The 144,179-nt window shown below is 46.0% G+C and overlaps 1 protein-coding gene across 2 annotated transcripts; it reads right to left on the bottom strand.

Moving 5' to 3' along the window:
- Positions 1 to 50,658: 50,658 nt before the first annotated feature.
- DHX15 (DEAH-box helicase 15) lies at positions 50,659 to 112,564 on the bottom strand. Of its 2 annotated transcripts, XM_069744664.1 has the most exons (15): positions 112,538 to 112,564; positions 110,883 to 111,048; positions 79,271 to 79,607; positions 77,395 to 77,588; positions 71,078 to 71,237; positions 69,846 to 70,064; positions 63,541 to 63,708; positions 62,035 to 62,121; positions 61,801 to 61,950; positions 61,092 to 61,200; positions 58,502 to 58,693; positions 56,153 to 56,275; positions 54,532 to 54,722; positions 52,070 to 52,239; positions 50,659 to 51,215 (listed from the first exon to the last, which is right to left on the bottom strand). In XM_069744664.1, the coding sequence occupies exons 3-15, from the start codon at positions 79,325 to 79,327 to the stop codon at positions 51,098 to 51,100; spliced, it is 1,938 nt and encodes a 645-aa protein (XP_069600765.1). In that variant the 5' UTR covers positions 79,328 to 79,607; positions 110,883 to 111,048; positions 112,538 to 112,564; the 3' UTR covers positions 50,659 to 51,097. The 2 variants fall into 2 exon arrangements, with proteins under 2 accessions (XP_069600765.1, XP_069600764.1); XM_069744663.1 differs by lacking the exons at positions 110,883 to 111,048; positions 112,538 to 112,564 and adding an exon at positions 105,595 to 105,785.
- Positions 112,565 to 144,179: the final 31,615 nt, after the last annotated feature.

The raw sequence follows: 144,179 nt of genomic DNA, 5'->3' as shown, positions 1-144,179 counted from the left end.
TAATGGAACTCCAAAAAGCTCTGTGACCCAAAACATAGCCATTAACGTATTACGGCATACTGCGGAATCAGGCGGCCCGATAAACGAAAAATCATCCAAATAATGGATAACCGACTGAACTCCCGCCACGTCCCTAACCACCCACTCCAGGAAAGTACTAAACGTCTCAAACAAGGAACAAGAAATGGCGCAGCCCATTGGCAAACATCTATCCAAATAGTAACCACCATTCCAAAAACAACCTAACAACGGAACGCTGTCCGGGTGCACCGGAAGCAAACGGAAGGCCGATTCAATATCCGTCTTTGCCAACAGTGCCCCCGGGCCATGCCTTCTCACCCACTGCACCGCTGCATCGAATGATGTATACTCAACAGAGCACAGCTCTTGGGCGATGCCATCATTTACCGACCGACCCTTTGGATACGACAAATGTTGAATCAACCGAAATTTATTCGGCTCTTTCTTAGGCACCACCCCCAAAGGGGAAACCACCATACCCTCTGTCGGCGGGTTCAAAAGCGGCCCCGACATCCTTCCCAACTCCACTTCTTTCTTGAGTTTAAGATCAACAACCTCGGCATGCAACATTGCCGACCGCAAATTCTTAATCGAAAAAGGGACCTCGTGACTCGGGGGAGGAATCCTAAAACCATCCGCAAAACCATTAAAAATAATACCTGCCTTCACCTGATCGGGGTACCGATTTAGAAAGGGGGCCATCTCGTGAAGCCTCACCGGGCTCTCCCCCTTGACCGGCACCCAAAGCTGGCTTTCCTTTTCCCTTCCTGAAACACTTTGAAGCCCCGTGTGAACTTCCATTACAGTGGGAACACACATGCTTAAATTTACAGGTGTTACCGTATTTACACTGACCGTCATTAAACTGCCAGCAGGTTCCAGACTTCTCCTTTGCTCCCTGTGCACCCTGACTACTGCTTCCATGTCCCGCCTGCTGGCTGCCACCACCCCCGGACCCATGAAAGGACTGCCCATGTCTAGCTGGGGCCATAACCTTCAGCCAAAGGCCTATATCCTTCTGGTCCCACCTAATTTCCGGCCTTACCGCCTTTCGCTGCCTGAACTGCTCATCATACCGCAGCCACGTCTGACCGCCATATGTATGATGCGCCTCCCCAATCGAGTCTAAATAGCAAAACAAACCCGAGCAATTCTCGGGCGCCTTCTCCCCCACTACGCTCGCCAATATTGCAAATGCCTGCAACCAATTCACAAATGTCTGCGGAATTAGCCACGACCTCCGCTTTTCTTCCTCCTCCTTTTTGCTATCGTCTTTTTTCCCTTTATCAAAGTTAAACTTCTCCAACGGAAGCAGGGAAAAAATTTCCACGTACTCGTCTCTCCAAATCTTCTCCTTCACCTCCTTTTTTAAATGCGCTCCCAACGGCCCTTCAAAGCACACATAAACTTCCCCTTTCGCTCTGTCATCTAATTTGACCGTATCGCCTTTTTCCTTCTCTGTCTGAACCGAAACCTGACGATGCAACCTCCACTATCCGACCAGGGCTTACCAACCCACTCCCCGATGGGGCTTCCACCCCTCGCCCAGACAACCACGCCTCAACCGGCGATGCGGCAACCCCAGTTGCCGACCCTCCCTCCAATCTACGCAAAATTTGCGACATACCCTGCAATAAATCCTGCATACCTGGCACCTCTGCCACAATCGGCCCACTCCTCTGCCGTTCCTCACACACCGCCACCCGACCCCTCCTAGCTTCCTGCAACCCAGCCCCTGCGGGCGACAAACCAGACATAGACTCATACTCACAACGCTGCGCGGGTGCTGTGTCCCCGCCAGCCGGACCTCCGGATCCCTGTCGCTCCGACCTCACTTGACGATCACCGCTGGACTCCGACACCTCCTCGCCGCGTTGATGCCCTAGGCCCGCGCCCCTGGACTCCTCGTCACCAGGGGGGACCCGAGCGTGTTGGAACTGCTGCGCCGCTAGCCCTCTCTGCCCCAGGCCCGCGCCCCTGGCCTCCTCGTCACCAGGGGGGACCCGAGCGTGCTGTAGCTGCTGTACAGACCCACTCCTCCGTCCATGATCAGTATCTCCCGCCACCTCACCATCCGATGAGTAACGGGTAAACGCTGCTCTGTGTTCCGGAGACCTCCTGGGCGACCTCGACCGATCCCTGTGTTCCAACCCGGGCGAGCCCGCCCGGTCGTGTAACATTCTTCGCTCCCGGGCAGGCAGCTCGACACTGCTGCCTGCATCTCTCCCTCCGCTGCACCGTTCTGTACAAGCGGGACGTAGAAGATCTCCCGACCGCTGACCATCCACCGCCTGTGTACTCCTTGTGATCATCCCAGCAGGCACCCTGGAAGGTGATGGGCTGTGGGTGCCTGCCGCAGGTAAAGGGTCCGGATTCCTGGCTGCTGCTGCTGCCGCTCCTCCTGGCCGTGCTGCTCCTCCTGGCCGTGCTGCTCCTCCTGGCTGTGCCGCTCTTCCTGGCTGTGCTGCTCTTCCTGGCAGCGCTGCTCTTCCTCTTCCTGCCGCTGCACGCCCACTGAGTGCTGTGGATCTGATGGGGGCAGGGGGTGCGGTGGCCGCTCTCCCTCTGGACACCGGTACACCAGAAGAAGCCGGTGGAGCGGCGGCCGCGCGCCCCCTGAGAGCAAGGGACCCGACAGGAGCGGGGGAAGCGGCGGCTGCGCTCTGCCTGGATCGCGCAGGCCGCACTTCCGGTCCGGCGCTCCCGGCAGCAGCGGCGGTGTCCTGGGCCCGACGCCTGCAGGCCGGGTACTTGGATTCCTGCCGGAGCGGGAGCGACCGGAGGGGGCAGCGCCGCCGGACTCACCGCCCGCAGGGTCCCTGGAGGGGCTCCGGAGCCTGTGCCTGCCACGCGCCGGGACTTCGGGAGACAGTCTCTCTGGGGGCCTGGTCCTCCTGCCCCGTGAGCTCTGCCCGGATCCTCCTGCAGCACCAATGATGGAGGCCAGCTGGGCCTCGAGCCAGCCCCCTCTCCTGGACCTGGCCATCTCTCGAAGCTGGGACATCATGGACTCAGCCGACGCCATCCTGCACGTCTTCTTCGTCCTGAATTAAGGTAGGGAATGGCGGTTTTCCCGCACTTTCCCTACTACCTTCCCCTTTCCTAACTCCTCCCCCCCTTGCCATTCTCCTATCCCCAGCCGCAGCATTATTTAAAAAGACCGCCCGGCTCAAAGCAGTCATGGGGGGCCTCCACCCAGCTGCGCTTTGTTCCAGCCCCCATCTAGAAACATACTTTATGTTACACAGACTGCATGCTACAAGCACTTTATATGTTACACACACGTAATCCATGCTACACAAAAACACTGACATAATATAGCACTGAAACTTTGTTACACACACAACATATGTTAAACACACTGTCTGCATGCTACATGCACAGATTGTATTCTACAAACAACATGCATTCCGTGCTACACACACAAACATTGCGTATTTCATGCAGAGTTTCTGTCTTATAAAGGCGGTGGTCCCTTTTGAGAACAAGGGCTCAGTGCAATTGCTCAGTTTGCCCTGCACTAATCTTGGCTTTGGTCGTAGGCATTCAGTGGATGTGAGATGGTTAAATTACAATGCTTAATAATCACACTACCTGTGCCAGATCATAGATGGTAAGCAGAATAGAGCATGGTTAGGATAGTGTTTTTTAATTCAAAGAAGGACAGTACTATTTTGCAGACACACACTAATACTGTGTGGTGGCATTAAAGGCAAAGGGGGCACTATTACAGTGCAAAGGTATTAATAGCTTCTGGAGGGGCAGAAAGGACACTATGCACAGAGGGGTCTCTGTTGCTGTTTTGAGGCCCAGAGGCGGCTTTATGACTTTGTGGAGGTGTAAGGAGGAGTACCAGAGAAGGGGTACCTTTTACACACCTGTTCCGGAACTGCCGGCAGGGGCGGATTATAAGGCTATATTCACACTTTGCGGATTTTGCTGCGGATCCGCAGCGGATTTAACCGCTGCGGATCCGCAGCAGTTTCCCATGAGTTTACATTTCAATGTAAACCTATGGGAAACAAAAAACGCTGTGCACATGCTGCAGAAAAATCCGCGCGGAAACGCTGCGGATTACATTCCGCAGCATGTCACTTCTTTTCTGCGGATTTTCAGCTGCTCCAATAGAAAACTGCAGTTGAAAATCCGCAGAAGAAAACGCAGTAAAAACCGCGATAAATCCGCAGTAAAAACCGCGATGGGTTTTCACTGCGGATTTTGCAATTCCGCTGCGGAAAAATCCGCAGTGGAATCTGCAAAGTGTGCACATAGCCTCATGAGGTCAATCTGGGCGGTAGCCCAGGGCCCAGTCGTCTGGGCAGCTGCTCCGATTGACCGCCGCTATCAGGGCATTACTGCCCTGACTGGCGTATGAGCCCGGTGGGCAGAGGGGGCCCGCATCGGACCCTGTCTCATCTGCTCACCGGGCCCCTACCAGTGCTGCAGCAGTTTAACGCTATTGACGTGCCGGCACATAAGGGATATTATTACTGCAGTGATGTATTTATTTTATTTTTTGAGGACACTGTTTTAAGTGGGGGGGTGGTCCTGTTACTGTGTAGCGTGACACTATGTTGCCTCTTTTTCCTCATGTGGTGTAATGTAAAAGTTGGGAAAAATTAAGTAATGTGTTCTGCAAGCGGAGCTCGAGATAACTCCGTGGTGGTCTGTGCTGGATGAAAAATGAAGGACTTCACCTAGAGATGTCACTGGTGAGTCAGTGTTACCTATACACTGACACTATACACTGTATACTATGTACAGAGGTCCTGTGTATAATGTCACCATCACCAGTGATCACTGTATTACCTGTACACTGACACTGCATACTAAGTACAGATCTCCTGTGTATACTGGCACTTATGGTATTGTGGTTTTTTTTTCTTTTTTCTTCCTAACTGAATTGACTAGATCAATGGATGTTTGACAGGTTATAGTTTCACACAGCAACTATTTTTCTAGAATTATCTGGTTCAGGTGTATGATAACCCCGTCACATGACGCCGTCACATGAATGGGGGGCCCACAGTGTCTGAACAGCCTGGGGCCCTGGCTACCCTTAATCCACCCCTGACTGCCGGGGCTATCACCCATGCTGCAGGGGCGAAGATCGAGATTGCTGGTTGGACCAGGTCATGTGACTGGGCTAGGCGAGGTGGGGCCAGATAGTTCGCCCCTACCCATCCTTCCTCCTTCACAGTTCTTCCCCATTCCTACTATTCCTCTGCAATCCCTCCCTCCCTGCGTGGAGTGCATTTATTGTTTACTAAAAAAACCTTAACTCTTGGTCTGCCTCCTGTCTGTGGCGGCATCTGGTGTTCCTGTGATTTCTACAGAGGCACAAAGAATGCCCAATTACGGCTTTTTCACATGCTGCGTTTTTGCCCCACTCCCTTTTCCTGCAGGAAAAAAAACAACGCTTTACAGAACCAGTGAGTGAATAAGATATCTGAAAACTTGTGGATTTGAACCAAAAAAGTGTTTTTTCAAATCTGTAGCATGTTAATTAATTCAGCATATTAAGATGAGAGTGGGTCACAGAGAAGGGCCCCCTGTGTGTTTTAACTGTGGAGAATTAGGGCATGTGTACCGGTGTTGTACGCAAAGTTGAAGACCTCTACAACGCCGACCGTTGAACTAGTTGGCTCCAAGCCAAGGGGACGCCGCCCGGAGCCTGTTTTTGTCAAAAAGGAGTTCTAGAAGTCCCACTAATCTGGTGTCCACGTGCCCCCTGGTCTGGGCAGAAATGAATGGACGAGATGTACGTTGTTTAGTTGATACGGGCTCTCAGGTGACCACGATGCCCGAAGTATACTTTCACCGCCACTTTACTGAGGCAATGCGGCCTAAATGGGGACAAAAAACTTAATATGGGGACAAAATAATAATTATAACGGTTGTAATGGGCATAAATCAAATAAATCATATACAGATCAGAATACAAATATAAATGCAGATAAAGGTGCATATTAATACAGCCAAAAAATTTGAACATGCAACTATAAAATGAAATACAGCAAAATAAATGATCCAAAGATGAATAGGAGTATACACTATATGTGTTTCTTGGTAACATAGAGTTCCATAGCGAGCAGCAGCCAGAATTCAACCAGATTAGATAGTTATTGTAAGGAAAGGCCCGGCAGATAGTATACAAGATATCAATACCTAAAAGTATAAAGGAACATGAGTAAGAATTAAAAATTAAAACAACCAATATATATTTTCACCACAGCAAGTAGTTGACCGCAGGGTATATCAGAATTTAGTAGATATATCATAGAAATGGGGAGAATGAGAGGCTTTCGTTCAAACCTAGGGGGTGGATTGTTTGTAGGATTTTTTGGCTGTATTAATATGCACCTTTATCTGCATTTATATTTGTATTCTGATCTGTATATGATTTATTTGATTTATGCCCATTACAACCGTTATAATTATTATTTTGTCCCCATATTAAGTTTATAATATTGCTATTGATCCCTATATATATGTTGTTGGGGAAAGTATTATGTAGATTATGCTTTATTTTGCGTTTTTTATGTATTCCTAATGAATGTATCCTCTATATGTACATCTATCTCAGTATCAGCTTGACCAGGCACTGTCCCGATCCTTTTTGCGGTAACTGTTATGGCTGGCAATCAGGCAACACAGCGTGCAGTAATCGGCGCACATACAGAGATCTGGCAAAAACCCAAAACAATAGGACGAGCTCTGAGACGTGGAATCTCTGTAGACTGCAGTACCTGAACTGTCCTCACACAACTGGAAGCAGCAGTGGATTGCGCCTATCACTACCTATGCAACTCGGCACTGCCTGAGGAGCTGACTAGCCTGAAGATAGAAATACAAGCCTGACTTACCTCAGAGAAATACCCCAAAGGAATAGGCAGCCCCCACATATAATGACTGTTAGCAAGATGAAAAGACAAACGTAGGAATGAAATAGATTCAGCAAAGTGAGGCCCGATATTCTAGACAGAGCGAGGATAGCAAAGAGAACTATGCAGTCTACAAAAAACCCTAAAACGAAAACCACGCAAAGGGGCAAAAAAGACCCACCGTGCCGAACTAACAGCACGGCGGTGCACCCCTTTGCTTCTCAGAGCTTCCAGCAAAAGATAATAACAAGCTGGACAGAAAAAACAGAAAACAAACTAGAAGCACTTATCTAGCAGAGCAGCAGGCCCAAGGAAAGATGCAGTAGCTCAGATCCAACACTGGAACATTGACAAGGAGCAAGGAAGACAGACTCAGGTGGAGCTAAATAGCAAGGCAGCCAACGAGCTCACCAAAACACCTGAGGGAGGACGCCCAGAGACTGCAATACCACTTGTGACCACAGAATTCACAACAGTACCCCCCCCTTGAGGAGGGGTCACCGAACCCTCACCAGAACCCCCAGGCCGACCAGGATGAGCCACATGAAAGGCACGAACAAGATCTGGGGCATGGACATCAGAGGCAAAAACCCAGGAATTATCTTCCTGAGCATAACCCTTCCATTTGACCAGATACTGGAGTTTCCGTCTAGAGACACGAGAATCCAAAATCTTCTCCACAATATACTCCAATTCCCCCTCCACCAAAACAGGGGCAGGAGGCTCCACAGATGGAACCATAGGTGCCACGTATCTCCTCAACAACGACCTATGGAATACATTATGTATGGAAAAGGAGTCTGGGAGGGTCAGACGAAAAGACACCGGATTGAGAATCTCAGAAATCCTATACGGACCAATAAAACGAGGTTTAAATTTAGGAGAGGAAACCTTCATAGGTATATGACGAGAAGATAACCAAACCAGATCCCCAACACGAAGTCGGGGTCCCACACGGCGTCTGCGATTAGCGAAAAGCTGAGCCTTCTCCTGGGACAAGGTCAAATTGTCCACTACCTGAGTCCAGATCTGCTGCAACCTGTCCACCACATAATCCACACCAGGACAGTCCGAAGACTCAACCTGTCCTGAAGAGAAACGAGGATGGAACCCAGAATTGCAGAAAAATGGAGAGACCAAGGTAGCCGAGCTGGCCCGATTATTAAGGGCGAACTCAGCCAACGGCAAAAATGACACCCAATCATCCTGGTCAGCGGAAACAAAACATCTCAGATATGTTTCCAAGGTCTGATTGGTTCGTTCGGTCTGGCCATTAGTCTGAGGATGGAAGGCCGAGGAAAAAGATAGGTCAATGCCCATCCTACCACAAAAGGCTCGCCAGAACCTTGAGACAAACTGGGAACCTCTGTCAGAAACAATATTCTCAGGAATGCCATGTAAACGAACCACATGCTGGAAGAACAAAGGCACCAAATCAGAGGAGGAAGGCAATTTAACCAAGGGCACCAGATGGACCATTTTAGAAAAGCGATCACAGACCACCCAAATGACAGACATCTTTTGAGAAACGGGAAGGTCAGAAATGAAATCTATCGAAATATGTGTCCAAGGCCTCTTCGGGACCGGCAAGGGCAAAAGCAACCCACTGGCACGTGAACAGCAGGGCTTAGCCCTAGCACAAATTCCACAGGACTGCACAAAAGCACGCACATCCCGCGACAGAGACGGCCACCAAAAGGATCTAGCAACCAACTCCCTGGTACCAAAGATTCCTGGATGACCGGCCAGCACCGAACAATGAAGTTCAGAGATAACTTTACTAGTCCACCTATCAGGGACGAACAGTTTCTCGGCCGGACAACGATCAGGTTTATTAGCCTGAAATTTCTGCAACACTCTCCGCAAATCAGGGGAGATGGCAGACACAATGACTCCTTCCTTGAGGATACTCGCCGGCTCAGATAACCCCGGAGAGTCGGGCACAAAACTCCTAGACAGAGCATCCGCCTTCACATTTTTAGAGCCCGGAAGGTATGAAATCACAAAATCAAAACGAGCAAAAAATAACGACCAACGGGCCTGTCTAGGATTCAAGCGCTTGGCAGACTCAAGATAAGTAAGGTTCTTATGATCAGTCAAAACCACCACGCGATGCTTAGCACCCTCAAGCCAATGACGCCACTCCTCGAATGCCCACTTCATGGCCAGCAACTCTCGGTTGCCCACATCATAATTACGCTCAGCAGCAGAAAATTTCCTGGAAAAGAAAGCACATGGTTTGAACACTGAGCAACCAGAACCTCTCTGTGACAAAACCGCCCCTGCACCAATCTCAGAAGCATCAACCTCGACCTGGAACGGAAGAGAAACATCAGGTTGACACAACACAGGGGCACAGCAAAAACGACGCTTCAACTCCTGAAAAGCTTCCACGGCAGCAGAAGACCAATTAACCAAATCAGCACCCTTCTTGGTCAAATCGGTCAATGGTCTGGCAATGCTAGAAAAATTACAGATGAAGCGACGATAAAAATTAGCAAAGCCCAGGAATTTCTGCAAACTTTTTAGAGATGTCGGCTGAGTCCAATCCTGGATGGCCTGAACCTTAACCGGATCCATCTCGATAGTAGAAGGGGAAAAGATGAACCCCAAAAATGAAACTTTCTGCACACCGAAGAGACACTTTGATCCCTTCACAAACAAGGAATTAGCACGCAGTACCTGGAAAACCATTCTGACTTGCTTTACATGAGACTCCCAATCATCTGAGAAGATCAAAATGTCATCCAAGTAAACAATCAAGAATTTATCCAGATACTCACGAAAAATGTCATGCATAAAAGACTGAAAAACAGATGGAGCATTGGCAAGTCCGAACGGCATCACCAGATACTCAAAATGACCCTCGGGCGTATTAAATGCCGTTTTCCATTCATCTCCCTGCCTGATTCTCACCAGATTATACGCACCACGAAGATCAATCTTAGTAAACCAACTAGCCCCCTTAATCCGAGCAAACAAGTCAGAAATCAATGGCAAGGGATACTGAAACTTAACAGTGATCTTATTAAGAAGGCGGTAATCAATACACGGTCTTAGCGAACCATCCTTCTTGGCTACAAAAAAGAACCCTGCTCCCAATGGTGACGACGATGGGCGAATATGTCCCTTCTCCAGGGACTCCTTCACATAACTGCGCATAGCGGTGTGTTCAGGTACGGACAAATTAAATAAACGACCCTTAGGGAATTTACTACCAGGAATCAAATCGATAGCACAATCACAATTCCTATGCGGAGGAAGGGCATCAGACTTGGACTCTTCAAATACATCCTGAAAGTCCGACAAGAACTCTGGGATGTCAGAAGGAATGGATGACGAAATAGACAAAAATGGAACATCACCATGTACTCCCTGACAACCCCAGCTGGTTACCGACATAGAGTTCCAATCCAATACTGGATTATGGGTTTGTAGCCATGGCAACCCCAACACGACCACATCATGCAAATTATGCAGTACCAAAAAGCGAATAACTTCCTGATGTGCAGGAGCCATGCACATGGTCAGCTGGGCCCAGTACTGAGGCTTATTCTTGGCCAGAGGTGTAGCATCAATTCCTCTCAACGGAATAGGACACCGCAAAGGCTCCAAGAAAAATCCACAACGTTTAGCATAATCCAAATCCATCAGATTCAGGGCAGCGCCTGAATCCACAAACGCCATGACAGAATATGATGACAAAGAGCACATTAAGGTAATGGACAAAAGGAATTTGGACTGTACAGTACCAATAACGGCAGAGCTATCGAACCGCCTAGTGCGTTTAGGACAATTAGAAATAGCATGAGTAGAATCACCACAATAGAAACACAGTCTGTTCAGACGTCTGTGTTCGTGCCGTTCTACTTTAGTCATAGTCCTGTTGCACTGCATAGGCTCAGGCTTACTCTCAGACAATACCGCCAGATGGTGCACAGATTTACGCTCGCGCAAGCGACGACCGATCTGAATGGCCAAGGACATAGACTCATTCAAACCAGCAGGCATAGGAAATCCCACCATTACATCCTTAAGAGCTTCAGAGAGACCCTTTCTGAACAAAGCCGCTAGTGCAGATTCATTCCACAGAGTGAGTACTGACCATTTTCTAAATTTCTGACAATATAGTTCTACATCATCCTGACCCTGGCATAAAGCCAGCAGATTTTTCTCAGCTTGATCCACTGAATTAGGCTCATCGTAAAGCAATCCCAGCGCCTGGAAAAATGCATCAATATTACTCAATGCAGAATCTCCTGGTGCAAGAGAAAACGCCCAGTCCTGTGGGTCGCCGCGCAAAAAAGAAATAATAATCAAAACCTGTTGAATAGGATTACCAGAAGAATGAGGTTTCAAGGCCAAAAATAGCTTACAATTATTTCTGAAGCTCAGGAACTTAGTTCTGTCACCAAAAAACAAATCAGGAATCGGAATTCTTGGTTCTAGCATCGATTTCTGATCAATAGTATCTTGAATCTTTTGTACATTTACAACGAGATTATCCATTGAGGAGCACAGAGCCTGAATATCCATGTCCACAGCTGTGTCCTGAAGCACTCTAATGTCTAGGGGAAAAAAAAGACTGAAGACAGAGCTAAGAAAAAAAAATGATGTCAGGATTTCTTTTTTCCCTCTATTGGAAATCATTGAATTGGCTCCTTGTACTGTTATGGCTGGCAATCAGGCAACACAGCGTGCAGTAATCGGCGCACATACAGAGATCTGGCAAAAACCCAAAACAATAGGACGAGCTCTGAGACGTGGAATCTCTGTAGACTGCAGTACCTGAACTGTCCTCACACAACTGGAAGCAGCAGTGGATTGCGCCTATCACTACCTATGCAACTCGGCACTGCCTGAGGAGCTGACTAGCCTGAAGATAGAAATACAAGCCTGACTTACCTCAGAGAAATACCCCAAAGGAATAGGCAGCCCCCACATATAATGACTGTTAGCAAGATGAAAAGACAAACGTAGGAATGAAATAGATTCAGCAAAGTGAGGCCCGATATTCTAGACAGAGCGAGGATAGCAAAGAGAACTATGCAGTCTACAAAAAACCCTAAAACGAAAACCACGCAAAGGGGCAAAAAAGACCCACCGTGCCGAACTAACAGCACGGCGGTGCACCCCTTTGCTTCTCAGAGCTTCCAGCAAAAGATAATAACAAGCTGGACAGAAAAAACAGAAAACAAACTAGAAGCACTTATCTAGCAGAGCAGCAGGCCCAAGGAAAGATGCAGTAGCTCAGATCCAACACTGGAACATTGACAAGGAGCAAGGAAGACAGACTCAGGTGGAGCTAAATAGCAAGGCAGCCAACGAGCTCACCAAAACACCTGAGGGAGGACGCCCAGAGACTGCAATACCACTTGTGACCACAGAATTCACAACAGGTAACTCTATTTACTTCCCATTAGTCACCCTCCCGCGGCCAGTACGCATGCGCGCCTCGTCCCCGCTGTGCCTGCCGGCTTCCTGTATCTGTCCCTTGGCATCAGGTCACGTGGGGATTACGTGTTTCCTGATGCTCAGGGCCACATGACGCGGGTGCCGGCCGGCGTCGCGGTTGCCGAGGTGATGCATGCGTCACTTCCGGTTTGCGACAGGGTCACTTCCGGGATGCGCTGGAATAAAAAGCCAGGCATTTGGATACTCAAACATGCCCCCTGACGAAGGTGCCAACCGAAACGCGCGTTGGAGCGGTCAGGCGGATCCACTGGGCCACCACTGCAACTCCTCATAAGGTAACAAGTGCATCTTCTTCTAACTTTATTTAATACTCTCTTCTTATGGCACGGCTACCACCCAGCTGGAGTGAGATTACTAAGTCCCTGTTCTGATTATCTCCATGCTGTGATTACTTGTACTACATGTCGCATATACTTACTTCTTTTTTGATGAAATGCACATTTCCCGACATGTAGTTATATTCGTATGGGGTGTCTTCAGTATTTAAATTTACTTTTTTACAAGTATACCCACGTTGTATTGTTGGCCCAATTGTGATTCTGCCGACCCTTGAGTGTTTTTTTATCCCCTCCTTTTTATGTTTTCATAGTTGTTGTTACACTTCCTGCACAATGTACTTTTCAATAAAATTTATACTTTTTCTATATATACTTTGGACTGCTTTTTATCGTGAGGTTTCTAGCCTCTGTTTTTATACCAGAAGACATCAGTCTCATAAGTGTCATCACTTTCATACTGAACTATCATTCGCCCCTACCCATCCTTCCTCCTTCACAGTTCTGCCCCATTCCTACTATCCCTCTGCAATCCCTCACTCCCTGCATGGAGTGCATTTATTGTTTAATAAAAACCCTTAAGTCTTGGTCTGCCTCCTGTCCATGGCAGCATCTCGTGTTCCTGTGATTTCTACAGAGGCACAAAAAATGCCCAGTTAGAGCTTTTTCACATGCTGCGTTTTTGCCCCACCCCCTTTTCCTGCAGGAAAAAAAACAACGCTTTACAGAACCAGTGAGTGAATAAGATATCTGAAAACTTGAGGATTTTAACCAAAAAAAGTGTTTTTTCAAATCTGTAGCATGTTAATTAATTCAGCATACTTTCAACATTTTTCACCCATTCTGATGGGAAAAAAAACATCTAAAAATCTAAATGCTGCAAATAATAAAAGTGTGTACTATTGGGAGGATACAAAAGGGGGCACTGTATACAAAGCAAAAAAAAAGGGAAGAAGCCAGCACTGCTTATGGTCAGAACGCAATAACTGAAGTGCAATTGCACATAAATTCTAACTGTATTTCAAATATGAGACATTTAGCAAACAATTGATCAATTCTTTGAGCTACCCCGCCACTTCACGGCAATCTCATAATGGGGCAGTCCTAATCTTCGTATTTTATTTACGTTGTGCCATTATGGCTTCCTGAATGTATAAAAAAAAAAAAAAGGACCACATTAAATGCGAACTGTACCTGGAGCATTTTCAGAATCACTCCCTTGGTGCCAGGAAAGGCAAGCGCAGGTAAAGGCCGATCAGGTCCAGTGCGGACATTTCAGATCTGGCTTCCACACTGCCAAACCCGCACCAAAGATGAAGGGTGAGAGAGGCTGAGACACAGGTGCACAATTAACTTGAGCCTGAGGCGGGGCAGGGCTGCTGTGTGTGTGCACGGCAGCCTATCAATCACAGTGAACACAGAAAGAATGGCGCACATAACCCAGCGTGCGCGGCAACAGTGGTGGTCAGCCACATACCAATGCAAAGCAAAAAAATGTGGTCTTTTTTTTTTTATACATTCAGGAAGCCATAATGGCACAACGTAAATAAAATACGAAGATTAGGACTGCCCCATTATGAGATTGCCGTGAAGTGGCGGGGTAGCTCAAAGAATTGATCAATTGTTTGCTAAATGTCTCATATTTGATATACAGTTAGAATTTATGTGCAATTGCACTTCAGTTATTGCGTTCTGACCATAAGCAGTGCTGGCTTCTTCCCTTTTTTTTTTTGCTTGGCACTGTATACAGCCTCAGGGGTCATTATTACTGTCTTGGGCACTCTAGTTGAGTGCCACTCTATGGAGTTTGCACAGAGGTGTTGAAAAAGTAAAGTGAGTGCCGGAAAAATGAGCTAGCGTGTGGATGTTCGCAGTCGCGTGGACTTTTTAAAAACTTGGAATTTTTTTTGGAACTCGACCTTGACCCTGCAATCCGAAACCCATTCAAGTCAATGAGGACCCGAGTTTCAGTAAAAAATGGTCAGAGTAAGGGCTACGGAGCTGCAAATGGAATCTAAATTGGGGTAACAACAACACAATTGCCCTGAAAACAAATTTGGTTAGGGAAATCACTTAACATAACTAACAAATAAAGAAAACATTATAATCGAGAACCATGATGCAGTGGTCCAAGTTGAGGAGGAGGTGGAAAAGGTGTAGTAGGAGGAGGAGGAAGCCAACACTGTTTTTTGTTTTATTTTTTAATAATTTTTTGGTGGGTACTTTGAAAACAGGCAGTGTAATAATATGCTGACCAATCTCCGTGTAATACTCTGCAATGTTTTTAGTTGCTGGTGGTGTTGATGTAGCTGCTGCAGGGAGAGAGAGGACGTGGTTGATCTATGTCTTCTACATGCCCAAATGAAACCCATACAAGTTGATGAATCTGAGAAAATTATCCATATGCTGTCTGTTTTTAAGGCCGGGGTAACACTTGCGAATTCAATGTGAGAAACTTGCGCAAGTCTCTCGCATCAAGTCCTGGCACTGCCGCCGGCACTCGGGACCAGAGTGTGCGGCTGCATGTGACAGAAGTGCCGGGACTTGATGTGCGAGTTTCTCACATTGCACTCGCAAGTGTGACCCCGGCCTAATATTGTAATCGGTAGGAGAAGTTTTGTAATTTTTATTTTGTAATGCATTCAAGAGATTCACTAATGGAAAAAATTAGACTGCGGAATGAGGCCTCAGGCTGGAAGACCACATGCAGTTTGTAGTGCAATTTTCAGACAAAGTTTGAAAAAAGGAAAAGGATTAAAGGACTGAAGTGGAGTTACAGAAACAACTTCTGGCTTTGTTTCTAAAAACTGCTTCAAGATTGCAAATTTAGATAGAAAAAGAAGACAAAAAATCCAGAACTTCCAAACAAACCATTAGGATTTAAGAACAAATTATAAAAAGGACTGAGTTGTTATTACTACAGCCTTTCCTCTTCAAGTAGAGATGGTTGAACCTGGGAATATTCAGGTCTGGCAGGATGGCCAAAGATTTTTAAAAAGTTCAGTTTGAATATAAGAACGGTACCCAAATTGAACCCAGCCCCCCTCAAATGAATGGCGAGCCCGAACATTGGGTGTTTTCATGTTGTCATCTTTGTGACAGCGCAAGAAACACCAGCTCTGATCGGCGGTAAGTTTGTTACCAGGCAGTCAGTGTGAGACTGTAGCTGAGACCGGCCGTAAAAATGTTACTGCCGGTTAAAGATGCCAACTGATGAGAGTACTACTCTCATCATCCTACATCTGGTCTTGCAGATAGCTGCGACAGCAGATGTACAATGATGGGAGTATTCATCAGCCAGCGCCTGTGCAATAAATAAATAAATGGCGAGAGGTCCCCTCTATTTTTGACAACCAGCACAGGAAAAACCCAGAGCTGCAAAATAAAGGGATCCACATTAAATAATTAAAAAAAAAAAGAAGATAGGATCCCCTTATTTGTGACAACCAGCCAAGCTAAAACAGACAGCTGGAGACTGGAATTCTCAAACTGGTAACGGGCAATGGATATTGGCCCCACAGCTGCCCCAGAAAAGGCGCATCTATTAGAAGCACCAATTCTCGCGCTTTGCCCGGCTCTTCCCACTTGCCCTGGTGTGGTGGCAAGTGGGGTAATATTTGTGGGGTTGCTGACATCAAGCCCACAGGTTCTCAATAGAAAGGTGTATATAAGACGCCCCATTACTTACCCCACAGTAACACGGTAATAAAGACAAAGCGAGAATAAAGTCCTTCATTTGAAATAAAACTCCCCACCCTCTTTTACTCATTTATTTAAAAAAATCAAAAATAATAAAACACCATATTCCTCACCTGCCCAACAAGAAGATAATTCCTATCTGTCCCACGATGATCCGAATGGCTTGGAAAGCAGTCACATCAGTGATGCGAGCGCTCTCCACGGCAGCTGGAACACACTGAGCAGAGCATGGCCCCAGTATGACCCCTTACCAGTCTGAGAATACCAGCTCCCAGCTGTCTGCTTTAGCTTGGCTGGTTGTCAAAAATGGAAGAGAAACTACTCAGTTTTTAAAATTATTTATTTAAATAATTTTAAAAAACGAGTGGTGATTCTTCCATTGTTGACAACCAGCCAAGATAACACTGAGAGCTGATGGCTGCATGTTGTGAATTCCGCTCTTGGGCTCCCTCCGGTGGTTGTAAGTGGCACTTTTGTGAGTTCTGCTCTTGGGCTACTGTTGTGAATTCCGCTCTTGGGCTCCCTCCGGTGGTTGTAAGTGGCACTTTTGTGAGTACTGCTCTTGGGCTCCCCCGACTGCCCCCAACCTCAGGGCACACACCTGTACAAGCCCCCGACTGCCCCAACCTCAGGGCACACTGTTATGAACTGGTGGTTTAGGAGCAACATGGGACGAGCTCTGAAGGAGGTGGGACCTGTACTGACCGCAGCCCCTAAGCTCAACACAACACTAGAAGTAGCCATCGGATGCTCCTGTCACTCCCTAGGCACCTCGTCACAGCCTGAGAATTAACTACCCCTAAAGATAGAAACAGGAAAACTATCTTGCCTCAGAGAAAATCCCCAAAGGATAGATAGCCCCCCACAAGTAATGACTGTGAGTGGAGAGGGAAAAGACATACACAGAATGAAACCAGGATGTAGCACAGGAGGCCAGTCTAGCTAGATAGGACAGAATAGAATACTGTGCGGTCAGTATTAAAAACTACAAAAATCCACACAGAGTTTAGAAAAATCTCCACACCTGACTAAAGGTGTGGAGGGTAAATCTGCTTCCCAGAGCTTCCAGCTTAACTGAATTAATCCATACTGACAAGCTGGACAAAACATAGAATGCACAGAACGAATAAGTCCACAACATGTGGACAGAAAAGAGCAAAGCAAGGACTTATATTTGCTGAACAGGTCACATCTCTCTTGGATTTCCCTGATATCCTGACCTGTTCAGCAAAGATAAGTCCTTGCTTTGCTCTTTTCTGTCCACATGCTGTGGACTTATTCGTTCTGTGCATTCTATGTTTTGTCCAGCTTGTCAGTATGGATTAATTCAGTTAAGCTGGAAGCTCTGGGAAGCAGATTTACCCTCCACACCTTTAGTCAGGTGTGGAGATTTTTGTAAACTGTGTGGATTTTTGTAGTTTTTAATACTGACCGCACAGTATTCTATCCTGTCCTATCTATCTAGCTAGACTGGCCTCCTGTGCTACATCTTGGTTTCATTCTGTGTATGTCTTTTCCCTCTCCACTCACAGTCATTACTTGTGGGGGGCTATCTATCCTTTGGGGATTTTCTCTGAGGCAAGATAGTTTTCCTGTTTCTATCTTTAGGGGTAGTTAATTCTCAGGCTGTGACGAGGTGCCTAGGGAGTGACAGGAGCATCCGATGGCTACTTCTAGTGTTGTGTTGAGCTTAGGGGCTGCGGTCAGTACAGGTCCCACCTCCTTCAGAGCTCGTCCCATGTTGCTCCTAAACCACCAGTTCATAACAGTGTGCCCTGAGGTTGGGGCAGTCGGGGGCTTGTACAGGTGTGTGCCCTGAGGTTGGGGGCAGTCAGGGGAGCCCAAGAGCAGAACTCACAAAAGTGCCACTTACAACCACCGGAGGGAGCCCAAGAGCGGAATTCACAACAGCTGCAGCCCACAGCTGTCAGTTTTGCCTGCAGTGATTGTCAAAAATACAGGGGATCTGGCGCCAGTTTTTTATTTATTTATTGCACAGTCTTGGCTGTTGAATATTCTCATTATCATACACCTGCTCTCAATGCTATAAGGCTACTTTTACACTAGCGTCGGACTCAGCCCGTCGCAGTGCGTCGGGCCGAGGTTCCAACGCTAGCAGTGAAACGGAGGAACAACGGAGGCAGCGGATGCATTTTTGCTGCGCATCCGCTGCCCCATTGTAAGGTGCGGGGAGGTGGGGGCGGAGTAACATTTTTTGCTCCCGGCAGTCCGCTACAACATGGCGCAACCGTCGCACGACGGTTGCAACGTGTGTCAATGCGTCGCAAATCTTAATCTATGGGGCAAAAACGCATCCTGCAAACAACTTTGCAGGATGCGTTTTTTCCCCTAAACGACGCATTGCGACGTATTGCAAAAAACACCAGTGTGAAAGTAGCCTTAGTGAGACCAGGTGTAGGCTGGGGAGAGTAGTATTCTCATCAGCCGACGCCAGTGACCTTCGGTAACCTTTTTACCGCCGGTCAGAATTGCTCTCTTACGCGTTGTCATCTGTTTGACAGCTTGGGAACTGCAGCGCTCTGTTCAGCGGTATCGAACTTACCACCGATCAGAACTGGCGTTTCTTGCTCTGTCAAAAAGATGAAGCCTGAACTGCCGAACCCGAACAGTAACACGGACTTCCGGGAGAAGTCCGTGTTTGGGGTGCATGAAATGGACACTAAGTGTTTGGCAGGGACCTCGAAGGCTACTGTTCGGGTTCGCCCATCTCTAATAACAAGTATAAGATACATTTTGGAAAGCTACTTGGTATATGGAGCAGCAATAAAGTGCAACATCCATTCTAAGTTCCATCCAAGTAAGAGTTTTCCAGCCATTGCACATAGCTGTAGTTATCGTCCTCATCCCAGGATTGTGCAGTGGCAGCTGACATATGATTCAATTTATACTGTGCCCTGTGAATGACATTATTCTAATTGGAATAGTCACCTTTAGTCATGCAGGAGGCATTGTATATTATGAGCACGGGTCTGTCTGCCAAGCACCTGCATCTCAGTACCTACATCTAATGTACTAACTTGCCTCCGTAATGGGAAATCCACCGGGGGCTATATAACCTCTAAAGTAATTTCATGCAGGATCCTTCTCCGACCTCTATCTTTTGCATGAGGTGAAAGGCCAACTGTTTCAGTGACCACATTGCCTATTTATCAGGCCTACCCAATTACATTCCACAGAATTCAATATGGCCGTATCCATGAGACGTCGTCATTATTAAAATACGTTTTATAGGTGCACTTAGCCCTATTTTCTTCACAAGGCTTTAATAATTATTGCATATTTCAGAAAGAGGATAGCTAGTATTGATTTCATCCCTTAACCATACAAAATGAGATCCAATGCGCCCAATTCATCATGTTTAACTTGTTTTTTTGTTTAGTGGTTTTCATTGACATTTTTGCACACGTAGTTCATGAATTTATTGTGAAAGCAAAAATAATCATTTTGTTTGTCTTTGACCCGGTTTGCAACTCCTAAGGCTATTTGCCCACGTTCCGGATTTTTAGCGTTTTTGCGGCGGTTTTCGGCTGCGGAAACGCTTACATTAAGCATCCCATTATTTTAATGCATTCCGCAATTTTTGTGCCCATGCTGCGTTTTTTTCCACAGCGGAAAAGCATTGCAAAAAAAATGCAGCATGTTCATTAATTTTGTGGAAATTCCTCGGTTTTCCCGCAATAGAATTGTATTTCGACCATTGTAAAAAAAAAAATGCTAAAAATCCACGAAAAAAACTAAAAAAAAGCAAGCGGATTTCCTGCGATGGGAGTCCAGATTTTATCAGGAAATTTCTGCATACTATTCGGAATGTGGGCACATAGCCTTAAGGTGAAAGGTCACATGTTTGGCAAAATATCGCAAAATTTTCACCAAATACCTGTAGCACATAAAAACACCAAAGAGAGGAACTAGCAAACATATACATATACATCAAATTGTGCGAACTTAAAAAAGTTACATTTGATGAATCAGGTGAAAACATCTGGAAAAGTCACACTGATGTAAAAATAAAAAAAACAACTAAAGATAACCTTAAAAAAGTATGAATTTGTTGCAAATCAGAAAAACACTAATTGAGTGGTATTGACGCAAAAAATGGGTGAAAATGCAATGATAAATCGGCAGGAAGTCTTTCCATCCCATTAATTTTATCTAAATGAATTTAAAAGGCATTTTTCACAAGTACAATCATAGAATGTTAGAGTTGGAAGGGACCTCCAGCGTCATCGTGTCCAACCCCCTGCTCAATGCAGGAGTCACTAAACCGTCTCAGACAGATGTCTGTCCAGCCTCTGAAGACTTCCATTGAAGGAGAACTCACCACCTCTCTGGGCAGCCTGTTTTACTCATTGATCACTCTCACTGTCAACAAGTTTCCATGTGCAAATGAGAATAATGATGATCCCTCTATACTGTGACAGCCCTTCAGATATTTGTAGACAGCTATTATGTCTCCTCTTCAGGGCCGTATTTAGAGTTTCTGCTGCCCTAGGCACTTAGTGCTGCCTCCCCCTTTGGTGAGTATGACACTATCGGCAGTGACTTTGGCAAAAATCGCTAATGCGAATGTAGCCTTTTGCAGCAGATTCGGCAGTTTTTCCACATCTGCAGCGTAATGGATCACTTACGGCAACACTGCGTTTGGTCTCATTCATTCCCTATGGGACTTGCGGACATGTGCGGCACTTGCGGTTTTGCAGCGATCCGGGAAATTCGGTACTTGCAGCAATGGAAGAAAAACGCTGCTAGCAGTGTTTTTTTTTTGTCTCACTGCAAGTGCCAAACCACAAGTGCCGCACAGATCCGCAAGTAGCCATCACTGCCTGTGTCTGCACCTTGCTAGCTCATCCCTAACCATCCCTCTGACCTAAAACTACACTATAAAGCTTTAGAAAAACAATTACCGCTGCATACGATATACAAAATGGGAGTATTCATAATGAAAGCTAATACTTGATCTGTAAAAAGGAAGTGATGACAGACGCTGAATGCAAGTACCGCCCACTACCCTATATAATGGCAGTAGGTAGTAACTAGGAGAGACTTTTTCACCCTCACATTGAGGCAATTATCACATAGGGAGGTCAGATCTGCCACTGCAGAAGACCTCAATTAGCCTGGATAACTTCCCCTGATGAACCCCCTGAACAGGGGAGGAAACGCGTTGGGAAGGGAAGACATACCATCTAGGGAGGCTACATCTATCATGGGCACCACGAAGTAGTTTCATACTTGGGTACTGCCCTTGTCAGGGCGGGAGTTATTTGCAGAGGGCACGACAGGGAAAGCCAGGTCCTAAACTCCAACCCTCCCCCCTGCCTCTCCTCATCTTGGTCTCACCTACCTGGGTTCTGTACGGAACCTTGGCGAATCGAGAGACAACAACTGGGTGAGATTGTACCATTTTATCAAGCGCACTGGTATTTATGAGCACTTTATTTTTGACTGTCATTGTTTTAATGTATATATATTAAATGTTAAGTTTTATTAAGTCTATGAGCTGGCTATGCTAGATAGCTTATATTCATGCTAGCCAGATTAGTCCAGAGCTGATTGTTCGGATTTGGTTTGCTGAGTAAAAAAATAAAAAAAATCTTTTACGCTTGTCCCTTCTCTGTTTCCCCGGCATCTGGCTCTGCCCCCTGACCGCCTCCCACTCTGTCACATGATCGTATGTCCTTTTGCTTTACCTGGTCACTCTGTCTCATGTGAAAGGTCCCGTTGGTGTTCATGTTAGTTACCCGGCTTCTGGTTCAGCTCTGTTGCTGCTGGGTGCAGTTTCCCCTGCAGCATTAATACCTGGGTATCGTGACAAAAATCACCTGGAAAACTAATTATCATAAGTGTTTAACCCCTTTACCCCCAAGGGTGGTTTGCACGTTAATGACCAGGCCAATTTTTACAATTCTGACCACTGTCCCTTTATCAGGTTATAACTATGGAACGCTTCAACGGATCCCGGTAATTCTGACATTGTTTCTCATGACATATTGTACTTCATGATAGTGGTAAAATTTCTTTGATATTACCTGTGTTTATTTGTGAAAAAAACGGAAATTTGGAAAAAATTTGGAAAATTTCACAATTTTCCAACTTTGAATTTTTATGCAATTAAATCACAGATATGTCCCACAAAATACTGAATAAGTAACATTTCCCACGTCTACTTTACATCAGCACAATTTTGGAACCAAATTTTTTTTTGTTAGGGAGTTATAAGGGTTAAAAGTTGACCAGCAATTTCTCATTTTTACAACATTTTTTTTTTTTAGGGACCACATCTCAATTGAAGTCATTTTGAGGGGTCCATATGATAGAAAATAACCAAGTGTGACACCATTCTAAAAACTGCACCCCTCAAGGTGCTCAAAACCACATTCAAGAAGTTTATTAACCCTTCAGGTGTTTCGCAGGAATTTTTGGAATGTTTAAATAAAAATTAACATTTAACTTTTTTTCACAAAAAATTTACTACAGCTACAATTTGTTTTATTTTACCAAGGGTAACAGGAGAAAATGGACCCCAAAAGTTGTTGTACAATTTGTCCTGGGTATGCCGATATCCAATATGTGGGGGTAAACCACTGCTTGTGCGCATGGCAGAGCTCGGAAGCGAAGGAGCGCCATTTGACTTTTCAATGCAAACATTGAAACCCCCCACAAGTGACACCATTTTGGAAAGTAGACCCCCTAAGGAACTTACCTAGATGTGTGGTGAGCACTTTGACCCACCAAGTGCTTCACAGAAGTTTATAATGCAGAGCCGTAAAAATAAAAAAAATCATATTTTTTCACAAAAAATGATCTTTTTGCCCCCAATTTTTTATTTTCCCATGGGTAAGAGAAGAAATTTGACCCCAAAAGTTGTTGTACAATTTGTCCTGAGTACGCTGATACCCCATATGTGGGGGTAAACTACTGTTTGGGCGCATGGCAGAGTTCAGAAGGGAAGGAGCGCCATTTGACTTTTCAATGCAAAATTGACTGGAATTGAGATGGGATACCATGTTGCGTTTAGAGAGCCACTGATGTGCCTAAACATTGAAACTCCCCACACGTGACACCATTTTGGAAAGTAGACCCCCTAAGGAACTAATCTAGATGTGTTGTGAGAGCTTTGAACCCCCAAGTGTTTCACTACAGTTTATAACGCAGAGCCGTGAAAATAAAAATTCTTTTTTTCCCACAATTATTTTTTAGCCCCCAGTTTTGTATTTTCACAAGGGTAACAGTTGAAATTGGACCCCAAACTTTGTTGTCCAGTTTGTCCTGAGTACGCTGATACCCCATATGTGGGGGGAACCACCGTTTGAGCGCATGGCAGAGCTTGGAAGGGAAGGAGCGCCATTTGGAATGCAGACTTAGATGGTTTGGTCTGCAGGCATCACATTGCATTTGAAGAGCCCCTAATGTACCTAAACAGTAGAATCCCCCCACAAGTGACCCCATATTGGAAACTAGACTCCCCAAGGAACTTATCTAGATGTGTTAAGAACTTTGAACCTTCAAGTGTTTCACTACAAGTTATAATGCAGGGCCGTGAAAATAAAAAATCTTTTTTTTTTCCACAAAAATTATTTTTTAGCCCCCAGTTTTATATTTTCCCAAGGGTAACAGGAGAAATTGGACCCCAAAAGTTGTTGTCCAATGTGTCCTGAGTACACTGATACCCCATATGTTGGGGTAACCCCTTTTTGGGCGCACAGGAGAGCTCGGAAGGGAAGGAGCACTGTTTTACTTTTTCAACGCAGAATTGGCTGGAATTGAGATCGGACGCCATGTCGCGTTTGGAGAGCCTCTGATGTGCCTAAACAGTGGAAACACCCCAAATTATAACCGAAACCCTAATCCAAACACACCCCTAACCCTAATCCCAATGGTAACCCTAACCACACCCCTAACCCTGACACACCCCTAACCCTAATCCCAACCGGAAATGTAATCCAAACCCTAAATTTAGCCCCATCCCTAACTGTAGCCTTAACTCTAGCCCCAACCCTAACCCTAGTCCTAATGGGAAAATGGAAATAATTTTTTTTAATTTTTCCCTAAGGGGGTGATGAAGGGGAGTTTGATTTACTTTTATAGCGGGTTTTTTAGCGGATTTTTATGATTGGCAGCTGTCACACACTAAAAGACTTTTTATTGCAAAAAATATTTTTTGCGTTACCACATTTTGAGAGCTATAATTTTTCCATATTTTGGTCCACAGAGTCATGTGAGATCTTGTTTTTTGCGGGACGAGTTGACTTTTTTATTGATAAAATTTTTTGATTGCTTTTTATTCCGATTTTTGTGAGGCAGAATGACGAAAAACCAGCTATTCATGAATTTCTTTTGGGTGGGTGCTTATACCGTTCCGCGTTTGGTAAAATGGATAAAGCAGTTTTATTCTTCGGGTCAGTACGATTACAGTGATAACTCATTTATATAATTTTTTTTAATGTTTTTGGCGCTTTTATACGATAACTATTTTATAGAAAAAATAATTATGTTTGCATCGCTTCATTCTGCGGACTATAACTTTTTATTTTTTCGCTGATGACGCTGTATGGCGGCTCGTTTTTTTTGCAGGACAAGATGACGTTTTCATTGGTACCATGGTTATTTATAGCCGTCTTTTTGATCGCGTGTTATTCCACTTTTTGTTTGGCGGTATGATAAAAAAAGCATCGTTTTATTTTACGGTGTTCACTGAAGGAGTTAACTAGTGCTACAGTTTTATAGGTCGGGTCGTTACGGACACGGCGATGCTAAATATGTGTACTTTTATTGTTCTTTTTTATTTAGATAAAGAAATGTACTTTTTTTTTAGGATTTTTTATTTTATTTTACACATGTGAATATATATTTTTTTACACTAGAACATTGCCCCGGGGGAGGGGGGGGGCAGTCATCATGTTATAGTGTAAGATCGCTGATCTGACACTTTGCTGTGCAGTGTCAGATCAGCGATCTGACGTGCACTCCTGCAGGCTTACCAGCGCTTGCTCTGAGCAGGCGCTTGGTAAGCCACCTCCCTGCAGGACCCGGATGCAGCCCCGTGGCCATTTTGGATCCGGGGCCTGCAGGAAGGAGGAGGTAGGAGACCCTTGGAGCAACGTGGTCACAGCCCCCTCCCTGCGCGATGCTTCGCTATACCGCCAGAACACTGCGATCATGTCTGATTGCAGTGTGCCAGGGGTTAACGTGCCGTGACCACTCCTGGCACATAGTGCCGGATGTCAGCTGCGATAGTCAGGACCACTAATTATTCATGAGGAGAAAATGCCATTCTGTGTGATCTGATCTCTCTGAAGACCTACTAAACTCGAATTTCTGAGAAAATTATGCCTGTCTATGATAAAAAGATATGAGCACACTGTATATCATAGTTCTTGCTTATAGTGCTGCATAGATTTGAATCCTAAAGACTTGTCCACTCTTGAATGAAGGTGCCTGCTATGGGAAAGTGAGCATCAGAACTGGATCGTGAGGCGATGAAAGTGACTTGGTCTGATAATCCCGTTTTACATATGGATGGCTGATGCTTGTGCACTTCCTACCTGGGTAATCGATGGCTGCACTAGAAGAAGAAAAGCTAACTGAGGCAATGCTATGGGAAACCGTAGGTCCTGGCACCCGTGGGAATGTTTCTTGAACACGTACTACTTAACTAAACCTTGTACAGCCCAAGTACACTCTTCAGGGTAGTGGTTTCTTTCAGGATAATGCGTCTTTTCAGTAACAATTTGATGCACAGGACAAGCAGTTGAAGATTGTTGACTCGATCTCCAAATTCTAATTCCCCAGATATTAACATTTGTAGGATGTGCTGAAAAAAACAGTCTAAGGCTACGTGCACACGTTGCGGATTCGGGTGCAGAATTTTCCGCACAAAATCTGCATCTCCTGGCAGAAAACACAGGTGCGGATTTTGTGCGTTTTTGTTGCAGAATTGATGTGGATTTTCTGCATTTTTTACCCCTGCGGATTTCTATAATGGAAGGGGTCAGAAATGCTGCAGTTCCGCACAAAAGTAGCATGCTACTTCTTTTGATCCGCAGCGGATTTCATGCGGATTTTTCCGCACCATTGGCACAGCTTTTTTTTTTCTATTGATTTACATTGTACTGTAAATCACTTTGCAGCTTTTCTGCGCGGAAAAATCCGCTGCGGATCCGCACTGAATCCGCATAGTGTGCACACAGCCTTAGTACATGAAAGCCGCACTCGACAACTTGCATGGATTCATGGTGAGGTGCTACATTCCACTGAACATTTTCAAAGGTGTCGTGTAGAGATGAGAGAATCTAAACTTGACAGTTTGGGGTTCATACCGGACACTCACGAAAATTTACTTTTCCCGAGAGAGATTTATAGCTCCAAAGTTCGGGTTCCTTATGTCTTCAGTGGGGTTTGGGTTCAGGGTGAAGCTTGGGTACAGTATATCTGTACATTTTCAGGGACGCTTCTAAATGGTAGGGATTGTCCAAAACAAAGCTGTAGCTGCATGAGAGGTAGATTTGCCATTGCTCATCCCCACTGGGCTCAAGGCAGCGGAGTTAATCACTGAGCCTTCTGGGCATTCTATTGACTATCTGAACATATCGTACATGGATGGGACTAGGTCTGGTCAGAATGGAGTTCACAACATGGCTTTGTGTAGAACATCATTGTCCATCTTAGGCTTCTTTCACACTTCCGCCGGTTGTCCTGCGTCAGAGTGCAGTGAACTGACGTATCGACAGACGTTGTAAAATTAGAGGAAAACGTGTGCAACGCATCCAGTGTTATGACCAATGCGTCACGAGTCCCAGGCTGAATTTACAGGTATAAATTTCGAGAGAGATGGATGTAAAAACTGCACCGTCACTGGATTCCTGCATTTCACAGCGTGCGCAGGATCCAGTGTCCATAGGCTTCCATTCTGTGCAAAAGACGTATGCCGCAGGAGGCGTCGGGGAACGTTTTTCCACTGCAGACAAAAAACGTTCCTTTGAACGTTATTTCAAAAAGGACGGTACGTCAAATTCCACCAGATCCAGTGCACGATGGACAAAATGTGGAGCCATCCGTCGTGATACGTCGCTAATACAAGTCTGAGAAAATGCAGGATCCTGTTTTCTCAAAAAACGACATATCTCGACGGGGCTACAAAGACGGAAGTGTGAAAGAGGCCTAAAGATCCTTTCACACTTCCGTCGGTACGGGGCTGTCGCTAAGCGTTGGCGTGACGTACCGACGGACGTTGTGAAAATTCGGCACAACGTGGGCAGCGGATGCAGTTTTTCAACGCATCCGCTGCTCATTCTAAAGTCCCGGGGAGGAGGAGGCGGAGTTCCGGCCGCGCATGCGCGGTAGGAAATGTAGGACCCGACGTACAAAAAAAATGTTCCCTTAAACGTTTTTTCGTGACGACGGTCCGCCAAAACACGACGCATCCAGTGTACGACGGACGCGACGTATGGCCATACGTTGCGATCCTTCGGCAATACAAGTCTATGGGGAAAAACCGCATCCTGCGGGCACATTTGCAGGATGCATTTTTTTCCAAAATGACGCATTGCTATGGAGGCCAAATGACGGAAGTGTGAAAGACGGTCGTCCTGCGTCAGAGTGCAGTGAACCGACGTATCGACGGACGTTGCAAAAATAGTTGAAAACGTGCGTTGCATGAATCCCGGGCTGAATTTTCAGGTATAAATGTTGAGAGACTTTTTTCCCCGGGTTGGCATATGCTTCCAGGCTTAGGCTACTTTCACACTTCCGTCGGTACGGGGCCGTCGCAGACCGTCTGCCCGACGTACGTTGTGCAAAATAGTGCATAACGTGGGCAGCGGATGCAGTTTTCAGACGCATCTGCTGCCCATTATGAGTTCCGGGGAGGAGAGGGCGGAGAATCGGCTGCGCATGCGCGGTCGAAAATGGACGCGTCGCACAACAAAAGTTACATTGAACTTTTATGCGACGACGGCCCGCCAATTACGACGCATCCAGTGCACGACGTATGGAACGTGTCCATACGTCGCGATGCGTCGGTAATACAAGTCTATGTGCAGAAAACGCATCCTGCAGGCAACTTTGAAGGATGCGTTTTTTGCGCAGAACGACGCATTGCAACATCTTTATAAAGACAGAAGTGTGAAAGTAGCCTAAGAGAGCAGCTGCCAAAATACCATTACAAAGCAGCAAACAGTTATTTGAAGCTGCTGGTGCCTCTGGAGTCCCTCGAACCTTAAGGTGTAGGATCCTTCAAAGACTTGCTGTGTTGCATAAACCTAGTATTCGGCCACCCATAAAGTGTTCACAAGCAGAAATGGTTGCAGTGGGCCCAGACATACATGAAGACTAATTTCCAAACAGTCTTGTTTACTGATGAGTGTTGAGCAACCCTGGATGGTCCAGATGGATGGTGGATGGCCACCATGTCCCAACAAGGCTGCGACGTCAGCAAGGGGGGTGGAGGAGTCATGTTTTGGGGCGGAATCATGGGGAAACAGCTGGTAGGGCCCTTTAAGGTTCCTGAAGGTGTGAAAATGACCTCTGCAAAGTATATAGTTTCTGATGGACAACATTCTTCCATGGTATAAAAAGCAGAAACGTGCCTTCAGGAGCAAAATCATCTTCATGCATGACCAATGCACCATCTCATGCTGCAAAGAATACCTCTGAGTCACTTACTGCTATGGACATAAAAAGGAGAAAAACTCATGGTGTAGCCACCATCTTCCCCTGACCTCAACCCTACAGAGAACCTTTGGAGTATCAAACAAAAGATCTATGAGGGTGGGAGGCAGTTCACATCAAAACAGCAGCTCTGGGAGGCTATTCTGACTTCAAATACAAGCAGAAACTCTCCTTGGTTGCTTACCGTAAAATCTTTCTCGGAGCCTTCATTGGGGGACACAGGAACCATGGGGTGTATGCTGACGCCACTAGGAGGCTGACACTATGCATTAAAAAAAAGTTAGCTCCTCCTCTGCAGTGTATACCCCACCGACTGACATTATGAGCTTCAGTTAGTGAGGAAGCAGTAGAACAATAAGGTTGCAATAACAACCACAAACATGAGAACTGTAAACATGAGAACAGTCATAGTACACAGAACAACAGAAACTGAATAATATGGGAGGGTGCTGTGTCCCCCAATGAAGGCTCCGAGAAACATTTTACGGTAAGCAACCAAAAAATCCTGTTTTCTCTATCGCCTCATTGGCGGACACAGGAGCCATGGGACGTCCCAAAGCAGTCCCTGGGGTGGGAAAAACAGACTTCCATCAGGTCAGAGGACTCATCACTGCCGCCTGCAAGATCCTTCTGCCTAGGCTAGCGTCCGCCCAAGCCTAGGTATGGAGCTTGTAAAATTTGGCGAACGTGTGGATGGAAGACCAGGTTGCCGCTTTGCAAAGCTGTAGGGCGGAAGCCCTGTGGTGCACCGCCCATGAGGTGCCAACTGCCCGGGTAGAGTGAACCTTAATCCCGAAAGGGGGCACTCTATTCTTGACCCGGTAAGCCTCCAAAATTGCTGTCCTGATCCAGTGAGCAATAATCGCTTTGGAAGCCGGCAGGCCTTTACGCGTGCCATCAAGAATGATGAAAAGAGAATCTGTCTTCCTGAAAGAGGCCGTTCTAGCCAGGTAGATCCTCACCGCCCTGACGAGGTCCAGCTTGTTCAACGATCGCTCCAGAGGATGAGTCGGAGCTGGACAAAAGGAGGGTAGGACGATGTCCTCGTTGAGGTGGAAAGTGGAAACCACCTTAGGAAGGAAAGAAGGCGGAGGCCTCAGGACCACCTTGTCCTGGTGGATAACCAGGAAAGGAGGTCGGCAAGAAAGGGCCGCCAACTCGGAAACGCGCCGGATAGAAGTGATAGCCACAAGAAAGGCCACCTTCCAAGACAAGACTGACAGGGAAACCTCCCTGAGAGGCTCAAAAGGGGGGATCCCTCAGCACCTCCAGCACAAGATTGAGATCCCATGAATCCACAGGCGCCCTGTACGGAGGGACAGCAGGGGCTACTCCCTGAAGGAAAGTCTTGACCTGTGGCCGAGAAGATAATGTCTTCTGGAAGAGGATGGAGAGCGCAGAAACCTGGCCCTTTAGGGAACAAAGGGCAAGGCCCGCATCCTGTCCTGCCTGAAGGAAGGCCAAAATGGAAGGAAGGGAAGAAGACATAGGTGAAACGTGGTTGGACTCGCACGAAAGGAAGTAAGCCTTAAGCCTTCCAGGTACGATAGTAGATCCTGGAAGATGAAGGCTTCCTAGCCTGGATCATAGTATGAATCACCCGATCCGAAGGGCCTGACGCTCTTAGAACTGCGGTCTCAACAGCCACGCCGTTAAACTGAGCGACCGACAATTCGGGTGGCAGATCGGACCCTGAGACAGCAGATCAGGTCTGTCTGGAAGCCGCGAGAAGACTGACGATCTCTGCGAACCAAGATCTCCTGGGCCAATCTGGGGCCATCAGAATGACCGGCACCCCTTCCGCCTTGATCTTTTTCAACAGCTTGGGAAGCAATGGCAGGGGTGGAAACAGATAGGGGAGCACAAACTGTGACCAAGGAATGGCCAGTCAACGCCCACTGCGAGAGGATCGCGGGACCTGGAGATGAACCGAGGGACCTTCTTGTTGATTCGGAACACCATAACGTCTACATCCGGAGACCCCCATTGAAGACAAATCTGATGAAAGACCTCCTGATGCAAGGACCATTCCCCTGCCGCGAGGCCCTCGCAGCTGAGAAAGTCGGCGGCCCAATTGTCCATGCCGGGGATATGCACCGCGGATATCACCGGTACAGTTTCCTCTGCCCAAAGGAGGATCTTGGATACCTTGGCTGAGGCCTGAGAACTCTGAGACCCCCCTGGTGGTTGACCTATACCACTGCTGTGGCATTGTCCGTCTGGATCCGAATTGGCAGAACCCTGAGAATCTTTTCCCAGTGAAGGAGAGACAGAAAGATGGCCCGAATTTCGAGGACGTTGATCGGCAGGGATGACTCCTGCGTCGACCAACGGCCCTGAACAGTCAGGTCATGAAGCACCGCACCCCAGCCGAGCAGGCTGGCATCAGTCGTCACCACCTGCCAGTGAACTGGGAGAAAGAACCTGCCCTGGGAGATGAGAGGTGACGTCAGCCACCAGTTGAGGGACCGTTTGGCCCGTGGAGAAAGCCAAATCGGATGATCCAGGGAGAAGACACCTGTCCCACTGTGATAGAATAGCCTGCTGAAGAGGTCTTGACTGAAATTGGGCAAAGGGAATCGCTTCCAATGTTGCAACCATCCTCCCCAGAACCTTCATGGCCAATCGGAAGGAGGGAAGCCGAGGACCCTGGAGCAGGCGAACCTCCCGGCGAACAATGGATCTCTTGTCTTCGGGAAGGAAGACTCTGGTCTGACGAGTGTCGAAGAGCATGCACAGAAAAACAAGGCGCTGAGAGGGAACAAGACAATTTCTTCCTGTTGACAAGCCACCCAAAACGGGCTAGAGTGTCAATGACGATGGACAGACTTTCTTGAGCCTGAGAAAAGGACGGAACCTTGATGAGGATGTGTCGAGGTACAGAAAAAGTACCAGGCGCCTGACCCTCAAGATGGCTATCAGCGCTGCCAAGATCTTTGTGAAAACCATTGGAGCGATCACTATAGCGAACGGCAGGGCGACGAACTGAAAAGGCTCCTGAAGAACTGCAAAACGCAGGAATTGTTGATGTCTGGGGAATATCAGGACATGGAGGTAGGCGTCCTGGATGTCTATGGAGCACAGAAACTCCTGAGCCTCAATGGAAGCAATTACTGAACGAAGGGATTCCATCCTGAAGTGTCTGAGACGAACCCTCTTGTTCAGCAATTTTAGATCCAGAATGGGACGAACCTTACCGTCTTTTTTCGGTACGACAAAGATTCGAATAGAACCCTGTGAACCGTTCCTTTTCTGGGACGGGAACGATTACCCCGGATTTGAGGAGAGAAGCGATGGCTGCAAAGAAACCCGGAACTAGAGCGGAATCTCTTGGAGGTCAGGATTCGAAGAAAAGATCCCAGGGCCGTGAAACGGACTCTATTTTGTATCCTGAGGATACAACTTCCCTGACCCATGCGTCCCCTACTGAGGCGATCCAGACGTCTCTGAAGAGGAGACGACCGCCCAGCTTGGGAAGTGGGCTGGGGTCTTGTGAGTCATGCTGAGGTGGACCTGCCAGACCTAGACCTGGAGGATCTACCTTGGGAGTAGCGAGGATACCAGAAAGGAGAGAGTCTAAAGGATACCTTCTTCTCTTGATGTGCCGTGGCCTCTGCGGTTGGGAAAACTAATCGGACGCCGCAAAACAACGAAAGGGCCAAAAGGACCGAAATTGCCACCTAGGAGGAGGGCGGCGAGGTTTACACTGGGGAAGAAGGGAAATTGTGCCCCCGGTGGCATCCTTAATGATTTGGTCCAGCTTAGAATCAAAGATGTGAACCCTGAAAAGGCAGGCTGGTAAGGTACTTTTTTTTAATTTTTTTTAAAGACAAATCTGCCTGCCAGGCCTTGAGCCAAACGGTTCGACGGATGGCCACAGTATTGCTGGACGCCTGAGCCGCACAAGATGTGGCATCCAGGGAAGCAGAGACCAGGTATTCACCCGCATGGGAAATCTGGTTAGCAACCTCTGCCAGCTGTCCAGATGGGGCCCCGTCGGAGTTGTTTGGCCCATTCAGAAATGGATTTTGAAACCCAAGTGGAAGCAAAGGACGGGCAAAAAGTGGACGCAGCCGCTTCGAAGGCTGACTTTGCAAAGGATTCAATGACTATCGATAGTCTTTCAAAGATGCTCCGCCGGATAGCGGAAGGACCGTGTTGGTGGACAGCCTGGAAACTGGAGGATCCACCGAATGAAAAGCAGACCAATTAGTGGGGAGCTCCAGAGAAAGGATACAAAACACCAAGGCGCTTTGCTCTCTAAAAGCGTCCTGTCGGATTCTCTCCTTCTCTGGTCAGGATCTCCTCGAATTCAGGGTGAGGAGCGAAAAACTTGGAAAATGGTTTTGACCATCTAAACGAAACCGCCTGATCTGCGGGTTCCGTAGAGGAGTCTTTGATGCCACCGGTCTGATTTATCGCTCCAATGAGGTTCTGAACCATATCCCTCATGCTAGAGATTTGGTTGGAGTCCAGCTCCGAAATATGCGAAAGTGCATCAGAGAACGCCTCACCTTACTCAGCGAGTTTCCTACTCCACACTAATAAGGGGCAAATACCCTGAAACAGCTGTCTGTGGATGGATACCATGTTTTGGCATAGGTGGTTTTCCTTTTCCGATGCTGCCCTTCCCGTGGTTGTTCCTTCCCGGTGAAAGACCTGGCTATTTATTGCTTGCCTTGCGAAACACGTGATTGTGTCTCCACGGCTTTTGTACATGCATTTGCGTATTTCCCATTAGGGATGGGGGCAGTGTTCTGGATCACTGCGTTGAGAAACACGTGATGGTGTCTCAACGGTGTTGGATGTTTTGATCTCCCCAAGGTCATTCATCCTTATGTTTATAGTCCTTTTACTAGGCACTGCTCCTAATAGCCAGTTTCCTAATCCACACTGATGAGGGGCAAATACCCCGAAACAGTTGTCTGTGGATGGATACCATGTTTTGGCATAGGTGGTTTTCCTTTTTGGATGCTGCCCTTCCCGTGGTTGTTCCTTCCCAGTGAAAGACCTGGCTATTTATTGCTTGCGTTGAGAAACACATGATAGAGGGAAGAGGACTGACTTGAGGGAAGCTTGCAGTTACAAGACAAACAAGCAAAGTGTTTGACTAAGGCAGAGGAAGAAGTAGGAGGGCGAGAGCAACCTCCCTTAGAATTAGACATGACGAACGGGTTCCTGACGAATGCCAGACGGTTAGGGGACAGGAGGGCAGAGGAGTGTGTCAGTCTGCTGAGCAGAGCTACTCACGGCGGGTGAAGGGTTTTCCGGATGGGAGGCTGCACGACTTTGAAGATGCCATCCAGAAACGATGGTCCTTCACTACAGGCTTGTGAGACACTCTCCTATCCGGCGCTGCAGTGCTGACAGAAGACCGCCAGAAACGGACGCCAGAATTTGCGCTCTTGGAAGGAGGCGGAGCCAGCATTCCTGGCACCAAAAAGAACACTACAGCTGTGCAGGGGAAAAGTGGGTGGGGCTAACCACCAGGTTAGTAGCAACAAGATGGCGCCGGTGGGCATAGCCTGCCAAAAAAAAACTAGTTGGGTGGTAGAAAAACCTGCCCAACCACAGGAAGTGAGCAAAGTCGCGCCGGAAGTAGGCCTAAATCTCCCGGGACCTAAATTAGAAGCCGGCGGCCGGAGTAGGCCGCGGCACCGAAAAGGATGCGGCCGCCAAGAAAAGCAGTGCGACCGCCTGCAACGCCGCCGCGACAGGATGGAGGAAGGTGCGGACGCTGCAACAGCAGCGCGGCCGCCCGCAGGGTCGCCGAGCCACCCAGAAGCTGTTGCATCCGCAGGAAAAAGAGGGGCAGTGCAGCTGCCCGGAACAGCGCGGCCGCCCAGCGAACGGACCCAAAACACTCCTGCCCCATATTTCCCCGCCCGCAGAAAAGAGACATCAAAGGAGGAATCCCCCGGGAACCCCCCCCATGACCATTCCGACTTCAGGAGTGATTCAGGTACCTGAGGGAAGGGGAATACTCACCTAAATATCCCACGCCGTGCCATTGCTAACCACAAACCGGGGAAGGCATCAGACGTCCAGGGAGCTGGCGATGGACGTCCCGTCTCCTCCAACTGACAGGCTCTGGTGGGCGAGTGGGTGGGGGGACAGAGCTAGGATCTGTCTTCTGAGCACGCTTGTGTGCTAGGGGTCTTTGGTCTTGCTGTTGGAGCTATGAGGATACGGGGTGGCAGTACAAGCCGTACTCAGTCTGTAATGTGGGATTACAGTTGTGATTGTTCACACTGTATCCCTCCAGAAACCTGAAAGAAAACGACGCACGATGAGGTAGATAAGGGTCTAATAAAAGACCCGTGTCCACCTCCTACTGACACTAAGCTAAAACTGAAGCTCATAATGCCAGTCGGTGGGGTGTACACTGCAGAGGAGCTAACTTTTTTTTATGCATAGTGTCAGCCTCCTAGTGGCAGCAGCATACACCCCATGGTTCCTGTGTCTCCAATGAGGTGATAAGAGAAACTCAAGTTCAATGGATGCAAGAATTGTGAAGGTGATATCAAATAAGGGTTCCTATGTTAACATGTAACTTGGCCTGTTAGGATGTTTTGGAGTTAAATAGCTTTTTTGTTCAATGAATGTAACCTCATAATGCCGCAAATTCCACAAATGAGCATTTTCAGTTCTTTAAAACATCAAATGTTTAGAAATTCTACTGTGCCTAATAATTTGGAACAATGCATTTTGATTTTTTATTCATTTTGGAGATTATACTGTTATCATTGGGAGGTTTCTTCAATAAAATTCGATGTATAATCTAACGGGTGATGAGTTATTAGACTGACTCATTTGCACCGATCATTTAGGAAAATCCAAGAAAAGTCATAGTTACTCACCAATAACGGTGTTTCTCGGAGCCCATGACAGCACTACGGAGGGGATCCGCCCTTCAGGGACAGGAAACCTACAGATAAAAGGGCGGTACCTCTCCCTCGCATCAGTTGGTTTACAGAGCATCGGAGGACCTCCAGGTTAGTTACAACAGAGAAAAAATAGGTATTAAGCTTACCGTTAATTATGTTTCCAGGAGTCCATACTGACAGCACCCTGGAGGACGTCCTCCTCCCCCTTTGCTGGGACAGGAAACACACGAGAGTTCAAAAGGGCATGTCCCACCCCCAATCCTCAGGTGTTGTAACAAGAACCACCTCATGGACATGCAGAAAAGACTTTTTAATAGAAACAATATATACATTAATGTGTCATAAACATATTTACTCATATGTCAAATATAACATGCAATACATTTTATACCAGAACATAATACATCTTATGTCAGACGTCTTACATAGAGGATCTCAGTAATACAGGGAGGGAACTACCAGTGCTGTCAGTATGGACTCCTGGAAACATAATTAACGGTAAGCTTAATACCTATTTTCCAGGACGTCCCTCCTGACAGCACCCTGGAGAGTACCAAAGCACCTCCTTAGGGTGGGATTACCGCCTGGAGAACCTTTCTCCCAAATGCCGTATGTTGACCAGACAGAACATCAAGTTTATAGTGTCTACAAAATGTATTAGCACTAGCCCAAGTGGCTGCCTTACAGATCTGCTCAAGAGATGCACCTGCTCTCTCAGCCCACGAAGTAGCTATCCCTCGAGTAGAATGTGCGTGAAGACCCCTTGGAGAAGGAAGCCCTTCCGACTGATAAGCCTCAGAGATCAACGAAGTGATCCAACGAGCAATAGAAGCTTTAGAAGCCTTCTTTCCCTTATTCTTCCCTCCAAACAAAATAAACAAATTTGGGTCGATACGCCACGAGTTGGTGGCTGCTAAGTAGTCTAGAACCGCCTGTCTGACGTCGAGGGAATGAAGGGCTCTTTCTTTCTCATTAGCCGGATTATTACAGAAGGATGGTAACACGATCTCCTGATTTCTGTTTTTTACTGACCCCACCTTTGGAATAAAGGAGGGATCCAATCTAAGGACTAGACTATCTTCTCTAATCTGAAGGTAAGGGTCCCTAGTACATAGGGCCTGGATTTCCCCCACTCTCTTAGCCGTAGTAATTGCCACTAAGAATGCTGTTTTACGAGTGAGTACTGAAATGGGCATATTATTGGCCGGGGCGTAAACATCTTTACAGAGGAATCTGAGGACCAGATTTAGGTCCCAGGATGGCGAGATTTGTCTAATGGTAGGGCGCAACCTCTGGGTGGCTGATAAACCTAACTATCCACGGGTGAGATGCTAGGGGGTAGTAAAGAAGAGCTAAGTGCCGAGATCTGCACTTTCAGAGAGCTTGGTTTGAGACCTTTGTCAAACCCAGCCTGCAGGAAGTCTAAAATTCCGGGTAAGTCGGGAGCGCCTGCCGTAACCTCAGACCTGCCACCCTCCAGACAGAAACGTCTCCAGATCTTCAGGTAAATTGCCAATGTGACTGGCTTTCTGCTGGATTTTATAGTAGAGATCACCTGATCTGATAGCCCTCTTGCCTTCAGGATGTTCCTTTCAGGATCCATGCAGAGAGATGGAGATTCTCTGGACTTGGGTGGTACCCCGGACCCTGATGGATTACATCTGCTCTGAGAGGAAGCTTTACTGGGTTCTCTACTGCCAGATCCAGCAAGAGAGAGAACCAGCTCCTTCTCGGCCAAAACGGTACAATCAATATGACTCGAGCCTGATCCTCCTTGATTTTCCTGAGAACGGCTGGAATCAGTGCTAGAGGCGGGAATGCATAAGAGAGAGGTTCTGTCCACTCCTGGCTCAGAGCATCTATCCCTTCTGGGAGATCTTGAGGGTTCAGCGAGAAGAATTTTGAGACCTTTGAGTTTCTCCTGTTTGCAAATAGGTCTATACTGGGAGTTCCCCAGTGAAGACAAAGATCCTGGAAGACCTCCTGATTGAGTTCCCACTCTGTTGCAAAGACCCGTCTCCTGCTCAGATAATCCGCTATGGTGTTTTGCGAGCCTTCTAAGTGGACTGCCGAGATGGATAGGACCGAATCTTCTGCCCAGCGGAATATTCTTCCCGCCAGCTCCTGAAGCGGATAGTGTCTTGAGCCTCCCTGATGCTTCAGGAACGACACCGTTGTAACGTTGTCGGATAGTATCCTGACATGACAATTTCTGAGGGTGTGTTGGTTCCTTCTTAACGCCTCCCAGACAGCATACAACTCTTTGAAGTTGGAGGAGTTGTGAACGACGTCTGCTGGCCACCTCCCTTGTAGGATCCTGCCCTTCAGGTGGGCTCCCCAGCCCCAGGCACTGGCATCTGTAGTTACCACTACATAGGGACTGGTAGACCATAACAACCCGACTCTTAGCTTCTCTGGTTGATTCCACCAGAGTAGAGATCTTCGTACTGGATACGTCAGCCTTAAAGAACGGTCCAGAGAAGACGGACGACGGTCCCACTTGGAAAGGATTAACCTCTGCAGATGTCTTGAATGGAACTGAGCCCATCTTACACACGGTATGCAGGCCGTCATCAGACCTAGTACCTTCATGGCCGTTCTTATTGATGCTCTGCGTTCTAATAGACGCCTGATCTGTATCTGGATCGCCTCCAACTTGTCTCGGGTAGCCGGGATATCCTGTTTCTCGAATCCAGACATACTCCCAGGAAGGTCTTTTTGCACTCCGGATTCAGGTCGGATTTCTGCCAGTTTATGATCCATCCTAATCGCTCCATCAGTGACACCGTTCGGGTCCTGTGATCTGACAATCTCTGGTGTACTTGCGATCAGGAGAAAATCATCTAGATATGGAACTATCTTGATCCCCTGGTTTCTCAGGAAAGCGACAATTTCTGACACCAGCTTTGTAAACACCCGAGGTGCCGAGGCAAGTCCAAACTGAAGACATTGGAACTGGTAGTGACAGGTCCCGGACGGCAGCGCCACCGCAAACCTCAGAAGTTTCTGAGATGATGGGTGAACAGGGACCTGATAATAGGCACTCTTGAGGTCGAGAGTGCACATCACAGCGTCCCGATCTATTAAGAGGATTGCAGAGCGAATGGACTCCATGCGAAACCTCTTGTACCTGACCCAGGCATTTAGAGGTTTCAAGTTTATTATTGTGCGCGAGTCGCCGGAGGGCTTCATTATAGAAAATAGGGAAGAGTAGTGACCCCGACCTACATCTAGAGATGGTACTGGGATTATGACCCCTGAGGAAAGCATGTCCTCTAGGTCTAACATCATGGGAGAGTTTTGCAAGACCATCGTAGGTACGATGTATCTGTCCGGAGGAGGAGAGGAAAGCTCGATGCTGTAACCTTCTGACATGGTCCGAAGAACCCATTGATTTTGGGTGACTCGGGCCCAATTCTCCGCAAAGTGGCGGAGCCTTCCGCCTATAAGTGTGGCGTCATTGTGTCTTAGGTTTTGAAGATGGGCTAAAGAAGAAACTCCTGCTTCTATTGCCCTGGTTACGGGAACCTCTACTGAATCCTCTGTTGGATCTACCTCCTCTGTAATCGGACTGTCTCCTGAAGGGAAAACCTCTCCGAAAGGACTGGCCCTTTTTTGGTTTGTCCTCTGGAAAACCTTTCTTCTTATCAGAGGCTGACTCTAGGATGGTATCTAGAGAAGGCCCGAAAACTCTTGCCCCCGAGAAAGGAATAGAACATAATTTGGTTTTTGAGGCATTATCCCCCGACCAGGATCTTAGCCATACTGCCCTTCTAGCCGCATTGGATAGGGAACCATTCCTAGCTGAAAACCTGACAGATTCAGCCGTCATGTCAGATAGGAAGGCCGTAGCAGATTTCATTATAGGAAGGGAGCTTAATATATCAGCCCTGGGGGTCTTATTGGAAAGGTGTTCCTCCAATTGACCCATCCAAAGATACATAGACCGGGCTACCGAGGTAGCTGCTATGTTGGTTTTAATTAGGGCTGCAGAAGATTCCCAAGCCCTTTTAAGCAGTATGTCGGCCTTCCGATCCATAGGATCCCGCAGATTTGAAGAGTCCTCAAATGGAATGGCTGTCTTTTTTGCAACCTTTGCCACCGGAACATCCACTTTGGGGATCTCTTCCCAAAGTTTGAATTCTTCTGGCTCGAAGGGTAAGCGAGCTTTGAAGTCCTTAGTTAAAACCAGCCGGCGTTCTGCCTCCTTCCACTCCTCCAGTATCATGGCCTTGATATGCTCGCTTACTGGGAAGACCGTTTGTTTACGTGACATAAGTCCACCAAACATCAGATCCTGCCTGGATTGAGGTTTGGATGTCTCCTCAATCTGCATCGTGGTCCGCACCGCCTGCACAAGTTCATTTGTATCCTCAGCCTGGAAGAGGTATTTTCTCTGGTGGTCCTGACTCCCTGAAGGAAGTTCCCCTTCCTCTTCTGAGGAAAAGTTATCGGAGGCGGACAGGTCCTCCGAGCTATATTCTGGCTCTTTTATGTCTCGTCCCCGTATGGCTCTCTTACAGCTGGGAACTGGGCTGGACCTCTCCACAATACTGGACAAAGAAGCCTGAACTTCTTCCCGTATTAGGGACCTCATTTCTGATAGAAGTGTCGGCTGTTCGTCCCTCATAACCTTGGAAGTGCAATCTGCACGCAAGTTCTTTGCATGGGTGTCCGGACTTAACTTGAGGAGGGGGGGCAGCGGGGGTTCCCTTATCCTTAAACGATATAAGATAGGGAGAAGTAATGGGGTGCCTGAATATGTGTGCGTGGATAGGGGGGACAGCGCACTGCGCACTCACCCCTTCCTCCGCTGGTGTGCTTTCCATGACGATTCTCAGCAGGTCCACGCTGGATTAGGAGCGATTCGGCTGCTTGTGCGTCCCACGCCGGAGCGCACACACTCTCCCCTCATTTTTACCTAGTCACCGGAAGTGACGGTAGCAGATGCCGCAAAACCGGAAGTGACGCGGTTCCCCGGAACTTCCGTCAGAAGACGCTCTGCCAGACGCCGCAGCGCTCTGGATGCTGCACCACATGGAACCGCGTCGCGGCAGAGAGCCTCCCCCCGGGAGGAGTGGCCGCAACAGGAACTCGACCTTCCTGTTCTTTGGAGCAGAGGGACCCCCCGCTGGAGGGTTTCTGCCCTGAGCCTCTTGACAGGGGGAAGGGTATTGGACGAGCCGCACGATCCCCGAGCTCCGGTAAGCCAGCACAGCTTCTCTCGTGTGTCCCTGCAGGGACAGGAAAAACACTGAGGATTGGGGGTGGGATATGCCCTTTTGAACTCTCGTGTTTCCTGTCCCAGCAAAGGGGGAGGAGGACGTCCTCCAGGGTGCTGTCAGGAGGGACGTCCTGGAAAACCATATAACATTTCTTAATAGAGGAACCCCGTGCCTATACTAGATTATATAAATTATATGTAATTAAGGTGCTTACCGCACTCGTGATGGGAGGGAATAAGCGGGTGCTGTCATGGGCTCTGAGAAACACCGTTATCGGTGAGTAACTATGGCTTTCTGTCTCCCATGACAGTACTACGGAGAGAATTGCAGAGACTAAGCTTAGGGAGGGACCACCGCCTCGAGAACCCTTCGCCCGAAGGTCAAGTCAGACACAGGCTAGATTTCATCTGTAGTGTCTAAAAAAGGTTGATGGTGATGACCAGGTGGCCGCCTAACAGATTTGCTCTATTGATACCTCTGACCTCTCAGCCCATGAGGTAGCTACTGCTCTTGTGGAATGCGCTCTTATACTATCCGGGATCGTATTCCCCGTGGATGAATATGCCAAAGCTATTGCCTCCTTTATCCACCTTGCCAAAGTACCTTTGGATGCCCGGAATCCTTTTCTGGGACCCTGAAAACAGACAAAGAGCCTTCCTTCCTATACTCCCTGGTAGAATCTAAGTATTGGACTAGACATCTTCTGACATCTAAATTATGGAAGTTCTGCTCTGTCATTTCTGGGGTTTGGGCAAAATGACGGCAGGGATACGTCTTCTTGTGACCTATGGAATTTTGACGCCACTTTTGGCAAATAGGCCGGGTCGGGTCCAAGAGTGAGTATCATCCAATATTTTTGTGAAAGGTGGGTTAGAGGATAGGGCTTGAATGTCACTTATTCTGCGCGCAGATGTTAAGGCTACTAGAAGAATGGTCTTAAGTGATACTTTAGTGGGAATTGACTAAGGGTGCAAATGGAGGACCCGTTAACTCCGAGAGGACTAAGTTTAGGTCCCACAAGGGCATCTTTTGAGTAATTAAAGGCTTTGATGTTGTTACTGCCTTAATAAATCTTATTACCCATGGATTAGCCGCAATATTTTGGTTATAGAGTGCTCCCAGAGCTGCTATCTGTACCTTAAGAGTACTGACCGCTAACCCCTGTTCCAGACCTTTTTGTAGGAACTCAAGTATTTTATCAATTGAAGGACCATCCTGGACTTTTACCTTGGAGACAGACAAGAATTTATTCCATGTTTTCCCATATATTTTAGTAGCAATAGGTTTTCTACTTTTTAACAACGTAGCAACTAAGTTGTCTGAGAAACCCCTTTCTTTTAATAGTCTCCGTTCAAAAGCCAGGCTGTCAAATACAAGTTCGACTCTTGTGGGTGGAAGATCGGTCCTTGCTGTAGCAGGTCTGGTATATTCAGTAGGATCCATGGGTCCGAGACCGATAGCATCCTTAGCCAGGAAAACTATATCCTTTTTGGCCAGAACGGGGCTATAAGGATAATTTTTGTTTTGTCCTCTGACTTTCCGAATGACTGCCGGGATCAGAACGATTGGAGGAAAAGGATATATCAGCTTGTGGGTCCATGGAATCAGAAAGGCATCTAGAGCCTGGGAATTCCCTTCCGGGTTTAGTGAGCAAAATTTGTTTTCTTTTTTGTTTTTGAAATTGGCAAATAAGTCTATTGTTGGAGTTCCCCACATTTCTATGATCTGGTTGTAGATAGACTGATTCAGGGACCACTCGCCTTATTTCAACTGGGTTCGACTCAAGTAATCTGTTTTCTCGTTGTTTGATCCCTGAATATGTAGCGCAGAGAGGGATAGTAGATTTTCTTACGCAAGGCTGATAATTTTGGCGGAGGAACTCAGTGACCAAGACCTTGTTCCTCCCTGGTGATTTATATATGCTGTCACTTTGTTGTCCGAAAAAATTCGGACATGATGTCCCCGAATGTAGGTTAGGAAAGATAGAAGAGCACGATGCACCGCCCAAACTGTCGAGGATGCTGACAGTTCCTGAACTGTCCAGTTTCCCTGATCCACTGTCTCCCATGTGAGCCCCCCACCCTCTGGGACTCGCAAAGAAGGGAATGAATAACTGAGGAATTTAGAATGACCCGGCTTTCCAAATTGTTTTTTTAGTATTAACTGCCACTCTAGCATGTGCCATTGAAGCTCCCTTGTGTGGAATTGTGCGAAAGGTATCGCTGGCAGGCATGAAGAGAGCCCAGTAGCGACATTGCCCTCCTTAGAGTCATGGAGGGGTTGTGTAGCGTTCGTGCCATCATGGTTAATATATTGTCCTTTTTGGGACCTGTAACATAGTAACATAGTAACATAGTTAGTAAGGCCGAAAAAAGACATTTGTCCATCCAGTTCAGCCTATATTCCATCATAATAAATCCCCAGATCTACGTCCTTCTACAGAACCTAATTGTATGATACAATATTGTTCATAGTAACATAGTTACCTGGGAGTCGGCATTCTTGAACCTGGGAGTTCAAAGTCAGTCCTAGGAACTCCTGTACTTGACAGGGTTCCAACTTTGATTTTTTTACGTTTATGAGCCAACCCAAGTCCGTCAGAATAGTCATTACTCGGTCTCTCTGTTCCCTGCAACTTTGAGCCGAGTCGCTTGCAATAAGAAAATCGTCCAAGTAAGGGACTATTATATTTTGTTCCCTTATGTGGGCCATCATTTCCGCTATTTTCGTGAATATTCACGGGGCAATTGAGATCCCGAACGGGAGGGCCCTGTATTGGAAATTTCTTATTTGTCCCTCTATGGAGACCGTCATCCTGAGAAATTTTTAAGATTGTTCGTGGATAGGCACATGGTAGTATGCGTCGGTTAGGTCTATCACGACCATGTAGAAATTCAGGAAAAGGATTTTTATGGTGGACTTATTATTTCTATTTTGAATTTGTGATATTTTACGTATTTGTGCAAGTTTTTTAGATTTATAATCGTCCAAAAGGACCCGTCGGGTTTCAGAACTAGAAACAGAGGGGAGAAAAACCTTCCTTCCCCTATTTCTTGAGGGGAGATTTCCCGAATTACGGATTTCAGTAGTAGGGAAATAATTTCTTTCTCTAATGCCGCTTGTTCTGCTGCCGAAGTTCTTGATTTTGTCACTACGTAATTTCAGGGGGGGGGGGGGGGGAGGTAAAGAAAGGACATCTATTTTTAGAACAGATTTTATGAGTTTTAAATTCCAGATGTTGTTGGATATTTTCTTCCAGGCGGGAAGGAATGAGGTGAGTCTTTCCCCCACCGTAGGGAGAATGTCATTTGGAGGGCTTTATGTCACGGGAAGTGTTGCCGAAAAGGTATCCCCTATCCCTTCTTCCCATTTATTCTGCTCTCTGGGGGGGTCTCCGATGGAAAAATCTCCGGTTCCGAAAGGACTGTCTGAATGGGGCTGGTCCCAGATTTCGAAACCCCTTTTTGTCTCCAGCTTTCTGGAAGATGTCATCCAAGGTCTCCCCAAACAAGAAATTCCCTTCACATGGGATAGAACATAATTTAAGCTTTGTTTGGAGGTCCCCAGGCCAACTCTTAAGCCATAAAGTTCTTCTGGCTGCATTGGAGAGAGCAGCGGCCTTGGATGTTAAGCGCTTGGAGTCCGCTAGGAACGCTGCTGCTGCCCTAATTACAGCAAATCTAGCAACTTACTCCTGGGTGACCCATCTTTAATCTGGCTTTCTAGCTGGTCAATCCACGCCATTAACCCTGCTGTTCTGTTTAGATTTCACATACACTTGTACTGTTCCCGGTCATTTTTGACCGTCCTTATAAAATAATCATTTTTAGCTAATCTAAGTGGTTTTTTAAAACAGTTTTTGCACTATTATATTGCTTGTGAAGATGGTTGTTCAAATACCAGAAAAAAAAATAAATACAAAGCTTGTTTTATATTTTTTTTATATCCAAAAGGGAACATGGTATTTTTTCGATTTTTGTAAAAATTGATTATTTTTGCAGATAAAAAAAAAATCTTGATCTAAATGTTAACTATAAGTAATAATATCAAACATTATGTAGATATACTTTTTTCAAAGGCAAAAAAAAAAAAAAAGCTTTTTTCTCTATAAAATGGCAAAAAACGTTGTTTTTTTATACACTTATACTGTTACCGGTCATTTTTGACCGGACCTAACAAAGTTGTGATTTGTACCTAATTCAAGTGTTATTTGATTACCTGTTGCATTGTTTTACTGTATGTGAACATGGTTTTCAATAATCAGATGAAAAATTAAATCAAAAACTTATTTTTTGAATCAAATAAATTAACATTTTTTGCAATATTTGCTTCATATTGCACATAACTTTTCTTTATTCTAAACTATATACAAACTTTTCAAAAAAAAAAAAGGTTTTTGTCAAAAACAAATGATAAATGCGATCAATGTATTACTTGCATTGATCACATGTATAATTTACATGACGCTTGCACAAGTATTTTGCACATTTGCAACACATAATATTAGATTTATGGTTACTGGACGTTGGACAGAATGAGCATCTTTTTCGCTTGCAGCTGGTTGCGATGGTGGAAGCTGTTTCAGTATCAGTGGTGGTCGAAGCTGTTGGCTCGCCGTCTCCACCATGCTCTCGAATTTGTCGGGCCACTTTTTCTGCACTCTCATTTCTTGGATTTCGTGGCCGTGTTTTTACATATGGATTAGTGAGAGACTTCCCCAATTCCTCAATAAAAAGCCGTCGTTTGTGTAATTTTTTTTCTTGCCATTTGGGGTTTATTTCCCGCCACAATACAAAGGCATTATAGGCAGATACATCGATCAGGTTGTAAAAGAGAATCATAGGCCACCTATTTGTTTTTCTTTTACATGTATACGTGCCTACAAGCTGGTCTAATGTGTCAACAGCCCCTTTAGTGGCGTTATAGTGAAAAATCATGTCTGGCTTTCTGTCATCTCTCTCACTTATTTTTGCATCATGGTGCATGGTGCTCATGAGGATAACTTGTTTATTTTTTTTGGGAACGTACGACACTACCGTAGTGTCCTTTGTAAAATAAAACATTGAACTGTGTACGTCTCTCTAAGGCTACGTTCACACTAGCGTTGCGCCGCCCTGCGTCGGCGACGCAACGCGCGACGCACGAAAAACGCGCACAAACGCACGCAAAAACGCGCGTTTTGCGATGCGTGCGTCGTTTTTTGACGAGAATCGGACGCACAGAAAATGCAACTTGTTGCATTTTCTTGCGTCCGACGCTAGCGTCGTAAACGACGCAAGTGTCAAAAAACGCCACCCAAAAAACGCACGCGTCCCCTATGTTAAACATAGGGGCGCGTCGCCGCTGCGTCGCCGGCGCAACAGCGACGCACATTGGCGGAACGCCAATGTGAACGTAGCCTTATTGAGGATACCCTGTGGAAGTTCAGGTTTATTTTTTCGTACAGTACCCAACATAGTTATATTGTTTTTTTGTAACATCTGCCCCAATTGGTAGGATGTGAAGAAATTGTCACAGGTAACGTTTCTCCCTTTGAGTCCATGGGTCAAGTCCAAAACTACCCTCATGCCTTGGTTTTTTTCAGGTCTTTCTAGAGGGCTTTTTCCAATATATACTTGAACATTTGCAGCATATGATGTTTTACTGTCACACAGAGTCCAGATTTTTATACCGTATTTTGCTGGTTTACTTGGAATGTATTGCCTGAATGGGCACCTGCCTCTAAATGACACCAGCTGCTCATCAAGTGACATTTTCTACGGTATTATAACATTTTGGGAGTATCTCGACCCATTTACTCCACAAATCCCTAATTGGGGCAAGTTTATCTGTGCTTCTTCTTTCAGATCTATCCGTTTTGTCATCAAACCGTAGAACTCTGGAAATTTCGTGGAATCTTTCTAAAGACATGGCGCCCCGTTTCCGAATTCCACAAACTTTTAGTGGACTCTCCATATGATTTGTATACTCCAGCTAATAGAAGTAACCCGATGTAAGCATTCATAGCCGTCACATCGAAGTTCTTCCATTTATCGCCATAAACCTTTTTTCCCTCAATGTTTGTCATTTGGATAAGTATATTTTGCATGGCTATATTTATGAATAATAGGAATGCCGATTGAATGTCATCAATTCTAGCAATTGCATATCTAGTGGGACCTGGAGTATCTGTGATGACATTTGATGAAGACCTTCTACCAGTCGGAGCAGGAGGCTGCAATTTCCAAACGACATCTTTGTTTTTTGAATTGATTTCTTGCGTCAGACCGGTTGTCGGGGTTTCCACATCAGATTCACCCTCAGAATCCGAGTTCTCGGCAATATCTTCATCCTCACTAATGTTGTCCTCCTCTTCGGAGACATTTTCAGGTGGGACATCCTCGTCTGTATCGGAGTCGTTTATAAACTCCTCCAATTCAGCTTGGGTGAAGTGTCTTCTCATGCTGTAAGGCATCACTGTTGAATGAAAAAATAAAATATATCCATAAACAATGAATGAAAAAAAAAATCAAAACAATTTCGCAACAATACACACAATAACGTCCCGTCACACATTGAGATATGCCCTGTGATTATGGTGCTGGAGCGTCGCAAACAAAAATGAGGCATGCACTCATTCTATCACAGCAGTGAGAATATGTACTCATAAGCAGACATTGAGTCTACACAACCCTAATGCTAACCCCCTATCATCCATTCTATCACAGCAGTGAGAATATGTACTCATAAGCAGACATTGAGTCTACACAACCCTAATGCTAACCCCCTATCATCCATTTTATCACAGCAGTGAGAATATTGAATAATTTTAGAATAAAAGAATAATTTATCTGTAACATACCTGTAAAAATGGGACTTCAGAGCTCTGACGTCTGAACCTCTGCTCACTCTGTGTTGTCTCCAGCTGAACTGAAACTCTACACTGCTATGTTATCTGTCTACAGATAAGATCAGAGCAGACACCACCCTGCAGCAGGAAAATGCTCACAGTACAACACTTTAGGTGAATTCTGCTTAGGACAGCATTGCACAGTGTAATACTGTACAACCAGCAAACACATGGAAAATCAGAAAATCATGATTTACAATATGAAATGTTGACAACTGAATGGAACTAGATCTATATGAACAGCAGGGTAAATAAAAACCAGTGAAATAAATTGCGCATAGCTATACTGGAAGCGAATCCGTCGGCTGTATCGCAACTTGAAAATGTTGGTATGTGTAAATCTTTTCTGAACAAAAGTAGTCAGATACATTGATAAATAGTAGTAGATGCAATATATAGTTCAAAATGAGGTGATAGCACCTTTATTTTTGTCAAAAATTGTCTGGAGAGCTGAATAAAGGCCTATCGGTCATTTTTGACCGAACAGTACAAGTGTAAAAAAAAAATAAAGTAAACAAAAATTAAAAAAAAAAAAAAAAATTCCCACAGAGAGTACCCCCCTAATGACGAAAAGTCAGGGAGCCTCAAGTCTCAGAATCACACGCTGAATTTTTATAACATTATAGAATTTCAAAAACGGTCATTTTTGACCTAACAGAACAGCAGGGTTAAAGATCTGGAGGTGCAAGTCGCTGCAACTGCAGGTTTCAAGCTACCCCCAGCCGATTCCCATGCCCCTTTAAGAAAAGCATCCGCTTTCTTATCCAAGGGGTCTTTGAGGGTACCCATATACTCGAACGGGAGCGCAAATTGTTTCGAGGTTTTGGCCACCGCTACATCCAGTTTTGGTGCCTTGTCCCAGGAAGTGGATGCCTCGATTTCAAAGGAATACTTCCTTTTAAAGCGAGGGTACCGAAGAATTTCTCCTATTCGGTTTCTCCCACTCTTTTTTAATCAGTGTCTGGACATTAGGATTTAGTGGAAATGTTCTCCGCTTTTTTTGTCCCAGACCTCCGAACATTATATCTTGGGCCGTTCTATCGGGTCTGGGATCCTCAACCCCTATAGTAGCCCTAACTGTTCTCACTAGAGCATCCACCTCCTCCAGTGGGAAGCAATGACGGCCGAATCTTCATCGGAGGAAAATAGGGAGGGAATTAGAATTGTCAGAATCCATGCCCTCAGATGAGGATCGGACAGAGTGGGAATATACTGTCTCCTTCACCTTATCCTTACCTTTTTTGGAAGATGAAAGGGCATTCTGAACCTCAGATCTAATTATCGTTTTAAGTTCAGATGCGAAATCGGGGGTCTCTTCACACAAACGTTGAATGCATGATTTACAAATCTTTTTGTTCCAGGCTACCGGCAAAGCTTTGTTACAGGTGGGGCAGGATATATTTTTTTTTTCTCCAGCCTCTTTCCCTAATAAGGGAGAAGAGGGAACCCCATTATAAAATATGCACTTTCACAGAGATCACTCACCATTCGGATGTGGAGGTAGGTACTGGTTCTGGAGGAGGGCCCAGGTCTGGTAGAGGAAGCTCTTGAGGAGAGTTGGTCATTGCAGATCTGCTGCGCTGCGTGGAATGACTGCTAGACCCACTTTTCCTGGTAGTCTTAGGGTCTGTTTTCCTATGGTGCTGCTGCCTTGGCTGCAGTTCCTGCTGGGGATCGCTGTCCTCCATGCTTGCAGGGAGATAGTTGCAGACATAGTTGTCGCACTGTGTGCACTATCTCCATATTTGAATCCGGCGCCACCCCCAGCGTTCACCGCACTTCTGGCTCCTACGCACATCCTCCAGGGAGAAAAAAAAAACTACCGCGCATGCGCGCGGAGATGACCCGGAAGTTCTGCTGCATTTCCGGAGCGGCGGCCATCTTTCTACACCCGGAGCGTGCGCTTATCGGCACAGGAGCTCTGGGTGATCCAGCGCCCCTTTCTCCCTCAGTCGGTGGCGATTCTTCCTTCGCACACCCTGAAGAACCCCTCGGTTCCAGCAGTGGCGGCTTCAAGTGCCGGACGAGCCGCGGCAGGAGCCTCCTCGCTGCCGGAACCCGACTGCCCGGTCCATGATACGGCATCTTCTTACAGGTACCACCGAAAAGAGGTTCCCCGTCAGGGATAGGAAACCAACTGATGGAAGGGAGAGGTACCGCCCTTTTATCTGTAGGTTTCCTGTCCCTGAAGGGCAGATCCCCTCTGTAGTGCTGTCATGGGAGACCCGAGAAAATATCATTTGCATAATAATTTTGAACACCGTGTACAATAGATTTGCATTCAGAAACTATTGGAAGGCTGTAAACCTGCTACAGTGGTAACTACAATGGTCGCCAAAAGTGTCATCATGCAGTTTTGGGAGCAACTTATTTAGGATATATGATTAACATTCTGAATGGATAACTCCCAAAACAAAGCAAGTCTCTCCCAGTCTATCCGTTGCGTGGCCACGGTTAAAAAGAGAAGATAACAGCAGCTTCCAACAGCAAGATCGGCCGTTTGTGTGGTTCTCAGGAATCTTACTATTACCATGTAGTATTATTTTTATTAATTACTTCCACTTTGACAGACTTTTCATATCCATGTCAATTTGCATAAAACAAGACCAACGCTTTTAGTATAAATAGACTTTATTGATGTCGATGCCTCCGCACTGAGGACGGTGTTCGGGACTACAGTTGTATCATCTCACAACTTCTATAAGGAATGTTAATGGTTACGACAGTCATGCATAACATGGTCTGATCACATTTCAGAAGCTGATTCAAACATTTCTAGTGAAATGCTTATAACATTGTTATATATAGAACTACTTCCAATAAACTGCAAAAAACATTGATCGACGTTTCCAGTACGAGCTACAGTGTCAACACAAAGGGGAGCCATAAATGCTTCAATTATGAAAGAAGGTCTTATTTACTGTAATGAAAGATCAAAAATTAAAAAGCTTTCAGATCAAAGCCATCACTGAACCATCACGTAAGGTACGAATTGATCAGTCCATGTTCTCAAGAGAAAAAAAAAATAAAAATCTCAGAAACTTGTAAACCCTCAGTATTGCGAGTACTCCTTTGTTTGAAGTTTGGCAATGATTCTTTCCAACTGCCTCTTGGCTTCGCACTGTGGGAAGTTGCCCATGTCATAGTACTGGGCAGCAATTTTCACCAACCTGGAAACGCAAAAGAAAAAAAAAAAAAAAAAACCAGTGAGAACTGATCACCTGAAATCACAATCGCACACATTTTGTACAGCAGCACTCCAGTGTTTATTTTGCAGGGTTGGCGTGGTGCTTATCATCCAAGGTCCCTGACGCACGTTTTATACACCATTCCAATGCTGAAAAGGCAATGGAGTGATGCTTTAAAGTTAAACTTTTACTCAAAAATGTATGTTGAATATCTTAATTCCTATAAAAATGAAGGGGCCATGGTGCATCCTTGGCATAGCCAAGATTTCGGTGCAGTTACGCCACCTCCACCTCACTTGCACATTGGGCCCTCCTTCTGATTAACAGTGCCTGCTTCCTAGACTGAGCGCTCTCTGAATGCTGCCGGCATGTGTGCGGCCGGGGACATTCTCCTCCTTGTCTTTCTTTTGTTGCTGCTCGCTACACCAATACACATAGAACTGCAGAGAGCGTCATCAGAGAAAGGGTTTTTTTTTTCCTCCTCTTAATATTCACTATATATGGTACAGCTACATGTGCGAAAAACTATTTATTGGAATTTTTCTTCGGTGTCTAAAATTCAAGCCAACGTATCATCACCTGGCAGCACAAAATTCTATGTTCTGATACATTCACATTCGGCACATGTCGAGGAGACGCATATATGGAGGAGCGGATACTAGTGGATTGCTGGCTCTAAGACGTTTGCATGCACAAGTTTTGTGTCGCTGTGCAAGTTCCTGCAGAGCTCAGATGTTTCTGCTGCGATTGCAAACATTTCTCTCTTATTGGTAATACAGGAATTGTGTGGCCTAGAATAAAGCCGACATTTATTGAGAGAGAAGCTGGACACTTACCATTCTGGCTTTATGTCTGTGCATGTGCGGATGTAATTCTTTGTTGTAAGGACAAATTCATTGTACAGGACCCACTCGGGCTTGTGGTCCAGAACCGTAGAAGGATGTAACTGCACAACTTGGTTGTCTTTCACGGTCAGGTAATGTCCTGTTCTTTCCAAATGTGCCACCTTATGAGAGAAGATAAATCAGAACTCTTAGATAGAATGGAAGGGATTATAATTCTTACAAAGCGGCTCAATAAAAAAAAAGGTTACAGAGATAGTAACCCGTTTATTTACACTTCACCGCTCAAGAGCGGAGACAAATCTCTCCACGGTCAGTAGTCCGAGGACTCGTACAGCCGCAGAGACAATGGACAGCAGAAGTAACACCACAGCGGCACACGGCAGGAGAAGCAGACGGCGGCAGTCCGCTTATAATAGCGATACAACGCCAAGAAAAAATATGGACACACCGGGAAGCTATGCCAGGCTCTGTTCACACGTCCGGTTACGCCTGTTCTTGGATTTCCAGTCTGTAACAGAAGCATCACAATCAGGGCAGGTCTTCTGTTCACTCCTTTTCAGGTCCTTACAGACAGATCCATTTAAAAAAAATTGAAACTTTAGTCCTAGGCATTTGTTGCTTTATTAGTAAAGGATCTGGGGTAGAGTGTTTTTTTTTTATGTGTACTAGATCAATTACAAATAGATGATAACTGGACATGTGAACGGAGCCTAAAACATAGGACAAAGCAGGAAATCTGCAATGAAAGAAGAAAAGACAAAAAAAAGTCAATAAACACAAAGTGTGCATCAATCACATACGATCACACTGATCAATGTATGTAACGTTTCCTGGAGGGTCTCAGACTGGAGACAAGGTAGAGATTTTGGGAGTAGTAGTTTTTCTAAGGAACATCCATACATGTAACATGTAGAAAGAGGACATGAACAGAAAAGGATAAAGGCAGACATAGATCATCCCCATCACATCCTCTACCCAGGTCTCACAAATATCCAGGCTTTCTCTTTCAGCTCATGACTGCTGAAGGCAATATAATACATCACCGCTGCCACCAATCATTGTCTGCAGCGTTCACATGCTTGTGAGAACAGAAAAAGATTTACAGAGCCAGTCCCTGTATATCCTGTTGTGTCCATAAAAACATGTGACAGCTTTAAAGGAAATCTGTCAGCAGCTTTCTGCCACCTAATCTGGGAAGCTGCATAATGTAGAGAGACAGCCCCTGATTCCAGTGAAGTGTCACTGATTTGTCAGTTATTTATAAGACTGATTTATCAGGAGAATATCACTAGAAGACTAGAAAAGTCTGTCAGGTAGTGCTCTACATTTATGAGCTCTGTATAACCCTACCCCCACCACGGATTGGCTGCATTCTGCCTATGCACTGTGATGTGGGAGGGGTTATACAGAGCTCAACGTTTAGCGAACGGATAGCTCTGTAGCAGATAGAACTGTGATTTCATCTAAACGGCATTAAGCAGCCCAGTAAGCGACACATCGCTGGAATCTGGGTCTTTGTTCCAACATCATGCTGCTCTCTGACAGGTAGCAAAAAACTGGTAATAGATTCTATTTAAAGGGGTTGGCCACTTTATCTTAATTTTTGCAAAATGTGTTCGGATCATGATGATTTAAGAGTTTACTAATATATAAGTATTACACGTTCTCCTCCTGAAAGTCTTTCCATGACTGGGCAGCACGGTGGCTCAGTGGTTAGCACTGCAGCCTTGGGGTCCTGGGTTCAAATCCCACCAAGGACAACATCTGCGAGGAGTTTGTATGTTCTCCCCGTGTTTCTGTGGGTTTCCTCCCGGTACTCCCACACTCTAAAGACATACTGATGGGTAATTTAGATTGTGAGCCCCATCGGGGACAGCGATGATGATGTGTAAAGCGCTGCAGAATAAGATGGCGCCATATAAGCAAAGCATAATACATTTTAGAAAAAAAATTTTTAAAAATGGACAGATGCTTAAAGAATTAGTTACATGTTAGGAAATTAGCACAATAATCAGACAATCCAGGTGTATGAATATACTCAGTGCAAGGAAATTGTTCGGAAAGAGCCCATCATGGGCTGGAGACCAGCAGACATTTCTGAGCATGCAATATTTATCAAGATCTGAGGTGACAGAGCCGACAACGCACATGTTGGATAATTTCGTCTAACTCAAGTAGCTTAGAAAAAGAAAAAAAAAAAATCTGAACAGGAACAGGCGTCAACAGGCAGACGAGGAGTTAATTTTCTCATATCACAGATCAGTAGGGAGGCCACGATCCATTTATGTGGAGTTAATTGCTTGTACTCCAGTTCTCACATACGAATTCCTACAAGACCCGCTTATATGATTTTAGCGACTCTCATAACAGTTTATGCAATTTATTTCCCATCTGAAGTCAACCTGGAAGGCAGCAACCCAGAGTCTGCTCTTCTTCCAGATGCTGGAACGTACCTGCATGAAATAGCCGGTAACCAAAGCTTTTCTGATATTAATGTAATAATCCCGGCTTGTGAAGTCTGTGCTTCTACGTGGCAAGTTAAATCTGTCCATGATTCGGGACAGCTGCTGCCGTACATTGTCTGCAGACATCAGGGACCTGTAGTTAATGAAGTTGTCATAACACCACTGAGACGCCTCGTGATCTGCGGGAGGAAGAGTTAGACACCTTGATCAGAAAATGAAGGAAAAAAAAAAGGCTCAAGACGACGACCAAATGACACATCATTACTGGTCACAAAACCGCTGTGGGTCAAGGTAAGACAGAAGGACAAGACGCCACTCAGGTCATTTTGATATAGAAAAATAAAATGAATTAGCCTGGATTTTGACTTTTTTTTTCTGCACTTTTTGTGACTTTTCTCAACATGGTTTCTTTATAGGACTTGAGGGGAAAAAGAAGCACAAAAAAAATAAAAATGCTTGGAAACTGACAAAGTTTGTTTCTTAAGAAACTGAAAAATAAAGTGTTTGTAAAAGAAACCCGTGGGAGGAAACTGCACACCAATCCAGCAGAAAATCTGAAGGATTGCAAAGTGAAATCCACAAGCAAATCTGCATGCAAGACGTGGGGATTCTGCAGAGGGTTTGTCCGTGGTATAAAGCCTGCGAGGCTTAGAGTGTAGGCGGACGGCTTGTTCATATGCCGGCAGGATGAATCAGCCATGTCAGAGAATGACAGCCATAATCCAGCGTCATAGGGTTGTATTTCACTACACATTATGCTTCAAGATTTCTTCTGCAGATTCGGATATTTCCCGCTCGTTTCACCCAGATGAAGGTCATTAAAGCGACCCTCCACCTTTGTCTTATTCTTCTGACCTCCCCACAACCCGGTCCCCTTCAATCCTTGTGCCGAGCGGTGGAAGTTCATCCTGGGACACATGACGCCAGGGGAGGCTGCTTTACACTAACCTCTGCGCTCCCCACGCCAGCCATGTTGGATTGATGAGCACCGGATTGAATGGAGATCGCCAGGGGAAGAGACTACATATTTTTAGGAGATGCTTTAGTGCAAAAAAAGCACTTACATTTTATTTACAGCTCCTGATTGAAGCCTATAGACAATATACACAGGTCAAAATTCTCTAAAAGACACAGCAAGCACGAGTTTTCATGAAATCATGCCCGCTTGGCTTAAAGGGTTAGTCCAGATTCACACACCCATTAGACAACAGTCTTATACTTTTGTACGAGACTTCTGGTACATCGCAGTCCATACTGTGACACACGGATGTGAGTTTGGCCTTACATACAGGTTTTCTTCGCAATAAAAACAAAAAAAAGTGCAAAGTGGGAATATGGCCGTAGGCTCTGTTCACATCTGTATTTAGGTCTTTTTCTTCTTGAGAAAAATAACTCCACGTCATTTTTACTTTCTAAACTTTTGACATCTCATGGGAACATAACGTACCCCGACTGAAGACAGCAGCAATAATATCTGCAGGAGGCCATATTTGGCACGGTGTTTTAGTTCTCCTAGAACAGTGGCAGATGTGAACAGAGCCTTAAACTGAACTTATCCAAGCCCCCCATATCCTTACACGCAGGGTCCAGATTTTCAGACGCCACTTACTCTGTTTGAAGGCGTGGTAGACGTTCAGCAGCGTCAGATGGTCGCCGTCTATGTGGGCAAACCGCATCTTGGATTCATCTGCAGCTTTCTTGACTTCCGTGGGTCGGATAAAACACTGTGGGACTAAACAAGGTTGGTATGGGCCCAACACAAATGCCCATATGGATGAGTCACGCATTCACTGACAGAGGAACAAGGCCTAGCTAGGTCAGTTCACAGAGCATAGGGCAGGGCAGGACGGACCTCCAACTGCATCTTGGGCTGAATACTACCTTTCTGTGGTACATCCACACCTAACCCCATCTGTAAGACAAGAGGGTTTCAAAACTACAAGGCATCCGATTATACTGTCTAGAACTTATTGATGTGTACAGCACCGTGACGGCCAGCAAGTGAGCAAATATATGTTGGGGTCATAAGGTCTAAACAGGACCACCTGGAAAGGCTGCCGTCTCAGGCAGGGCCTGAGGGAACAGGATGGAAACCGCTGGGACAGGGCTGGATGTGCTTCCTGCAGCCTCCCTGACTACGCCTTCTATAGAGAACCAGTGGATCTCTGCGGAGGTGGCAGCAGTAGGGAAACTTCCTAAACACCTCTGAAGCCTATAGGATGTTAAGATTAAGTCTGCAGACAAATATTATTTACTGGTACATATGTAAGCGACAGGAGGCGAAAAGCCAGCGCCTGCCATCTTTAAAAGGTTCTGTGATAATATAGTGGATCTTCATCTCTTAGTCCCAAGTGGAGACACATTACAAAAAGCTCCCCTCTATGACGGACCCATCCAGTGGTATGTTTTTTAATTACAATCCCAAATTCCCCCTGTGGTGGCGCTATAAGGAAACAGAACGCTAACAGGTTCCACCACAGTACAGATCGTAGGGGGATGACGGCACAGATGGAGGCAGCGTTATCTGTAACAGGTAGCAATTGACCGATATGGGGACCTCTGTAAAAGGAGCAGCTAGGATTACGGTTTGACAACTAGAGCTATTGTGCAGCCATTGTAGACAACTACATAAAATAAATACTTAGAAACTGATAGTATAAAGGGCTTGCAGGTTCTTGTATGGAGGAATATGCTGCATTTCTTTACATGCCACTCACCGAGTGATAATTATATAGTTTATCCCGGGTGTCACGTAATCATTAACCGTTTACATTGTCGCAGAGTATAAAGGTTCTCAGAAGTTGTCAGCCGTGGCTGTGAATAGTTACAATTGCTCCCTCTAAGCTACTGCCACCTCCACAGAAGCCGAGCACAAAAAACATAGCCTCACTGCCCTGCCCGTCTGCTCTGAGTCTGATTCATCTGAAAGCTCTATAAAAAGAAAAAGGTGATAATAAATGAGCATATACATCTAATGAATAAAGTACGGATGCACGGACGCACAGCAAGGTTAAGGCTGACTCAAGTTTTTCACTTTCTTCAGATAGTTTCCCAAAGTTAGTTACTACTCCTATAGAAGAATCAACATGGTCTAATCAGAAAAACTGTTCCACAACGTTGTCAGATGTCATATTCATGCTTGCTGCCGGGACATGCAAGCTCCGTCACACTGACAGATTGGGGGCATTTGTCATGGACGAGGTCCGCACAGGTTTCACCCAAATATATTAAGTCTAAAATGTAAAGTCTGACCATAGTTCTACCAGGGGGAGAAGCTGTACCTGAAAGGAGCTCTAGTACCGCTGAGAATATGAAGGTGACAGGGTCTGGCCATACACAAGACAGCTCTTGGCTAAAAGATTTTTTTCAGCCAACTGAACAAGCACATTAACATTGGGCAAAAGTTAGTGCTGAGGGGGTACTCCTATCTGAAGTATTCAGGACTCTCAAACGTAAGAGCCATGTGTGTACAGTACCCTCTTCATTGCAGGTGGCAATAGAAATGCCCCCTTTTCAACAAATGTGAGGGATTCAGGTTGGACCCACATCTACTAAACATTCACAGCATGGCATTATGTGTTTAGTGGCAATAAAGAGGGGTAGAAACCCATCTGGCCGAACTCGTCTGGGGGAGGAAATCCAAGATGCTTATGGTCTGATGGCCAACACCTAGGAGATGCCATTGACCGGTGTATAAAGCTTATGGCCTGTGTACCCGGGGCAAGGACAAGTATGCTGCATGCAAAGGCAAGATTATCTAGGGTGCCATCCAGTGCCATAGCCATTTCTACAGCAAACATGGGCAACAATACATGCCAATCTCTATCCAAATGTATAAAGACTGGAGAAGGTGTAGGGATTAGTCTCAGCTCCGCACAACCCCACATAAGGAGGGATGACTTTCATACAGTAAGCCATTCTGAAGGGGGCACGTCCTTTGCATGTGCCCTGCTATTACCTGACAACATAGCGGTTATGGACAGGATCTCATTAGAACAGTTGTAGTCACAACTGGCAATGACCATCTTGGCAAGCTGGGGGTCCAGGGGGAACTCTGCCATCATGGATCCCAGTTCGGTCAGATCTCCATCATCATTTAAGGCAGCCAAGTAATTGAGCAGCTCCAGAGCACGCATCAGTGTTTCAGGTGCTATGGATGGAGGGAAGAGAGGAGAGAAAAAAAAAATAGTAATATTAGTGGCATAAAAAGCATGCAAAGAAAATCAAATCAATGCAAGGTTCTCTGGAGACTCACTGCCGCTTTGTTACAAGAAGCGGCACAGTTGTCGCTGCGTTGGCAGAAGCGTCAGTGTCAGGTATGGTGTACACATCCCATCCTAATCCGATACCTGCCGATCATGTACACATCCCATCCTAATCCGATACCTGCCGATCATGTACACATCCCATCCTAATCCGATACCTGCCGATCATGTACACATCCCATCCTAATCCGATACCTGCCGATCATGTACACATCCCATCCTAATCCGATACCTGCCGATCATGTACACATCCCATCCTAATCCGATACCTGCCGATCATGTACACATCCCATCCTAATCCGATACCGGCCGATCATGTACACATCCCATCCTAATCCGATACCTGCCGATCATACACACATCCCATCCTAATCCGATACCGGCCGATCATGTACACATCCCATCCTAATCCGATACCTGCCGATCATACACACATCCCATTCAAATCCGATACCTGCCGATCATACACACATCCCATCCTAATCCGATACCTGCCGATCATGCACACATCCCATCCTAATCCGATACCTGCCGATCATACACACATCCCATCCTAATCCGATACCTGCCGATCATGTACACATCCCATCCTAATCCGATACCTGCCGATCATACACACATCCCATCCTAATCCGATACCTGCCGATCATGTACACATCCCATCCTAATCCGATACCTGCCGATCGTGTACACATCCCATCCTAATCCGATACCTGCCGATCATGTACACATCCCATCCTAATCCGATACCGGCCGATCATGTACACATCCCATCCTAATCCGATACCTGCCGATCATACACACATCCCATCCTAATCCGATACCGGCCGATCATGTACACATCCCATCCTAATCCGATACCTGCCGATCATACACACATCCCATTCAAATCCGATACCTGCCGATCATACACACATCCCATCCTAATCCGATACCTGCCGATCATGCACACATCCCATCCTAATCCGATACCGGCCGATCATGTACACATCCCATCCTAATCCGATACCTGCCGATCATACACACATCCCATTCAAATCCGATACCTGCCGATCATACACACATCCCATCCTAATCCGATACCTGCCGATCATGCACACATCCCATCCTAATCCGATACCTGCCGATCATACACACATCCCATCCTAATCCGATACCTGCCGATCATGTACACATCCCATCCTAATCCGATACCTGCCGATCATGTACACATCCCATCCTAATCCGATACCTGCCGATCATGTACACATCCCATCCTAATCCGATACCTGCCGATCATACACACATCCCATCCTAATCCGATACCTGCCGATCATGTACACATCCCATCCTAATCCGATACCTGCCGATCATGCACACATCCCATCCTAATCCGATACCTGCCGATCATGTACACATCCCATCCTAATCCGATACCTGCCGATCATGCACACATCCCATCCTAATCCGATACCTGCCGATCATGTACACATCCCATCCTAATCCGATACCTGCCGATCATGCACACATCCCATCCTAATCCGATACCTGCCGATCATGTACACATCCCATCCTAATCCGATACCTGCCGATCATACACACATCCCATCCTAATCCGATACCTGCCGATCATGTACACATTCCATCCTAATCCGATACCTGCCGATCATGCACACATCCCATCCTAATCCGATACCTGCCGATCATGCACACATCCCATCCTAATCCGATACCTGCCGATCATGCATACATCCTGGCTGCCATCTGCCGGTACGTCATTCCACAATGGCGGGGGCGGCGCTGGAGAACCCCTTTAACCATTTATTATGGCTCCACTGCTTATATGTGTCGCGCAGTCCCCAGGTCATACATGTACGATACAGTGAATGACTGCGGTTTGTATTACGAGTGGGGGGGTACAGCATAACTGTACATTATTGCCATAGTCTGCCTTTGGGCGAGATCTGTAAATGAACAGATGTTTGCTGCTCTGCTCGGAGAAGTGGACGGTTCGTCAGCATTACACTTCCCAGCTGGAACGTCAATAATCATGTTCATTTTACATGGCTAACGGCAAACGACTTAATTAAGCAGGACTTAAAAGAACATTGAGAACACTGTGCTCCTCTACTACATGAGGACATTAATAACCGAGGTTTTTCAAAGCACACGAAACATGAGAATATAGATGGAAACCAGGCAACATTTACACTAAAGCTCTGCAGAGAACTATGACAAGTGTAGTACTGGGTGAAACTAAAATCCAATAAGACAGTATTTTCCCAGGTACACGCAGCATTATACCTGGAGGATCCATGAAGTCAAAATGTACCAAGTCATCAATGCCAAGCTTCTTCAGCTGCAGCACCACTGATCCCAGGTTGGATCTCAAGATCTCTGGGTACGTGTTGTCCTGATGGAGATAACGAGACATTTATACAAAATCATCACAATTACAGCCATCTATAAATCAGTCATCTCACCGCGGGCCCCCAGAGCCCTCCTCTGCCAGCCACCAGAGCCCTGCACCACAGGATGCTGGGGTTGCCAGGTGTCGGCCCACCCACCATGATACGATAGAGGACTTACTGTAAACAATAGGTAATCAAATTCCTAGAAAACCCCTTTAACCACTGCATACAATGCCGTATGCCCATCTCAGATACAGAATGGGCCATAAAATGTCTAAAATATGTAGGTCCAAAATCCAAATCCAAAATGGCGATCTGTCTTATTCTGATGTGAAAAGAGAGGCGGGCAAGCATGCGTGGCTGTCTCCATTCACTTCTACATGAATTGCAGTAACAGCCGTTACTCTAGTTATGGGACACACGCCAGCTGCCATCTCTCCATGTACAGTGCTGCAATGAGATAGGTCCGGTCCATGAACTATCCAGAGCTGGGAATACAATTCTCAGTGTAATGTTTACATGCAGCGGATGTAAAATCCACAGGTGTCTCATGTGGATATTGTCTGTTATATAGCAAAAAGAAAAAAAGAAAAACCACCTACCTGCATTTCTGTTTTGTACGCCTTCTCTGTGTAAAGTCTAAAGCATTTCCCGGGCCTGGTACGACCAGCGCGCCCCGCTCTCTGCTGTGCAGAAGCCTTGCTGATGGCCGTCACCAGGAGCGACTCTACTCGAATTCGAGGGTTATACACCTATCCGGCACAGAAATAGAGGCACGTTAATAACACTGATCTGCAAGTGTATGTCTACATCAGTAATAAAAGCGACTTTTCTACCTTTTGCTTAGCAAATCCTGGATCGATCACAAATACAACACCATCGATGGTCAATGAGGTCTCAGCGATGTTAGTGGACACCACCACCTAAAAAAGTGACAAAAAGAAACATAACTGTACGAATGCTCACATTAGTGGATGCGTTATTTTCTCTAAGGCTACTTTCACACATCAGGTTTTTTTTTTTGTTTCAGGTACAATCCGGCAAGCTTTTTTTCTCATAGAGTTGTACTAGCGCCGGATTGTGCCTGATGGGGTCGGTCGGTCTCTCTCTCCTATAAACTCCAAGTTAAAAATAAAAACAGGATCCGGCAGAAAAACGGATCTGTTGCATCAGTTTTTTCACTATTCGCAAAGGATCCGTTTTTTTGGAACATTAGCCGGATTCTGCCTGAAACAAAAAACCTGATGTGTGAAAGTAGCCCAAGTGATCTGTACAGTCACAAGACCCAGGTTAGTATACATATGGCCAGGCAGTGCGTGACATTATCAAATGGTATGTTTTGAAGCCATATGACGTTTAAGGCTAAATGTAGTGGCATTGCCATGTGTTTACGACCCCATGACATGCCCAAAAGAAGCACCCGGGACGCAGGAGGGCGCGCGGCACCCGGGACGCAGGAGGGCGCGCGGCACCCGGGACGCAGGAGGGCGCGCGGCACCCGGGACGCAGGAGGGCGCGCGGCACCCGGGACGCAGGAGGGCGCGCGGCACCCGGGACGCAGGAGGGCGCGCGGCACCCGGGACGCAGGAGGGCGCGCGGCACCCGGGACGCAGGAGGGCGCGCGGCACCCGGGACGCAGGAGGGCGCGCGGCACCTTCCTCAGTGCAGACTTTCTATGTGTCGCCAAAGACATGCAAGGTGTTTCATGCCCTGTCACATTCGCATAAAAAAAAATTATTAATAGGTATCCTTTAAAAACCTGTATGGGAAAATGGAAATGCATTTACGTATCAATGCAATGGCGTGGTGTCCTCACAAATGGGTTGTATCTGCTGCAGTAACATGCACACTTTGCCGATTGATTTCAGATCATCACATTAGAAAGGAGCTTTTACAGGACAGCAATTACTCTCAATGTCACGAAGACACTGACGTGCATCAATGAATCCAGTGTCATGGCACAAAAAATTCCAAAATCCACTACAATGTAAAGGTAGCGTCCACTTAGAATATCATAATGGCTCATTGGTACAACATTGCTGTGTTTTCCATTTCAAATAGCCATTCTGTTATTTGACTTTGTGATGGCAGGATACAATGGCTGCAACTATAATCTTCAGGAGCGCAACGCTCCCTAGCCTCCATGCTTTCCGGGGGCGGTGCACTCCTGATCACAGTCTGGTCAGGCGGCATAGCTAAATGAAAGAGGAGAGAGGGTGCGAGAGAGAGCAAAGTGCTCGGCAGCCAGCTGTCGGGATTGTGACGACGAGGCCAAGCACTCTCCAATATATTGTGATACATGAAAGCTTAAAAAGATCTACAAAGAGGTTTCTTAGGCTTACCTTTCTTCCTATTGCACCGGTAGTTTTCTTGGGTGGAGGGGGCTCAAATATTCTCTGCTGTTGCTGGGGTGGAAGGGTAGAGTACAGAGGGATAATTTTGATATCCCCAACTTCAGGGCCCAAGTCGTCAATTTCTCGTTTTATCCTTTTACATGCTTCATCAATTTCCTAAAGATAAAGAAAGGAATTCAGGAATCGCATGAGGGCACTCAGAACATTCACTCTAGCACAGGCGACCATTTTTGTTAGGGTCGGTGATTAAACTTCTCCAGGCTCCCAACGAATATTAACTGCACCGACCACCATTACAATGTGCAGAACCTCTGGGAAATGAACGAGAAAGGCCTAAAGAATCATGGCAGGAGGATTTAACATCTTCCACCAAACTTTTATGCTTCTGTCCACACAGCTGCAAGGGGCGGGGGGGGGGTTTGGCGCTTCCTTTTTGAAAGACGCATTGTAACTGGGAATTACATTTATTTTGCTATATAATGCACTGGGAGAAAACATTTCCAAAATTCTAGGGAAATGTTGGAGGGAATGGAATTGCTTTTGCGGTCTTTGTTTTACAGTATTCATTGCAATGTAAAAATTATCTGGCTGGGAACACAGCAATTTTTCTTCTTTTTTTAACCTGCAATCATTTGCTCTAACAAACATAAGATATTACCCACCAAATGAACCAATAAGGACACAAATAAAAAAAAAAAAAAAACGTATTGATTCAAAGGTAGAGATGGGCGAACCCAAACAGCAAACACCGCTTCTCAATGGCAGCAAATCATCATCGCCGTCAGACAGCCGCAGTTGCCATGCTGTTAAATAAGGTGAGCCCGCAGCTATGATCGGAGGTATAAAGTTTACCTCTGGTCATTGGTGTCAGCTGATGGGATGACTGCCCCATCAGCCGACGCCTGCTGCCTCTAATAACACTTAACGCAGGAGTGGCTGATAGGAGTATCATTCATCAGCCAACTTCTGTGCTGTAAAACATATTTAAAAAATATAAATTAAAAAAAAAGCATGGGTTCTCCTGTATTTTTGATAACCAGCCAGGCAAAACTGCTTCAGAAGGCTGGTTATCAAGATAAGAGGGGCGCCCCTACAATTTTTTTTAACCCCTTAATGACAGCCAATACGTCTTTTAACTGACCTGAGATATAAGAGAATAGCCTCCCCATACAGGTGACAATCCAGCAGCTGTCGGCTGTACATTATAGCTGACAACTTGCTGTATCACCCACGATCAGTGTTTGCACCGTCCATATCTGTTTAACCCCTTAGATGCTGCTGTCAATAGTGACTACATTATAAATGGTTAACAGAGTGTAGGGGCTTCTTCTTTATCCCAATTGGTGCCCTCACATCACGATTTTGTGGTCCTGATGTTTGCCATGGCAATTCACAACCAAATGGCGGCCTTAGAGTGTCGGCTGTAGTAATCTGTTTAGAAGTTAGCGACATTTAGGTGGTAAAATACACTTTTTCATTTCTGTCATGCCACTTTGCATTAATTCCTGAAAAGCGCCTGAAGGGTTAATAAACTACCTGACAGCAGTTTTCTATATGTCAGGAGGTGCGGTTTTCAAAATGGTATAACGTTTGGGGGTTTCCCAATATATGAAACCCCTAAAGTCACTTCAAATATGGATAAGTCCAAAAAAAATAAATTTTCTTGAAAAAATGTAAAATTACTGCTACATTTTTAATCCTCCTAAAATGCTAACAAAATAAAATAACATTTTACAAATGATGCTGATGTAAAGCAGACATGTGGGAAATGTTATTTATTAATGGTTTGCTGTGGTATGACTATCTAGATTAAAGGGATAATCATCCAAAGTTTAAAAATTGCTATTTTTTAACATTTTTCTCAAAATTCTGATATTTTTTTATAAATAAAAACAAAACATATCGACCCAAGTTTACCATTATCATAAAGTATATTGTGACCAGAAAAAAACAGTAAAAATCACTGGGATTTGTTGAAGCATTCCAGAGTTATTACCACATAAAGTGACACTGGTCAGATTTCAAAAATTTGGCTCCGTCACTAAGGGGTTAAATTATTTAGATCAACTCTAGCACAGAGAGAAAGTCTCCTGGTGCAAAGGCGAGCTCACCAAATCAGTGAACTGCGGTGAATTCGCCTCTGCACGCGAGACTTTCTCACTGTGCTAGCGGGGATCTCACCAAGGTCACCACAGTTCATTTGCCTGGCTGGGAACGCAGCCTCAGTGACCAGCAGCTCATTCATGAATGGTTCTCAGCCTGGACAGTCACATCTAGGCACCGTCCAGGTAGAAAAGTGTTTATTACCGGACATGAATTACAGTAGGATTCAATTTAGAATCATTAAAGGAGTCTGTGTCATTCTTTCGGTTGAAGGACTTTATTCTGTGTGTTTATTTACAATACAACTATAGTATTAGTAATGGTTATGTGTCTTATAGACGCCTCTCCATTACTAAGCCGAGGGCTGATGTCACTGGACAATACAAAAGTCCATCAATCCCACCAATATGAACCCAACTTGCCACCGCTACAGGGCAAGTGGGAAGAGCCGGGCAAAGCCAAAGAATCGGTGCGCATCTAATAGATGCGCTTTTTCTGGGCGGTTGCGGACTGCTATTTTTAGGCTGGGGGGACCAATATCCATGGCACATTACCAGCCTGAGAATACCAGCCCCAGCTGTCTGCATTAGCTTTGCTGGCTGTCAAAAGCGGAGGGCGGAGACCCCTTGCAGTTTTTTTTTTTAAATTTAATGAAATAATTTTAAAAAACGGCGTTAGGACCCCTCCATTCTTCATGAACAGCCTTGCTGAAAGCTGAGGGTTGCAGCCCCCAGCTGTGAGTTTTGCCTGGCTGATTATAAAAAAAACAAACAAAATTCACATCATTTTTAAAAACTATTTATTTATTTAAAGTCTCACGGTGTAGCGCAGTGCTCAGAGAGTTCACAGTGAGAAATTTCTGACCGTGAACTGTGGGGAACTCTGAGCTCAGCGCTGCACGGTGAGACCGAGGTCACTGCATTTCAGGCCGGCTGGAAAAGCAGTCTCAGTGACCGGCAGTAACCTCGATGAGGTCACCGCTAGTCGAGCAGCTCATTCACCAGTGGTTCTCAGCCTGGACGGTCACATCTTGGCACCATCCTTCTTGAAAATGGTTTATCCCCCAGACATGGATGATGGCATGGGACAGCACGAGAGACAGGTGAGACATATTGTGTTTTATTTTTGCTTTATTACAAGAGGCGAGGCATTCAATGGAATGGGCGTCAGGAGAGTATGACTGTTTGCTATTTTTGAATAAAAATGGAAAAGTGTGTTTTGTTTTAAATATTTTCTAGGCACCTGAAGGCTGCTATTTTTAGGCTGGGGGGGAGCAATATCCATGGCCCCTTACCAGCCTGAGAATACCAGCCTCCAGCTGTTTACTTTAGCTTGGCTGGATGTGAAAACATGGGGGGGAGCCCCACGTAGTTTTTTTTAAATAACCCCTTACCGACCTCCGCCGTACTATTACTGCGGAGGTCAGATCCCCTGTTTTGATGTGGGCTCCGGCGGTGAGCTAGCATCAAAGCCGGGACATGTCAGCTGTTTTGAACAGCTGACGTGCCCGCAATAGCGTCGGGTGGAAATCACGATTCACCCGCCACTATTAACTAGTTGAATGCCGCTGTCAAACGCAGACAGCGGCATTCAACTACCGCTTCCGGCCTTCGGGCTGGAAAGGAGTGCATCGCCGACCCCTGTCACATGATAGGGGGTCAGCGATGCATGGGCATAACAACCAGAGGTCTCCTTGAGACCTCTATGGTTGTTGATGTTGGATTGCTGCAAGCGCCACCCTGTGGTCGGCGCTCATAGCAATGCAGTAAATCTACTACATAGGGGCGATCTGACGATCGCTCCTACGTAGCAGAGCGGATCGAGTTGTGCCAGCTTCCAAGGAAACTATTGAAGCATGGCAAAAGTTAAAAAAAAGTTTTAAAAGATATGAAAAAAAAAAAAAGTTAAAATCACCCCCCATTCGCCCCATTCAAAATAAAAAAATAAAATAAAAAATAAATCAAACCTACACATTTGTTATCGCCGCGTTCAGAATCACCCGATCCATCAATAAAAAAAAAGGATTAACCTTATCGCTAAATGGCATAGAGAAAAAAATTGGAAATACCAGAATTACATTTTTTTGGGTCCCAACGACATCGCATTGAAATGTAATAACGGGCGGTCAAAAGAACGTATCTGCACCAAAATGGTATCATTGAAAACGTCAGCTCGGCACGGAAAAAATAAGCCCTCACCCGACCAGAGATCACGAAAAATGGAGACGCTATGGGTATTGGAAAACTGTGCAATTTTTTTTTTGTTTTTTTAGCAAAGTTTGGAATTTTTTTTACCACTTTGATAAAACATAACCTAGAGATGTTTGGTGTCTATGAACTCAATGACCTGGAGAATCAAAATGGCAGGTCAGTTTTACCATTTAGTGAACCTAGCAAAAAAGCCAATCAAAAAACAAGTGTACGATTGCACTTTTTTTTGCAATTTCATTGCACTTGGAATTTTTTTCCCGGTTTCTACTACACGACATGCTAAAACCAATGATGTCGTTCAAAAGTACAACTCGTCCCGCAAAAAGCAAGCCCTCACATGGCCATATTGATGTAAAAATAAAGTTATGGCTCTAGGAAGGAGTGGAGCGAAAAACGAAAACGCAAAACCAAAAAAAGGGCAAGGTCTTCAAGGGGTTAAAAATAATTAAAAAAAAAAAAAAAAAAAATCGGAATGGGGACCCCTCTATTCTTGATAGCTTTAAGCTGAAGCTGACAGCTGAGGGTTACAGACCCCAGCTGTCAGTTTTGCTTGGCTGGTTATCAAAAATACAGAGGAACCCACGCCGTCTATTTATTTTTTGTAATTATTTATTCACAGTGCAGACTGATGAATACTCCCATCAGCCGCTCCTGCTCTCACTGTCATTAGTGGCAGCAGGCTTTGGCTGATGGGAGCTGTATCTGATGGGAGCATCAGCTGACACCAGTGACTGGGGGTAAACTTTATACCTCCAATCACAGCTGCTAGCTCACGCCGTCTTGACAGTCTGACCGGCGGCGATGATTTTACCGCCAATAAGAAGCGGTGTTTGCCACGTTGTCAGGCACATGACAACGCGGCAAACACTGGATGTTCGGGCCCCCCATTCAACTGAATGGGTCTGGGTACTGCTCTGGTATCAAACTTTTTGTAACTTTCAGCCAAACCCAAACATCCAGGTGTCCCCCCATCTCTATTCATAAGGTTAATATGTAAATAAACGCTCTTGAATTAAAAGATAATGATGTAAATATCCTGAGCAAATACAGTATCACACAAACAGTCAATTAGTTGATGAAAAAAAAATGTGCTGCTAAATGGATAAACAAGATACACCCCAGACAAAGCCATTGGCAAAAGGCACATTGGGTATGTTTGGTAGGTGAACCATCATATACCATTTCGCTACAGGCAGATGCTACAGACGGCATCTCTGGGCTCAGCCCTTGAGCCCACTTTTAACATCTACTGTATTTAGGTTGCACTATTACGTTCTAAGTCGGGAAGGGGCAACATTCAACCTGTTCACTAGACCCATGTATACCTAGATAACTTTTAGATAATATGCACCCTTTATTTTTTTACCTACTTCATTTTAATTCTATTTTGTCTCAGACTACAATTAACAGAAATATTCAGGAAAAAAGTAATAGATCACAGGATATCAGTTGTGCCCACCCACCTCTGCACAACCTGCTGCAGGAGACCCTCTCCCCTCTGCCATTGGGGTACAGGTCTGCAGTCATCGATTCTACATGACTGCAGACTTGTGAATCCTCACTGCGAGTATTCTGCTCCAATGCCAGGAGCGGGCAGGCACGTGTATGTGATTTGCCTACAAGTGGTCACATGCTGACTAGACATGCACGGCCTCGCTCGATACAAAGGCTGAGCCAGGCAGGACACATCTAGTCAGAATCCGGCCACAAGCATGCAATCTACATGACCGCCCGCTCCCAGAAACTCTTCACACAATCTGTTTCCCTGTTCCTAAAGAACCCCTTTATCTAGCTCCGTTGCATTTTCCTTCTGAGGATGGATGGGAATTCCAGAGGTCAGACTCCACCGCGAGCAAGAGTAAAGGGATTCTCTCTCTTTGAGAGGGAACTATATCACTGTGTAACGCTCTCTTCATTGTTGTAGGATGCAAAAGGCGAATGTTACACAATCACGTACAAGTGTAAGCTGAACACACAAACCTCCTGGCCCGTAAGGAAAAGCAGAAGATCTCCTTCCTCCTCTTCACACATATGAATCTGAATGACTGTGCGGATGGCGGCTTCAAGATAGTCCCTCTCCGGCTCCGGAGTGTAAAAGATTTCTACAGGATGGGTACGGCCAGGAATAGTGAGGAGAGGGCAGCTATCGAAATAGATCTGGAACTTGCCGGCATCAAGAGTGGCACTCATGACTATAACCTACAGGAAGAATTAAAAAAAAAAAACCCAGATGTGGAACTTTAGAAATGAGACAGCAAACATCGCATGAAGACGCTGTGGTTAGCATAGTCCAGTTCTGCTCATTGCTACACATGATCAAACCACGGCAGAAAAGCAGCAGCGTGGCCACCTCCACCATGACCTGCACCATCAGCCCGTCTGCAGAGTGAATCTCCGGAGGACCTGGCCTATCCATGTGTTTGCAGTACATTTACCACAGCGATAACAGACAATTTCCAGACATGTAAAGGGATTTTCCAGGCTTGATACACTATGACTGCAGAATCGTGACAGTACATGGTGTGTGCGCCGTCAGTATTCCCCGGTATTGTGGCTGCGAGTAGTCTTGTGCCGAATAGATGGCTTCAGCTTCTCTCAATTGAAGGGCAATGAGAGAAGCAAGATAGGTCTAGTCAGTGTGAGACCGCAAGTATGCAAATCACAAATGCAGTCACATGACCGCTTGCACCAGCAATTCCAGGGAATCCTGACAGTGCACAGTGCGCACACACTCATGGTTCACAAGCTTGCACCCAGAGTAATGGCAGACTTTTACACCAAGACTGGACAACCCCTTTAAAGTGTACTTTGGATTATAATGACAAGTGAATGAAGTCCAGACACAATTTTCTAAATAACTAGCGTTACAGCTCCGATCTCTAAACAGCAGTACAGACTAACTGTGGTGCCTACTGCCCATATCTGTGCCCTGGGAAGAGGTGCTACTTGACCCCCCAAGCTCCTAGTAAAGTCAGTGCTGTACAATCACATTACATCCTATAGAGCTGGATACTCCAGGAGCGGGGCGTTCTGCATGAAGGCGGATACACGGACGGCCTGTGCTGCCGTTTAGAGAGACTGCTAAATCAAAATATTTAAAAGAAAATATATCTGAGCACGCTCACTCTCTAGAATCATTCTCCTGTATAGCTGGAAGTAGTCCCACACCGCTGCAAAGAGACAGAACCAGAGACAGCCAATGTTGGCTTTACCTTTAAATCATTCCTTTGCCGAACAACCTCTTTTAAAACACCCATTAAAATATCTGTAGCTAAAGTTCTTTCGTGGGCTTCATCGAGTATAACTACACCGTAGCGTTCCAGCAGGGGGTCGTTCATCGCCTCTCGTAGTAACATACCATCAGTCATGTACCTACGGAGAGAGACACATTGGCATAAGGATTGATCACTGTCACTTCAATAAGAGAAGCAAATATTACATTTTATCAGAGAAATCTGCTTCTCCATGTAGGAGCCATTTTCCCTACTGACTTATGAACTAATCATTCACATCGCTAGTCCGTCTTGTTTTGACAAAGATTTTAACCCCTTCCTGACCTGTGACAGCGTATGCGTCATGAAAGTCGGTGTCAATCCGACCTGTGACGCATATGCTGTGTCACAGAATGATCGCGTTCCTGCAGATCGGGTGAAAGGGTTAACTCAAATTTCACCTGACCTGCAGGGACGGGGGAGTGGTACTTCAGCCCGGGGGGGGGGGGGGGTGGGGGGGGGTGGCTTCAATCGCTCTGATTGGCTGTTGAATGTGACGTTTCAGTTTCAATCAGAGCAATCGTAATATTTCACCAATGAAAATTGGTGAAATATTACAATCCAGCCATGGTCGATGCTGCAATATCATCGGCCATGGCTGGAGACCGTGATCTGCCCCCGCCATCAATCTCCTCCCCTCCGTCCTGTCCTCTACTGTCCTCCGCTCCCCTCCGTCCTCCTGTCCGTTCCCCCCGCAGTCCGATCTCACCCTCACATTTTTCTGATTTTGGCTATAGACATTACCACAATGAATTTTAAACAAACAATTCAGATGCAGTTGAAGTTCAGACTTTCCGCTTTCATTTGAGGGTATCCACATTAAAATTGGATGAAGGGGTTAGGAGTTTCAGCTCCTTAACACGTGCCACCCTGTTTTTAAAAAGGGACCAAAAATAATTGGACAGATTAAATAATTTTAAATAAAATGTTCATTTCTAGTACTTGGTTGACAACCCTTTGTTGGCAATGACTGCCTGAAGTCTTGAACTCATGAACATCACCAGACGCTGCGTTTCCTCCTTTTTTATGCTCTGCCAGGCCATCACTTTTCAGTTGCTGTTTGTTTGTGGGCCTTTCTGTCTGAAGTTCAGTCTTTAACAAAGTGAAATGCTGCTCAATTGGGTTGAGATCAGGTGACTGACTTGGCCATTCAAGAATATTCCACTTCTTTGCTTTAATAAACTCCTGGGTTGCTTCAGCTTTATGTGTTGGGTCATTGTCCATCTGTAATATGAAACAACGACCAATCAGTTTGGCTGCATTTGGCTGGATCTGAGCACACGGTATGGCTCTGAATACCTCAGAATTAATTCGGCTGCTTCTGTCCTGTGTCACGTCATCAATAAACACTAGTGACCCAGTGCCACTGGCAGCCTTGCATGCCCAAGCCATCACACTGCCTCCGCCGGGTTTTACAGATGATGTGGTATGCTTTGGATCATGAGCTGTGCCACGCCTTCACCATACTTTTCTCTTTCCATCATTCTGGTGGAGGTTGATCTTGGTTTCATCTGTCCAAAGAATGTTCTTCCAGAACTGTGCTGCTTTTTTAGATGTTTTTTAGCCTTTTTATTCTTGATGCTTAGGAGTGGCTTGCACCGTGCAGTGAACCTTCTATTTACTTTTATGCAGTCTTCTCTTTATGGTAGATTTGGTTATTGATACGCCGACCTCCTGGAGAGTGTTATTCACTTGGTTGGCTGTTGTGAAGGGGTTTCTCTTCACCATGGAGATTATTCTGCGATCATCCACCACTGTTGTCTTCCGTGGGCGCCCAGGTCTTATTGCATTGATGAGTTCACCAGTGCTTTCTTTCTTTCTCAGGATGTACCAAACTGAAGGTTTTGCCACTCCTAATATTGTAGCAATTTCTCAATTGGGTTTTTTCTGTTTTCGCAGCTTAAGGATGGCTTGTTTCACCTGCATGGAGAGCTCCTTTGACCGCATGTTTACTTCACAGAAAAACCTTCCAAATGCAAGCACCACACCTCAAATCAATTCCAGGCCTTTTATCTGCTTAATTGAGAATGACATAACGAAGGGATTGCCCACACCTGTCCATGAAACAGCCTTGGAGTCAATTATCCAATTACTTTTGGTCCCTTTTAAAAACAGGGTGGCACATGTTAAGGAGCTGAAACTCCTAAACCCTTCACCCAATTTTAATGTGGATACCCTCAAATTAAGGGCTTGTTTTCACTTGCGAGGAACACATCCGTGTCTCGCATGTGGAAACGAAGCTCTTGTGCCGGCACTCCAGAGCGGAGTGTGCAGCTCCACGTGTTGCTATGCGGCCGCACGCTCCGCTCTGGAGTGCCGGCGCCAGAGCTTCGTTTCCACATGCAAGACACGGAGAGGTTTCTCGCAAATGGAAAAAAGCCCTAAAGCTGAAAGTCTGAACATCAACTGCATCTGAATTGTTTTGTTTAAAATTCATTGTGGTAATGTCTATAACCAAAATTAGAAAAATGTTGTCTCTGTCCAAATATATATGGACTTAACTGTATATATATTCTCAAAAATTCCCACACTAGAGTTCATATGAGGTTATGCCAGCAGGGGGCGCAGCACCGCAAGTCTATGATGCTATGTTCCCCTGATTTCCATTCATTCCCCAGTTTTTACAGTCAGGAGCACAGCTGCATTAGCAGGCTCCTGGTTGTAAAATTATAAATTTAACCCCTTCTGATGGATTTACATCGTGGGACAGGACTGTAGCGGCGGAGAGGTATGGGATATTGTTGTTTGTTCTTTTTTACAGAAGACATGGGTCATCATTTGGATTGAGCGTATAATAAACATATTACAACACCCTGTGCATTTATTTCATTAAAATACTTTTTCCCTATTTTGTGTGTGTGTATTATTAACCCTTTATTATTGGATTAATAATGGATAGGTGTCTTATCGACACCCCTCCATTATTCCATTATTAACAAGGCTTAATGTCACCTTACAATATCCATGGTCCCTCACTAGGCTACTAATATCTGCCCTCAGTCACTGACTTTCCCTTTGGTGGAGAAAATTGTGCGGGAGCCCACGCCAGTTTTTTTGTGAATTAACCCTTTATTTTAACAGCTAGCGCCCCCAAATTTTGCACACATACACTTGGAACATTATTAGTGCGGAATATGTAAAAAAAATATATGATATGAAATTGTTTACTTCATGTAAACCATGTCTCATACTCTGTCGGGTTTGGGATGGAGATAGCAAATATATACACACATATATACATGTGTGTATTTTTTGGGTTATCAGGAGTTGTATGCCAAAATCATCAGTATTAAAACAATAAAAGACCTGACAAATTTCAGTTGGTGGATAATGAATCTATAATATATGAAAGTTTAATTGTAATCATTACATTATGGTAAATAATGAAATTTAACACTATATGCTAATTTTTTGAGAAGGACCTGTAGGTAGGTGTGTGTGTGTGTGTGTGTGTGTGTGTGTGTGTGTGTGTGTGTGTGTGTGTGTGTGTGTGTGTATTAGTGTCTTGAATAATATTTCGTTGTAAAACGACGTGTAAATGACAGAGCTGCTGTATGTAAAAGCTCATGTTAAAATCGAATTGCACACGGATGTTGCGATTATAAAAAAAAAACAACACAAAAAAAACAACGCATTGACATCGCATGACACTTGCATGTTTTGCCTCCGTTTTTTTTGGTCCAGAAATCGGACCTTTTTTTCTCACATATGGGTATGAGCCCTTATGGTTGCAATTAGGGTTAGAATTAGGGTTAGGGTTAGAATTAGGCTATGTGCACACGGTACGGATTTGGCTGCGGATTCGTAGCAGTTTTCCATCACGTTTACAGTACCCTGTAAACCTATGGAAAACCAAATTCGCTGTGCCCATGGTGCGGAAAATACTGCGTGGAAACGCTGCATTGTATTTTCTGCAGCATGTCAATTCTTTGTGCGGATTCTGCAGCATTTTACACCTGTTCGTCAATAGGAATATGCAGGTGAAATCCGCACAAAAAACACTGGAAATCCACGGTAAATCCGCAGGTAAAAAACGCAGTGCGTTTTACCTGCAGATTTTTCAAAAACTCTGCGGAAAAATCCTCACATGAATCCGTGACGTGGGCACATAGCCTTAGGGTTAGGATTGGAATTAAGGTTAAGATTAGAGTTAGGGGTGTGTTGGGGTTAGGGTTAGGCTTGTGGTTAGGGTTAAGGTTAGGGTTGGGATTAGTGTTAGGGGTGTGTTGGGGTGTGTTGGGGTTAGGGTTGGAGTTAGAATTGAGGGGTTTCCACTGTTTAGGCACATTGGGGGTCTCCAAACGCAACATGGCACCACCATTGATTCCAGCCAATCTTGCGTTCAAAAAGTCATATGGTGCTCCCTCCCTTCCGAGCCCCAACGTGCACCAAACAGTGGTTTACCCAAACATATGAGGCATAAGCGTACTCAGGAAAAATTGCACAACCCTTGAGAAAATAACAAAATGGGGGCTAAAAACTTATGTTTGTGGGGAAAAAAAAAAAGATTTCTTATTTTCACGGCTCTGCGTTCTAAATTTCTGTGAAGCACTTGGGGGTTCAAAGTGCTAACAACACATCTAGTTCAGTTCCTTGGGGGGGGGGGGGAGTCTAGTTTCCAAAATGGGGTCACTTGTGGGGGGTTTCTACTGTTCAGGCACATCAGGGGCTCTGCAAACGTGACATGACGCCCGCAGACCATTCCATCAAAGTCTGCATTCCAAAACGTCACTACTTCCCTTCTGAGCTCTGCCATGCGCCCAAACAGTGGTCCCCCCACCCCCATATGGACGTAAGCATCAATTGTAGGACGTAAGCATCAATTGTGATGCAAAAAGGGGATTAAAAGAAAAAAAGCAAAAGCATGGACGTTGATCAGTGATTTGTGTCACTGATCGGCAACAGAATGCAGGGGTTGGGGTTAAGGAAAAGGGGGAAAAGTGAGGAATTTCTTGTATTTTTTTTTCCAGCAGCAGCAGAACCAGCAGCACTGATGGCAAAGCCTTGAAAAAGTCTGTAACACCACAAGGCTCGGCACAGCGTGACAGAACGACAGTATGACCACCCTGCACATCTCCAAAGCTAGAATGAGGAAGTGCAGGGAGGTCATTCTGAGGTCATATCACCAGTACACTCTGGTGTGATTGAGGTCATTGCCCAATCACACCAATCAGAGCAGGTCCTGGTGATGCAGTTGTTGCCTGGAACAATGAAAACGCTGTGATTGGCTGTTCAGAAATGAACAGCCAATCACAGCGAACATAGTTGCGAGGGGGTAGCGCCACCCACGGGACAACAACTTCTGGTGCCCTGCTGCAAGATTCAGTAGGTACCTTAATGCAATCAATGCGACTGTGGTTGTGGTGCTGCATTAAAGATATGACGTATCCACATGTCCAAGGTCAGTAAGCATTTACCAGTCTGGTTGCGAAGGTGTTAAAACATTTTTCCGCTATTTTCCTCCGCAAAATTTGGTGTGCGCATTCTAGTCCACAAAAATACGGTATACGATTTATAACAGAAATCTTACAATTTTCTACCGGGACTCTTTAGACTATCTTGTAGTTTATGAACAGACACTGACCTCATCTCTTGTACAATCTAATGAGCGTGTGCAAAGGCCATTGTGAAAGGAGGAGCAGGTAAGCTGTGATATTGACTATTGTGATTGGTGGATCCTGCGTTATCAGATGTGTATAGAGGTGCTGCCAAAGTAATCCTGCCTCTGCAGATAAAGAGCTCTGATGTTAACTCTTCCTGAAAAGACAGGAAGGAGTTTAAAAATGCCCTAAACTTTATTTTTTTCCCCATATAATGTTCTTTATTTTATTTAAAAAAATAAAATAAAATCTTTTCTTTTTAAAAATGAAGATCATGTTACAGAAAAGAACATTGCCAACTTTCTTTTAAATCGGGTGGTAACTTAGTGGAATTTAGGGTTTATCACATTTCAGGTTTCTTTACTCCGTTTCCGTGTGTTCTTTTGTGGTTTTGTTTTTGCTGAAGCCCGAATCTAGGTTATCCAAGCTTCCTCTGGAGCCTTAAATACAAGCAAGGAATTTATACAAACTTCAAAAGTTTATCCAGGATTAGAAAACCACGTCTCTGTTCTTTCACATGGCGCTTGTCTATGGGTTGTATTTGGTATGGGAGCTGCATCTGTGGACATTTGTGGCACGGTTATCAGCCACGGTTGTTTTTTAATCCAGGACACATGTACTTTGACGACTTACTGTGTTGGGTCGGCCTCTACTTACTTCAAAATTGTTTTTGCGCTGCTACAGTCCTCAAATCGAATCGAGTACCCAACTTCCTGGCCGAGCATCACATCCATCTCATCAGCGACTCTCTGAGCCACACTCATGGCGGCCACTCTCCTGGGTTGGGTACAAGCAACACCTCTCTTTGGACCAGGTAACGACCTCATGTACTCTACGCACCACTGCGGGATCTACAATATAACAGCAGAGATTTAGGAACCTTGTAGTAGGCTTCAACCTGGAGTAATTAGACAGAGCATAAAGAGGTATGTGCACAAAACAATCAGAAAATGCTTAGGGTATGTGAACATGTTGCAGATTTGCCTGTGGAATTTTCTGTGCGGATTCTGCATCTCTTGGCAGAAAACACAGGTCAAAATCTACACTTTTTTATGCAGATTTTGTATGTTTTTGTTGTGGATTTCTTGCATTTTTTTTTACCCCATGCGGATTTCTATTATGGAATGGGTGCAGAAACCCTGCAGATCCACACAAAAGAACTGACATGCTCCTTTTAATCCGCTGCGTTTTCCATGCGGAATTTTCCACAGCATTTTTTTTCCATTGATTTACATTGTACTGTAATTCACTTGTGGATCTGCAGAGTTTCTGTGCGGAAAAAAACGCTGCGGATCCGCAGGAAATCCGCAACGTGTGCACATACCCTTAATCAGAATGAAGATAAGTGTTTCTATGTAAAAATGACTTCCTCTGCACATGCTCAAGCGTTTCATCATCTTTGAACCACTTCAGGCTTCTAAACACGCCAAACGGTAAAAAAAAAAAAAGGCAATTTGAAAGACGATCTGTACTTTACAAGTCAAGAAACCTCAAAATAAGCCTGTTAGATGTCCAAACATCTTCTGGAGCATTTTGCCATTGTCTTTGCTTTAACAAAAATTGGTCTTTAATTATTCAATGAAGGGGAAAAAAACAGTAAAAAAAAAAAAAAAAAGTCAAAAACTATGGGAAAACCCTCCAAAAATGCGCTGGCTTGCATAACCGTGGAAATTTGTTCAGAAGATAAAAAGAAGCTTCAGAAAAGAAAAAAAAAAAACACTACATGAAAACCTCGGCGGGTTCACCTGAGTGTAAGACGTGTGCACACACAGCCTTAAGGTACCGTCACATTTAGCAACGCTGCAGCGATCTAGACAACGATGTCGATCGCTGCAGCGTCGCTGTTTGGTCGCTGGAGAGCTGTCACACAGACAGCTCTCCAGCGACCAACGATCCTGAGGTCCCCGGTAACCAGGGTAAACATCGGGTTACTAAGCGCAGGGCCGCGCTTAGTAACCCGATGTTTACCCTGGTTACCAGCATAAACGTAAAAAAAAAAAAACACTACATACTTACATTCCGGTGTCTGTCCCCCGGCGCTGTGCTTTCCTGCACTGACTGTGAGCGCCAGCCAGAAAGCACAGCGGTGATGTCACCGCTGTGCTCTGCTTTCCGGCCGGCGCTTACACAGTGCAGAGAAGCACAGCGCCGGGGGACAGACACCGGAACGTAAGTATGTAGTGTTTGGGTTTTTTTTTTAACGTTTACGCTGGTAACCACGGTAAACATCGGGTTACTAAGCGCAGCTCTGCGCTTAGTAACCCGATGTTTACCCTAGTTACCAGTGAAGACATCGCTGTATCGGCGTCACACACGCCGATTCAGCGATGTCTGTGGGAGTCCAACGACAAAATAAAGTTCTGGACTTTCTGCGCCGACCAACGATGGCACAGCAGGATCCTGATCGCTGCTGCCTGTCAAACTCAACGATATCGCTAGCCAGGACGCTGCAACGTCACAGATCGCTAGCGATATTGTTCAGTGTGAAGGTACCTTTAGATGGCATATCTTGCAGGGCATTATAGACTCGTACCTGGGTGGTTTTTCCAGAACCAGTCTCTCCCACCAAGACAAAACTCTGGTTCCTCATGAGGATATCCGTGAACCGTTCCTTGTACTCCCAGACGGGCAACTGCAGACGTTTTTTCAGGATATCATAGTAACGTGGTGTGTGGGGTAAATTGGTAAAAGGATTGACGCCCTGTGGGAGCGCTGCCGGCTTTATGGGCTGGACTCCACCTGCAGAGATATATGGAGGATTCGGTGCACCGCGAGATTCCTTATCTTTGTCTCTATCTCGCTCACGATCGCGGTCTCGGTCACGATCTCGGTCACGGTCCTTTGATCTGTCATCTCTATCTCTGTCCTTCCTAAAAGAAAAAAGGATAATAAAATGAAAATCCATGAACAGTTCTTCAGCCTGCGGAGCTTCATTGTTCCTTCCAGTGCAATATTTCCTCTAAGTATATAAAGGGCTAATGGAACCTTCCTGACCGACCGCTCCTCTACAGAAGGTCCAGGTGGCAGATAAGGTCCGCTGATTCTCTTAGACAGAGGTCCTGTCAGAAGGAAACGTGGACACAACAGGTAAGAGCTTTATGATGATCTCAGGCTTGTCATTTTTTGCTTTGGAGCCTCCATTGCAAATTCTGTTCCTATTCAACCTGGTATTGTTCCAAACTGAAGCCAAGACAAAAGGGGTATTCCCATCTTCAAGATCCTATCCCAATATGTAGTAGGTGTAATAATAAATAATAGCAAGTACCTCCAATAAGAAATGTAGTATAGTTCTTCTGGTTTGCTATGTCTTTCCTCATGTGCAGGACCTTAGATATCCATGGTTATGGCCACTAACAACAAGCTAACTGCCACTATAACAGTGGATGTAACCATGGATACCAAGGGTCCTGCAATGCCCTGCACAAGTGGTGAGGGACATAGCTTATCAGAAAAACTATACTACATTTATGATCGGAGGCATTTGCTAATATTATTATAACACCTACTACATATTGGGAGAGGATCTTGGACATCGGAATACCCCTGGAAGGGGAACCTGTCACCCTCCCCCCCCCCCCCCACCCCACCCCAGGCGTTTGTAACTAAAAGAGCCACCTTGTGCTGCACTAATGCTGCATTCTGACAAGGTGGATCTTTTAGTTCTTGTTCCTGGCACTGCTGAAATAAATCGCTTTTGAAATTTGTCCCTCATACCGTGAAATTGCCAGGGGGGCAGGTCTTTCCCCCCCGAATCCAGACACCTCACAGCCGTCACTCATGGCCTCTGCGCACCGGGCGCCGCCTCCTCTTCCTTCATTAGCGTCCCCGGCGCAGTTTTTTTTTTTTTTTTTTTCGGGCATGCGCAGTTGCGCTGCCCTTTGAACTTACAGCGCAGGCTGAGGAGGAGGAGGAGGCGGCCATGAGTGACGGCTGGGAGGCGTCTGGATTAGGGGGGAAAAGACCTACGCCCGGGGCGATTTCATGGTATGAGGGACAAATTTCAAAAACGATTATTTCAGCAGTGCCAGGAACAAGAACTAAAATAGCCACCATGTCAGAATGCAGCATTAGTGCAGCACAAAGTGGCTCTTTTAGTTACAAATACCTGGGGGGAAGGTGACAGGTTCTCTTTAACCCCTTCATGACCCAGCCTATTTTGACCTTAATGACCTGGCCGGTTTTTGCAATTCTGACCAGTGTCCCATTATGAGGTAATAACTCAGGAACGCTTCAACGGATCCTAGCGGTTCTGAGATTGTTTTTTCGTGACATATTGGGCTTCATGTTAGTGGTAAATTTAGGTCGATAATTTTTGCGTTTGTGAAAAAAATGGAAATTTGGCTAAAATTTTAAAAATTTCGCAATCTTCAAATTTTGAATTTTTATTCTGTTAAACGAGACAGTTGTGTGACACAAAATAGTTAATAAATAATATTTCCCACATGTTTACTTTACATCAGCACAATTTTGGAAACAAATTTTTTTTTTTGCTAGGAAGTTATAAGGGTTAAAATTTGACCAGCGATTTCTCGTTTTTACAACGAAATTTACAAAACCATTTTTTTTAGGGACCACCTCACATTTGAAGTCAGTTTGAGGGGTCTATATGGCTGAAAATACCCAAAAGTGACACCATTCTAAAAACTGCACCCCTCAAGGTGCTCAAAACCACATTCAAGAAGTTTATTAACCCTTCAGGTACTTCACAGCAGCAAAAGCAACATGGAAGGAAAAAATGAACATTTAACTTTTTAGTCACAAAAATTATGTTTTAGCTACAATTCTTTTATTTTCCCAAGGGTAAAAAGAAACTGGACCCCAAAAGTGGGCACACGACAGGGCTCGGAAAGGAAGGAGCGCCATTTGACTTTTTCAATGAAAAATTGGCTCCAATCTTTAGCGGACACCATGTCGCGTTCGGAGAGCCCCTGTGTGCCCAAACATTGGAAACTAGACCCCCAAGGAACTTGTCTAGATGCATAGTGAGCACTTTGAACCCCCAGGTGCTTCACAAATTGATCCGTAAAAATTAAAAAGTACTTATTTTTTTTTTTTTTCACAAAAAATTTATTTTAGCCTCAATTTGTTCGTTTTCACATGAGCAACAGGATAAAATGGATCCTAAAATTTATTGGGCAATTTCTCCTGAGTACACTGATGCCTTACATGTGGAGGTAAACCACTGTTTGGGCACACGGCAGGGCTCGGAAGGGAAGGCGCGCCATTTGACTTTTGAATGAAAAATTAGCTCCAATTGTTAGCGGACACCATGTCGCGATTGGAGAGCCCCTGTGTGCCTAAACATTGGAGCTCCCCCACATGTGACCCCATTTTGGAAACTAGACCACCCATGGAACTAATCTGGATGTGCGGTGATCACTTTAAACCCTCAAGTGCTTCACAGAAGTTTATAACGCAGAGCCGTGAAAATAAACCATTTTTCTTTCCTCAAAAATTATTTTTTAGCCCACAATTTTTTATTTTCACAAGGGTAACAGGAGAAATTAGACCCCAATTGTTGTTGCCCAGTTTGTCCTGAGTACACCGATACCCTATATGTGGGGGTAAACCACTGTTTGGGCGCACGTCGGGGCTCGGAAGCGAAGTAGTGACTTTTGAAATGCAGACTTTGATGTCGCGTTTGGAGAGCCCCTGGTGTGCCTAAACAGTAGAAACCCCCCACAAGTGACCCCATTTTGGAAACTAGACCCCCAAGGAACTTATCTAGAAGTGTGGTGAGCACTTTTAACCCCCAAATGCTTCACATAAGTTTACAACGCAGAGCCGTGAAAATAAAAAATAATTTTTCTTTCCTCAAAAATGATGTTTTAGCAAGCCATTTTTTATTTTGACAAGGGTAACAGGAGAAATTGGACCCCAATAATTGTTGCCCAGTTTGTCCTGAGTATGCTGGTACCCCATATGTGTGGGTAAACCACTGTTTGGGCGCATGTCGGGGCTCGGAAGTGAGGGAGCACCATTTGACTTTTTGAATGCAAGATTGACTGGAATCAATAGTGGCGCCATGTTGTGTTTGGAGACCCCTGATGTGCCTAAACAGTGGAAACCCCTCAATTTTAGACACACCCCTAACCCTAATCCCAACTCTAGCCATAACCCTAATCACAACCCTAACCCCAACCCTAACCATAACACTAACCACAGCCTAATCTTAACCCCATTTCCATCCCTAGCCCTAATTCCAACCCTAAGGCTATGTGCCCATGTTGCAGATTCGTGAGATTTTTCCGCACCATTTTTGAAAAATCCGCAGGTAAAAGGCACTGCATTTTCATTTTACCTGCGGATTTCCAGTGTTTTTTGTGCGGATTTCACCTGCGGACTCCTATTGAGGAACAGGTGTAAAACGCTGCGGAATCCGCACAAAGAATTGACATGCTGCGGAAAATACAAAGTAGCGTTTCCGCGCTGTATTTTCCGCGCCATAGGCACAGCGGATTTGGTTTTCCATTGGTTTACATGGTACTGTGAACCTGATGGAAAACTGCTACGAATCCGCAGCGACCAATCCGCTGCGGATCCGCAGCCAAATCAGCACCGTGTGCACATAGTTTAATTCTATCCCCAATTCTAGCCCTAGTGGGGCAAAAAAAAAAAAAAAATTATATATATAATTTTTTTTTTCTCTCTCCTTTATTTTATTATTGTCCCTACCTATGGGGGTGATAAAGGGGGAGTTTATTATTTTTTTATTTTGATCGCTGTGATAGAACCCATCACAGCGATCAAAATGTATCTGTAACGAATCTGCCGGCCGGCAGATTCGGTGGGCGCACTGCGCATGCGCCCGCCATTTTGTAAGATGGAGGCGCCCATGGAACAGACGGACGGACACCGGGAGCGACACAGGAGGTTGGTAAGTATGAGGGGAGGGGATCGGACAGTAGGGGGGGCTCGGACTGCAGGGGGAGCCGACAGGAGGACGGAGGGGAGCGGAGCACAGCAAATGACAGTACGGAGGGAAGCAGATCAGTGGCGGTGGTCAGATCACAATCTCCAGCCATGGCTGATGCTATCGCAGCATAGGCCATGGCTGGTTTGTAATATTTCACCAATTTGGGTGAAGCCACCCCCCCTTTGGGCTCAAGTACAACTCCCCCTGTCCCTGCAGGTCGGGTGAAATTACAGTTAACCCTTTCACCCGGCCTGCAGGAGCGCAATCCGACCATGACGCACATGCTGCGTCACAGGTCGGTTTGGCACAGGTTTTCATGACGCATACGGTGCGTCAAAGGTCGGGAAGGGTTTAAAGAGTAACAGTCATTTTATTTATTTTTTTCTTTCCCATAAATGAAATTGTACACATGAAACCAAGAAACTTTGTAATATACTGTATCTTCGACAAATCCATTTTCTCCTCCTGGACCGACCAGTCATTTGCAGATTTCTAAATTCATGCATAAAATCTCTTCAGTGAATACAGACTTTCCCATTACGTTTATGGAGAACTGTGCCCGCCTCTGGCTTTTCCATAGAATCTAATAAGCACCAACTGTCCTCTCATATCTTAGTGACAGGAAAGTTTTTCTTCATTGAAAGTTTTTCTTCATTAAATACAAAAACATACAGGTTACCAGTAAATTGAGACAGAGGAGTCTAGGGGGAGAAAGAAGCAGATGTCTACATTCAGATATATTACAAAGTTGCTTATTTTTCATTTGAACTATTTCCTAAATTAGAGGTCCCCAACGTTTCTGACCTTGAGAGCCACATCCAGCCTTGAGAGAGAGTCGCGAGCCACATTCAGCTCTCGCCCCCCTCTCAATAGTGGCAACCACAGCCCCCATTACAGGCATAATGGTAACCAAAGCTTTTCCACAAAAATCAATCACCCCAAAGCAGTATACGAAGATCCAGGGGTTCCCACAATACCCCCATTCAGTATTCTGCTATAAAGCACTCTCAGGACACTGTCACATCCAGCTTCAAGCAAGTCCTCTTACAGGTGGTGTCATCTTGTCTTCAGCCTACCATACTTAACCCCTTTCTGACCTCGGACGGGATAGTACATCCGATGCCGGCTCCCCTGCTTTGATGCAGGGCTCCGCAGTGAGCCCGCATCAAAGCCGGGACATGTCAGCTGTTTTGAACAGCTGACATGTGCCCGTAATAGGCGCGGGCAGAATTGCGATCTGCCCGCACCTATTAACTAGTTAAATGCCGCTGTCAAACGCAGACAGCGGCATTTAACTACCGCTTCCAGCCGGGCGGCCGGAAATGACGTCATCGCCGACCCCCGTCACATGATCGGGGGTCGGCGATGCGTCTCCATTGTAACCATAGAGGTCCTAGAGACCTCTATGGTTACTGATCGCCGGTGGTTGTGAGCACCACCCTGTGGTCGGCGCTCACAGCACACCTCCATTTCTGCTACATAGCAGCGAACAGCAGATCGCTGCTATGTAGCAGAGGCGATCGGGTTGTGCCTGCTTCTAGCCTCCCATGGAGGCTATTGAAGCATGGCAAAAGTAAAAAAAAAAAAAGTTGAAAAAAATGTTAAAAAAATAAAAAAAATATAAAAGTTTAAATCACCCCCCTTTCGCCCCAATCAAAATAAATCAATAAAAAAAAAATATAAAATCTACGCATATTTGGTATCGCCGCGCTCAGAATCGCCCAATCTATCAATTAAAAAAAAGCATTAACCTGATCGCTAAACAGCGTAGCGGGAAAAAAATTCAAAACGCCAGAATTACGTTTTTTGGTCGCCGCAACATTGCATTAAAATGCAATAACGGGCGATCAAAAGAACGTATCTGCACCAAAATGCTATCATTAAAAACGTCATCTCGGCACGCAAAAAATAAGCCCTCACCCGACCCCAGATCACGAAAAATGGAGACGCTATGGGTATCGGAAAATGGCGCAATTTTTTTTTTTTTTAGCAAAGTTTGGAATTTTTTTTCACCACTTAGATAAGAAATAACCTAGTCATGTTAGGTGTCTATGAACTCGTACTGACCTGGAGAATCATAATGGCAGGTCAGTTTTAGCATTTAGTGAACCTAGCAAAAAAAAGCCAAACAAAAAACAAGTGTGGGATTGCACTTTTTTTGCAATTTCACCGCACTTGGAATTTTTTTCCCGTTTTCTAGTACACGACATGCTAAAACCAATGATGTCGTTCAAAAGTACAACTCGTCTCGCAAAAAATAAGCCCTCACATGGCCAAATTGACGGAAAAATAAAAAAGTTAAGGCTCTGGGAAGGAGGGGAGTGAAAAACAAACACGGAAAAACGAAAAATCCCAAGGTCATGAAGGGGTTAAATCATCTCAAAACCCTTAAGACCATTATATGTGCATCCAGATCTGCTCTTCTGTGCAGGACTGCCCACAAAATTCACCATTTTCAGATGTGCTCTTCATACCGGTTTTACCTGGAGATAATACACCAAGCTGGCAGACAGCCACGAGCCACAATTCATGGGACCGCGAGCCACATGTGGCTCCCGAGCTACAGGTTGGGGACCCCTGTCTTAAATAAAACAATTTCCTTTGGAAATAAACAACCTAGACTCCAACCACCACAGAACAAGTTGAGAGAGGCTAAAAATATGTATAAAAAGGTTAGATAAAGCCCCCTGTATACATTAGATGGCAGTCAGCGAAACTCCGCCATACATATTAACAAACAACCGAGCGGTCCCATGTTCTGTATGAGAGCAGCGGCCAGAATCCTCTGGTGGCGGCTAATGCCCCTGAAAGTCTCTCCTGAACATCTTATGATGGAGCGCAGAGGCCCCTACACAGACTTTCGGCAGGTTCGGCTGACTTTAGTCTAACGTGTATGCGAGCTTAAACCCACATAGAAAGGAGTGAGATTCATACATGTCGTGTGGTGGACTGTCACTTCTATTCACTTTCACATGTTCTGGTACATTCACATGTACGGATTTTGGGTAGAAGTGTTATCCATGTTAAAAAAAAAAAAAAAACTGCACGCACTCAGACCAATATTAGGCCATGTCCTAGGGAACATGGGCTACTTTCACACAAACCTCAGGACTGTGTGGAGGAAGGGGGAAAACGGCAGCATGCGCTATTAGTCTTGCCCAATTTATGGAGCAGACTGGAGCATCCTAACAGCTGGCAGCTCTTGCACCCACTTGCTTTGCAGAAGCAAAGGAGCTAATCACTTTGCAATGTTTGGCCATGACTGGTCTCCGGTCATGGGGCAGTGTGAACATCACCTTACAGAAATTTATGGAAAAAGCACCTCTAAGGCTACTTTCACACACGCGTCAGAATCTCCCCGACGCTAGCGTTTAACGCATTGCACAACGGAGGCAGCGGATGCATTTCTCTGGCGCATCCGCTGCCCCATTGTAAGGTGCGGGGAGGTGGGGGCGGAGTTCCGGCCGCGCATGCGCGGTCGGAAAAAGCGGTCCGTCAGGAGCAAAAAACGTTACATGTAGCGTTTTTTGCTCCCGACGGTCCGCAGAAGCACGACGCATCCGTCGCACGACGGATGCGACGTGTGGCAATCCGTCGTCAATACAAGTCTATGGGGAAAAAACGCATCCTGCAAGCACTTTTGCAGGATGCGTTTTTTCTGCAAAACGACGCATTGAGGCGGATTGCAGTTAACGCTAGTGTGAAAGTAGCCTTAGCCTCTATTCAATGTCTTGTAGTTTCATTTCACTGGTCGGAGCCTGGATGAAGTTATTCCCGTCTCAGTCATGAAAGGCTCCGATGAAAATGACCCTATAAAGATAGCAGAGCACCGAGTCTGAGGGCCACACCGTCAGACGAAATCAGCCCCACAATGTTACCAACGGGCCACCATGTGAGACATTTACTGCATATTAGAAGTATGTGCCAGAAATGTTTCAATGTTCCAGTTCCAGGGCTTTCACCCACCAGGTAGCCTTCTCATGGGTGTGCTGTCAGCTTTCTGTATGGTGGTACATGCCAGACACCGTCTCCCTCTCCCATAAACTACAATGAATACGACAGCAGTAACGCACAGTCACTTTTTCACCTCACCGACTTTCTGTGCTACAGGACTCTCGCCCATTCAGCCAAAATATGGCTGGCCTTGAAATGACCACACATTCTTACAGAAGTTAGCCACTACTTTTTGTTGTGGATGGCTTATCCTTAGGACAGGAACAGGGGGTGGATTTGCAGTACCATTAAAGAAATGAGGGAGCTAGTGTGTTCTAGCAACATCCTGAGAACTTCCGACCTGGATGGCAGGTGTCGCAACCCCACGATCAGATATTCAAGGTCTATCCAAAGTAAAGGCCAACAATAAAAAAACAAAAGTGGTGGCTAACACCTTTAATTTCTCATCCCTACTGCGCCACAGGTAGTCATCAGATTAGAAGGATAAAGGACAGTGTTCTGGTCTTTTCCATGACAAACACTTGTGACCAAACCATGCACAATAGGGCATCGCGTGCCCCAAGTTGTGCATCACCACTATGAGGTGTATCCCTAAGCTGTCCTCACAGCAGACTATACAAAACACAGAAAGAAGGCATGTTTAATTTTCCAAAATTGTTGGTAAATAACTGTTTCAAGCATGTGATGCTCGTTCAAACTCCTCTGTGGCAAGTAACAAGTGTGGGCAATATGAAAATCGCATCTGAAACCAGATAGAAAGGAGAAATTTACTCAACCTTTGCATTGTGTGTGTCACACTAAGCATGGAGAACAGAAAGAGAAGAGAACTGTCTGAGGACATGTAGTCTTGAAGCGGTTGATATTTTTCAACAATTTTGGTTCTTAAGTCCACCTCCAGAGATCTTGATGTTCATTTGTCCACGGTGCGCAACATAAATCAATAAGTTTACAACCCGTGGCACTGTAGCTAATCTCCCTGGATGTGGAAGGCAGAGAAAAATTAATGAAAAGTTGCAATGCAGGATAGTTTAGATGGCGGATGAGAAGCCCCAATCAAGTGCCAAAATTAAGCTTTGCTGGAGGCTCAGGGTGCAGTGCTAGTGCGAACTCTCAACATTTGAATTAAATGAAACACTATGGCAGGAGACCGAGCAGCACCCCACTGCTGACAGCTAGATGCAGTTTGCTACAATGTATGCGAGTAAGCCAAAATCCTTCTAAGAAAGCAGTTTGTGGACAGATGAGACCAAAATAGAGCTTTTTGGTAAAACACATCATTCTACCGTTTACCGAAATCGGAATGAGGTCTATGAAGAAGGAAAAAAAAAAAAAAACACTAACTACAGTCAAATATGGTGGAGGTTCAAATTTGTTTTGCTGCCTCTAGCACTGGGTGCCTTGACTGTGTGCAAAGCATCAGAAATCTGAAGCTTACCCAAGGATTTTGGGTCCCAATGTAGAGCCCAGTGTCAGAAAGCTGGGGTTGCATCCTAGGTCATGGGTCTTCCAACAGGACAATGACCCCCAACATACTTCAAAGAAGCACCCAGAAAGGGATCGAAACCGTGTTGGAGAGTTCTGAAGCGGCCAGCAATGAGTCTGGATCTAACTCCCATTGAACACCTGTGGAGAGATCTTCAAATTGCTGTTGAGAGAAAACACCCTTCGAATAAGAGATCTGGAGCAGTTTGCAAAAGAAAAGTGGTCGAAAATTCCAGTAGAGGTGTAAGAAGCTTGTTGATGGTTCCAAGAAGCGACTGATTGCAGTTCTTTATTACAAAGGGTGTGCAACCAAATATTAAGTTAAGGGAGCCAACGATTTTGTACTGCCTATTTTTGAAGTTGTGTGAAATTATGACAAATTTACCTTTTGTTCAGTGTTTTTTTATTTTCCACTGTTCCAATACACACAAAGTAAATAAACATGTGTAATTACAATAAACTTCTGGACGAAATACTTCATTTTCTGGAACAATTTCAAGGGTGCCAACACTTTGTGCCATAACTATAAATAAGCTGGACATCCATTTCCAAACAAATGGAAACAAGCAACGTTTACGACCTTCAAGAGATTATTTTGTATATACCAATAATACTAAATACCAATACTTTTTGTGGCCAGACCGTTTTAGTCACATAATTGTAACGGTACATTACGCTGATGTAACAGATGGTGCATGAAGATATAAGCACAGGTCATAGCGGGCAACAGTCAGTCAGTTAGGGCTTGTGCACACCTTACAGGTATTTCTTTAATGCGTAAAGAATGTGGCAAAATGAATCTCACGCCGATATTTTTTCCTTGCATATTTTAACCAAAAATGCATTTTTCTTTGAAAATCTGCAGCATGTCAATTCTTTAAGTGTTACTGCAGCATCTTCCACACAAATGAACGCATAAAAATGAAAGTAAATACACAAAAACGAACATATTGTCGCTGAGTTTTTCCTGCCAAGAAACATGTTTTGGAGTGCAGAAAAATCTGCTGCCAATACTTAATATGTGCACGTTCCCTGAGGACTGAACGACGTGTCTGACTAACCAAGTGGTAGAGAAATCTGAGAGAATCGTCATAAAATGGATTTATTTTGTGGGTTTACCCTATTCCGAATCAAACAGTGGATGAGATCAAATTAAAAAAAAATAAAAAAGTGTGAAGGAAACCATATACAGACATGAGGCACATCCAAAGGATACAGCATAAATGACTGGTAAAAGATAGCAAAGATGGCACTGACAGATGATGAGACTCTCATGTACCAAATATACTTAAGTATAAGCCGACCTGAGTATAAGCTGAGGCACCGAATTTTGCCACGAAAAACTGGGTAAACTTATTGACTCGAGTATAAGCCGGGTATGCATTGTTGCCCATCCTTGTCTGCGCGGCTCTCCGTCCCCCATCCTTGTCTGCGCGGCTCCCCGTTCCCCATCCTTGTCTGCATGGCTCCTCGTCCCCTATCCTTGTCTGCATGGCAAGGTGATCATGTGACCCAGCTCATTAAGGTAATGAATATGCACGCCTCTCCACTCCCATAGGCATGGAGTGAATATTCATTACCTTAATGAACGGGGCCACATGATGGCTCGGCTGGAAATGCTGCTGGCACCGGAACTAACGAGATGCAGGAAGGGCACGCAGGAAGGTACGTAAAATGCGTGCTGGAAGCCAGAGGCTGCAGCTGTCACTGGGCACTATTACAGAAAAATGAATATTCATTTCTCTTTGGCAGCGGGCACAGTTACAGCCGCCAGCTCCTGCCTGTGACCCGCTGCTCCCCCTCCGAATTTCTGATACAATTGACTCATGCATAAGGTGAGGGGGGGGCGTTTTCAACACACAAAAATGCGATGAAAAGCTCGGCTTATACACGAGTATATACGGTATATTACTTGCACCACTCCAACATTTCCATTGATCGCCACACAGAGAGAAAAGAAAAAAGCACGTCCGCACAGCTGCACTCAACTCAAAGTGCCGAATCATAAAGCCTTAGCCATGCTGCCGGTCCCTGCTGACTAATTGGTGGTGCAGTATCCAAAGTAAGAAAGCAGTAAGTGTCCATATATAAGAAGAAAAAGAGGAACGCACTCACAAAACTTGTAAAATCCAGTCCTTTAATTAACGCATGGAAAGACTTAGCAGGGTGGAGGATGACGGACGACGGCTGTTTTGCGCTGCCGAGCGCTTCTACGGGTCCTGATAATGGCAGGTAGTGGGAAGGTCTCTTTTCACCTGTACAGGTTCAAGGTATACTCCCACACAACCTGCGTCTTGGCCATAAACTCCGCCTTATGAAACAGTGTACATGTGACTTAAAATAAGAAATAAAAACAATAATACATTCAGAGAAACCCCTGACCTGGATCTCTGGATTTCTGAAGCCTGATGTAGTGCATAACTCGCTCTCGTTTACCACTAGATCATCCATTAGTCCGCGTCCTGACCGCTAGGATGGGATGATAGCCACACCTTTCCCCAACCTACCCCATTACCCTACCCAATCCTCTCCTCTTCTTTCTACCCCCCATTCTCTTCTTTATCCTAATCTCTTTGTTTGTCTCCCACCCCTCCTTTAGCTTGAATATGCATTGTGATTATTGAATAATCACAATGAGAATTAACCCCTTAGTGACCGAGCCAAATTTTTGAAATCTGACCAGTGTCACTTTATGTGGTAATAACTCTGCAACGCTTCAACAAATCCCAGTGATTTTGAGATTGTTTTTTCGTGACACATTATACTTTATGATAATGGTAAATTTTGTTCAACATTTTTTGTGTTTATTTATAAAAAATATCAAAAATTTGAGAAAAATGTTAAAAAATTAGCAATTTTCTAAATTTGAATGATTATCCCTTTAATCCAGATGGTCATACAACAGCAAACCATTAATAAATAACATTTCCCACATGTCTGCTTTACATCAGCACCATTTGTAAAATGTTATTTTATTTTGTTAACATTTTAGGAGGTTTAAAAATGTAGCAGCAATTTTTCATTTTTTCAAAGAAATTTACAAAATTTATTTTTTTAGGGACTTATCCATGTTTGAAGTGACTTTAGAGGTCCCATATATTGGGAAACCCCCAAACGTGATACCATTTTAAAAACAGCACCCCTAAACATATTGAAAACTGCTGTCAGGTAGTTTATTAACCCTTCAGGTGCTTTACAGGAATTAATGCAAAGTGGTATGACAGAAATGAAAATGTGTATTTTTACCACCTAAATGTTGCTAACTTCTAAACAGATTACAACAGCCGTCAGACTCTAAGGCCACTATTTGGTCATGAATTGCCATGGCAAACATCAGGACAACAAAATCATGATCTGAGGACACCAATTGTGACAAAGAAGAAGCCCCCACACACTGTTAACCATTTATAATGATGTAGTCACTATTGACAGCAGCATCTAAGGGGTTAAACAGATTTAGATGGTGCAAAAACTGATCGTGGCTGATACAGCAAGTTGTCAGCTATAGTGTACAACCAACAGATGCTGGATTGTCATCTGTATGGGGAGGCTATTCTCTTATATCTCAGGTCAGTTAAAAGACGTATTGGCGGTCATTAAGGGGTTAATATAGGTTATTAATCACACTTCAATTGTTCTTTATTGTCAACATATTATAATACCAATCAGTAGTATTATTTTTCAGAATGTTAAGTGCAAGATACATGATGTTGTTGTAATGCATTTCTTGACTAACATGTAATTTTACCTGGTATCCTGCTGATATACTAGATTGTATCGTTTACTTTTATTCTTCTTGCTTCACTCAAACATGATTTAAACAAAAACAATAATACAAAAGACAAATCACAAAAGCATTACAAAACTGTCCATGAGAACATTTCACAAAAATACTGCCATGTCGACCTTGTCATTAAGTCCCACGGGTCCAGTAGCATTTGTGCGTAATATCCACTTGGCTTCTATTCTCAAGAGAAGCCGATGCCAGTCTCCTCCATGGCACGGTGTATCTACACGTTCTAAACCCGCGAAACATAATATGCTTGTGTCCCCTGCATGTGCCTGCTTTACATGAGAGATCAAACTGGGAACCCCCTTTCCGGTACGTATAGAATTTATATGCTCTCTGATTATTATAAATAAGGGGCGTATTGTTTTACCAATGTGAAAAAGTCCACATGGGCAAAAGATTATATATACAACATGTGTGGTCCGACATGAGATAAAATCTCGAACTTGATGACTAATGGGACCTACCCGTATTTTATCCCCTGTAAGATGTAATGGACAAAAACTGCATTGACTGCATTTAAAATTACCTTTAGGAACACTCGCTTCTAACCATCTATCCCTTTGAGTTTCAAAACCATTCCGCACCAAAAAATCTCTAATGTTCTTGCCACGTCTACAGGAAAAGAGGGGACCTTTTTCCACCATTTCTTTTAAAACTGCATCCCCCCCCCAAGAATGTGCCAATTTTTCCGTATCGCTGATCTAATTTGGGCATCCATAGGGCCATACTTGAAGCTGAACACAAATTTCTTGTCATCTTTTTTTCTCATTTGTTTATTCCCTACTGAACACCTCGGGGGATCTTCAGTATTAGATTTAGCCTTGCCTAGTGCCTTATCCAGGACTGTGCGGGGGTAGCCACGTTGGACAAATCTAGCATATAATTCCTGCGATTGACGCACAAAACCCCCTTCACTATTATTGACCCTCTTAACCCTTAATTGGCTATAAGGGAGAGCATGCCTAGTGTACACTGGGTGGGCACTATCATAGTGCAACAGGGAGTTGGATGCAGTGGGTTTGCGATATATTTCTGTGTAGATGTTACCCGAATCCACCCTTAATTTTACATCCAAAAAACCCAATTCATTTCCCCCAAAATTAGAGGTGAATCTCATTCATGGTGTTGGATGTTCCCAGGTGGAGGACAAAAGCTTCAAACTCCTCCCGGGTACCATCCCACACCATGAAAATATCATCCAAATATCTTAAATATAGCTTGATGTGTTTAAGAAACGGATTGGGGATGGAGTAGATGTATTGGTCCTCAAAAACGGCTAGAAACAGATTGGCCAGCGTGCATGCGACCGGCGTCCATTACATCTTACAGGGGATAAAATACGGGTAGGTCCCATTTCGCGGGTTTAGAACGTGTAGATACACCGCGCCATGGAGGAGACTGGCATCGGCTTCTCTTGAGAAAAGAAGCCAAGTGGATATTACGCACAAATGCTACTGGACCCGTGGGACTTAATGACAAGGTCGACATGGCAGTATTTTTGTGAAATGTTCTCATGGACAGTTTTGTAATGCTTTTGCGATTTGTCTTTTGTATTATTGTTTTTATTTCTTATTTTAAGTCACATGTACACTGTTTCGTAAGGCGGAGTTTATGGCCAAGACGCAGGTTGTGTGGGAGTATACCTTGAACCTGTACAGGTGAAAAGAGACCTTCACACTACCTGCCATTATCAGGACCCGTAGAAGCAGCGCAAAACAGCCGTCGTCCGTCATCCTCCACCCTGCTAAGTCTGTCCATGCATTAAAGGACTGGATTTTACAAGTTTGGTGAGTGCGTTCCTCTTTTTCTTCTTATATTATTATTATTATACATTTTTATAGCGCCATTTATTCCATGGCGCTTTACATGTGAATACGGGGCAAATATAGACAAATACATTAAACATGAGCAGATAACAAGGCACACGAGTACATAAGGAGGGAGGACCCTGCCCGCGAGGGCTCACAGTCTGCAGGGGGTGGGTGAGGATACACTAGGAGAGGGAAGAGCTGGCTGTGCGGCTGTTCAGTAGGTTGAGGATAACTGCAGGCTGTAGGCTTGTCGGAAGAGATGAGTCTTCAGGTTCTTTTTGAAGGTTTCTATGGTAGGCGCAAGTCTGATGTGTTGGGGTAGAGAGTTCCAGAGTATGGGGGAAGCACGGGAGAAGTCTTGGATGCGGTTATGGGAAGAAGAGATGAGAGGGGAGTAGAGAAGGAGGTCTTGGGAGGATCGGAGGTCGCGTGTAGGTAGGTACCGGGAGACCATGTCACAGATGTATGGAGGAGACAGGTTGTGGATGGCTTTGTATGTCAGTGTGAGGGTTTTGAACTGGAGTCTCTGGGCGATAGGAAGCCAGTGAAGGGCTTGACACAGGGGAGAGGCTGGGGAATAGCGGGAGGACAGGTGGATTAGTCGGGCAGCAGAGTGTAGGATGGATTGGAGTGGTGCCAGAGTGCTAGAGGGGAGTCCAGAGAGTAGGAGGTTGCAGTAGTCGAGGCGGGAGATGATAAGGGCATGCACTAACGTTTTTGCAGTGTTGCGGTCAAGGAAAGCACGGATCCGGGAAATATTTTTGAGTTTGAGACGACAGGAGGAGGCAAGGGCTTGGATATGTGGCTTGAAAGAGAGGGCAGAGTCGAGGATCACCCCGAGGCACCGGGCGTGTGGGACTGGGGATAGTGAGCAGCCATTGACATTGATGGATAGATGTGGTGGAGGGGTAGAGTGAGATGGGGGAAAGATGATGAATTCTGTTTTGTCCATGTTCAGTTGTAGAAAGCGAGCAGAAAAGAAGGCTGAAATGGCAGACAGACAGTGCGGGATTTTGGTAAACAAGGAGGAGAGGTCAGGTCCGGAGAGGTAGATCTGCGTGTCGTCGGCGTAGAGATGGTACTGCATACCGTGGAATTCTATGAGCTGTCCCAGGCCGAAAGTGTAGATGGAGAAGAGTAGGGGTCCTAGAACAGAGCCTTGAGGAACACCGACTGACAAGGGGCGAAGTGAGGAGGTGGTGTGGGGGAGGGAGACACTGAATGTTCGGTCTGTCAGATATGACGAGATCCAGGAAAGGGCCAAGTCTGTGATGCCAAGGGATGAGAGGATTTGTAGCAAAAGGGAGTGGTCAACAGTGTCAAAGGCAGAAGACAAGTCCAGGAGAAGGAGGACAGAGTAGTGTCGCTTGCTCCTGGCAGTTAGTAGGTCATTGGTGACTTTAGTTAGGGCAGTTTCAGTTGAGTGATGGGAACGGAAGCCTGATTGTAACCGATCAAAGAGGGAGCAGGAGGAGAAGTGGGAGGACAGTTCAAGATGGACGTGTTGCTCCAGCAATTTGGAGGCATAAGGGAGAAGAGATATTGGGCGATAGCTAGACACAGAGGATGGGTCGAGGGAGGGCTTTTTGAGGATGGGTGTGATCTTGGCATGCTTGAAGGATGAGGGAAAGACACCTGTTGTGAGTGAGAGGTTGAAGAGGTGCGTTAGGGTTGGGATGAAGACCGTGGAAAAGTTAGGGATGAGGTGGGATGGGAGCGGGTCAAGCGTGCAGGTGGTGAGGTGTGATCTTGACAGGAGGGTGGAGAGCTGATCTTCTGTCATGGTGGAGAAGCTGGTTTTGGGGGAGCAGGGTTGAGCAGCTAAGAGGGGCAGTGGGCGCTGTGGGCCAAAGCTTTCTCTGATCGTATCAATCTTCTGTTTAAAGAAAGAGGCGAAGTCATCAGCAGAAGTGAGGGGGGAGGGAGGAGGTGCGGGGGGACGGAGTAGAGAATTGAAAGTGTTGAAAAGCTGTTTAGGGTTGTGGGACAGGGAGGATATGAGGGATGAGAAGTAAGTTTGTTTTGCGACAGTGAGCGCAGACTTGAAGCTGGCGAGGGACTGCTTGTATGCAGTGAAGTGGTCGGCAGAGTGGGATCGCTTCCATCTCCGCTCAGCAATCCTGGAAGCCCGTCTCAATTCTTTGGTCAGGCTGGTCAGCCAGGGCTGCCTGTTAATTGTACGAGTTTTACTATGCATGAGTGGGGCGGCCGAATCGAGTGTTGTTGTTATTGTGGTGTTATAAAAAGTGGCAGCAGCATCTGTGTCATGAAGGGAAGCTATGTCTGTGAGAGGGAGAAGGGACTCAGAGAGTGATTGTAAGTTGAGATGTTTGAGATTTCTGCGAGGGTGAGTGAGTTTGTGGAGTGGGGGTTGCACACTAGGAGAGGAGAGGGACGAGAATGTCAGTAGGTTGTGGTCAGACAGGGGGAGGGGTGTGTTAGTGAGATTAGTAAGGGAGCAGAGGCGGGTGAAGATGAGGTCCAGCGTGTGGCCATCTTTGTGAGTGGCCTCAGAGGACCATTGAGTGAGGCCAAAGGAGGCAGTCAGTGATAAAAGTTTAGAGGTAGCTGAGGAGAAAGTGTCAATGGGGACATTGAAATCACCCATGATGATAGTGGGGATGTCAACAGAGAGGAAATGAAGTAGCCAGGTGGTGAAGTGGTCGAGTGGACATTTCCATTGATCGATTTCTTACCATTCACAAGAAACCAATTTGTTGCAGAAACTTCTGTAATTTTCCTTGGATTGACCTGCACAGCATGGCCCCAGCACTCCTGGCCCCTAGCCATTTCTCCTATGCCATACTCCAAGAAGACAAGGTAGCCAACAGCTACTGGTTATGTGTTGCAGCCGAGCACAAACCACCTGCTCACCACTCTCCACACTCCGGCAGAGCCCGGCAGCTCCCCGCTTCTTCCTACCAATAGTAAGGGAACACTGCTGTGGGGGCAGGACTAAATTAGATTTTTTGGATTCTAGCAAACCAAAATTGTGGAACATACAAAAAGGTGAATCATTCACATCCCAGCCTCATTGCAGTGATATTGGCAGAAACTATAGTCAGCCGAAAGATAGAGCCAGTTGGCCTCCTGTCTATGAAAAGCCAAGCTATGTTCAAAGACATTGTTGGCTTATTCACCTAAAATCTATGCCACAAACTGATATGATAGTGTAGGGCAGCAGCACTGGAGAGCACTGCACTCCCTTCAATCAGCCGATTGGTAGCAACAGCTCTGATTGGACATTGATGGCCCATCCTAAAATAAGACATCACAAATTAGACACTTTTGCAGACCTCGTTACAGTGCAATCAACAGTGCCAGGAGCTCAACATTGGCAGCAACCAGTGGGACCCAGTTAAATCCCTCTGTTCAGAGAGGTGATCACCAAAGAATTGCAACCAAAACGCTTCTACCTTCCACATGGAAACAAGGCCAAGTGGCTTCACTATGCACAAACACATAGAAACTATGAGGTGTCCTCAATGCTGAAATGCAGGCAGATACTTATCCATCATGTTATACCATCAGGGGGGCGACTGATTGGCTCCACATCTATTCTGCAGAAAGAAATCAACCCCAAACATACAGCCATTGTCGTCATTAACTATCTTCAGTCCTGGAAGAGATGAGGTTTCCTCCAGAGCCCTGATCTCTTCACAGAGTCTGTCAGGGATTACACAGCTCTGTGGTTAGTCCTCCAAGATGTTTGGCACAACCTCCCTGTAACGTTCCTGCAAAAACTGCATTTAGAAGAACGGATGCTGGTTTGAAGGCAAAAGGACGGTCACACCCAATACTGGCTTCTTTTAGAGTTCGCTTTTCTTCATTCACGTTGCATTTTATTAATAAAAGGAAAACCATTAACACTTCACGAGACCTTCACCCCAAGAGTGCATGTGTTCTTCATGGGAAGGGACCTAAAGGAAAAATGTCCTCCTCTTAGAGAGTGACATGCCAGGTCTGGCACACCAGTATGAGGAGACTTAAATGGCTTGCATGCTCCTCTGGGAAAATAAATATGCAAATTGTCTTTTCAGAGAGAAATAGCCGTGCAATATGACTTAGGATAAAATCAAATCAGAATGTTCATTTGCAGACACGTTGTTTCGGGCGGTTGCCCCTCATCAGTGCAAGGTATGAGATCTGATTTGGAAAGGCCAAAGGCTCTGGACTGGGGTCTAAGGGATAACGTTTTCTCCTTAAGGAAAGTGACATGCGATGGCTGGCATGCCAGTATGAGGAAACTTAAATGCCATGCACTTCAGGGAAGCAATTGTCAGACACCCCTGGTTGCAGCTTATGTTTCCCGAGAACAAAATCCACTCATTTCATTCTTTCCCTTGACAAACACCATTAGGTAATTGGTAAGAGTCAGGACGTCCCCATTACATGGTCATCTGATCCTGTCTGCTTAAAGGGGTTGTCTAGTCATACCATACACTGGATAGGTCATCAATATCTGATCAGCTTGTGACTGACACCCAGCAACCCTCCTGTTACTTGCTCTTTGAACTGAACTGCAAAACATTCAGTGTGTAGTGGCTGCTGCCATCTACTGCAGAACAGCTATTTGACCATATGCTCCGGTAATCAAAATAATGTGGCCACACAGCCCTTTTTATGGACAAAGTCACTCTGGGGGTGTTATTTTTTTCCCCTTTTTACATAAATGTACACAGTTTTGGCTACAAATATTTTTTGTATTTGGGCTTTATTTTATATTGTACAGCCTCTATGTATCAGTGTAAATAGCAAAACAGTGAATCCACCTATGAGAACGTTCTGATAGAGTTTGTGGCTCTTCTTTCTTCTCCTGGGAACCTTGTTACTCATTATGACCAAATCAGAGTTCAGCTAAATTTAGTATAAAGAACTAAATCAGCCAGTTACTATGATAAAGGGTGTAGAAGCCAAATGCTGCTAAAATTGAATCAAACTCAAATTTAAAAAAAATTATTTTTACCCAAAAATATCTGCATTTAAAGTGAGACTTCACGTAAAAAACCCTGTTAGGCCACATTCAGATGTTCAATATTTGGTCAGTATTTTACCTCAGTATTTGTAAGCCAAAACAGGAGGAGGTGATAAATGCAGAAGTGGTGCATATGTTTCTATTGGGGTATGTTTCCATTGTCAGAATTGGCAGTGCTGCCGGCTTTTGTATGCGCAGTGATTCCGCACGTGTTCACTGAACCGTGCGGAATCACCACATCCTATACATAGGACGGCGATATTTATCTTGCGGAAACTGAGCGTCTCCGCAAGATAAATAGACATGCTGCGGTCTGGAAAGACGCTCTGCATGTCCGGTTACGCAGGCAAACCAGAGACGTCCCTGCACGAATAGTGGAGATGGGATTTCATAAAATCCCCTCCACTATGCTGTAACATCTGGTCGCTGCGGCTGTACGCAGCTTCCAAACTGTAGCCAATACTGACTGTGGAAACACACACTAATACTTTTCCTCTGATTGTTCCTCTCCTGATTTTGGCTTACAAATACTGATGTAAATACTGATAAAACATTCAACGTGGCCTTAACCTGCAGATATAGGGTTAATCTGCAGGTCCATAGAATTTTAAACCTACCCAATGCCCTCACATAGACCCCCACTGTCGGGAGGAAATGAACTATATTACCCACCCGGCAGTGTTCCGGTTTTAATCACGCGGGATGTGCAGGTTCAGTCACCGCTCTGTGTATGGAGAGCGGTGACTGTAAGGTTATGTTCACACTTTGCGGATTCCACTGCGGAATTTTCCGCAGCAGAATTCCAAAATCCGCAGTGAAAACCCGTCACGGTTTTTACTGCGGATTTATCGCACTTTTTACTGCGGTTTCTTCTGCGGATTTTCGTCTGCAGTTTCCTATTGGAGCAGGTGAAAATCCGCAGAAAAGAAGTGACATGCTGCGGAATGTAATCCGCAGCGTTTCCGCGTGGATTTTTCTGCAGCATGTGCACAGCGTTTTTTGTTTCCCATAGGTTTACATTGTACTGTAAACTCATGGGAAACTGCTGCGGATCCGCAGGGGTCAAATCCGCTGCGGATCCGCAGCAAAATCCGCAAAGTGTGAACATAGCCTAACTGTGTCCCCGCCTCAGACTGACAGCAGCTCAGTATTGGCTGTCAGTCAGTGCCGGGGACACTGTTACAGCCGAATGAACCCGGAACATTGCCAGGAGGAATAAAGATCATTTCTAAGGGCAGGTACCAGGCAAGCTCAAAGCGCTGTTAACCCGCAGACTGACCCCTTATCTGCAGGATAATAGCATTTTTTCTTTTGACAGGTTCCCTTTAAGTAAAAAGAATCAGTATTAAAGTCCCAGAAAACCCCTTTAATTCTTTAAATACAGACAATTGCTGGTGAGGATCTCATGGTCTATTTATTTAACTGCGCCATCATATTCCACAGCTCTTTACAGACATCATCACTGTCCCCATTGGGGCTCACAATCTACATTCCCTATCTGTATGTCTTTGGAATGTGGGAGGAAACCGGAGAACCCTGAGGAAACCCACGCAAACACGGGGAGAACATACAAACTCCATGCAGATGTTGTCCTTGAAGGGATTTGAACCCAGGACCCAAGCGCTGCAAAGTAACAGTGCTAACCACTGAGCCACCGTGCTGCCCGGTCTTTCCCATTATCAGGTTCTTCTCTGCTGGAGGAAGGGGTTTCATACTGACAGAGGAGCTGCTAAATTGTTACATAGGGTCAGCTCTGGTAATGCAGCAACACTGATGGTAAATGTCACTATGAACAACACTTACAGAGCCGCCATTAGCAACGTACTTCACAACGCACCTTTTAATGAAAACAAAGTATTTTTACTCATTATCACTGCAATCATATCCAAAAACTCTGCACCGGCAAAGTGGGTGAAATTTTACAAAGTCCCATCCACATTCAGCATAATCTGTGCAGCAAGAGAACCTGACAATGAGACACTATTTACCTGGAGTTATAGAGTTAACCTGCAGGTAGTGTCCCACCTCACTGAATTAAAGGCATGCGGGCAGTGCAAAGAAGGGTTACAGTCATCTCAGAATACCTATGCCTATACCTATGTGAGCGGCACCTGGAATCACGGCCAGGACCTAGCAGCTCCTGCTGCAGAGCAAAATGTCAAAGTGTTAGGGCGTACATACAGCTGCGCTCCCCAGCAATCACACCCAAATTACTGAAAAACTGCAGTTAACCTTTTCCAGAGCAGAGGACTTGAAGGGACCCTGTCACCATGAAATGCAGTCCAATGTATAGGCACCATGTTATAGTGTGGGGGAGGGGTGGGGATTTAAGAAGCAATATAACATGAGTTTCCATCACTTAATCATCTGCTCTTTCTGGGATTTGGGGCCCAGTGGGTGGTCCTATCGGTGACAGCTTTGTAAGTGAGCGTAGACAGCTGTCAATCACCGATAGGACCGCCCACTAGTCCAAAAAACACCAGAGCGCAGAGGTGTTACTGATTAAAACACAGGTTACCGTATATAGTCGAGTATAAGCTGAGAATTTCAGCCCATTTTTTTAGGCTGAAATTGCCCCCCCTCAGCTCATACTCGAGTCATTCCCAGGGGTTGGCATCATACTCACCTGCTCCTGGCGCTGACAGCTTCTTCCTGTAGCGAGCGGTCACATGGTACCGCTCATTACAGTAATGAAAATGGACCCGACTCCACTCCCATAGGGGTGGAACCGCATATTCATTACTGTAATGAGTGGTACCATGTGACCGCTCACTACAGTAAGAAGTTGTCAGCGCCCGGAGAACCAGGGACGTGCAGGGATCGCGCCAGGAGCAGGTGAGTATGACGGGGGCAGTGCGCGATATTTACCTGTCCCCCGTTCCACCGTCGGCGCCGCTCCTTCTTCCGCGTTCTCTGCAGTGACGCTCAGGTCAGAGGGCGCGATGACGCGATTAGTGTGCGCACCGCCCTCTGCCTGAACAATCAGTGCAGAGGACGCGGAAGATGCAGTTGCGCCCAGCGGTGGAACGCGGACAGGTGACTATAGCAAGTTCCGGGGGCCAGAACGACGAGAGGAGTGTCTTTTTTTTTTTTTAATCGCAGCAACAGCATATGGGGCATAATAGTCTATGGAGCATCTTATGGTACCATAATCAGCATCTGTGCAGCATTATATGGGGCAAATGTCTGTATGGAGCATATTATGGGGTCATAATCATTTGTGCAGCATTATATGGGGCATATTTTGTATGGAGCATCTTATGGGGCCCATCATGAACTTTATGGAACATTATATGGGGCTCCTGATTCAATATGGATATTCAAAAACACTTAACCTACTGATGTCTCAATTTTACTTTAATTGATGTCTATTTTTATTTTTGACAATTACCGGTAGCTGCTGCATTTTCCACCCTAGGCTTATGCTCGAGTCATTACGTTTTCCCAGTTTTTTGTGGCAAAATTAGCAGGGTCGGCTTATACTCGGGTTGGCTGATACTCGAGTATATACGGTATACTGAATCTCTTCTCACAAAACGAAAGGTACCGTCACACTAAGCGACGCTGCAGCGATACCGACAACGATCCGGATCGCTGCAGCGTCGCTGTTTGGTCGCTGGAGAGCTGTCACACAGACAGCTCTCCAGCGACCAACGATGCCGGTAACCAGGGTAAACATCAGGTTACTAAGCGTGGGGCCGCGCTTAGTAACCCGATGTTTACCCTGGATACCATCCTAAAAGTAAAAAAAACAAACGCTTCATACTTACATTCTGCTGTCTGTCCCCGGCGCTGGGCTTCTCTGCTCTGGCTGTGAGCACAGCGGCCGGAAAGCAGAGCGGTGACGTCACCGCTCTGCTTTCCGGCTGCCCGGCGCTCACAGCCAGAGCAGAGAAGCCCAGCGACGGGGACAGACAGCGGTAGGTAAGTATGTAGTGGTTGTTTTTTTTTTTTTACTTTAACGATGGTTACCAGGGTAAACATCGGGTTACTAAGCGCGGCCCTGCGCTTAGTAACCCGATGTTTACCCTGGTTACCAGTGAAGACATCGCTGAATCGGTGTCACACACGCCGATTCAGCGATGTCAGTGGGACGTCCAGCGACGAAACAAAGTTCTGGACTTTCTGCCCCGACCAGCGATATCACAGCAGGATCCAGATCGCTGCTGCCTGTCACACTGGACGATATCGCTAGCGAGGATGCTGCAACGTCACGGATCGCTAGCGATATCGTCCAGTGTGACGGTACCTTAAGTATCAGTCTGCTCTATAACAGGGTGCCTGCAGACTGGATGGTATGTATGTCCATGGTGACAGGCTGCCTTTACGTTTTAAACTTTAGTTTTTCCTCCTTGTCTTCCAAAAGACATAACTTTGGTTACTTTGTTGCTGTTTTGTTTGTTTTTTAAACTATTTTTATAACAAACAAAGCTGTAAACTTTGTGAAAAAAAATGGTTTGTCCCCATTTTCTGAAACCAGTTGATACAGCTATAGTAAGACTATTTTTACATGGCAAGATATCATGTTTATTAGTTACTCTGAGCTATTGCGCATTGAATGCCGTGAGGATTCTCCGCTGCCTGGTGCACGTGGCCCCACAAGTGTGCGATGTGCATGCTTCCAGCCACTTTCCCACTAGATTGTATTCGACCTCATTCAGTACACTTGTATTGACCGATTCCAGATACAGTGTAGTCGGCGCGTGAATAGATGGATGCAAATCACACACTTGCGCTCAAGCCCTCTCCTGTCGCTGAAGAATCCTCACAGTGAACAGTACCCGCGATGTGAGGATCCACAAGTCTGCAGTCACATCCAGAGATTGCAGACTGGTAGCGAAGGCCGGATATCCCCTACAAATCGACAACCTTTGCCAACTGCTGCTGTTTCACAGATTCTGAATTAGTGTTTCTCAGTTCCCCTCCATTGCAAAGTTATACCTTCCCTCCCTCCCCCTGTAACAATAATTTTAACTTTCCCTCCAACCACCTGGGCATGAACCACGGAACGTCTGATCTTTTGCATTTTCTCCTCTATGATACCGGCCAATCAAAACACAACGGAGTCATATAGGATAAAGCAAACGCCCACTGAGGTCACAGCTGCAGCTATTGGAGCGCAGCACTTATTACACAGCCAGGAGGAGGGCGTCACATGCGGGGCGGCTCAATAAGGGAACACATTTACCCATCAATAGACCCGAGAGATCTCATTTTTTTGTACAGCAAGCTGCTGGTTTCAAACTTTCTTTGCCACCACTCTGATGTGCATACAATATATTAATTGCCTTGTATTACTTTTTTTTTTTTTTTTTTGGGGGGGGGGGGGGGGGGGGAGAGAGGGGAATTCAGAAACTTATAAACAGATCTGGAGTTGGGTCTTTCTATTTTTTCATAGATTGGACCTTACAAGACATGGAGATTCTACATAAGCCATTTTGTCTTCGCGATGGGTCCAAACTTGTTTTTTTAAATTTCTAACGACTCTTTCCTATCCTGAGGGCTCACCTGCACTATAGATCGCTGTATATACCGGAATTACCGAGCTACTATGGAGGCGGAGGAGAAAGGTGCTGCTGATGGGGTCCTTCCGGAGCCCCCTGGCTGCCATGGCAACCTGAGGTCGCGTCCACACCGGATCGGACATGCACAGATGTCAGGAAGGGGCTAATCCCACCTGGTGATGTCAGGAAGGGGTTAAAAACGCCCGGTGTGCCCCCCCCACATGTGAACACAGCCCGAATGTGACAGGAGTGAGCAGCCCCCCGTGTGCACAGCGACAGTCCTATGTAAAGGAAGATCGGCCCTGACATGGGCCTGCCGTGTCCAGTATCCCTCCCCGCCCGAGCAGGTTTCCAGACTCATGACCGCCGCCATATTCCACAGCGGACAAAGAAGCGGCCTCTGCGCCGCCTCCGACACTCACCCTTCTCCTCTCTTCTTACTCGCGACATAATCGTCGCCCAGGTCCAGTCGGTGCCGCTTGGACATGTTGGCCGCCTCTCCTCCCGGTTCGCTAGGCCGCGGCGCCTCCGAGGTCACGTGCGCGGGAAAGGCGCTCACAGAAATAACGCGAGCAGCGGCTCAGCAGGGCCGAGAGAAAGACCGCACAGCGCCTGCGCAAAGCAGAAGCGGGAAAAGGGGAGGGGAGAAAAGAGGACGTCTAAGACGCCGTGACGTCGGCAAACAAAGAATGCGATTGGATGAGCGGGAGGACTCTAGAAGCGTCATGATTGGACGTTGTCCCCAGCCAATCGACCAGCTGCACGTAAAGTGAACCATCATGACGCGATTATGCTGCTGTAAAATGGAGTTGCGTCAATTTCCAGCTAGCTACGTCATATGCGGCATTGTGTGTCTGGCGCCTATCACTGACCGCAGAGGGGGTCAAAGTGCTAGTGTGGGGATCACAGTGCCCGTGTGGGGATCACAGTGCCAGTGTGGGGATCGCAGTGCTCGTGTGGGGATCGCAGTGCTCGTGTGGGGATCGCAGTGCCCGTGTGGGGATCGCAGTGCCCGTGTGGGGATCGCAGTGCCCGTGTGGGGATCGCAGTGCCCGTGTGGGGATCGCAGTGCCCGTGTGGGGATCGCAGTGCCCGTGTGGGGATCGCAGTGCCCGTGTGGGGATCCCAGTGCCCGTGTGGGGATCGCAGTGCTCGTGTGGGGATCGCAGTGCCCGTGTGGGGATCGCAGTGCCCGTGTGGGGATCGCAGTGCCCGTGTGGGGATCCCAGTGCCCGTGTGGGGATCCCAGTGCCCGTGTGGGGATCCCAGTGCCCGTGTGGGGATCCCAGTGCCCGTGTGGGGATCCCAGTGCCCGTGTGGGGATCGCAGTGCCCGTGTGGGGATCCCAGTGCCCGTGTGGGGATCCCAGTGCCCGTGTGGGGATCCCAGTGCCCGTGTGGGGATCGCAGTGCTCGTGTGGGGATCGCAGTGCCCGTGTGGGGATCGCAGTGCCCGTGTGGGGATCCCAGTGCCCGTGTGGGGATCGCAGTGCTCGTGTGGGGATCGCAGTGCTCGTGTGGGGATCGCAGTGCCCGTGTGGGGATCCCAGTGCCCGTGTGGGGATCGCAGTGCCCGTGTGGGGATCGCAGTGCCCGTGTGGGGATCCCAGTGCCCGTGTGGGGATCGCAGTGCCAGTGTGGGGATCGCAGTGCCCGTGTGGGGATCGCAGTGCCCGTGTGGGGATCCCAGTGCCCGTGTGGGGATCGCAGTGCCCGTGTGGGGATCGCAGTGCCCGTGTGGGGATCGCAGTGCCCGTGTGGGGATCGCAGTGCCCGTGTGGGGATCTCAGTGCCAGTGTGGGGATCGCAGTGCCAGTGTGGGGATCGCAGTGCCAGTGTGGGGATCGCAGTGCCCGTGTGGGGATCGCAGTGCCCGTGTGGGGATCGCAGTGCCCGTGTGGGGATCGCAGTGCCCGTGTGGGGATCGCAGTGCCCGTGTGGGGATCGCAGTGCCCGTGTGGGGATCGCAGTGCCCGTGTGGGGATCGCAGTGCCAGTGTGGGGATCGCAGTGCCAGTGTGGGGATCACAGTGCTAGTGTGCTCACAATCTCCACGATAGTTAAGTATCTGGGTGTGGGTGAGAGCCCCTGAGGAATGTGTTCTTCCTGGTCAGGAAAGTTCATTCCCGGGGTCCCTGTTATCGTTAAGGGTTTTCTCAATATTACGCCTCTTTGTCTACGTGCACACGTTGCCGATTTGACTGTGGAGTTTTCTGTGCAGATCCTGAATTTCTTGGCAGAAAATGCAGGTCAGAATCTGCACCTTTTTTTTGTGGTTTTTGTTAGTTTTTTTGTGCGGATTTCTTCTTTTTTTTTTACCCCTGCGGATTTCTATTATGGAATGGGTGCAGAAACACAGCAGATCTGCACAAAAGAAGTAGTGACATGGTCATTTTTTTTAATCTGCTGCTTTTTCCGTGTGGAATTTTCCGCACCATCAGCACGGCATTTTTTTTTTTGTTTTATCACAGGTTCCATGACTGAGCAATTTGCGGCCATTTGCCGTCTGTTGAAAATAATTATAATGTCGGGAATCACGAGTTACTCGCTGTTAAATTAGCTTTTAGAGAAACTTTTAGAGGGGGCGGTTCATCAAGTCACTGAGGTCACTGACCATAAGAATTTAGCGTACCGTATTTTTCAGACAATAAGACGCACCTCAGGGTTAGGCAGCAAAAATGGGAAAACATTTATCCAATTAATTAAAACTTCCAGAGTTCTGTCCAGTGGAGGAATCGTTATAGCTCATTTTAATTTACTTGGGTAGAATGGGGAGGTAAAAAATCTATTGTTAGTGTATCTCTCCAGTGTGTATTATACACACACATACATGGCTCTGCTACATGTTATGACAGGGCCACTGGTGCTGTACTGGAGGGGAGATATGTGTCGCAAAGGTTGCTTTCCTGCATGATGTGAAAGCCAGAAATGTTTTATACAGCATGATATGCTGAGAGCAATCCAGTTGCTATATCTGCTTTCATGGTGGGCTTTCATCTATGGGCTTTCATGGTGGGTAGGTCAGACACGGGCGGAACTCCTGCCCACCACATCTCCACCTCCAGCTTTTTTTTTACTCTGTGTTGTGTGGAGGAAAGAAGCCTCCATACTGAAGCTCCTGAGAGAGCTGCCATATGTGATGTCCCAGGAGTACTGGGCAGGACTGTGTATGAAATGTTTACTTTCTTTTGAGCCAGAAAGGCTGTTTTTTCTGTTAACAGTTTGAGTTTTTGGTTTATGAGGTAATAAACCACCCAGAGACTTTAACCAAACCTGGTCCTGTGTCTACCTCGAGGAGCAGCTAAGTGAGCCAACCTTCCACAAGTGGTGTTTTGGATGCAGGCAACATTCCAGGAACACAGGTAGCAGCGGTGGATAATCCGTATGTCCTGGGCGAAGACGGCTACAGGATTGGAACAGCGGTCGGACCTACTCAGCACCAGGTACAGCAGGAAACTAATAAGCTCCTGATGCAGCAGATTCAACAACAACAAAGGCAGATGGAACTCCTGGTGGGAGATGTCCGCAGTAGAGAAACCGCCCCTCCCCCAGATCAAGGTGATGACTCCTGCGTTCGGAAAGTAGCAAGACGAGCCATGCAAAAGATGACCCCAGGGGATGATATAGAGCTGTTTTTGACTGTGTTTGAGTGGGTGGCAGAGCGTGAGAAGCTACCACCAGAGCAGTGGGCAGAGGTACTGTCCCCCTATTTGACTGGTGAGCCCCAGAAGGCCTATTATGTTTTGACATTACAGTATGCCCAGGAATATGCCATGTTGAAAACAGATATTGGCACTCTCAGGGGTCACTATGTCAGAGCCCAAGGGGTTCATCACTGGGCGTATTATGGTGATAAACCTCCTCGCTCGCAAATGTTTGACTTGTTGCATTTGGTCCAGAAGTGGTTGCAGCCAGAGTCCTCCACTTCAGCCCAGAAAGTCGAGTGGGTGGTCATGGACCGATTTATTCACTCCCTCCCCAGGCCGGTGCAGACCTGGGTTGCCCATGGAGCCCCCCCCCCCCCCCCCGAATGCATATGATTTGTTGGGCCTCGTAGAAAGGTACTAGGTTGTCAAGAGGTCCCTAAGGAAGTCGGGGGGGTGGTACCTCTCCATACTGGGGTACCCAGCTGGAGCCCAAGTCCCAAAAGAGGGGTAACACCACTGGGGGGTGGGGGCTGAGGTCCCCAGGAACCATTGAGGAGCTACCAAAGGCTGCTGGTAAACACTTGATCTTCTGGCGGTGTCACGGTCCTGGACACATCGCGGCCTGTTGTCCTAAGTCTTCCAAGCAGATGGACTGTAGCCTATTTAGATTCTGCTCGTATTATGCCTACCCAGCCTGTAGTGTGGACTTTCAGCCCGGAGAGAGGCTGCGGTCATGTCCCGTGACCATAAACAGAGTACTGATGTCAGGACTCTTTTACTCCGGGAGTTTGGTGACCCTGATAAGGGCCACACTTCCCCACCAGTTGATCACAAGGAAAGTGATGATTAAAACAAGCCGTGGTACGGAGTTCCATGAGGTCGGGCTAGTCAGAGTCTAACTACACCCCGTGATAATTGGGCAGGACTTCAGCCTGTTCTGCGACTTGGGGAAAAAACGGGTGCCCAGTGTAAGGCAGGAGCCAGCGCAACCCTGATTAATGCCCGTTGCAGTTGGAGAAGTTTCCCTTGTGTGTCCTAGCTGGTGATGATGACTAACCAATGACCTGTGAGTCCGAGGTTCCTTAGCTGGGGGTTTCTGGGGAAAATTTTGGGACTGCTCAAATGCGGATCTTACTCTAAAAGGGGTGTTTGAAAATGTGTCTGTGATTGACGGGGTTGCTCAAGAGCCGGGGGCTGACACCAGGTACCCACACTTTGCAGTCAATAGCGAGTTGTATCGAGCGACTACACTGAGGGGAGGTGGTGAAATAGTGGAGCAGCTGTTGGTTCAGGGCCATACCGGCGGAGGGTTCTAGAAATTGCCCAGTTGCATGTTTTGGGGGGACATCTGAGGGTGGAGAAAACGCAGGAGAGAATATTGCAGAGGTTCTATTGGCTGGGATGTTACCGGGTGATCCTGAATTATTGTAGTTCCTGCCCCATCTGCCAGATAACCGCTCCCTCTTCTCACTTCCGAAGTCCTCTGGTCCCATTACCGGTAATAGAGATTCCGTTCGAGCGAATTGTCATGGACCTTGTAGGTCCTTTAGTTAAGTCTGTATATTCTAGTGGTCATAGACTATGCGACCCAGTACCCTGAAGCAGTACCCCTAAGGAACTCTCCGGCTAAAAGTATCACCCAGGAACTTGTCCATATTTTTGCTAGTACAGGTCTGCCAAAGGAGATTTTGACAGACCAGGGAACCCATTTCAAGAGCAAGGTAATAAAAGAAATGAGTAGGGTCCTGCAGATTGCCCAGCTGCAAACCTCAGTGTACCATCCACAGGCCGATGGCCTAGAACAGTGTTCCCCAACTCCGGTCCTCAAGAGCCACTAACAGGTCATGTTTTCTGGATTTCCTTAGTATTGCCCAGGTAATGGAACTATTGCCTGTGCAGGTGATGCAATTATCACCTGTGCAATACTAAGGAAATCCTGAAAACATGACTTGGTGGCTCTTGAGGACCGGAGTTGGGGAACACTGGCCTAGAAGAACGCTTCAATAAAACCTTGAAGGCCATGCTCAAAAAGGTCATTGAGAAGGACAGTTGAGACTGGGACTACCTGCTTCCGTTTTTGCTCAGTCAGAGAAGTTCTTCGGTCCTCTACTGGTTACTCGCCGTTCGAGCTCCTGTATGGTCGACATCTGCAAGGGCTTCTGGACATCGCCAAGGAAACGTGGGAAGCTGAGGTCACGCCACACCGAAGCATCATAGATCATGTCACCCAGCTGCAGGAGAGAATGGTGAAAGTAATGCCCATTGCTAAGGAGCATCTTCTCCAGGCACAGGCAGGGGTGTATAACCGATCAGCGAGGTTGAGGCAGTTCAAGCACGGGGAACGCATGCTAGTGCTTATCCTCATTTTGAAGAGCAAGTTCCTAGTCAAGTGGCACGGCCCAAGCGAGCTGGTGGGAAAACTGGGCGAAGTTAATTGCAAGGTACACCAGCTGGGGCGAAGGAAGCCACACCATGTTTATTGTGAACTTGCTCAAACCCTAGTGAGACCAAGAATCGCTGGACATCCCTTGCCTGGAAGCCAGTCCCAAAGTCACAGTGGACTATGTCACCATTGCAGGGACTCTGATGCCGGCCCAGAGGCAAAAGTATCGGGAGCTGTTGCAGCACTACCGGGACCTATTCTCAGAGTTGCCGGGGCATACACAAGTGGTTGAGCATGACGTGTTGACAGAACCACACGTGAGGGTGAACCTCAAGCCCTATAGAATTCCAGAAGCACAGAGAGAGGCGATATCAAATGAGGTGAGGAGGATGCTAGACCTCACGGGGATAAAGGATGTCTCCTGTAATGTCTATGCCGCAGCCCCATGTCTCCTGTGATGTATATACTGCAGCCTCGGTGTCTTCTATGCGATATATACGACAGTGTCAGTATCTCCTATGTGATGTATGTACAGCAGAGTCCCAGGGTCTCCTATGTGATATATACTGCAGACCTCGCACTGCTTGAGTTCTATAAATGTTATGTGAGCAGTGATGAATTTCCCCCTGTGAGGAGTCCTGCAGTGTTCAGTACGATTTACTGCAGCAAGTTATTTACCAAACTCTTCAGGGCAAAGAGTTTCCGGTGTTCAAGGCCGACGTAAATCTGGAAAAGCCGTTTATGAGTAGCAACACCATCCATACCACCTAACATCACAGCCGCACCAAAGAGAAGCAGATCCAGCTGCCACATTAGAGGAGAGTTAATTAAATGTTTGGCCAAATATAGTAGGGTCATTTTCAAGTTGATAATTTTGTACGGCCCCGAAGAATGGTATAAATTGTAGATTGTAAGCTCTTACTAGCAGGGTCATCATTATCTTTGCTTTAATTTTTGTATTATCTTTAACGTTGTTACTTATGACTTGTATATGAACTGTTGAATTGTAAAGTGCTGTGGAATATGTTGGCGCTATATAAATAAAGATTTATAATTATTAGTATTATTACTAAAAATATCCAAATGGCCCCATCTGAAAAAAGGTTCCCCACCCCTCTGTTAGGGTGCCAACTTCCGTGGTCAGGCAGTGACCAGGGTCAGAGGAGGGCTTTACCTCATCTGAACAGGTACCTGTCAGGTTCAGGTATGTGTCTCCCTGCTTTGTACGTTACCTGTGTGACTGTGCTCTGGCAGTAATAACACACTACATGCACATATAGACACACACACACACACCGCTCTGCTACAGGCACATTTGCAGACACATTATACATTACCACATCTTGCAGTTCCTGATCGGGACTTCCACGGGGCTGCCAGAGGAGTTGAGCAGTTGCAGGACTTCCCACTTCATTAATTCAGGCACCTTCATGTCATGTGGTCTTTCATGTGACCTGCATCCATAATTGCGGGGCTTTCCAGAAGGTCCTTCAGCTCTTCAACTCCTGCTGCCTCAGTTTAGTCTGGGCATCTTCCTCTCCTGCTCTGCACCGATCACATAGATCATTGTGGGGCAGGAGCATAGAGGGACCTCTGTGATCTGGGAGGACACGGTGTCAGCGTTCTCCTCCATCACAAGAAGCTGCCTCCGGACTATAAGACGCACACACTTTTTAAAAAGAGTTTTTTTGTGTTAAAAAAAGCTTCTTATAGTCCAAAATATACAGTATTTTGAATCAGCTAAACAGCTAACCCCTTGACAGGCCAGATGGTTATCATTGTTCTCTAGATTCAATTCCTTTCTCACGTTCAGGACGGGGTCCAAGAATGTGCAGGCTGACGCACTGTCACACACTCATTTTCCTCTGCTTACCACGCTGAAACTAACGGTCTGACAAAAAAGGAAAAGTGAATTTTTGGGGAGCAAATTTTAAAGTGTTTTGTTGCAGTTCAGCAGGAGAACTGGTCTTCATTTTATTATTAGGGTGGCTCAGATTCGCCAAAAACGTAAGGCTGATTTTAAAAAATCACTTAACGGGTCCTGTCTAAAGTACCGCATATACTCGGGTATAAGCCGACCCGAGTATAAGCCAAGGTACCTAATTTTGTCACGAAAAACTGGGAAAACGTATTGACTCGAGTATAAGCCAGGTATGCATTGTCCCCTCAGCCCCATCCTGGTATGCATGGCTTCCTCATCCCCCATCCTGGTATTCATGGTTCCTCATCCCCATCCTGGTATGCATGGTTTGTCATCCCTATTCTGGCATGCATGGCCTCCTTATCCCTATCCTGGTATGCATGGCCCCCTCATCCCTATCCTTGCATGTATGGCCTCCTCCTCCCCATCCTGGTATGCATGGTTTGTCATCCCTATCCTGGCATGCATGGCACCCTCACACTTATCCAGGAATGCATGGCCTCCTCATCCCTATCCTGGTATGCATGGCTCCTCATCCCTATCCTGGTATGCATGGCCTCCTCATCCCCATCCTTGTATGCATGGCCCCCTCATCCCTATCCTGGTATGCATGGCTCCTCATGCCTATCCTGGTATCTGTGGCCTCCTCATCCTTATCCTGGTATGCATGGCTCCTCATCCTTATCCTGGTATGCATGGCCTCCTCATCCCTATCCTGGTATACATGGCCTCCTCATCCCTATCCTGGTATGCATGGCCTCCTCATCTCTATCCTGGTATGCGTGGCTCCTCATCCCTATCCTGGTATGCATGGTCTCCTCATCCCTATCCTGGTACGCATGGCTCCTCATCCCTATCCTGGTACGCATGGCTCCTCATCCCTATCCTGGTATGCATGGCTCCTCATCCCTATCCTGATATGCATGGCTCCTCATCCCTATCCTGGTATGCATGGCTGCTCATCTCTATCCTGGTATGCATGGTCTCCTCATCCCTATCCTGGTATGCATGCCCTCCTCCTCCCTATCCTGGTATGCATGGCTCCTCATCCTTATCCTGGTATGCATGGCCTCCTCATCCCTATCCTGGTATGCGCTGCCCCCTCATCCCTCTCCTTGTATGCGTGGCCCCCTCATCCCTTTCCTGGTATGCATGGCCCCCTCATCTCTATCCTGGTATGCATGGCCTCCTCATCCCTATCCTTGTATGCATGGAACCCTCACCCCTGTGCTGGTATGCATGTGTCCCATCAAAAAAGCATTAAAAAAAAATAAACCATCTTACTTTCCCTTCCTGCACTCCCTCGCAGCCCCTGCCTCTTGTTCCGGTGGCAGCAGCTGCTTTATGCTTGTAAGCAGCGCATGGCTGCCGGAATATTCACTGCTCTCCACACCGGGACTATGTGCTTGGAGGGCAGTGAGTATCCATTGCTATCAAGTAGCGCACACAGTGTCAGCTGCAGTCACCGTGAGGTCACGTGTCCCTGCTACTTAAGGGAATGAATATTCACCTCTCTTCACACATATGGGAGTGGAGAGAGGTGAATATTAATTTCTCTTAAGTAGCGGGCACAAGTGACGCCCAGCCACTGCTGGAAGTCGGCTGCTGCGGCTGCACTGTAAGCGCTATTACATAGACATTAATATTCACTGCCAGTGCAATGCATATTAATTTCTCTTTAGCAGTGGGCACAGGCTTTAGCCGCAGCAGCTGGCTGCTGACTCTGTGACCCACTGCTCCACAGCTACCACTCCCCTTCCATCTTCTGGGACCCTCACTCGAGTATAAGCCGAGGGGGCATTTTCAGCACTAAAAAAGTGCTGAAAAACTCAGCTTATACTCGAGTATATACGGTAAATAATTAAGGTTTGGTTGTCAACAAAAATATAAAAAAATAAGTAGGGATGGTGGCGGTGAAATGGCTATTTAGTCCAATGAAGCGGGAATGTAACATCTGGAGTATAGACGGTGAGGTGCATAACCAGACTGTCTGTTGTGCACCAAAGGAACCAGGAGAGAAAAAAACATAAAGGTTATTTTGTTGCGCTAATCCTCCCCCACATTATTGGCACCGCACCAATATAACCTTTGTTTTTATCCTAAAATATTAAACTTAAGTACCGTCGGCGAAGTTGGGTTCAAAGTTCATCGGTCCATATGAGATTCTGGAAGAGGTCAATCCAGTGGCTTTTAGTTTGAAGCTTCCTCTGTCCCTTTGCATCCCGCCGGCTTCGATAGATCCCTGTTAAAGGAGTTTGTCCCTTCGATTTTGTCTCTCTCATCTACGCATTCTCTGGTTTCTCTCAATGACAGTTTAGAGTATGAGGAACAAAAAATTGTGGATTCTCAAAAGGTCCGTAATGCTCTCCAGTATCGCATCCATTGGAAGGGATGCTGACCAGAGGAGAGCTATTGGGTTCCAGCCAGAGCTGTGAAAACTGATCGCCTGGTGAGGGCCTTTCATTCTAGGTTTACTTGGAAACCTGGTGGTCTGGTGGCACTCCCTTTGAAGAGGGGGCACTGTCATGATTCCAACATGCTGTGAGTGACAGCTCAGCCACTTTTGGATAGGGGCATGCTGATCTGTCAGTATTGTGAGTTGCAGCCCAGTTGCCGAATCTGAGGTAGGGGTGTGCTGGACTGCCCAATCTGTCCGGGTCTGCAGGGTCTTCCAGGTGTCACCTATTCTGGGTGATTACCTGGCTAATTAACTTACTGTTATCAGACCTTGCCAGTTGTAGCTTAGCTTAAGTGGTATTCAGTTGCTCTGTGCTCTAAGTTCTTATGTTCTGATTCTTGTTGCCCGACTTGCCATTGACCATCCGTTTGCCTAGCCCCTTTGTCTTGATCTGCTACCTTTTTGAAATTCTGACCCTGTGACCAGACTACTCCTTTGTTTCACCCCTCTTTTTATGATGAGCTCCCTTGGTATCTGAACCTGGACCTCTTGACTGCCCTGCCTCATGGTTTGTGCATGAGTAGTCACTTAGCATCACACTCATAAACTGATATATACAGTACAGCTCTGGCAAAAATTAAGAGACCACCCTATCAAAACCCTGTCATGGGCAGCCCAATATTCAGACCTGAACCCCATTGGAATGTAATCAAGAGGATGATGGATAGTCACAAGCCCTCAAACAAAGAAGAACTGCTTACATTTTTGCTCCAGGAGCAGTATGAAAGACTGGTGGAAAGCATGCCAAGACGCAGGAAAGCTGTGATTAAACATCATGGTTATTCCACAAAATATTGATTTCTGAACTCTTCCTGAGTTAAAACATTAGTATTGTTGTTTCTAAATGATTATTAACTTGTTTTCTTTGCATTATTTGAGGCCTGAAAGCACTGTTTGTTTGTTTTTTGTAACTTTTACCATTTTTCCTTTTCAGAAAAAAAATACAAAATGTATTGCTTGTAAATTCGGAGACATGTTGTCAGAAGTTTATAGAATAAAAGAACAATTTACATTTTACTCAAATATACTTATAAAGATAAAAATCAGACAAACTGAACATTTTGCAGTGGTCTCTTAATTTTTGCCAGAGTTGTATACAGTAAAATAAGATGACTTTAAAGAAGCACTCGTATCAAAATTTGTAACCTCTTAATGTACTGCAGTCATCATATTATGATGTTGTGTACTTACAATTGTTATTTTGCCCTTTTACTAAGTTAATTCTTCAGTTTTCTATAAGGCTGCCGTCACACTATCAGTATTTGGTCAGTATTTTACATCAGTATTTGTAAGCCAAAACCAGGAGTGGGTGATAAATACAGAAGTGGTGCATATGTTTCTATTATACTTTTCCTCTATTTGTTCCACTCCTGGTTTTGGCTTACAAATACTGATGTAAAATACTGACCAAATACTGATAGTGTGACGGCAGCCTTAGGTCTATGACATCACTTAATTAAAACCTGACTAAGGCCGGGTTCACATTAGCGTTTGGGGCTCTGCGGAGGGCTGCGTACTTCCTCTGTTAAGCTCCGCATACTTCTGCATGTGTCCTGCGTGCCTATCTTTAACATTGGGTACACGGGACATGCGAATGTATGCGGATGCATCGTTTTGATGCGCCCGCACAAAACGCAACTTGTTGCGTTCCCGTGCATCAGCGCGTGCATCAAAACGATGCATCCGCATATATTCGCATGTCTTGCATACCCAATGTTAAAGATAGGTACGCAGGACACATGCAGAAGTAGGCGGACCTAAATGGAAGAAGTGCGGAAGTGGGCGGAGCCTAGCTGAATCCTTCTTGACTCTATGTTGAAACAGGGAGTCTTTTCTTTGCATGAGTCATCATTAAAACTACAATTCTACATCACTGCACAGTCCCTGACAGGGAAAAAGGTGGAGCAGCTGGGTCAGGAGTTGAATAGGGGGATGACTCATGGAGGGAAAATAGACTTAAGGTATGTGCACACGTCAGGATTTCTTGCAGAAATTTTCCTGACAAAAACCGGACATTTCTGCCAGAAATCCGCATGCGATTTTACCGCGATTTTGACGAGTTTTTTGTGCGGTTTTTGTGCGTTTTTTCCCAAATGCATAGAATTGCGGGAAAAACGCAGAAAATCCGCAAAAATAATGAACATGCTCATTTTTTTACCGTGATGCGTTTTTTTCGCGGAAAAAAACGCATCCATGTGCACATAACATGCAGAATGCATTCTAAATGATAGAATGCATAATGTATGCGTTTTTAATTAGTTTTTATAGTGTTTTTACCGCGAAAAACCGCGAAAAAAAACGCAAAATAACGTGAACGTGTGCACATAGCCTTAGGGCACAGACAGACGGCAGCATTACTTGTGTGAGGATGGCATCGCAACCCTCGTACTGGCCGTCGGCTCTCCTGACCTGAGCATAATGGCAATTATTTCTATACAACTGTCACACTCCGGTCAGGAGAGCCAACGGCCAGTACGAGGATTGTGATGTGATCCTCACACGAGTAATATGGCCGTCTGCACCCTTAAGATGATAAAAACTTTGGCAAGGCTTCTCTAATAAGAATTAGTCTTCCATGTACCTGATATTAGTAATGCCACAATACTGGCATCCCTCAACACTGACATACTGTATATAACAAATTGCAAAAAAAAAACAGCATAAAACCCCCTGAAATATTTCATATTCCAATTACCATAAGTAGCTAATACATTATTACCATCATTACATTTTTCATGAAATCAGTTTATAAGCAATAAATCACCATGGTGAAACAGATCCACAGATTCCAGTGTAGACAATGCCTTTACTCTTAACAGCAAGTATAAAGGCAGAGACGCGGCTTGGCGATCAGAAGGTCTGCACTTGTGGCACATTTCGAGGGTCCTCCGCCTTTCTCAAGCTTATGAAGTGATTCCATGAAAAATGTAATGCTGCAAATATAAGCTACTTTTGAATAATTGAAGTCTGAAAAAAATTGAAGGGATTTATGCTATGTTTCTTGCAATTTATTATTATTATTTATTGTTATAGCGCCATTTATTCCATGGCGCTTTACATGTGAGGAGGGGTATACATAATAAAAACAAGTACAATAATCTTGAACAATACAAGTCACAACTGGTACAGGAGGAGAGAAGACCCTGCCCGCGAGGGCTCACAATCTACAAGGGATGGGTGAGAATACAGTAGGTGAGGGTAGAGATGGTCATGCAGCGGTTTGGTCGATCGGTGGTTACTGCAGGTTGTAGGCTTGTCGGAAGAGGTGGGTCTTCAGGTTCTTTCTGAAGGTTTCGATGGTAGGTGAGAGTCTGATGTGTTGTGGTAGAGGGTTCCAGAGTAGGGGTGATACGCGAGAGAAATCTTGTATACGATTGTGGGAAGAGGAGATAATAGGGGAGTAGAGAAGGAGATCTTGTGAGGATCGGAGGTTGCGTGTAGGTAAGTACCGGCAGACGAGGTCACAGATGTATGGAGGAGACAGGTTGTGGATGGCTTTGTATGTCATGGTTAGGGTTTTGTACTGGAATCTCTGGGTAATGGGGAGCCAGTGAAGGGATTGACAGAGGGGAGAGGCCGGGGAATAGCGGGGGGACAGGTGGATCAGTCGGTCAGCAGAGTTTAGAATAGATTGGAGGGGTGCGAGAGTGTTAGAGGGGAGGCCACAGAGCAGGAGGTTGCACTAGTCAAGGCGAGAGATGATGAGGGCATGGACTAGGGTTTTTTCCTTCACATTCATTGGCATCTCCTCCCCCCGTGTACAGTTCTTTGGCCGCTAATGTGTAGTGTGATATGAAGTTGCGCTCAGTCTCCTAGTTTTCTAAAACCAATTTCAGTGATAGAATTTATACAATATCTGTATTACAGGGCTCATAGTAAGTGTTAAAGATTTAACCCCTTTGTGTTCCATACTATTAGCGCCACTGTTTCTTGAGGACCTTCTTGCGCGTCTTTTTTAAAATCATTATTTCAAGAAAAAAACGAGCTGTTGTCCATCAGTGTGCAAGATCTGATTTTAAGTCAAATTTTGGCTCACAGCTCATACAGATGTCCATGAATCTCGGTCCGATCACGGACCGGACGAGGGTCTCCGGGCTGAAGCATGACCGCTTCGTATAATTGTGTGAGGCTGTCACACTCTGGTCGGAAGACCTGCTGCCAGTGTGGTCCATAACTGGACCTAGGTTCACAGACGTCTGCATGCGTCATTATACGTACAATTTTACTATCATGCGTGATAAAGAAGAGAACATGTACTACAAATGAGGCTATAGCCGATCTCATCAATGACGCCACCATAGGGTTACATTTCTCTGCGCTGTTTGGATTCTGGGTGCCTAAAGATATACTGTACATGCATCAGCAATACAAGATATGGTAGAGATCATAACAATTAGCTCTATAGAAAATGGTCCATATCTCCGGCACCGTATGGTGGATTTACAAAAAGAACTACATACTCAGGGAATCAGCGAGAGAAAAGTAAGCACTAAACCTGGATACTTTTAACCCAGGGACTGGTTCTCTTTAAGGAGTTGCCCATTTTGGGCCTGTAGAACAAAGCTATTTTTTTTATTGTTTTTTCATTGTCATACTCCAGGATCCATAGCTTTATTATTTATTTTTCTTTTTTTTTATTTTTTGGTCGATTTATTTGGCTGACAGCTTCTTTTTTGTCAGGATGAGTTGTTTTATCAGTGGCAGAATATTGTGGCCCATAGAACCTATTACCTAACTTTTATTAATGCATTATGGGTAGAAATAGAGAACAAATAGGCCAGTTGGCCAAAGTCAAGTGAAAATTCGATACAGCCTGCCGAGGGGCGAAACGCTGAGAAATGCAGAAATAACGTATCAGCCAGAAATACACAGAGGACAACTTAGTTTGAGAAGTCACCTGAAATGACAGGTGCGCTTTAAACGCCCTCACAGGTCTCCTGCCTAGAGAGGTCAGCGTTTTCCCAGGCTCAGAATTGCTGATCACCTCCCTTTAAAACAGCAAATGAATTTACAATTCTGACAATTACAGGTAGACGCAGAGGCAGAAAATAGCATACAGCATATTGTTTTTATTCCGAGCTGCCTGCATGATTTATTTCCAGTGTATGATCATTTTCTGCTCTTGCATTTCCCCACGGATCTGTCACTTTCTCGTTTATATAATAATACTTAAGTGTGCTATTATATAAACCTGTCAAGCTTGCAATACAAAGGATCCTGAAATCAAACTGGAATTTGTTCTGCTCGTGGTTATAGAGCGAGCTTACCGGATATTATGGTGATGTGGGCATGAATATTCCACGCTTGTACTGCAAGTGCGTGATTACAAAAAGTAGAAAACTATATTCATTATTGCCCTCGTTACGGTCCTGAACTCTGATCCTTCCAAAATACAAGATTCCAAGGACTGCTTCTGCTGGATCCTGTTATAGTTCACAGAGGGAACTATTGTACAAAGGAAGGGGAAGATTATGACACTTTTATGTGCGGACAGCCATAGTGCAATCCGTCAAAACAACAGATCGCACTCAGACCAATGTTATTCGATTAAGCAGTGCATATATCCTACTGTTTTTCTCAGACCGAGTGATCCGAGGAAAAATAATTGCAGCATGCACAATTTGCCTCCGATATTGTCGCCCGTTCATGTATATGGGTCTGCAAAAAATTACGGATGGCACTTGGATGACAGTATAATTGGACCAATTTTCTCAGATGGAAAACCTACTGTCTTCTGCACCTGCCCTAACATCCAGAGAAGCTAGGCCTTCAGAATCTGAAGAGTCTCAAAATTACACGGTCTACAGTCATTGATGAGAAGATTCGGAGTCAATCTGTCTGGGGCTCCAAAATTTCTTCAGTGGCAAAAGGAAAGTGAAACAAAGGATCAGCCTCGCTTGGGCACCACATGACTGCAGTTCATGGCCGGCGTTAGAGTCAGGCTGACTAGGCACCTGACTAGGCCCCCCACTACCCAGGGGCCCCCAACCAGTGGCGTGAGGAGACGCGCTGCAGTGGGGAATGATGAGACGTGAGTACTGTTTTCATTTATGGGGGCTACATTATATTCTATCGGGCTGCATTATATTCTATGGAGTTGCATTACATTCTGTGATGTTGTGTTATACTCTGTGGGACTGTTATATTCTGTGGGGCTGTATGACATTTTTGGGGTGCGTTATACTCTATTTGGCTGCATTATATTTTATGGGGCTACATTATACTCCTATGGAGCTGCATTATATGCCTATTGGACTGCACTATACTCCTATGGGGCTTCATTGTAGTCCTGTCTGGGGCTGCAACGTAGTCTTGTCTGGGGCTGCATTGTACTATGTGGAGGACTATGTTGCGATGGTGTGCATTGTACTATATGGAGCAGTATGGGGTGTGTATTTTACTATATGGAGCACTATGGGGTGTATTATACTGTATGGAGCACTATGGGGTGCATATTATACTGTATGGAGCTCTATAGGGTGTGTATTATACTATGTGGAGGACTATGAGGAGCATTCTACTGTATGGAGCACTATTGGGCGCATTATACTATATTGAGGTCTATGGGGAGTGCATTATAGTATAGGGAGGATATGGGGAGCATATCATACTATAGGACTATGGGGAGTGTATTATACTATATGAAGGACTGTGGGGCACATTATGCTATATGGAGGACTATTGGGTATGCATTATGCAATATGGAGTACTATGGGTGCATTATATTATGTGGACGACTATGGGGTGCATTATACTATGTGGAGGACTTGTATATTGTGTTTGCAGTCCCTGTGGCTGCATGATTTTTGGCTGCTAGACAGCCTGAACACATGCAGGGTTTGCCTGTTAGGGAATCCCCACATGCGTTCAGGTGTCTAACAGCTGCAAATCATGCATCCACAGGGACTGCGAACATAATATAGGAGCACACCAAAGATAATTGGATAACACCGAGCATGCTCGGATAAGGCATTATCCGAGCATGTTCACTCATCACTAGTCAGATCCTAAGGACTCGTTTGGAGGACTCCTTCATAAACACACTCACTTAGATTAGTGGAACATATTGTTTATTTTAATGGGGGGGACAAGCATTGACAATTCTATCCCGTGAAGCTTATACCAATGTACATAAAATTGTCCAAATGGGTGCAAATTTGTTCAGCCTTCTTCCTCCATAGCATGTAGCATGTTTAGTGTTGGCACTAAAATACAACTGGCGAACTACTGTAGGTCCCTAATGTGTGGATTTTCCAGTATAACTGTTTGAGAGCACTATTTCTCAACTCTGCTCTTGGTGAAAAAGTTACATTGGTGGTGGTTCTGTGCACACTGCCTTACTTTTGAAAGGAACAGACAGAAAATTGTTAAAATCTAACACACAAGTGCCTCCTCCCTCCCGACAAGTTTCACTGCTAATCCGGCTTCATCAGAGGTACATTGGTTATTCCAGTTAGAACAAGATACCAGACATCAAAATCAGTGTCATGATTCCTCCAGTTTGTCATGAGAGCAGTGAGTGACAGCTCAGTCATCCAATCAGGTGCAGGGGCGTTCTGGGCTGTCATTGTGTTGATTGACAGCTCAGTTGTCCAGTGCAGGGCTGTGCTGAGCTGTTGGTACTTTCACAGCTTAGCTGTTCAATCCGAGACTGGTAGGTGTTGAGCAGGTGATCCCTGTTTCTAAATGATTACCTTGCTGTTGTGAATTCTGTGGTCGAGCTCCCTCCTGTGGTCACAAGTGGTACTTCGGCTGATTCTGTCTATGAGCTTCCGTTGGTGGATGTGAGTGGTACTGCGGCTTCTAAGTTTCCTTCCTCAGGTGATGTGGTGAAGTCGTTAGGTGCTGCTCTATTTAACTCCACCTAGTGCTTTGCTCTTGGCCTCCAGTCAATGTTCTAGTGTGGATCTTGCTTTCTCCTGGATCGTTCCTGTGGCCTGTCTTTCCTGCATAAGCTAAGTTTTGCTGGTGTTACTTTTGTTGCTATTTTCTGTCCAGCTTGCGCTATTGGTTTTTCTTGCTTGCTGGAAGCTCTGGGACGCAGAGGGGGTACCTCCGTACCGTTAGTGAGTCTCATGTGAAGCAGGTCAGAATGGTGTTCCAGGTCCTGCGTGCTAATTCTTTGTTTGTGAAGGGATCAAAGTGTCTCTTTGGTGTTCAGAAGGTTTCATTTTTGGGGTTCATTTTTTCCCCTTCTACTATCGAGATGGACCCTGTTAAGGTCCAGGCCATCTATGATTGGACTCAGCCGACATCTCTGAAGAGTCTGCAAAAGTTCCTGGGCTTTGCTAATTTTTATCGTCGCTTCATCTGTAATTTTTCTAGTATTGCTAAACCATTGACCGATTTGACCAAGAAGGGTGCTGATATGGTCAATTGGTCTTCTGCTGCTGTGGAAGCTTTTCAAGAGTTAAAGCGTCGTTTTTCTTCTGCCCCTGTGTTGTGTCAACCAGATGTTTCGCTTCCGTTCCAGGTCGAGGTTGATGGTTCTGAAATTGGAGCGGGGGCTGTTTTGTCGCAAAGAGGTTCTGATTGCTCGGTGATGAAGCCATGCGCCTTCTTTTCCAGGAAGTTTTCGCCTGCTGAGCGAAATTATGATGTTGGCAATCGAGAGTTGCTGGCCATGAAGTGGGCATTCGAGGAGTGGCGTCATTGGCTTGAAGGAGCTAAGCATCGCGTGGTGGTCTTGACTGATCACAAGAACTTGACTTATCTCGAGTCTGCCAAACGGTTGAATCCTAGACAGGCTTGTTGGTCGCTGTTTTTCTCCTGTTTTGACTTTGTGGTTTCGTACCTTCCGGGCTCTAAAAATGTGAAGGCGGATGCCCTGTCTAGGAGTTTTGTGCCCGACTCTCCGGGTTTGTCTGAGCCGGCGGGTATTCTCAAAGAGGGAGTAATTTTGTCTGCCATCTTCCCTGATTTGCGGCGGGTGCTGCAAAAATTTCAGGCTAATAAACCTGATCGTTGCCCAGCGGAGAAACTGTTTGTCCCTGATAGGTGGACGAATAAAGTTATCTCTGAGGTTCATTGTTCGGTGTTGGCTGGTCATCCTGGAATCTTTGGTACCAGAGATTTAGTGGCTAGATCCTTTTGGTGGCCGTCTCTGTCGCGGGATGTGCGTTCTTTTGTGCAGTCCTGTGGGATTTGTGCTCGGGCTAAGCCCTGCTGTTCTCGTGCCAGTGGGTTGCTTTTGCCCTTGCCGATCCCGAAGAGGCCTTGGACACATATCTCTATGGATTTTATTTCGGATCTCCCCGTCTCTCAAAAAATGTCAGTCATTTGGGTGGTCTGTGATCGCTTTTCTAAAATGGTCCATCTGGTGCCCTTGGCAAAATTGCCTTCCTCCTCTGATTTGGTGCCATTGTTCTTCCAGCATGTGGTTCGTTTACATGGCATTCCAGAGAACATCGTTTCTGACAGAGGTTCCCAGTTTGTTTCGAGGTTTTGGCGAGCCTTTTGTGCTAGGATGGGCATTGATTTGTCTTTTTCCTCGGCTTTCCATCCTCAGACAAATGGCCAGACTGAACGAACCAATCAGACCTTGGAAACATATCTGAGATGCTTTGTTTCTGCTGATCAGGATGATTGGGTGTCCTTTTTGCCGTTGGCTGAGTTCGCCCTTAATAATCGGGCCAGCTCGGCTACCTTGGTTTCGCCGTTTTTCTGCAATTCTGGGTTCCATCCTCGTTTCTCTTCAGGGCAGGTTGAGTCTTCGGACTGTCCTGGTGTGGATACTGTGGTGGACAGGTTGCAGCAGATTTGGACTCATGTAGTGGACATTTTGACCTTGTCCCAGGAGAAGGCTCAACGTTTCGCTAATCGCAGACGCTGTGTGGGTCCCCGACTTCGTGTTGGGGATTTGGTTTGGTTGTCATCTCGTCATATTCCTATGAAGGTTTCCTCTCCTAAGTTTAAGCCTCGTTTCATTGGTCCGTATAGGATTTCTGAGGTTCTTAATCCTGTGTCTTTTCGTTTGACCCTTCCAGATTCTTTTTCCATCCATAACGTATTCCATAGGTCATTGTTGCGGAGATACGTGGCACCTATGGTTCCATCTGTTGATCCTCCTGCCCCGGTTTTGGTGGAGGGGGAGTTGGAGTATATAGTGGAGAAGATTTTGGATTCTCGTATTTCGAGACGGAAACTCCAGTATCTGGTTAAGTGGAAGGGTTATGGTCAGGAAGATAATTCCTGGGTCTTTGCCTCTGATGTCCATGCTGCCGATCTTGTTCGTGCCTTTCATATGGCTCATCCTGGTCGGCCTGGGAGCTCTGTTGAGGGTTCGGTGACCCCTCCTCAAGGGGGGGTACTGTTGTGAATTCTGTGGTCGAGCTCCCTCCTGTGGTCACAAGTGGTACTTCGGCTGATTCTGTCTATGAGCTTCCGTTGGTGGATGTGAGTGGTACTGCGGCTTCTAAGTTTCCTTCCTCAGGTGATGTGGTGAAGTCGTTAGGTGCTGCTCTATTTAACTCCACCTAGTGCTTTGCTCTTGGCCTCCAGTCAATGTTCTAGTGTGGATCTTGCTTTCTCCTGGATCGTTCCTGTGGCCTGTCTTTCCTGCATAAGCTAAGTTTTGCTGGTGTTACTTTTGTTGCTATTTTTTGGGGATCAGACTTACGACTGCCCCCTATACCACTGATGAGTATACACTCTGCCTCCCCTGCCAATCCTGTGCTGTGTAGGTGGAGATCAGACTTACGACTGCCCACTATACCACTGATGAGTATACACTCTGCCTCCCCTGCCATTCCTGTGCTGTGTAGGTGGGGATCAGACTTACGACTGCCCCCTATACCACTGATGAGTATACACTCTGCCTCCACTGCCATTCCTGTGCTGTGTAGGTGGGGATCAGACTTACAACTGCCCCCTATACCACTGATGAGTATACACTCTGCCTCCCCTGCCATTCCTGTGCTGTGTAGGTGGAGATCAGACTTACGACTGCCCCCTATACAACTGATGAGTATACACTCTGCCTCCACTGCCATTCCTTTGCTATGTAGGTGGAGATCAGACTTACGACTGCCCCCTATACCACTGATGAGTATACACTCTGCCTCCACTGCCATTCCTGTGCTGTGTAGGTGGGGATCAGACTTATGACTGCCCCCTATACCACTGATGAGTATACACTCTGCCTCCACTGCCATTCCTGTGCTATGTAGGTGGAGATCAGACTTACGACTGCCCCCTATACCACTGATGAGTATACACTCTGCCTCCCCTGCCATTCCTGTGCTGTGTAGGTGGGGATCAGACTTACGACTGCCCCCTATACCACTGATGAGTATACACTCTGCCTCCACTGCCATTCCTGTGCTGTGTAGGTGGGGATCAGACTTACGACTGCCCCCTATACCACTGATGAGTATACACTCTGCCTCCACTGCCATTCCTGTGCTGTGTAGGTGGGGATCAGACTTACGACTGCCCACTATACCACTGATGAGTATACACTCTGCCTCCACTGCCATTCCTGTGCTGTGTAGGTGGGGATCAGACTTACGACTGCCCACTATACCACTGATGAGTATACACTCTGCCTCCACTGCCAATCCTGTGCTGTGTAGGTGGGGATCAGACTTACGACTGCCCCCTATACCACTGATGAGTATACACTCTGCCTCCACTGCCATTCCTGTGCTGTGTAGGTGGAGATCAGACTTACGACTGCCCCCTATACCACTGATGAGTATACACTCTGCCTCCCCTGCCAATCCTGTGCTGTGTAGGTGGGGATCAGACTTACGACTGCCCCCTATACCACTGATGAGTATACACTCTGCCTCCACTGCCATTCCTGTGCTGTGTAGGTGGGGATCAGACTTACAACTGCCCCCTATACCACTGATGAGTATTCACTCTGCCTCCCCTGCCAATCCTGTGCTGTGTAGGTGGGGATCAGACTTACGACTGCCCCCTATACCACTGATGAGTATACACTCTGCCTCTACTGCCATTCCTGTGCTGTGTAGGTGGGGATCAGACTTACGACTGCCCCCTATACCACTGATGAGTATACACTCTGCCTCCCCTGCCAATCCTGTGCTGTGTAGGTGGAGATCAGACTTACAACTGCCCCCTATACCACTGATTAGTATACACTCTGCCTACCCTGCCATTCCTGTGCTGTGTAGGTGGGGATCAGACTTACGACTGCCCCCTATACCACTGATCCACTGATGAGTATACACTCTGCCTCCCCTGCCAATCCTGTGCTGTGTAGGTGGGGATCAGACTTACGACTGCCCCCTATACCACTGATGAGTATACACTCTGCCTCCCCTGCCAATCCTGTGCTGTGTAGGTGGAGATCAGACTTACGACTGCCCCCTATACCACTGATGAGTATACACTCTGCCTACCCTGCCATTCCTGTGCTGTGTAGGTGGGGATCAGACTTACGACTGCCCCCTATACCACTGATGAGTATACACTCTGCCTCCACTGCCATTCCTGTGCTGTGTAGGTGGAGGTCAGACTTACGACTGCCCCCTATACCACTGATGAGTATACACTCTGCCTCCACTGCCATTCCTGTGCTGTGTAGGTGGGGATCAGACTTACGACTGCCCCCTATACCACTGATGAGTATACACTCTGCCTCCCCTGCCAATCCTGTGCTGTGTAGGTGGAGAGCAGACTTACAACTGCCCCCTATGCCACTGATGAGTATACACTCTGCCTCCCCTGCCAATCCTGTGCTGTGTAGGTGGGGATCAGACTTACGACTGCCCCCTATACCACTGATGAGTATACACTCTGCCTCCACTGCCATTCCTGTGCTGTGTAGGTGGAGATCAGAGTTACGACTAGAGTTGAGCGACCTTGACCTTTTTAGAGTCGAGCCGGGTTTTGCGAAACCCGACTATGTCCAAAGTCGGGTCGAGTGAAATCGGCCGATTATGACGTAAAGTCGGGATCGACCGAAACACGAAACCCAATGCAAGTCAATGGGGCAGCATAGTCGGCAGTGAGTGGGGGCCAGGAAAACACCTAGAGTGCCCATTTTAATGTCAAAACCATCCATTCTTCTTAATGAAGCTTGTCAAGCGTAATTTACCTTATAATAATTGGAAGGCATTTGAAATTGGGGGTCATTTGGCTAAAGTTGTGGGGGGTAGGGCTGGTTCAAGTAATTAGTGGGCCCAGGAAATCTGGACCACGTCACGGCAGTGGAGCAGGGAGAGGTAAGTATTTCAACTTTGCAAGTGCTGTGAACCTGAGCAAGCAGGGGGGGCCCACTCGTTGGCATTGGCACTGGCACAGGGCCCCTCAAAGTACAGCGGTGTGTTTGCACGGCGGGGGCGCCTCCCACCGGCAGCAACACTTTTGCGTACTATGAGAGGCCCTGTGCCAGTGACGTCGCCAACTAGTATTCCTCCCCCCACCTGATGAAGGAACCTGCACTTTCATCTGCACCTTCCTCTTTGTCCCCGTGTAAGGTGGTATGGTATGCGGGAAGAGCAACCTGACTTTCAGCAGGGTCACAATGTTGTTGTGTAGCGTGCACGGGGAATGTTGCGTTATGGGTCAATGTACCAGCAGACTCATCTATCACTGGCTGGGCAATGGGCACGATGAAGTGGAAACACAGATATAGGCCCAAAGAAGAAAGTGGGCTAAATGCAGTTCAAAATTGGTAACACAGGAATAACCAGGGGGCATTGCAGTGGAGGACAACTGGAATGAGAGGCTGACACAGAGAGTAGGGCCAAATCAGTAAGTAGTCGAAATGCAGTTCAAAATTGGCAACCGTAGTAAACAGGCGGCACAGCTTTGTTCAGTGGAGGAGAACAGCAAGGAGTGGCAGACACTAGGGTTGAGCGAAACGGGTCGAACATTTTCAAAAGTCGCCGACTTTTGGCTAAGTCGGGGTTTCATGAAACCCGATCCGACCCCTGTGCGGGGTCGGCCATGCGGTACGCGACTTTCGCGCCAAAGTCGTGTTTCAATGACGCGAAAAGCGCCATTTCTCAGCCAATGAAGGTAAACGCAGAGTGTGGGCAGCGTGATGACATAGGTCCTGGTCCCCACCATCTTAGAGAAGGGCATTGCAGTGATTGGCTTGCTGTCTGCGACGTCACAGGGGCTATAAAGAGGCGTTCCCGCCGACCGCCATCTTACTGCTGCTGATCTGAGCTTAGGGAGAGGTTGCTGCCGCTTTGTCAGAAGCAGGGATAGCGTTAGGCAGGGTCCATTAACCACAAAACCGCTTGTGCTGCAGCGATTTGCACTGTCCAACACCACCCTCGGTGTGCAGGGACAGTGGAAGTTTTTTTTTTTTTTTTTTCCCCTCAGCGCTGTAGCTCATTGGGCTGCCCTAGAAGGCTCCCTGATAGCTGCATTGCTGTGTGTACGCCGCTGTGCAAACCAACTGCTTTTTTCAAAGCACAAATCCTCTTGTTCCTTCCTTTCTGCACAGCTATCTTTTTTGTTTGTCCACACTTTTTATTTCATTTGTGCATCAGTCCACTCCTTATTGCTGCCTGCCATACCTGGCTGAGATTACTGCAGGCAGGGAGATAGTAGCTGCCTGCCATACCTGGCTGAGATTACTGCAGGCAGGGAGATAGTAATTGTAGGACATTCCCTGTTTTTTTTTTTTTTTTTTTTTTTTGGTGGGAGATTAAGATTGGCAATTTGGCATTTCTGCTAGAGTGCCATCCCTGTGTGTGCCATCTCTCTCACATAGTGGGCCATAGAAAGCCTTTTCATTTTTCTGTATTTTTTTTTGTGGGGTGTATAAATTCTCCCTGATAAAAATACAGTGGGAGATTAATATTGGCCTTTGGGCTTGTGTGCCAGTCCTGAGTGTGCCATCTCTCTCACAAATAGTGGGCCATAGAAAGCCTATTTTATTTTTTTTTGGGTTTTATAAATTCTCCCTGAAAAAAAGGGAGATTAATATTGGCCTCTGGGCTTGTGTGCCAGTCCTGAGCGTGCCATCTGTGCCAGCCCTGAGCGTGCCATCTCTCTCACAAATAGTGGGCCATAGAAAGCCTATTTAATTTTTTTTTTGGTTTTATAAATTCTCCCTGAAAAAAAGGGAGATTAATATTGGCCTCTGGGCTTGTGTGCCAGTTGTGAGCGTGCCATCTGTGCCAGTCCTGAGCGTGCCATCTCTCTCACAAATAGTGGGCCATAGAAAGCCTATTTAATTTTTTTTTTTGTTTTATAAATTTTCCCTGAAAAAAGGGAGATTAATATTGGCCTCTGGGCTTGTGTGCCAGTTGTGAGCGTGCCATCTGTGCCAGTCCTGAGCGTGCCATCTCTCTCACAAATAGTGGGCCATAGAAAGCCTATTTAATTTTTTTTTTTGTTTTATAAATTTTCCCTGAAAAAAGGGAGATTAATATTGGCCTCTGGGCTTGTGTGCCAGTTGTGAGCGTGCCATCTGTGCCAGTCCTGAGCGTGCCATCTCTCTCACAAATAGTGGGCCATAGAAAGCCTATTTAATTTTTTTTTTTGTTTTATAAATTTTCCCTGAAAAAAGGGAGATTAATATTGGCCTCTGGGCTTGTGTGCCAGTTGTGAGCGTGCCATCTGTGCCAGTCCTGAGCGTGCCATCTCTCTCACAAATAGTGGGCCATAGAAAGCCTATTTAATTTTTTTTTTGGTTTTATAAATTTTCCCTGAAAAAAGGGAGATTAATATTGGCCTCTGGGCTTGTGTGCCAGTTGTGAGCGTGCCATCTGTGCCAGTCCTGAGCGTGCCATCTCTCTCACAAATAGTGGGCCATAGAAAGCCTATTTAATTTTTTTTTTGGTTTTATAAATTTTCCCTGAAAAAAGGGAGATTAATATTGGCCTCTGGGCTTGTGTGCCAGTTGTGAGCGTGCCATCTGTGCCAGTCCTGAGCGTGCCATCTCTCTCACAAATAGTGGGCCATAGAAAGCCTATTTAAATATTTTTTTGGTTTTATAAATTCTCCCAGAAAAAAAGGGAGATTAATATTGGCCTCTGGGCTTCTGTGCCAGTCCTGAGCGTGCCATCTGTGCCAGTCCTGAGCGTCCCATCTCTCTCACAAATAGTGGGCCATAGAAAGCCTATTTTTTTTTTTTTTTGGGTTTTAGAAATTCTCCCTGGAAAAAAAAAGGGAGATTAATATTGCCCTTTGGGCTTGTGTGCCAGTACTAAGCGTTCCATCTCTCTCTCTCTCTCAGTCAGTGGGCCATAGAACGCCTATTTTTGGTTTTATTTGTTTTCTAAATTCTCCCTGAAAAAATCATTTTATTTTATTTGGTTTCTAAATTCTTCCTGATAAAATCATATTTTTTTTATTATTTTTTTTTCTAAAGTCTCCCTGAAAAAAAAAAAAAAAAAAAAAAAAACAGTGGGAGATTAATATTGGCCTTTCTGCTTGTGTGCCAGTCTTGACTCCTGGGTGCGTCATCTCTCAGTCAGTGGGCCATAGAACGCCTATTTTTGGTTTTATTTGTTTTATAAATTCTCCCTGAAAAAATCATTTTATTTTATTTGGTTTCTAAATTCTTCCTGATAAAATCATATTTTTTTTATTATTTTTTTTTCTAAAGTCTCCCTGAAAAAAAAAAAAAAAAACAACCAAAAAAAACAGTGGGAGATTAATATTGGCCTTTCTGCTTGTGTGCCAGTCTTGACTCCTGGGTGTGCCATCTCTCTCTCTCTCTCTCTCTCTCTCCAATTGTGGTCCATAGAAAGCCTATATTTTTTTTCCTTGATTTGGGTTCCAAAATCTACCAGAGAAAATAACTACATCAATCATTGGTAGAAAAATATTGGCCTCTGGGCTTGTGTGCCACTCCTGACTCCTGTGTGCGTCATCTCTCAGTCAGTGGGCCATAGAACGCCTATTTTTGTTTTTATTTGTTTTATAAATTCTCCCTGAAAAAATCATTTTATTTTATTTGGTTTCTAAATTCTTCCTGATAAAATCATATTTTTTTTATTATTTTTTTTTCTAAAGTCTCCCTGAAAAAAAAAAAAAAAAAACAACCAAAAAAAACAGTGGGAGATTAATATTGGCCTTTCTGCTTGTGTGCCAGTCTTGACTCCTGGGTGTGCCATCTCTCTCTCTCTCTCTCTCTCTCTCTCTCTCTCTCTCCAATTGTGGTCCATAGAAAGCCTATATTTTTTTTCCTTGATTTGGGTTCTAAAATCTACCAGAGAAAATAACTACATCAATCATTGGTAGAAAAATATTGGCCTCTGGGCTTGTGTGCCACTCCTGACTCCTGTGTGCGTCATCTCTCAGTCAGTGGGCCATAGAACGCCTATTTTTGTTTTTATTTGTTTTATAAATTCTCCCTGAAAAAATCATTTTATTTTATTTGGTTTCTAAATTCTTCCTGATAAAATCATATTTTTTTTATTATTTTTTTTTCTAAAGTCTCCCTGAAAAAAAAAAAAAAAAAACAAACAAAAAAAACAGTGGGAGATTAATATTGGCCTTTCTGCTTGTGTGCCAGTCTTGACTCCTGGGTGTGCCATCTCTCTCTCTCTCTCTCTCTCCAATTGTGGTCCATAGAAAGCCTATATTTTTTTTCCTTGATTTGGGTTCCAAAATCTACCAGAGAAAATAACTACATCAATCATTGGTATAAAAATATTGGCCTCTGGGCTTGTGTGCCACTCCTGACTCCTGTGTGCGTCATCTCTCAGTCAGTGGGCCATAGAACGCCTATTTTTGTTTTTATTTTTTTTATAAATTCTCCCTGAAAAAATCATTTTATTTTATTTGGTTTCTAAATTCTTCCTGATAAAATCATATTTTTTTTATTATTTTTTTTTCTAAAGTCTCCCTGAAAAAAAAAAAAAAAAAACAAACAAAAAAAACAGTGGGAGATTAATATTGGCCTTTCTGCTTGTGTGCCAGTCTTGACTCCTGGGTGTGCCATCTCTCTCTCTCTCTCTCTCCAATTGTGGTCCATAGAAAGCCTATATTTTTTTTCCTTGATTTGGGTTCCAAAATCTACCAGAGAAAATAACTCCATCAATCATTGGTAGAAAAATATTGGCCTCTGGGCTTGTGTGCCACTCCTGATTCCTGTGTGCGTCATCTCTCACTCAGTGGCCCATAGAAAGCATATAGTTTGTTACATTTGTTTTCTAAATTCTCCCTGCAAAAATCTATTTTTTTTTTTTTTGGGGGTTTCTAAAGTGTTCCTGAAAAAAATAAAAATAAAAAAAAAATAATAGTGTGACATTAATATTAACATTTGTGCTTCAGTGACAGTCCTGCGTGTGGGGCATCTCTCTAATTTGCAGCCACCAAAAAAAGAGTGTGTAACATTGGGCCTGATTTTCGCTGTGGTCTCACCAACCTGTAAAGGGGTAGCTAAATCATACTGAAGTTATAGCTCACCGTGTAAGTTGTGTGACTGCAACAAATAACGTTAGTTTGGTTACGTTTTTAAAACAATGAGGAAGTCTAGTGGAAGAGGTCGTGGCCGGGGGCGTTCATTGTCAGCTGGTAATGAGGGTAGTGGTAGTGGTGGAGCATCAGGTGGTCGTGGGGAAAAAAATATTGCACCTAAGTCTGGAGCTGTGGAGCCAGGTTCGTCGTCCGGCTACACAAGGCCTCGAACGCTCCCTTTTCTGGGATTAGGAAAACCGCTTTTAAAGCCGGAGCAGCAAGAGCAAGTTTTGGCTTATCTTGCTGACTCAGCCTCTAGCTCTTTTGCCTCCTCTCGTGAAACTGGTAAAAGTAAAAGCAGCGCGTCGTTAGTGGATGTTCACGGTCAGGGACAAGTCACTTCCTTGTCCTCTTCAGCAAAAACAACAACAGAGAAGAATGCAGCAGGCGACACAACGGGTTACTCCATGGAGCTCTTTACACATACCGTCCCTGGCTTAGAAAGTGAAGCAGTTAACAGTCCATGCCCATTACAAATTGAATCTGACATGGAGTGCACTGACGCACAGCCACAGCCAGACTACTATGCTGGTCCTTTGACTCAGACCACAACATTGCCCTCGCAGGGTGCTGATCAAGAATCAGACCCTGATGAGACTATGTTGCCCCATCACGAACGCTATACCACCGAACGACACGGTGACACAGACGAAGTTGCGCAGGAGGTACAAGAAGAGTTATTAGATGACCCAGTTCTTGACCCCGATTGGCAGCCATTGGGGGAACAGGGTGCAGGCGGCAGCAGTTCTGAAGCAGAGGAGGAGGAGGGGCCGCAGCAGGCATCAACATCGCCACAGGTTCCATCTGCCGGGCCCGTATCTTGCCCAAAACGCGTGGCAAAGCCAAAACCTGGTGGAGGACAGCGTGGCCATCCGGTTAAAGCTCAGTCTGCAATGCCTGAAAAGGTATCCGATGCTAGAAAGAGTGCAGTCTGGCATTTTTTTAAACAACATCCAATTGATCAGCGCAAAGTCATCTGTCAAAAATGTTCTACTTCCTTAAGCAGAGGTCAGAATCTGAAAAGTCTCAATACTAGTTGCATGCATAGACATTTAACCACCATGCATTTGAAAGCTTGGACTAACTACCAAACGTCCCTTAAGGTTGTTGCACCCTCGGCCAATGAAGCTAGTCATCAACGCAACATCCCTTCCAGCAGTGTAGGACCACCATTTAGCGCACCACCTGCTGTATCTGTGCAGGTATCTTTGCCAGGCCAAAGCAGTCAGGGTCAGGGAATCACCAGTTTCGTAGTAGGAAACACTGCATCTAGGGCACCGGCGGCAACAATACCATCTCCCACCGTCTCTCAGTCTGCCATGTCCACCGGCACCCCCGCTAGTTCCACGATCTCCAGCTCTCCAGTCCAGCTCACCCTACATGAGACTATGGTTAGAAAAAGGAAATACTTAGCCTCGCATCCGCGTACACAGGGTTTGAACGCCCACATAGCTAGACTAATCTCGTTAGAGATGATGCCCTACCGGTTAGTTGAAAGCGAAGCTTTCAAAGACCTGATGGACTACGCTGTACCACGCTACGAGCTACCCAGTCGACACTTTTTTTCCAGAAAAGCCATCCCAGCCCTCCACCAGCATGTTAAAGAGCGCATCGTCCATGCACTCAGGCAATCTGTGAGCACAAAGGTGCACCTGACAACAGATGCATGGACCAGTAGGCATGGCCAGGGACGTTACGTGTCCATCACGGCACACTGGGTAAATGTGGTGGATTCAGGGTCCACAGGGGACAGCAAGTTTGGGACAGTTCTGCCTAGCCCACGGTCTAGTAAACAGTTGTCTGTAGCCGTTCGCACCCCCTCCTCCTCCTCCTCCTCCTCGTCCTCCTGCAGAAGCAAGAGCTCGTCCACAGACCGTAGTCGCACAAACACTCCATCCGCACCTGCCACTGTTGCACACCAGGTCTCCCATTATGGGGCAGCTACTGGCATACGTCAGCAGGCTGTATTGGCTATGAAGTGTTTGGGCGACAATAGACACACCGCGGAAGTTCTGTCCGAGTTCTTGCAGCAAGAAACGCAGTCGTGGCTGGGCACTGTAGATCTTGAGGCAGGCAAGGTAGTGAGTGATAACGGAAGGAATTTCATGGCTGCCATCTCCCTTTCCCAACTGAAACACATTCCTTGCCTGGCTCACACCTTAAACCTGGTGGTGCAGTGCTTCCTGAAAAGTTATCCGGGGTTATCCGACCTGCTCCTCAAAGTGCGTGGACTTTGCGCACATATCCGCCGTTCGCCTGTACACTCCAGCCGTATGCAGACCTATCAGCGTTCTTTGAACCTTCCCCAGCATCGCCTAATCATAGACGTTGCAACAAGGTGGAACTCAACACTGCACATGCTTCAGAGACTGTGCGAACAGAGGCGGGCTGTTATGTTTTTGTGGGAGGATACACATACACGGGCAGGCAGTAGGATGGCAGACATGGAGTTGTCAGGTGTGCAGTGGTCGAAGATTCAAGACATGTGTCAAGTCCTTCAGTGTTTTGAGGAATGCACACGGCTGGTTAGTGCAGACAACGCCATAATAAGCATGAGCATCCCCCTAATGCGTCTGCTGATGCAAAGTTTGACGCACATAAAGGATCAGGCGTCTGCACCAGAGGAAGAGGAAAGCCTTGATGACAGTCAGCGATTGTCTGGTCAGGGCAGTGTACATGACGAGGTACTGGGCGAAGAGGAGGTGGAGGATGAGGAGGATGATGGGGATGAGTATATTTTTAATGAGGAAGCTTTCCCGGGGGCACGGGAAATTGGTGGCGTGGCAAGGCCGGGTTCTGGTTTTTTGAGGGACACAAGTGACGTAGATTTGCCTGCAACTGCCCCTCAACCAAGCACAACCGCAGATTTGACAACGGGAACTTTGGCCCACATGGCGGATTATGCCTTGCGTATCCTCAAAAGGGACACACGCATTACAAAAATGATGAACGATGACGATTACTGGTTGGCCTGCCTCCTTGATCCTCGCTATAAAGGCAAATTGCAAAATATTATGCCACATGAGAACTTGGAACTAATATTAGCAACAAAACAATCAACTCTTGTTGACCGTTTGCTTCTGGCATTCCCTGCACACAGCGCCCGTGATCGTTCTCACACGAGCTCCAGGGGCCAGCAGACCAGAGGTGTTAGAGGGGCAGAAATCAGAAGTGGCGTTGGCCAGAGGGGTTTTCTGACCAGGTTGTGGAGTGATTTTTCTATGACCGCAGACAGGACAGGTACTGCAGCATCAATTCAAAGTGACAGGAGACAACATTTGTCCAGTATGGTTACAAACTATTTTTCATCCCTTATCGACGTTCTCCCTCAACCGTCATTCCCATTTGATTACTGGGCATCCAAATTAGACACCTGGCCAGAATTGGCAGAATATGCATTGCAGGAGCTTGCTTGCCCGGCAGCTAGTGTCCTATCAGAAAGAGTATTCAGTGCTGCAGGTTCAATACTAACAGAAAAAAGGACTCGTCTGGCTACCCAAAATGTAGATGATCTAACCTTCATTAAAATGAACCACAACTGGATTTCAAAATCTTTTGCCCCACCCTGCCCGGCTGACACCTAGCTTTCCTATGAAAAGGTCTTGCCTGTGGACTATTCTGAATGACTTTTCCAATCTCGTAATTTTCTTCACCTGATTGTCCAGCATACGACATGTTTCCACCTCACGAAATGGCCAAACTCCCCACACGGGGCCGTGCTATCGCCACTTTGCGCTTGGACCCTTGAGAGTGCTGTTTGTCTGAAGAGGTGGGTGTGGCCGCTTTTGGTCGACGGCACTGCCACTGGGTCCCTCATAGTACAATAAAGTGTCTCTGGCGGTGGTGGTGCGCACCCAACGTCAGACACACCGTTGTAATATGAGGGGCCCTGTGCCTGTACCGCCGGCCACAAGACAGTTCCCCCCCCCAGCTCAAACAGTGCTCTACCACTAGCAAAATTATCTCTCACAGCTTCACCAATGTGTAGTCTAGGCGCTGACATCCTTCAATGCCTGGCACTGACAATACCATTGTTTTGACATTTTTGTTATGTTAGGCCTTCGAAGCCTGTCTGCGGTCCCTTCTTTCTACAACTACTACACTGACCAGGCCACTGCTGGCCGTGTTACCCTGGAACCAATTTAAAAGTGCCTACAGTCAGCCCAATTTTGTTATGTTAGGCCTTCGAAGACTGTCTGCCGTCACTCCTTCCACTAGACTTCCACTGACCAGACCACTGCTGCCCGTGTACCCCTGCAACCAATTTAAAAGTGCCTACAGCCAGCCCAAGTTTGTTATGTTAGGCCTTGGAAGCCTGTCTGCGGTCACTCCTTCCACTAGACTTCCACTGACCAGACCACTGCTGCCCGTGTACCCCTGGAACCAATTTAAAAGTGCCTACAGCCAGCCCAAGTTTGTTATGTTAGGCCTTGGAAGCCTGTCTGCGGTCACTCCTTCCACTAGACTTCCACTGACCAGACCACTGCTGCCCGTGTACCCCTGGAACCAATTTAAAAGTGCCTACAGCCAGCCCAAGTTTGTTATGTTAGGCCTTGGAAGCCTGTCTGCGGTCACTCCTTCCACTAGACTTCCACTGACCAGACCACTGCTGCCCGTGTACCCCTGGAACCAATTTAAAAGTGCCTACAGCCAGCCCAAGTTTGTTATGTTAGGCCTTGGAAGCCTGTCTGCGGTCACTCCTTCCACTAGACTTCCACTGACCAGACCACTGCTGCCCGTGTACCCCTGGAACCAATTTAAAAGTGCCTACAGCCAGCCCAAGTTTGTTATGTTAGGCCTTGGAAGCCTGTCTGCGGTCACTCCTTCCACTAGACTTCCACAGACCAGACCACTGCTGCCCGTGTACCCCTGGAACCAATTTAAAAGTGCCTACAGCCAGCCCAAGTTTGTTATGTTAGGCCTTGGAAGCCTGTCTGCGGTCACTCCTTCCACTAGACTTCCACTGACCAGACCACTGCTGCCCGTGTACCCCTGCAACCAATTTAAAAGTGCCTACAGCCAGCCCAAGTTTGTTATGTTAGGCCTTGGAATCCTGTCTGCGGTCACTCCTTCCACTAGACTTCCACTGACCAGACCACTGCTGCCCGTGTACCCCTGGAACCAATTTAAAAGTGCCTACAGCCAGCCCAAGTTTGTTATGTTAGGCCTTGGAAGCCTGTCTGCGGTCACTCCTTCCACTAGACTTCCACTGACCAGACCACTGCTGCCCGTGTACCCCTGGAACCAATTTAAAAGTGCCTACAGCCAGCCCAAGTTTGTTATGTTAGGCCTTGGAAGCCTGTCTGCGGTCACTCCTTCCACTAGACTTCCACTGACCAGACCACTGCTGCCCGTGTACCCCTGGAACCAATTTAAAAGTGCCTACAGCCAGCCCAAGTTTGTTATGTTAGGCCTTGGAAGCCTGTCTGCGGTCACTCCTTCCACTAGACTTCCACTGACCAGACCACTGCTGCCCGTGTACCCCTGGAACCAATTTAAAAGTGCCTACAGCCAGCCCAAGTTTGTTATGTTAGGCCTTCGAAGCCTGTCTGCGGTCACTCCTTCCACTAGACTTCCACTGACCATACACTGCTGCCCATGTACCCCTGGAACAAATTTAAAAGTGCCTACAGCCAGCCCAAGTTTGTTATGTTAGGCCTTCGAAGCCTGTCTGCGTCCCGTTCTTTCAACTACAACTACACTGACCAGGCCACTGATGGCCGTGTTCCCTTGGAACCAATTTTAACTTGCCTACAGCCAGCCCTATGTTATTATGTTAGGCCTTCGAAGCCTGTCTGCGTCCCGTTCTTTCAACTACAACTACACTGACCAGGCCACTGATGGCCGTGTTCCCCTGGAACCAATTTTAACTTGCCTACAGCCAGCCCAATGTTAGGCCTTTGATGCCTGTCTGCCGTCACTCCTTCCACTAGGCCTCCACTGACCTGTCTATTGCTGCCCGTGTACCCCTTGAACCAACATCATTAAATATAAAAAAAATTAATTTGATTATAAAAAATAAGATCGTGTTGAGATCTCAAATGCAGACATTTTAACAATCAAAACAAACACACAACAAATATCTGGAACTGTACTACAAAGGTCCAACAGCTACAATTTCTTTCTCCTGCAAGAAGTTAACTGAAAGTTTTTTGGAGTTGTTAACACAGATATGGCATCCACCGAGTGTTGTCCTGTCGCGTCTCCTTTAAATTATTTCCAATAAGATGTTAAACTATTAATTTAATAAAATCAATAATTAAAAAAATAATTGAGTAAGTCAAAAGCACATTGCAAATAAACATTAATTACAAATCAAGAAGCATGGCGCGTCCGAGGGTGAGTAGATACCGAATAAGAATATAATCACCCTCGGACGCGCAATGCTTATTTACAACAGCCTTCCTTCCTAAGAATCAGCCCTTCCGTGGTGTAGAGAGAGGTTGTGTTACACTCCAAGGTGTTCCCCAGGTTGCCTTTCCTGAGCTTCGATCTTCCGGCTCTCGTTTAGTAGCTGTTGGAAACTACGCTGCATTAGGCCTACTAATTGTGTATGGGTGAAACAGTGGCGCATCTGCGGTCCCTCCTTCCACTAGGCCTCCACTGACCTGTCTACTGCGGCCCGTGTACCCCTTGAACCAACCTAATAAAATATTTAAAAAATTAATTTGATTATAAAAAATAAGATCATGTTGAGATCTCAAATGCAGACATTTTAACAATCAAAACAAACACACAACAAATATCTGGAACTGTACTACAAAGGTCCAACAGCTACAATTTCTTTCTCCTGCAAGAAGTTAACTGAAAGTTTTTTGGAGTTGTTAACACAGATATGGCATCCACCGAGTGTTGTCCTGTCGCGTCTCCTTTAAATTATTTCCAATAAGATGTTAAACTATTAATTTAATAAAATCAATAATTAAAAAAATAATTGAGTAAGTCAAAAGCACATTGCAAATAAACATTAATTACAAATCAAGAAGCATGGCGCGTCCGAGGGTGAGTAGATACCGAATAAGAATATAATCACCCTCGGACGCGCAATGCTTATTTACAACAGCCTTCCTTCCTAAGAATCAGCCCTTTCGTGGTGTAGAGAGAGGTTGTGTTACACTCCAAGGTGTTCCCCGGGTTGCCTTTCATGAGCTTCGATCTTCCGGCTCTCGTTTAGTAGTTGGTGGAAACTACGCTGCATTAGGCCTACAAATTTGGTATGGGGTGTAGAGACAGGTTGTGTTACACTCCAAGGTTTTCACCAGGTTGCCTTTCCTGAGCTTCGATCTTCATGCTCTCGTTTAGTAGGTGTCGGAAAGTAGGCTGCATTAGGCCTACAAATTGGGTATGGGGTGGAGAGAGATGGTGTGTTACACTCCAAGGTGTTCCCCAGGTTTCCTTGCCATTGCTTCGGTCTTCCGACTCTCGTTTAGTAGTTGTAGAAAAGTACACAGCATTAGGCCTACAAAATGGGTATGGGGTGGAGAGAGATGGTGTGTTACACTCCAAGGTGTTCCCCAGGTTGCCTTTCCTGAGCTTCGATCTTCATGCTCTCGTTTAGTAGGTGTCGGAAAGTAGGCTGCATTAGGCCTAAAAAATGGGGAATGGGGTGGAGAGAGATGGTGTGTTACACTCCAAGGTGTTCCCCAGGTTTCCTTGCCATTGCTTCGGTCTTCCGACTCTCGTTTAGTAGTTGTAGAAAAGTACACTGCATTAGGCCTAAAAAATGGGTATGGGGTGGAGAGAGATGGTGTGTTACACTCCAAGGTGTTCCCCAGGTTGCCTTTCCTGAGCTTCGATCTTCATGCTCTCGTTTAGTAGGTGTCGGAAAGTAGGCTGCATTAGGCCTACAAATTGGGTATGGGGTGGAGAGAGATGGTGTGTTACACTCCAAGGTGTTCCCCAGGTTGCCTTTCCTGAGCTTCTATCTTCAGGCTCTCATTAAATTGTGGTTAAATGGAACAACTGCATTTGGCGTACTAGTTGGTTTGGGGCCTACTATCGGTGTCTGCCACTCCTTGCTGTTCTCCTGGTTTCCTGTCCTGAAATACCATTTTCAGCCTCTCGTTAAGTAGTTGTTAATGTTAGACTGCATTTGGCCTACTAGTTGGGTTGGGGCCTACTATCGGTGTCTGCTAGAGTTGAGCGACCTTGACCTTTTTAGAGTCGAGCCGGGTTTTGCGAAACCCGACTATGTCCAAAGTCGGGTCGAGTGAAATCGGCCGATTATGACGTAAAGTCGGGATCGACCGAAACACGAAACCCAATGCAAGTCAATGGGGCAGCATAGTCGGCAGTGAGTGGGGGCCAGGAAAACACCTAGAGTGCCCATTTTAATGTCAAAACCATCCATTCTTCTTAATGAAGCTTGTCAAGCGTAATTTACCTTATAATAATTGGAAGGCATTTGAAATTGGGGGTCATTTGGCTAAAGTTGTGGGGGGTAGGGCTGGTTCAAGTAATTAGTGGGCCCAGGAAATCTGGACCACGTCACGGCAGTGGAGCAGGGAGAGGTAAGTATTTCAACTTTGCAAGTGCTGTGAACCTGAGCAAGCAGGGGGGGCCCACTCGTTGGCATTGGCACTGGCACAGGGCCCCTCAAAGTACAGCGGTGTGTTTGCACGGCGGGGGCGCCTCCCACCGGCAGCAACACTTTTGCGTACTATGAGAGGCCCTGTGCCAGTGACGTCGCCAACTAGTATTCCTCCCCCCACCTGATGAAGGAACCTGCACTTTCATCTGCACCTTCCTCTTTGTCCCCGTGTAAGGTGGTATGGTATGCGGGAAGAGCAACCTGACTTTCAGCAGGGTCACAATGTTGTTGTGTAGCGTGCACGGGGAATGTTGCGTTATGGGTCAATGTACCAGCAGACTCATCTATCACTGGCTGGGCAATGGGCACGATGAAGTGGAAACACAGATATAGGCCCAAAGAAGAAAGTGGGCTAAATGCAGTTCAAAATTGGTAACACAGGAATAACCAGGGGGCATTGCAGTGGAGGACAACTGGAATGAGAGGCTGACACAGAGAGTAGGGCCAAATCAGTAAGTAGTCGAAATGCAGTTCAAAATTGGCAACCGTAGTAAACAGGCGGCACAGCTTTGTTCAGTGGAGGAGAACAGCAAGGAGTGGCAGACACCGATAGTAGGCCCCAACCCAACTAGTAGGCCAAATGCAGTCTAACATTAACAACTACTTAACGAGAGGCTGAAAATGGTATTTCAGGACAGGAAACCAGGAGAACAGCAAGGAGTGGCAGACACCGATAGTAGGCCCCAAACCAACTAGTACGCCAAATGCAGTTGTTCCATTTAACCACAATTTAATGAGAGCCTGAAGATAGAAGCTCAGGAAAGGCAACCTGGGGAACACCTTGGAGTGTAACACACCATCTCTCTCCACCCCATACCCATTTTGTAGGCCTAATGCTGTGTACTTTTCTACAACTACTAAACGAGAGTCGGAAGACCGAAGCAATGGCAAGGAAACCTGGGGAACACCTTGGAGTGTAACACACCATCTCTCTCCACCCCATACCCAATTTGTAGGCCTAATGCAGCCTACTTTCCGACACCTACTAAACGAGAGCATGAAGATCGAAGCTCAGGAAAGGCAACCTGGGGAACACCTTGGAGTGTAACACACCATCTCTCTCCACCCCATACCCATTTTTTAGGCCTAATGCAGTGTACTTTTCTACAACTACTAAACGAGAGTCGGAAGACCGAAGCAATGGCAAGGAAACCTGGGGAACACCTTGGAGTGTAACACACCATCTCTCTCCACCCCATTCCCCATTTTTTAGGCCTAATGCAGCCTACTTTCCGACACCTACTAAACGAGAGCATGAAGATCGAAGCTCAGGAAAGGCAACCTGGGGAACACCTTGGAGTGTAACACACCATCTCTCTCCACCCCATACCCATTTTGTAGGCCTAATGCTGTGTACTTTTCTACAACTACTAAACGAGAGTCGGAAGACCGAAGCAATGGCAAGGAAACCTGGGGAACACCTTGGAGTGTAACACACCATCTCTCTCCACCCCATACCCAATTTGTAGGCCTAATGCAGCCTACTTTCCGACACCTACTAAACGAGAGCATGAAGATCGAAGCTCAGGAAAGGCAACCTGGTGAAAACCTTGGAGTGTAACACAACCTGTCTCTACACCCCATACCAAATTTGTAGGCCTAATGCAGCGT

The sequence above is a fragment of the Ranitomeya imitator genome, chromosome 1, assembly GCF_032444005.1.
Source record: "Ranitomeya imitator isolate aRanImi1 chromosome 1, aRanImi1.pri, whole genome shotgun sequence".
Lineage (NCBI taxonomy): Eukaryota > Metazoa > Chordata > Amphibia > Anura > Dendrobatidae > Ranitomeya > Ranitomeya imitator.
The sequence above is the reverse complement of the archived record's forward strand: the minus strand, read 5'-3'. Positions and strand labels throughout refer to the sequence as shown.

Bases quoted from the DNA above. Each gene is read 5' to 3' on its own strand.
- DHX15 (XM_069744663.1), bottom strand. From the start codon at position 105,659: ATGTCCAAGCGGCACCGACTGGACCTGGGCGACGATTATGTCGCGAGT. The intron at 62,122-63,540 runs GTAAGCCTAAGA...TCACTTTTTTAG, and splicing joins CCGGTGCAATAGGAAGAAAG to GTGGTGGTGTCCACTAACAT. The intron at 56,276-58,501 runs GTAATAGCAGGG...AACCTTGTTTAG, and splicing joins CATAACCGCTATGTTGTCAG to TCCCACAGTGTTTTATCCGA.